At 38.4% G+C, this 118291-nt stretch overlaps 5 protein-coding genes, 2 long non-coding RNA genes and 1 pseudogene across 11 annotated transcripts; 5 read left to right on the forward strand and 3 right to left on the reverse strand.

Moving 5' to 3' along the window:
• Window positions 1–8653: 8653 nt before the first annotated feature.
• Window positions 8654–11955, forward strand: LOC143863650 (short chain aldehyde dehydrogenase 1-like). The gene is made up of 4 exons (XM_077374380.1): window positions 8654–8803; window positions 8956–9218; window positions 9722–11341; window positions 11805–11955. The coding sequence occupies exons 1-3, from the start codon at window positions 8769–8771 to the stop codon at window positions 10249–10251; spliced, it is 828 nt and encodes a 275-aa protein (XP_077230495.1). The 5' UTR covers window positions 8654–8768; the 3' UTR covers window positions 10252–11341; window positions 11805–11955.
• A 2809-nt stretch (window positions 11956–14764) lies between these two features.
• On the reverse strand, window positions 14765–15826 carry LOC143863406 (uncharacterized). The gene is made up of 3 exons (XM_077374071.1): window positions 15758–15826; window positions 15096–15617; window positions 14765–14995 (listed from the first exon to the last, which is right to left on the reverse strand). The coding sequence occupies exons 1-3, from the start codon at window positions 15824–15826 to the stop codon at window positions 14765–14767; spliced, it is 822 nt and encodes a 273-aa protein (XP_077230186.1).
• Window positions 15827–22581: 6755 nt separating this feature from the next.
• LOC143863499 (uncharacterized) lies at window positions 22582–26913 on the reverse strand. 4 transcript variants are annotated; one of them, XR_013240882.1, is made up of 5 exons: window positions 26850–26913; window positions 26367–26462; window positions 26240–26282; window positions 25116–25160; window positions 22582–23633 (listed from the first exon to the last, which is right to left on the reverse strand). It is a non-coding gene; the product is annotated as an uncharacterized LOC143863499 (long non-coding RNA). The 4 variants fall into 4 exon arrangements; XR_013240881.1 differs by having other exon boundaries at window positions 25064–25160; XR_013240884.1 differs by lacking the exon at window positions 26240–26282.
• Window positions 26914–26930: 17 nt separating this feature from the next.
• On the reverse strand, window positions 26931–27927 carry LOC143863500 (uncharacterized). The gene is made up of 3 exons (XR_013240885.1): window positions 27767–27927; window positions 27496–27585; window positions 26931–26978 (listed from the first exon to the last, which is right to left on the reverse strand). It is a non-coding gene; the product is annotated as an uncharacterized LOC143863500 (long non-coding RNA).
• An 8932-nt stretch (window positions 27928–36859) lies between these two features.
• LOC143864058 (pentatricopeptide (PPR) repeat-containing protein) lies at window positions 36860–68304 on the forward strand. The gene is made up of 11 exons (XM_077374873.1): window positions 36860–37781; window positions 46716–46843; window positions 47207–47347; window positions 56447–56533; window positions 58125–58278; window positions 58554–58613; window positions 59295–59723; window positions 60035–60330; window positions 64786–64915; window positions 65615–66273; window positions 68096–68304. Exons 1-10 carry the CDS (start codon window positions 36942–36944, stop codon window positions 66164–66166), a joined length of 2817 nt encoding a protein of 938 aa, XP_077230988.1. The 5' UTR covers window positions 36860–36941; the 3' UTR covers window positions 66167–66273; window positions 68096–68304.
• A 4315-nt stretch (window positions 68305–72619) lies between these two features.
• On the forward strand, window positions 72620–92179 carry LOC143863864 (ubiquitin-conjugating enzyme E2 variant 1C-like). The gene is made up of 4 exons (XM_077374646.1): window positions 72620–72831; window positions 86980–87119; window positions 90874–90999; window positions 91747–92179. The coding sequence occupies exons 1-4, from the start codon at window positions 72798–72800 to the stop codon at window positions 91885–91887; spliced, it is 441 nt and encodes a 146-aa protein (XP_077230761.1). The 5' UTR covers window positions 72620–72797; the 3' UTR covers window positions 91888–92179.
• A 2584-nt stretch (window positions 92180–94763) lies between these two features.
• Window positions 94764–102594, forward strand: LOC143863961 (uncharacterized). Of its 2 annotated transcripts, none has more exons than XM_077374772.1 (6): window positions 94764–94891; window positions 97144–97210; window positions 97991–98101; window positions 101867–101937; window positions 102032–102097; window positions 102185–102594. In XM_077374772.1, the coding sequence occupies exons 2-6, from the start codon at window positions 97153–97155 to the stop codon at window positions 102428–102430; spliced, it is 552 nt and encodes a 183-aa protein (XP_077230887.1). In that variant the 5' UTR covers window positions 94764–94891; window positions 97144–97152; the 3' UTR covers window positions 102431–102594. The 2 variants fall into 2 exon arrangements, with proteins under 2 accessions (XP_077230887.1, XP_077230886.1); XM_077374771.1 differs by lacking the exon at window positions 94764–94891 and adding an exon at window positions 96702–96859.
• Window positions 102595–108730: 6136 nt separating this feature from the next.
• Window positions 108731–109421, forward strand: LOC143863942 (transcription repressor OFP13 pseudogene; annotated as a pseudogene).
• Window positions 109422–118291: the final 8870 nt, after the last annotated feature.

Here is a 118291-nt window from a genome sequence, read left to right on the forward strand (position 1 = left end):
TTTCTTCTATTCAAAAGAATTTAATTTCTATTAGTCTTTTAGACAATGCTGGCATGTGTTCTTTTTTGGGTGGTAGAGTAACTTTATCTATTAACTCTTATTATTTTGGTTGTGCATTCTTAATCGATGGTATGTATAGATTGAGTTTAGCAAATGAAACCGCTAGTCAGGTTATTTCAACTCTTATTGATCCTAAGTTGTTACACAATAGATTGGGACATGTGAACTATAGGAAAATGGTTCAACTTACTAAAACTTATAATATACCTTTAGATACATCGATTAGATTTGACAGATGTGAAGTGTGTGCACAAACTAAGATCACTAAAAAATATTTTCATTCTGTTTCTAAAAGCACATAACTTCTTGAGTTAATACATTCTGACCTCTGTGACTTTAAAAGTTTCACTACTAGAGGTGGTCAGAAGTATTTAATCACTTTTATAGATGATTTTTTTAGCTAATTGTCATATTTATCTCCTAAAATTGAAAGATAAATATGTTGAAAATCAATTTAAAATTTTCAAGAATCGTGTTGAAAATCAATTGAACTTGAAAATTAAGCGATTTAGGAGTGATAGAGGAGGAGAATACACTATGACACAGTTCAAGAAATTATGTGCCTCGCAGGACATCATACTTCAAACTACTGCTCCTTACTCACCTCAATCTAATGGCATAGTTGAACGTAAGAATATGACGTTAACTGAAATGTTAAACTCTATGTTATTGACAGCTGGAATGCCTACTAGCTATTGGGGAGAAGCAGTTTTAACTGTAAATCACATCCTGAATAGAGTACCACACTCTAAGTTGACCTCTACTCCTTATGAGTTATGGCATAAACATCCTTATAGATATGACACTCTTAAGACTTGGGATTGTATTGCTTATGTGAGGATACAAGACCCTAGGAGACCTAAGGTAGGACCTAGAACCAACACTTGTTTTTATTTAGGTGGTGCAGAAGATAGTGCACATGATCGATTTTAGGATCTATCCATCAATATGATTATAGAATCTAGAGATGCAGTATTCTTTGAGAATAAATTTCTCAGAGATCATGGTTTGACCATACTTGGCGATATTGAGATGGTTATAGAATCACATGTAGAGTCTGAACAGAATATTTCTGACACCAGTCCTACACTGATTTCTGAATCAGAACCTTTAAGAGTATCTACAAGAGATAGAGTACACAAGAATTTTGATGAGAACTTTGTGACCTACCATTTAGAGAATGATCCATCATCCTATAAGGAAGCGATGAGATCTAGGGAGTCTTTGTTATGGGCAGAAGCCATTGATGATGAAATGAGCTCTCTGTTACAAAATCAAACTTGGCAGCTAGTCAATTTGGCAAAAGGGCTAAGATTGTGGGTTGTAAGTGGATTTTGAAGAAGAAACTTAATCCTGACGGATCCATAGCTCGGTATAAAGCATGTTTAGTAGCTAAGGGCTATACACAAGTCAGTGGGATAGACTACTTTGATGTCTACTCACCGGTCTGTCATTTGTCTACGATAAGAATTATTCTTGCTTTGGCATCTATTGAACAGTATGTTGTGCATCAAATGGATGTAAAGACGGCTTTCCTTAATGGAAACCTTACAGAGAAAATCTACATGAACTAACTTGAAGGGTTTGTCATGGAAGGTTTTGAGCACAAAGTTTGTCAGTTAAACAAATCTTTGTATGGTCTTAAATAAGTACCTAAAATGTGGCATAAAAAATTTGACAGGTAGTAAAGAGCTTTGGTTTTCAAACTAGTTACTCAGATAAATGTCTTTACTTTCGTTCTGTGTCGAATAAGGTTGCAATTATTTGCTTGTATGTAGACGACATGTTGATTTTTGGTTCCAATCTCTCTGTAGTGAGTAACGTGAAATCAATGTTGGCTAAAGAGTTTGACATGAAAGATCTTGGAGTGGTAGAAACCATTCTTGGAATGAAAGTAAGTTTTGAAAGGCAAGGGATCACTCTTAGCCAAGTTAATTACATTGAGAAACTACTTTCTACATGGGGATACAGTGAGTGTAAACCGATTGAGACACCATTTGATTATACCAAAAAGCTAAGACATAATGATGGAGCCAGTGTGAATCAGATAGATTATTTTAAACTGATTGGTAGTCTCATGTATGCAAAGACTTGCACTAGACTAGACATAGCCTTTACGGTAGGCATGCTGAGTCGTTTCACTAGTAATCCTGGCCATGAGCACTGGGATGCCCTTATGATAATGATGAGATACCTTAAAGGTACTCAAGGTTATGCTCTATGTTATAATGGCCATCCTCCTATCCTGGAAGGATATTCTGATGCATCTTGAGGCTCAGAATTAGAAGACAGTAAATCTACCAGTGGTTATGTTTTTACTCTGGGTGGAGCCACTCTTGCATGGAAGTCAAAGAGACAGACTTGTATTGCTCTGTCATCTATGGAATCAGAACTTTATGCTCTAGGCTCTACAGGAGATGCAGCAAAGTGGATAAGAGATCTGATCATGGACATCCCATTGACCCGTTTAAAGATTAACTCTTGAAGTTTATTCTGTGATAATCAAGCTACAATTACGATTGTGAAGAACTCACTCTTTAATGATAAGAGAAGACATGTCAGGCTGAAACATGACATGCTGAATTATCTTATAGAACAAGGTATTATCACTTTGGATGATGTGAGATCGAAGGATAATATGGCCAATGCTCTTACGAAGGGACTGAACAAAGATCGAATATTCAAAAATATGGGGAAGATGGGGTTAAAGACTTTGTAGACATGTCTTAACCTACATCCATGTTATTTTGAATTTTTTGAATCTCCCTATCTCGACCAAGATAAGCACTTGATATGTTTCAATGATGTTTATAGTTGTCTTTATGTCATTCCACATTTGATGACATGTCCTTCTTGGAAAAGGTTGTTTCATTCCAAACTTGATGATACAACTTAACTCAACTTGGATATGATGGATGTAACATTCCAAATGGAAACATGGAATGGTTCTTTGCAAAAGAATGATTGAAACTTGACATTGATGCTTATTGATATTGATATTTGTTTTTCAGCCATTATGAAATTGTACTAAGTTCTTCTGGTAGAACTAAATACTTTGTATTTTACAAAAAATGATTGGATTCATTTTCATGAAATTCATTTTTGGTAATTTGCAGGAATTGGCAAAAATGGAGCTTGCCCCGATCTGGATTTTGATAAGGATGACTTACTTAATGAGTGAATCCTTATAGAGCAGTGGGGACTATTATTTTCTTTTCAGTTGAAAAAAATAGTTCACTTACATGTGAAACTGTTTTTGTTTGAGTTTAAATTATTTCTAAAACTCTTGGTTATTCTTAAAAGTATTCTTGTTTTCAGTTGGATTACAGATATTTTTTTATATGATGATAGGGATGATTCAATATTTTGTTTGGACATCACATTATCTATCTATTGGATTGTGCTATATGTAGAACATAAGAGGAGATTGTTGGGTATATGATATAACCCATGAATGTTCTAATATAAGCTCAATAAGATAATGGACCGGTGTAGTGGGGCTACATGGGCTAGAGTCCATTAACCAGTCATTAACCCTAATATATCTCTATATATAGGGGTTGGAGGCAACAAACTTGGTATTCCAAACTAGACACCTTGGGTGTAATGCTTTAAGCAACTTCTTGCTTAACCCTAAACATTTAACATTTTTTTCATGATAGATTAGTGTCTCCAAGTGGTGAGAGGAGGGTAGGGTGATTTGAGAGGGCACAAGTGAGATGAGAGTGAGAAGTGGCTAAAAGCCAAGAAAAAGTCTATCGTATTTTGAGTAGAGTTTTTTTTTGTTTCATGATGTTTAGCCACTTCTCACCCTCATCTCAGTTGTGCCATCTCAAATCTCTCTCCTCCTGCCTGTCCTGCCTTTCTCTCACAACTTGGAGACTAATGTATCATGAAAAAAAAATCGTAGTAGCCAAACATGCACTAAAGGTTAGGATGTTGGTGCGATTATTTGAATGATTATAGTTACGATGCAAGGCATATAAAGCGGATTGTTCATATACCGCAGGTGGGACACATGGCCCACCTTCATTGATCAAAATCGTCTATGTAGAGGCCCCTGCCTTAGAATCCAGAATAAGATCAATCTGGCTACCTTCAATCTCCATTGTATGTGAGATTACATATTGTGACATGGCGTTTAAATGGTTGGACCCACCCTAATCTCAAGTTGAGGTAATTAGTACGAGGCAAAAGAATTGTGAATATTGTTTTACAATAAAAGGAGTTTTTAGTGATAAATCCCATATTATCCTCAAGATAAATAAAAGAAAAACATAAATTAATTGTGTGGTTGAATTAGGACTTTTAGTTATCTTTCAAAAAAAAGACTTATGGCCCTACCTTTTGATTGATCAACATTAATCTAGATTTTGCATTCATTACAAAATTAGATCCATTAATTATAGAAAATGCCATTGTATTTTTTCGTACCGCCATTATTTAAAAACCAAAACCAAATTTGGTACTTTTAATCTTAAATTACAGTCTGAAAAGTAGAAGCTCACCTCCGGCCATGGCAATTAGGTCTCAATGATGTGAATTTTGACGATCCAATACGTTGATTACGTCGATCTCCCTGAATGCTCATTGATATGTGGAGGGATGCTTCTGATCTGACAAACACATTATGGCTAGATTGATGGAATCGCAGGCACCATTGCTTTCTCTAATTAGGGACCCTTCAGATGGAATCCCAGGCACCATCTCTTTGCTCCTCCCATTAAGGAGAGATAGATTAGATTAGACCTAAAAGTCCTAAGTCAACCGCACAATTAATTATGATTTTCTTTTATTTATATTGAGGATAATATGGGATTTACCACTAAAAAATCCTTTTACAATAAAACAACAAGTAGAAATCTTATAGGCGAGCTGGGCGTCCAATTCAATATGTGGGTCTCAATGTGGGCCACACACAATTAACGGCAACATCCTCCCACTTGGTCCACATTGATACACCTAGATTTTGAAGACACTTCGGAGTATTAGATACTCATTTTGAAAAGATGCATGGCCTTACAATTTTGGAAAACCTTTAATCCCAAATATCCTCATTCTTTGTCCTTATTGCACACCCTTACAGCATGTCTCAAATGTACAAATCATAGCAGTGCACCAACCAATTCACACTAATGTATACTTTATGTGAAGTTTAGTACTTGGCCTGCAATGCCCATTTGGGTCCACATTTATCTATCCTAATAGACAATCTGTCTTATGATACCTAGATGTGGGCACACTTTATATAGGGCAGAATGCATACGTATAAAACATATAATGAGAATAATCAACCTTTCTTTCTACCTCAATGTATATTTCGTTTATTTGTGCACGATTGGATTGGATTTGAGCGGCGGATTTTCTCAACACATTTTTGTCTTGTTAAAAAGGTAATGATTACAGGGTGCAAGCATTTTTTCCCTACAAATGTCATCTTTGCCCCTTTCATTTTGGTCAGTTTGGATGCACATTAGGTAGAAGTAGAATGAAAGTAAAATGACATCATTTATTATTTGGGAGGAAACTCAAAAGGCTATTATTTGAAAAATTCTTAGGAAGTAAAAATCCATTTTGATGATGGGAATGGAAAGGATAGGTATAGAATAACGTGAAGACAATAAAAGGGAAAGGAATGGAGAGATGTCTCCCTCCATTTTTTTCTTATTCCTGGTGTTGTTTGGTTTTTAGGGAAAAGAGAAGAACAGACACTTGAAGAAGAAGAAAAAACCCATCTCCTAAGCTACCACCTTTGTGGATGAGTGGTATTGGGAAGTGAAAGAGGGGGAGGGGGAGGGGCAGGGAGAGAGTTTCAGCCAGTTTCCTCTTATAACGGGAGAGAGAGAGAGAGAGAGTTTCAGCCAATTTCCTCTTATAACGGGAGGAAAAACAAAGGAGGGAAATGGAACGCCATGTCGACCTACAAGCCACAGACAAGGAGAAATGTATTTTTTGATATTTATTTATTTATTTGCTTAACACCAAACAGTCATTTAAAGGCGATTGACGGAAAAATGCCATGATTTTACTTCTCCAACTTGTAAGCGCATCCAAACAGATATAGACAAGAAAAGAAAATTGGATAGTATTGTTGGGTATATAGTATAACCCTATATATGTTCTAATATAAGCCCAATAAGATAATAGACCAGTGTAGTGGGCCTACATGGGCTAGAGTCCATTAACCAGTCAATAACCCTAATGTATCTATATATAAGGGCTGGAGGCAACAAACTAGGTATTCCAAAATAGATACCTAGTTTGTTGCCTCCAGCCCTTATATATAGATACACTAGGGTTATTGACTGGTTAATGGACTCTAGCCCATGTAGGCCCACTACACCGGTCCATTATCTTATTGGGCTTATATTAGAACATATATAGGGTTATACTATATACCCAACAATTTCCTCCTATGTTCTACTCATAGCACAATCCAATAGATAGATAATGTGATGTCCAAACAAAATATTGAATCATCCATATCACCATATTAAAAAAGATCTATAGTCCAATTGAAAACAAGAATACTTTTAAGAATAACCAAGAGTTTTACAAATAATCTAAACTCAAACAAAAGCAGTTTCACATGTAAGTGAATTATTTCTTCAACTGAAAAGAAAATAGTTCTCTTACATGTGAAACTTCTTTTGTTTGAGTTAAGATTATTTCTAAAACTCTTGGTTATTCTTAAAAGTATTCTTGTTTTCAGTTGGATTACAGATCTTTTTTTATATGGATGATTCAATATTTTGTTTGGACATCACATTATCTATCTATTAGATTGTGCTATGTATAGAACATAGGAGGAGATTGTTGGGTATATAGTATAACCCTATATATGTTCTAATACAAGCCCAATAAGATAATGGACCAGTGTAGTGGGCCTACATGGGCTAGAGTCCATTAACCAGTCAATAACCCTAGTGTATCTTTATATATAGAGGCTGGAGGCAACAAACTAGGTATTCCAAAATAGATACCTAGGGTGTAATGCTTCAAGCAACCTTGCTTGACTCTAACAAGTAAATGGCAGCTAAACTCGTTGAAGAAAAAGGAAATTGCATCATTTTACATTCCTTTCCTAAGATTTTATTTGCTTTGGTCAAGTATTTTTCAAAAGTACAGTGGAGGCCACTTCATAGGATGATCTAAACATTCATTTGTTGGGCCACAAAGTAAATAGGTTGTATCCCGTAAATCATTTCCATAGGATAATCTTAAGTCTTCATTTTATAGGTTGCACAAACGCTCCACATTCATTGGAATTTCAAATGCCAATTAATGTTAATTCCTTGTTTGGTTGCTAATTTTACAATGAAATTCCACTTGACTCCCAGCATGTTTCAGACATCATGTTTATTTTTTTGCCCATGTGGCACTCATGTCCCACCTTCTCAGCTTTCAATGAAATTCCACTGAAATGGTAGAATTTTAGTAGAAGAATAGTGGAAAAGGTTTCGTATTTTCTGTCTTTTTCTCTCTTCCCTATTTATCTTTTCACTCTATATTAGCAATGACACCCCTACTTTTTACTCTATTTACCATTATTCCACTATTCTACTAGTGGTGATTATATACATCGTCTACGCTTGCCTCCTTCCTTTTTGACTTCTTATTTTACTACTCTCCAAGCCACATCCATGCAACCATACATAGTATGGATCGGTAGGTTAGAATCATCCTATGGATATGATTTATGGCGTACATCCTATGGAGATGATTTATACGTTACATCCTAAGGAGATGATTTACGGGGTACAACCTATTTACGTTGTGGCCCATCAAATGAACCATTTGGATCACCCCATTGTACTTTTTGAAAAATACTTATTTTTTTATGACAGCGTATCCACACCCCAATTATTAGGGTGGGACTATTCCCTACAAATGCGTGCAATCACCGTAAACCACGCGCATCGGCTAAGCCCGGGGGGATTCGAACTCGCATCAATGGGGAGAATACCCATGACTTTAAGCCGAAGAGCCACACCCGTACTGGTTTTTTTTTTTTTTTGTGAAAATTACTTGGCACATATAGAATCTCCCTTTCCCCACAAAAACACTATTTTAATGGCAACCAGGGGTCGTGGTCCGTTTGGATGTATTTGTACATTTTTGGATATGTTGCAATATTTTTGGATGTGTCCTAATGTACTAGAAAAGAAAAAAGATAATTTACTCATAAAAAATAAAAATAAAAATTCTCATTTCCTAACTTACCTTTTTCTCTTGATTTGAGAGGGAAGTCCAACAGTAAAATGGCTTAAAAAGAGCTTGCATTTTGAAAATTTACAGCCAAACGATACTAGGGAAAGCAAAATGTGTCTTTTTACCATGATTTTCCCTCATTTTGGTGCAACCAATTAAAGGGACCCTGGGTGAATAAGAAAACTACATTTTTCAAAACAAAACAGCAGAATGTACTCACGGTGTGTAAATGCTACTCTTGTTAACATCTCCCATTTCATATGCCCACTTCTTCTTTATTGAATGTGTGACGTTTGTATCTTGCTATAATTTTCGTGACAGACAAAGGAGATAATATCAAGTAAAGGAAAGCATCTTTATCGGTTGATGTGTATTGCCGCTTTGGCAGAGAGACAACATATAGAACGTCATTTCTCCATTATAAAATCCAACCCAACATTCAATCTTCAGGATAAGGCTAACATATCTCCTTCATTTTCCACAACAACTTGTCTAGGATGAGCAGCTCTTTGCAAGCTCCAATTCCTAAAAGGTAAGCAAATTTTCACTGTTTTACATACTATATACACAAAAATATCTTCCATTAAATCATCATAATAACAAAAAATTCAATTACCCATTTGATTATGGTTAAATTCATTAAGAACAATAGAGAGAGAATAAAATTACCTAGATGATTTGCAGGTTGGAAGGGAAGGTGGCGGTAATAACAGGCGGCGCTAGCGGGATAGGCGCGGCCACTGCAAGATTATTTGTGCATCATGGTGCGAAGGTCATAATTGCGGACGTCCAAGACGAGTTAAGCCACTCTGTCTGCCAAGAGCTAGGCTCAGACGAAAATGCCTTGTTCATCCACTGCGACGTCTCAAAAGATGAAGACGTCCGAAACGCTGTTGATAGTGCAGTCTCAAAGTATGGGAAACTAGACATCATGTTCAATAATGCAGGTATTATTAGATATTTTCAACAATTGAGTGGGGAAATTATATAGTGGAGTGGAAGAACATCGCAAACCCGAAACACAACTAGCATTCAAACCATTTGAATCTATGGCTTTTCTACAAAACCCATAATACAAGAAGAAAGAAAGTGTATTAGTTCAAAAAACATCCAAAAGTTCTCCTATTCTAAATCATCCACTTATATATCTGTTTTAGAAGACCAAAGACTCTTCTAAAACAGATACTAAACAAAAGTAAGAATTAAGATATCATAAGAACTTCGAATACCAACTCATGCTAGCTAAAGATATGGATAGGAATCAGAAAAAAAATCCCCAAAACAAATAAGTTTCCTAATACTAATCTTTGGCGCATCATGAAAGACTTAATTGAATTGCCTTGCATGAGTCCCATTTCTTTACCTCATTCTATTTTCTCTTTGTATTTCATACTTTGATTATTTGCATCTCCACCATTTGATCATTCACCATACTAATTTGTCCCAACAGGTATCACAGGTGAATTGAAACCATCGGTCTTAGACATAGATGACAAAGAGTTCCAGAAGGTCCTCAACATCAATGTTGTCGGGTCGTTCATAGGTGCCAAGCACGCCGCACGGGTGATGATTCCACAGGGAAAAGGGTGCATTCTCTTCATGGCTAGCATTGCCGCGGTGACAACTGCGGGCCCTTGGTATGCCTACAAGGCATCAAAGCATGCAGTGGTGGGTCTGACTCAGAACTTGTGTGCCGAACTCGGACGGTTTGGTATTAGAGTCAATTGCATCTCTCCTCATGGAGTCGCGACCCCGATGATGCAGAGTATGTTGGGAATGGATGCGAGCAGTGTTGAGAAATGGATCAATGAGTCGGCGAATTTGAAAGGGGTGTCACTCAATGCAGAGGATGTTGCAGAAGCTGTACTCTATCTAGCTAGTGAAGAGTCCAAGTATGTGAGTGGGCACAACCTTGTGATTGATGGAGGGGTTTCTTCTATAAACCCTTTCTTGGCCATTGCGGCTGCTCGAGCTTCTTGATCTTAAAGTAGTAATATTCACATGGTTTTGATTGATCCGAACGGTTCATTCGATATCCCTTGCTTTAGATCACCTATGGGCCTATGGCCCAAAAATCAGACCAATCATAATATCCAATAATGTATATTTTATGGGAAATGATGCATCCACCACCTAGTTGTGTAAAAAGAGTAGTCTTAAACAGATTTGAGAGGGTGCGAATGTATCACTTCCCATATTTATTATCCTTCCAACTGTGGGCATCAAATGGACGGTTGAAAATAATTGGTTCATAAAAGAGATGTACAATAGAAAGTCTGAGAAACGGTCAACATGTGTGTCTGCCCTCTCTCTCTCTCTCTCTCTCTCTCTGGTCAACATTTGCAGAAAGTACACACGTAGGCATGGGTGCTATGGTCTGTTTAACATCTTATGGTGTTCGCATCTGCCTTTTTCTTGGCAGATTTGTATTATACATTCAACTCCTGCAGAGATGACAGCTAAGAAAAACAGTAATAATCTACTACTAATTGACAAAAAAGAGAGAGAGGGAGTAACCTACTGACAGCTGACAAAATATTAGGTGGAGAGACAGACGATTGGCACGTGGTCACAGAGGAGGATTAATAAGAAAAAAAATATTTTTTTCGGTAAAAGAAAAAAAATATTCTGAATATCCGTATCCTTATTATATACTAGTGGGACATCCCCAGCGATGCACGGGGAGACCAAAAATAGAAATGATTTAGAAAATAATCCGTTGAAACTGTTTTAAAAAATAGGGTAAATTACATTTACACCCCCTCTAGTTTCTGACACATCCACTTCAACCTCTATAGTTTAAAACGTGACAAAGACATCCCCTATAGTTTCGTTTTGTTATAAGTATACCCCTTCTGTCAACTAGCCGTTACGTTAACCCGACGGAACCACAGAAAGTAACTAGGGTTGATATTTTATAGACCAAAATACCCTCAGATCTGTGTTCTCTTTGTATAAGGCATTTACAGACCGTTTTTTTTTTAAATATCTGAAACAGAGCTTCGTTGTGGAAGAGAGAACTTCGAAGGGTTAGGGTTCTTGTCTGGACACACCTCCCACGTGGTTACAGGTATGTTTTGTAATTTTATACTACATCTATGTATTTCATCATTTTCCCTTGTGCAAACGAAGTAATATACTGTTAATTACGTCTGTATGGTGAAATTTGTTACTATTTGAGGCAGAAAAGTTTGTCATTTCATCCAATGTATTTTTTGTTGTCCTGTAAACCTAATGTTACTTTTTAAAAAACCCTAATGTTTGTTGTTTACTTGGCTGTGATTTTTTGGGGTTTTCTTGTGTTTGATTTGTGGGGGTATTTTGTATTTGAGTTATGGGGGTTTTCTTGTATTTGATTTGTGACTGTGATTTATTTGTCAGAAACCCTTGTAAGTTAGGGTTGGAATGAGTTTTATTAATAGAAACCCTACCAGTTAATATTGGTTAATTTACAAGTAAGAAACCCTTATAAGTGCATTATAAGGGTTTGCCTAATTTGGAAAAAATAACAGTTGGGTAATTTTTTGGCCTAGGTAGATGGCATCAGCTAGTTCCTCTTCGAGTGGTAAACATTCACAAGGTTCTGCCTTCACACCATGCCACTGTGGACAACGAGCGCCACTAAGGACATCATGGACTAGCACTAACTTCGGGCGAAGGTTTTTGGGGTGTTCTGGGTATTAGGTGAGCAATCTTTTGTGAATAGTCATACTTTGGATATGAATTATGGGGTAACTCTAAATGAGCTTGTATGATTTTAGATGGATGCTTCTTGTGGTTTTTTCGAATGGGTGGATCCACCGATATGTGTTCGAGGAAGTGCTATCGTACCGAAGGTTATGCAAAAGTTCTCAAAGGTGCTGGCGAAGCTTGAAAGGTTGGACGCTGAAGTCGACAAGTATCGTCGCAGGGAAAAGATCTTACGGACCTTACTTACGATGTCATGGGGTGCTGCTCTTCTATGTGCTATTTTCTTAGTAGGTGTAGTTTATTGGAATATGATTGTGAGTGGGAAGAAAATGTAGTACCCATGGATTTGTCTGTATTGAAATGATGTTTTGAAAGACTTCTAATCTAACTCTATCTATGTAGGAAATGTGTTGAAGAAATGAAAGTGGATTTCAATCTATTTCTTATCATGATGCTTGGTCTTATTTCGGTTTTTACTTCTTAATTGGGAGGTCTGAATACTTCTTAATGGTTGGTCTGAATTACTAGGTTCAATTACCATGTTGACTTACCAACCATGAAAGGAATTCAACCAACATTAATAATGATTGAATGCAATCAACATCAATTGTCAGCACCTTCAATAACCACTGTGAATTACCATGTTCAATTATCAGGTTGAATGAGCTGGTTGAATTACCATGTTGAACTACCATTTTGAATTACCAGGTTAAATTACCATGTTCAATTACCATAGCATAAACCATCTCAACCCATCTGAACCATATAAGAAGACAGACCATATACCATCTCAACCATTGCCATTCAATACAACACATGTGAATTGTACGGTAAGCATTACAACCCATCTGAACCCTATGCCATTCCATACAAACCATAAGAAGCAGATACCATTCAATAGAAGCATAGAGCACCTGTTCATTGAATATAACCCATTTGAAGCACATGTCCATTGAATACAAGCATGAAGCACATGTTCATTGAATAGAAACATGAAGCACCTGTTCATTCAATACAGGCATGAAGCACCTGTTCATTCAATGATTCTGCTGCAGAGCACCTGTTCATTCAATGATTCTGCTGCACTTGTTCATTCAATACAAGCATGTAGCCCATGTTCATTGAATACAAGCATGTAGAATCTGTTCATTGACTACAAGCATGAAGCAGATCCCATTCATTACAAGCATAGAGCACCTATTGATTGAATATAAGCATGAAGCAAATTCCATTCAATACAAGCATAGAGCACATGTTCATTTAATACAACCCATGGACAAATATCCATTCAATACAAGCATAGATCACTTGTTCATTCAATAGAAGCATAGACCACCTGTTCATTTAATACAAGCCATGGAGAAATACATGTCTGTCATTTGCATTACAAAGACACGTATGCCATCTGAAACCAATGTCAAATTACACCTGTTCATTACAAAAACCCAAAACCCTCCACATGCAAGAAGAAGACAACCAGTCGGCCCACAAAAAGTCATGAACAAGCAACATTCTGTATTTGACCCCCCAAGTATTCATGAAGAACATAGAAAAAGCAGTGTTTACATAACATTGTTAACATAACATAACTAATCCCTACAATAAACTTCCAAAACATTGGTCATCTTCAACTTGAAAGTAAGCATGCCCATCAAAAACCCTCCACCTGGAGCTGAAGACATCTATGAAGAGAATCCAAACATCACTTCCCACCTGGAGCTGAAGACTGCTGGGTCTCAAAATAACGTACAGAAGTACTTCCAACAGCAGAAGTACTAGCAGTAGCACCAGGTGCACTTAATTTGCGAGGTGACTGCAAAGTTGCCAACAAGAAGAAGTTAGGTCATAGTGATATGTACTAACTCATATGGAAAGATAAGGAACTATGAAGGTTACTTACTTTTCTTGTCGGATAAGAGAAAAAATGGCCTCTTCTCCCACCTCTACTACCTCTCCCACCTCTCTCACTTCTTCCTCCAGGTGTGTGCAAGGCCCTGGTGACTGGTTATTTTCCCCTACGATGCCCAACAACATATGTACTAGCACCAGCTGCATCACTAGTAGTAGAGTGTGTTCTTCTCCCTCGAGAAGCCGACTTCCTTTTTTCCTTGATAGGCCCTTTGCAAGTGCGACTGTTGTGTCCAAACTGACCACAATTACTACATTTTAGTGACACATGCTTTCTTACTAACTTGAATGGATTTGTAGGTCTTCTGGGTTCATCTGTATCCCTCCTCCTCAGCTTCTTTGGCCTTCCTGGGGGCCTTCTTATTGGAGGTGGGAGGATCGGGTCCATGTCTAAAGATGGCCACTGCTCCATACTAAGCATGGGGTGAATCAGTTCTTTGTAACTCCTCTGAAAGGCATCTTTCTGGTAGCAGGGGTCGACATATTTCTCTACAGTCTCATGCTGGTAGAAGATGGCTGCAATAGCATGCATGCATGGGATACCACTCAAGTCCCAACTCCTACATCCACAAGTCTTTTGCCCTAAGTTAACAACATATTGCTTCCCATACCTTTGGACCTCATACTCCTCCCCACCAGACCATTCGACATGGCAATCACAAGCCGCAACCTTTGCCTTCTCCAACTTCTCTTGTATTTTGGGGCAGATAAGTCCCCCATAACTCTCCAGATTTGATCTCTGCTTCTGGAATCTTCCCATAAGAAGCCTTCTTATGGTTTCCAACATCGTTAGAATGGGCTTGTCCCTAGCAGGTAGAATAAAGGCATTGAATGTCTCTGACAGGTTGTTCACTAGAAGATTGCATTTTGGCCTAGCGCTAAATGCTGATCTTGATCACAATGTAGGATTAATTTTCGTAAGATATGCATGAGCTTGCTTATCAAGCTTCTCCATCTCTGCCATATGCCTCTGAAATTCAATCGGAGTGCTAGCATATGCTGCTGCCCACATAGTATCCTTCAAAATCTTACCCTTGAACTTCGTCTTAAAGTTGCTATACATATGCCTGACACAAAACCTGTGGTCCGCATTTGGCAAGATATCTTCAAAAGTTTCAACCAATCCCTGCAATAACAAGGTGATAGGTACAATTATAGAATTCTAGAATTAAAAGACAACTACATTACCATATAAACACTTGAAACTGTAAGTAAATGATGTATACCTTCTGTCTGTCAGAAATGAAGGTCCAACCATGAGTCTCAATTTGACCAATGTCATTGAGGAGTGTTGTCAGAAACCAAGTCCATGACTCTTTCAATTCAGCCTCCACTATTGCATAGGCTATTGGGAACATCTGATCATTTGCATCCTTCCCAACTGCACTTAGAATCTGGCCTCCCCATTGACGTTTTAAATGGCAGCCATTCAAGCCTATAAAAGGCCTACAACCGGCCAAGAATCCCAACCTCATAGCATGGAGACTGATATATAACCTCTGAAAGGTTGTAAACACATCCAAAGTAGGCCTCTCGACCTTCAACTTCAAACAACTACCTGGGTTTCTAACCCTGACAAGATCAAAGTAGTCCCAAATTCTAGCATATTGCTCAACATACCCTCCCTCAATGCATTCTAAAGCCTTCCTCTTGGACCTATAAATCTTTGACTTAGGTACATCAACCTTGAAATCTCTCTTAATACTCTTCCGTATTGCATGAACATTCCATTTGGGATCATCCCTAATCTTCTCAAGATATTATGACGACAACCAAGTAGAAGAAACATGGTGGTTGTTATATGATCTAGGGCACTTATGAATGGAATTAAAAGTTTTTATTTGAAATCCTTCTCCCTGTTGCATATTAGATGCATGTATTCTTCAACCACATTTGCTCTTGCATTCTGCAGTAACTCTGGAAGGCTCATTCTTGACATACATGTAGTCAAACCCATGCTGAATTGCATACTCTTTCAATGCAGCTCTAAACACTTTGTGGGAGCAATCATCCCCACGGCCAACAGTAGCTTCTCCATGTCCACATGCTCATTGAACTCTATCTTGGGTTCTCTTTCATCTGAAGAAGATATTAGACTTCTAAGGTAATACTCATCTTCCTCTTCATGTACATCATCTCCCACAAATTCACCTCCTCCCAAAATATCAGCAGATTCATCGACATAATCAGACTCACTGCCTAATCCACAACTACTCCCACTGTAATCTAACATTCTAGAGGCAACAAAATCTTCATCCTCTGAATCAGAGTCTTCAAAATCCTCACAATGTTCATCACTACTATGTGATGGAATGGGGGTGTGCTCTTCATCATCGACAGCTTCACCATGCCTCACTACCACCTGTTGGAATGGGGGTGTGCTCTTCATCATCGACAGCTTCACCATGCCTCTCACTACCACCTGTTGGAATGGAGGAGCTACCACCTATTGGAATTGAGGTGCTACCACCTGTTGGAATGGGGGTGTGCTCTTCATCAACGACAGCTTCACCATGCCTCTCACTACCACCTGTTGGAATAAAGGAGCTACCACCTATTGGAATGGGGGGGTGCTCTTCATCATCGACAGCTTCACCATGCTTCTCACTACCACTTGTTGGAATGGAGGAGCTACCACCTATTGGAATGGAGGTGCTACCACCTGTTAGAATGGGGGTGTGCACTTCATCATCGACAGCTTCACCATGCCTCTCACTACCACCTGTTGGAATGGAGGTGCTACCACCTGTTGGAATGGAGGTGGTACCACCTGTTGGCATGGGGGCCACAAATTGCCCATGCAAACCTCCATCACCTCCCACAACATGTCCTTGTGATGTCCCTCCCAAGACATCAGCTACACTTGCTGGCAATGGGGGAGTGTCAAGATATATCTGAATTGTAGACTTCCCTTTATGAAGGTCTATCATTTCTAGGACATCTCTGTCTGAATCAATCCTTCGAAAACCACAATGCTTACCTCTCCCTGGGACCCTATGGTACATAAACAAATGGATAGGAACACCAACTATCTCTCCCACCATGTCTTGCATTTCAAACAATGATAACAAATCTGGGTCGATGTCATCGATGTGCGTCACAGTTCCCCCTTTATACCCCCTCTTTTTACTGTCAAATTTCCCACCATGATGCACCTCGAAAGTGAGATACCCAGGGGCCGGCCATCACTGCCATATAAAGGTAAAGAACAAAGTTAAAATACACTGAAAGGGACAACATATACGCATTGCATTTGACTCAACAGTGATAGAAGGGGACCATTTCAAAGCATCATATAATCATTTCAAATCAACATATAATCATTTCCAGTAGGAGACCACTACATATACTAATTTGCATGGGGACAACCCTAATTTTAAAGCAAAAGCATTGACTTTGCAAAGGGAGAGCACAATATATACCCAATTGCACTGCTAGACCCCTAATTAGAAAGCAAAAAATATTAACTTTGCAAAGGGGGGCCCTAAAAAAGGGGCAAAATGACATCTTTCTCACAAATTGGGACCACAACATAGTGTTTCTCCACAAAAAAATTCGACATTCCACAAAAACCAATAAAATACTCATAAACCCTAACTAATATTACAGTTTACATCGAAAGAACACCTAACCCGACAATTTTCCATTAAAAAATCACAGAAACTTTGTTTTAAGTGGGAACTTTGGAATCAAACCTTTAAAACTTCATAAAATATTTAGAGACAAAAGGGTTTGTAAACTATTTTAACACCTACAAATCATTTTCTACAATATTCCCACAACACGACATTAAAAGACAGAAATCTTCCAAACCTGAAACACTTGGAGAAGACGAATGTTTTAGAAACCCTCGAATCGATGGTTCCAAGGTTGAAGATGACAGGAAATCGTTGTTCGTCTTCCACACAGCGAAAACCCTAGTTCCGTCGAGTAAAAACCCAAAGATATAAAACCCAACTGTTGTTTTCTTCATTTTCAGTCGACTTAAAACAGAGGGCAAATGGGTCATTTCACGCGCGCCGTTTGCACTGTCCAATGAAAAAAACCCAACGAAACTAGAGGGGATGTCTTTGTCACGTTTTAAACTATAGGGGTTGAAGTGGATGTGTACTAAAAAATATGAAAGCATTCATATAAAAAACGAGATGCATTTCCACACCATCTGCTGAGAATAAGATAAAACAAAAGAAAAATCACTTCAGCAAAAACTTTAGTGTGCTGGGATGTCAAGTACCGGTAAAGAAGAATGTACTCAAATAGAGGTAAAGAGCACATTACGAATGAAGTTTCAAATCATTTACAGGGAAATGGTATGATTATGCATAGTTTGAAGTAATATTATCAAACAATGGAAAAAAATTGTGGAATAAACTAACTTCATGAAAGAAACATCTAGTTTTAGAGTGAAGCATGTTAGCATGATAATCAATACCATAGAACATGAGGAAACATTTAAATAAAGACAAATTGTAAATAAATCCATCACTATTAAGAAGCACATCTCTTTGACATAAATTTCAATTAAAGTAGCAGATTAACTTGATCGGCATAAGAATTACTAATATTTACAGTGGATTACCATGAACAACATAAATGAAACTCTTGTGATTTTGAAACGAAATTCCTCCAATCCAAACAGGGCTTAAAAGTAAAAGATGATTCGTTCCAAATAATATAAGTAAAAGCTTCGAAATAACATGAAAAAATGAACCAAAACAGAAAAATTATATAAATTGTATGTACCAGTTAGTCCCCTAAAATACAGCAGATATGAACAAAAAAACACAAAACTCAATATTACAGATTCAAGATGGCTGAAACATATATAGTAATATGAACCATGTTCTGTCAAAAAATGTGATCCAATTTAAGGTTAATGAGAGAACTGCAAACCTTGGAATTGCATGAGCAGAGGCAACCCAAACACAAAAAAACACAAACAAATCAAACCTTGTCTCAAGAAATGATTAGATTAGAACTATCTTAAACACATGGATATGATGTTTACTTGGGTTCTAATGAAAGAAATTAATCTAATGCACAATCATTGTAAATTGAACAACCAAATGCTATTCATTGCTAGATCCTTTGTTTGAACAATCTAATGCTATTCACAAATGGAATAGCCGCTACTGCGGCTCCCAGAGATAAAGAGATAAATAAACTGGTGTAGTAGGCCAGAAACAAAATTAGGCCAAAAGCAAGATGTGTCGAACCCCATGTATCTAATTAAATTGCCTCAATTCTCTGTAATGATATTTTTTTTGGAATGACTAATTTTTATCTCTTAGAGAGGGCGAGCCTTTGCGCAACAGTAAGGTTGCTCCATTGTGACCTGGTGGTTAGGGGTTCGAGTCACGGAAACAACCTCTTTGCAATCTTTGCAAAGCAAGAGTAAGGCTGCGTACATCTAGCCCTCCCCGGACCCCGCAATGGGGGGAGCCTCGTGCACTGGGCCGTCCTTTTTTTTCTTTTAATTTTTATCTCTTAGATTCAGACGGGACTGCTAGTTACAGGAGCTGCCTCAAATGAACAACTGAAACGATGTTAAAATTGGGTTTTTTAAATGGCTGATACACCTAGCTTTCTTTCTGGTGCAAATTTGCAATCATAAACATTTTAGGAAGTCAAAACTCCTCACAGAACATTGAACAGTTTAGGGAAAATAAGCTTGTGTAAAAGTTTGGAAAGGAAAAATATTTCTAATATTTCTTCATTTTTTAGAGACGGAAGCCATAATTGGAAGCAACCCTATTCAAATTTTATTTAGAGGGGTTACATATCAACCATAATCATATAATTTTTTTTTTAATGGCACGAACCCGAATCATATCATTTCACCAACCAGAATTAAGAAGAATATATTGTAGAAATGAATAATATTGTCTCATATAGAAGAGAATCAAGAGAAATAAGTCACAAACACCTGGACCGATACCAACATGCGTGTTGTATTATTAAGTAAATATGAGTAGGTCATAAACCATGAGTACCTGGCAGGCTTTTGGCATGCATGCCTAGATGCCATCATGAGCTGAGATACCAAGGCACAATAGTTAGAAAAATCCACAGAAAGGAAATATGCAGCGCTGGGCCCATACGTGGCGAGGGGATTCACGTAAGTGTGACACGAAGAGGAGAGAAAAATGTTAGAAGGTAAAAATGGAGAGATAAAAACATACGCGTGAAATATTGGAAGTGACGGGATTCAATCGGAATTTCTGATATTAAAGGGATTGCTTTAGTCCCTTTTGACCCGAAAGTACACTGGTCGAAGTACTAGTTTTTTGGAAAGAACGAAAAAAAAAATTCCTTAGTTTCCCTTCCTATATATAATATACTAGTAAAAAACCCGTGCAATGCACGGGCCGACAAAGAACTGTACGGACCACGTCATAGCTTGATCCAAACCGTCCATGTGATGGAACACAACATAAATAGGTTGTACCCCAAAAATCATTTCCATAGGCCGATCCTAGCCCTCCAATCTATAGACGTTTCCATAATTCCTCTTATCTTAAATCGGATGGTCAAGATCACCCTATAGTTTTTTAATTAGAAAACCATAAAGGCAGGGGGTAAGATCGAAATTATACGGCTTTAATGGGTGTCTTTGTTAAAAGCATAAAGGAGGGGGTAGGAGTGAAATTATATGATTTAATGGGTGCCTTTGTTAAAAGCATAAAGGAAGGGGGTAGGATTGAAATTATATGAGTTGAATGGGTGCATTTGTTCAAAAAAGTCAAAAAATGTGGGGTGACGTGTAATTCTCATGTGATTTTCAAAAAAATCGAAAAAACTCTCCTCTTTTCATCCCAGCTTATTGTATTAGATACTAGTGGGACACCCAACAGGCTACTTGGATACCAACTGTCACGGGCCAAATATTTGAGCAACGGAATAACCCGTGCGGCGCCCAGCCAAGTAGCCTGTTGAACAGCTTAGAGTTTGTATGCACATTCGAAGCATCAAGGGGTGATGGTGTGTAGGGCCTTTAAAGACTTGCACGATTGAAGGCTGGCCCGGGGCATCTTGCTCCTTGGATGACCAAGCCCTAGTGCTCGGCGGATTGATGCGTGGCATTGCCATGCCTCGTACTTGATGGACTTTGCATTAGGCCCCAAGGGTCTTCCATGGGTTCGTGCCGGGGCGACTTCGGTTGCCCTCGCAAGGTGTACACCTTGCAGATCAGTCCGGGCGACCAAAACCTATGATTTAAAACTGTTTTTCTTTATAATTATTTTAAAAAATATATATTTGGACTGAGAATGAAACAGTGACTGAGATCATACAGCAAAAATGGTAAAAAGAGAATAAAATGTATCTTCGAGAAAATTTACAATCCATAAAGGAATTGGGATACATGAGCTACCAAAGTTTGTTTACAAATGGGACATTGACACCAAATTCTCCATCTCATGACTTCTGAGAACATGAAATTAAGAATAAGGCCAAGGTAGTAACAATCCCCAAGCGCTTTAAGCCTCACCAAGACATAAGATGTAACAACCAAAGTTCAAATGCATATTTATTGTAAACCTGAAGAGAACCTCAAACTACCACCATTGAAGACATTTTCAATAAATACTCAACTTGATATAAGGCAACAAACCACCACCTCCACCATCTTAAATTACTTCAGAACCAAAAGCAATCCAAGCCAAAGAGAATGCAACCCAACCATACATACTACCAAAAATGAAGAAAATATAAGTAATCATAGTACTTAATTTTGGCTCCAAATGAAAGTTTCTTGACCTCATGCCCATGAGCTGGTAGCTTCTAAGAAACAACTGAAACTTTAGTATAGGGCAGAACAGATGAGAGGAGAAGAAAGAAAAAACATCGGGACAACAATTAAGACAATTGGCAATTACTTATACATGTTGATGGTACAGCGCTGGATTTCGTAGCAAAGCTCCAACATGATGAAGAAAGGTAAAGAACAAATGAAGTATTTCCTAAGCTCAAGTCATGAAAAAAAATATTCTAGCAGAAACTCATCTAAAAACTTGTGGGCTTTAAGCATTTATGACCAAATTTGAAGAGGATAGCAATACATCAAAGGTGTAGCTGTAGTTTCTATATACTTTTTTCCTATTTTTGTATTTTGAGTGCACAATTTGTAAAGCAATATGCACAGTGAACTATGATAACATTAATTAATTTGACTTCCATATGTGAATAATAAATGGTTATGATAAAATCATTGATTACCAAAAAAAAATGAAAAGCACAGATACTAACATCCTAATTATAAAAGTAAATCATGATTAGGGGTGGCAATGGTTCGGTTTCGGTTCGGTTTGACAACCAAAATCCGAATTTTCGGTTCGGTTCTGCCAATTTTACCACCCCTTACTCATAATTATTGGAGATATTCAGTTTCGGTTCGGTTTGATCCCCAAACCAAACCAAACCGAAATTTGAATCGGTTTGGTTTAACCAAACCAAAACTGAATTTTCGGTTCGGTGTCGGCTCGGTTCCGGTTCGGCCAATTTTGAAAACTACAAACAAATAAAAGCGAGAATGACAAAAAAGTATTATCCTGACAGGGAGGTCATTCCCCCAGACATAATTCGCATGAGGGTAGAAAAGTCATAGTTGATTACATGTGAGTGCACAATTGTAAATTACACACATGGTATGGTTTTGGTTCAAAATCAATGAAAAGAAGAGAAAAGGAAAATAAAATAAACCAATTTAAAATGGAGTCCTAAGTAAGATTTTCTTTTAAGGAATTTCATCGAGCACTTCGTCTACACATTAAACATCTGTGAAAAATCAAAGGAGTTTTGCCATCTTTGGCATGCCTCAGAGCACCTTTTCCATCTTGATTGTTTATGTAAAAGTTACAGCAGCTCTTGTTCACTCTCAAGTTTTTCATTGCTTTTAAAATGCTAACTTCATCAGAAAACAGGGAAAACCACAAAAAAGTAAGACTGTGAAAATCATTTCCTTCCCAAAAAAAACTGGCATACAAAAGATCCGGACTCTATTTCTTCCTTTACAAACCCCATTACCTTCAAATGGTTTCCGCCAGTAAAAATCTCCACGTAGAGCATCTTCTCGAACCCTCTCTGCATTGCAAAATCGACTTCTTATTTTTCTTCGGGTTTTATCCGAGTGGAAGAAATAAGACAAAAGATACCAGAAAGACACCAGACATATGGTAATACCTATCATCTTTGTAGAAATAAGCCAAAACATAGAAGTACCTCAAAAATCTCACCCTCGTGGTGGTTTGAATGAAGCCATAAAAGGGAAGAAGAGGAAGTTAGAGGGAAAGGGAGTGATTTTTGTAGTTAGAAAGGGTTTAGTCCATACGGTGATGGAGCTCCAATGATCCGAAATAAGAGGAACTTGGAGAGGTTTTTGACAGGAGAGAGATTTTTTTATTTATTTAGAAAGGGGTTGGCGATGGCGGTTTCGGTGGTGGTGGTGGTGGCGGTGGAGAGGTCAGTTGGAGAACTCGATCGACTCTTCTCGAATAGGGCAGCGTGAGATGTGTGTGAGAGAGAGATAGAGTGAGAAAGAGAGAGAGAGAGAGAGAGAGAAGAAGACACGTGGGAGATACCAATATTCACACATGTAGGACAAAATTCCGTCAATTTTTTTGATCTATGATGCGCTGTGACTATCAAGCCTTCCTTTAAATACCGATTCATGATGTACGGCTGTCAGCAATCCATGATAAGGAAGGCATTTGAGAGTCCGAAGCTGCTGCTCAATTACCCTTTCGACGTGAAAGTGCACGCGTCCACTTAATAGAATTTTGAACAGACAAAAATTAAAAAAAAGTTAGTTTCCTTATCTGTATATAATAGATACAAGCAAAAAACCCCGTGGCTAGGTTGATCTAAACCGTCCAAGTGATGGAACACAACATAAATAGGTTGTGCCCCAAAAATCATTTCCATAGGCTGATCCTAGCCCTCCAATCTATAGAGGTTTCCATAATTCCTCTTCAATCGGATGGTTAAGATCACCCTATAGATTTTTTATTAAAAAAGCATAAAGGAGGGGGGGTAAGATTGAAATTATGTGGCTTTAATGGGTGCCTTTGTTAAAAAGCATAAAGGAGGGGGGGGTAAGATTGAAATTATGTGGCTTTAATGGGTGCCTTTGTTAAAAAGCATAAAGGAGGGGGTAGGATTGAAAATATTTGAGTTGAATGGGTGCATTTGTTAAAAAAAGTCAAAAAAAGTGATGTGTAATTCTCATAGAATTTTCAAAAAATTCTCTTCTTTTCTCTTCTGCTATATAGTATACTAGTAAGAAACCCCGTCGATAGAGAAAACATAAATGATTAATAACTAACAATTGCTAGCTTTAACGGGTAATGCAAAAAAAATGATTATTAAATAACTGTTGTTAGCTTTGATGGATAATACGAAAACTGTTTGAAACATGAATGCTAATGTGAGTATGATGAAACCTGATATATTTTACCTAACTGTTACTACTTTCCAGAGAATATAACATGGATAACAGAAATATATATTCATAAACAACAATAAGACCCTTATATCAAATAAAAGTATGGTTGAAGTTAGGCCAATAAGTCCTTAACTTTTCAATTAGCCAATGGCTACTAAAGCAACTGAGATCCAAGCACGAGAATCTGGCATATTATTGACCATCAGTCTCACCTCAATGAAAGGAAGCATAGGCAAGAAGCAGGTGCACTTTGATGATACTGACCCAAACACCCTTGCCATAAATTCCGAAGGAAAGACATAATATTTAGAAATGTAAACCCATTACACGAAAGGAAAAGCACCCTACTAATGGTTTTCCTCTACCAAAACCATTAGCGGGCCCTTCCCATAAATCCTAAAGGAAAAACATATAATATTTAGAAATGTAAACCCATTACACGAAAGGATAAGCACCCTACTGATGGTTTTCCTCTACCAAAACATTAGCGGGCATGATGCCACCTCATTGACATGAAATGTGGCATAATCTCAGTAATGGAAACAATCAAAGAACCCAAATAGACATAATCACGGGTCTGAAGTGGGCATTCCAACATGAAAGTATTAACTTCAAAAATCTGGAATAAACGGTCACTGGAATGATCAACTAAAGATTGAAATCAACATTTAAGTAACAGAAAATATAAATAATCTAAAGTAAGGATTGAAAACATCTATGACAAAAAGAATGCAAGGCACTATCATGGCATACCATTTAAGAAATAAGTATTTCAAAGACGATGAAAGGCACTATGATGGCATACCACTGATTCAACCTTCTAATCTATGTATCTACTTGCTCCAAGATCCTGAAAGCATAGAAAATAATTTCTACATTAGAAAAAATCTTCTAGTTGATCTATCTCCTTGCCTCAAGATCCTGAAAACATAGAAAATAATTTCCAAACACACATAATGAAAGTTCTATATGAATGAAACACCTCATAGCCAGATCAAAGTTGGACAACAATGTAGTTGTGTCCCAATTAAATCAAAGAGCCCTCAAATTATATAAGAAACAATAAGAGAACCAAGTTTGCAAGGACATAGCGAGTGCATTAGCTTAGACACTAAAATGACCTTCCAATAGTTTAAGTCGTTACATGTTGGGATACACTTGGTTTCGGTTCTTGGATTGGTTCACAATTTGTGATGTGAACCTTAAACCAGTTCAGTGATAGAAAGGTATGTCGCATTATATCTGAACAATAATGATCCTAATCCTTCATCTGGTGGGTTCTACCACCTTGCCACAGATCAATCCATTTTCCTAAATGGGATGATTAAAAGTATTTAGGATATTCATTGAAAGATCACAACTCCACCAGTTCTAATACTCTTTATTTTCATGCCCGAACCTCAGAGTTCCAGTTTTCAAGAATGTAGGGCTTTTGTTCCTGTTTTCTATAGTTTCTCTTAATACAGGCCTGAAGAAGTTGGTGATGGCATCCAAAGGTTTGTTTAAGGCAACAGTGCAAGTGAAAGGAGGTCTACTAAAGCTAATATGGAATGATATTATTTGATAAGATTTTGTTCACCACAGAGAAATTGAGATTTATTCATGCACATCAAGTGATTATAGATGTAGGTCTATCAGTAAGAAAATATAACCTTAGAACTTTGTTTCATTTCTGGATGATAACGTTATGATTTGACATGTAATCGGCAAGGACATAACTTAGGATTTGATAGAAGACATACATGCAATGTGATATGAAATTAGATTAGTCTAAATAATACAATATAAACTCAGTAGTCTCTGAACTTTTTGAGAAGCCTGAGCAGGCACCATTCACATCATCGAAGCATGGTCTGAAATTTTTTGAGAAGCTGAAGATAATCTTCAAATATATAAATTTAGAATTCGTTCATTGGGATGAAACCTCACCAATTTCTATTATCGTAACTGTGAACCTGATACAATAGAAAACCTGAGACAACAGATGAAAACTTAAATTTCCATTAAAGTGGTTAAAATCCCACTTTAGAAAATCAATGAAAATGTAGATATTTACCTTCTTTCTGGACAATCTGCACCTTCAAATTGCATCTTCAATCTCATCCCAACTGAAAATTCATGCTGCTAAGGTCTTTGAATATTTCCAATGGACCTTCAAAAGCAGCACAGTAAAAACTGCATAATTAAGGTATTTGGCTCCAGAAAAAACATGATCACTTAAATCAAGTAAAACTGAAAATTTAACTTAACTACATGTCATAAAGAGTTGTTATCAATTCTATTAGCATTTGAGAAAACATCCATAAATTGAGAATAGAGAGAAAAAAATTAAACATATTGCTTCCCTAGACTCAAAGATCAAGAACTTCTCAACCCTAACCTTAAAGGCATAAAAATTTCACAATAAATTAGCAAAGAGGCAAGGAATTTAAGATGAGAGTGAGAGAAAGTAAAAAAGAAAAATGGAACATAGAATTACCATGAATGTTATTAATAGCAATAAATTGATCGAATACGCAATTAGAGTTATGGAACTTACCATGTTGCTATTTTCTCTGGGCAGTGATAAGTAGACCTCCCATATAGAGCAGTGCTGCTGAGAGAGAGAGAGAGAGAGAGAGAGAGAGAGAGAGAGAGAGAGAAGGTATCTTTATATTTGGAGTCACCTCTGTCATAAGAACAAAAAGCCTGAAACATTAGATCCAAAGATTATGAGACACATAATGTCACAAAGAGGAAGATGATAAATTTGTGAAACGAAAGAAGTTTTAATTAGACGAAAAGAGCATATTGGTGAATAAAAAGGAAACATTTATCTATAAATAAGATCGTAAGCTGAGACCTGTTAAAAAAATTATAATTGAGTATTGTGAAATGAAAGAAGCTTTAATTAAACCCCTAAAGAGTATGGTTGCCGAGAAAAAGGAAACAATTGTGAAGAGGATGGTAAAATCAGCAGCTGAAACCTGTAAAAAAACTGAAATTACAGAGGCTTTAATTAAACCTAAAGGAAATCAACACCCGAAACTTGTAAAAGTATCTATAAAGAGTATGGCGGTGGGGATGTAGTAGAGAATGGGAGATGGAGAGAGAGAGGGAGAGGAGTTAGCACTTTAAGAGGATAGTGGCGTAGATCTAGTAGGGCATGGTTGATGGAGATATAGGGAAAGATCAACAGTTCAAACCTAAAAAAGAAGAAAAAGAACTCCCCAACGGATGTAGGGACTCCGGCTCCATTCCATGAGAGCGATCCCCCGGGTTCTTTTTCACTCCACCTGCAATAAAAAATGAGGGAGTAAATATATTTTCAAAAACCCAAAACCCTATATACAAAACCCAAACTAAATACCCTGATTAAATGCAAAATACCAAAATAAATTATTAAATGAAATGGTAAGCTGCAGACGAAGAGAAACAAAGGGATAGAGGGAGATCCAAAAGAAGAACGGAACTGACCGGCTCTTCTTGATTGAGAGGAAAATAATAATTTAAAAAAAGTCTTCTATGGCTGATGTTCTTGCTGGATGAAGTGAAGAGAGAGAAGAGAGAGAGAGAGAGAGAGAGAGACGTGTAGGTAGATAGGAAAATCTCTTCCGTATAGAGAGTCATGCAGATGGGGATAAGGATGGATGAAAAAGGAAAATATCTCTTCTGCATAGAGAGACGTGGAGATGGGGATAAGGATGGATGGAAAAACAATGTAAATCCACGTCACATGGCTTTGTGTAGATAGAAAGGAAAGTTGATTTGAAACTTTATCTATGTAAATTTTTAAAGGGCTGGATGGTAAAATCCCATGAGAGAGAGTGCAGGAGATAAATCGACAGATGAAAAAAAAATCCCTTTTCCGAGTTCCTATATTGTAGTATATATATATATATATATATATATATAGAGAGAGAGAGAGAGAGAGGAATAAGAGTGTGCGGTCGAGGGCCTAAACACATGGGTCCCACACTTTTTGTAGTGATCAAAACCATTCATTTGCAAGGTCCTATCATAGATAGGGTGTGTACAAAAAATCAGCTCCATTGGATCATCCTAACCCCTCCAAAAGTGGACGGCAAAATGGGCAGATTTGTGGCAAACGGTGTCTGTCCATTTTGCCCTCCACTTTTGGATGGGTTAGGATGATCCTATGGAGCTGATTTTTTGTACACAACCTATCTATGATGGGGTCTTGCAAATGAATGCTTTGGGCCATCCTAACAATGTGGGCCCACATGAGTTTTTGGCCATCGACCGCACCAAGCTCAGGTGCGGTCGAGCGCACACTCTTATTCCTCATATATATATATATATATATATATATATATATATATATATATATATATATATATATATATATATAAAAGTTAGTATTCCTCCACGGGGTGTGGAGTGGGGACCACCTTTAGGGTCCGTTCGGATTCCTAGAAAGGAATGGAAAGGGAAAGATGTGGTGACTAGGAAAGGTAAAGGAATGGAAAGATGTTTCCATCAAAAAAATTTCGATTCCACTAGTGTTTGGTTTTCTTTGGTTGGAAATTTTTCCAATTTCAGATGGTGTAGTCGATGGTGGACCGCTAGAAACTAAGAGCAGCAAACGACAGTCAATTTTTTGGCGGTCGACTATGGTTTCAGCTAGAAAACCATTCGCATGAGATAGTGTTGTTGGAGAGGATTTCGCATGCACGCACATGTGTGTGTGTGTGTGTGTGTGTGTGTGTGTGTGTGTGAGAGAGAGAGAGAGAGAGAGACTTCTACATCAACCGACAAGGAGTAAACAGGGGAAATCCCTATTTTCAAAAATCAACTTTCCCTTGAAATTGTTGGATTTTATTAAAAAAAAATCTAAGTTTCAAATATTCCATAATTGGGCTAAGGCTTTAAGGTGGCTTTTCATATTCCTTGGTCTCCAAAAGTCATGCACAAAAAGACAAAAGAGTGGGCCTTTCTTGGTGACTCTTTGTATTCCATTTATGATGGCTCTTTGATTTTCTCCTTTTAGTTGAATGCCTTTAGTTCTCTCATTAAGGGTGATTCCATAAAATGAAGAGACTCTTGGCTAGCTTCTAACAAGAGAAAAAAAAAGAGAAGGAAAAAGTTATACACCATTGTTGTGGTGTGTGAAAGGAAAGCCAACCAAGGGTGTGTCCCATATTTTGGTGTGAGATTAAGATCTTCACAAGAAGCCTCAAAGTGTTTTTGTAGAGCCCGATTTGCTTAACTCTCGAAGCTTTGCCTTCAAAGTGTTTGGTAGGTGCACACCAAACACTTAGTTGATGTTCCTGGAGACGGTTCGGTCGTCAGATCCTTGCACCGGAATAGGGCCGAATAACGTCTTAAGCAAAGCGTTCGAGAACGTACAACAGCTCAACATACAATAGGATCATCTATATTCGGTTTGATTATCATCTTACTCTAAGATTAAATTACTGCAGTTTTCATTTTATTATTTTTCCCCAACAATCCTAAGACATTATTCGTATAAGATGAATACTGCAAGAGCTATGGGTATTGATGGTCTAAAGCTTAAGAACTTTGACGATTCTGATTTTAACGCTTGGCGTCGAAAAGTGATTTTTGGAATGCAACTTCTGAAAATCTATTATATTGTTCAAGAGAAGAAACCCGATTTTGAAGAGGAGAACTCTAAGGAAGAGGCGGATTGGGATCGTGATGATGAATTTTGTAGAAGTTATTTGCTCAACTATCTGTCAGACCATCTTGCAGATGTTTATGGCCAAAACAAAATAGCTAAGGCAGTTTGGGATAATCTGGAGCAGCAATATAAAGATGAAGAGAATTTGTCCAAGACTCATCTTATCGACAAGTTTATAGATATGAAATTTGAAGATGGAAAATAAGTTTTACCCCAAGTGAAAGAACTTGAAAAATTGGTGTTGAAGCTTGAACAGAAATCTATTAAGCTTAACAATGTTTTCATTGCTGGAACTATTGTAAACAAGCTCCCTCCTTCCTGGTTATCTTTCTCTACGGAGATGCGTAGAAGAAAAAAATAAGTTTCTCTTGATGATTTGAAGCGGTTCATTCGTATTGAAGATGAAGCCCGAACTCGTTCTCAAATTGCGTTGCTTGAGAAGCAGCAGGCTACTGCCAACATGATAGAAGCAAAGTCAGAAAATAACAAGGGAAGATATGATGTGAAAAAAGAAGAAGTGGAACAAAAAGAACCTTAATGTGCAGAAAAAGGATTTTAAGAAGAAAGGTCAATGTTTCAATTGTGGAAAGTATGGCCACTTCGCTAAGGATTGTAGGGCACCACCAAAGAACAAAGAACTGAAGGAGTCGATTAATGTTGTAACTGAAAATGAAGAGATTTCAGATTGTGTGGCAGTAATCTCTCATGTGGAGGGTACTTCAGATTCTACTGATTGGTGGCTAGACACTGGTGCTACTTGTCATGTGTGCACCAACAAGTCACTATTTTCTTCTTATGTTGCTTCAAAGGAGAAAATGGCTATGGCGGATCGTTCTACTACTGATGTGCTCGCTTCTGGGACTGTTGTGTTGACACTCACGTCTGGGAAGACTCTTACTCTAAAGAATGTCAAGCATGTTCCATCCATAGCTAAGAATTTGGTGTCTAGCAGTCTTCTATGTGATGCTGGTATGCGTCTTAATTTCAAAGGTGGTAAAGTTGTTCTTTCTTATAATAATGTGTATTTTGGAAATGCTTACCGCACTGATGGAATGTACAAAATGAGCACTGTATCTTCTGTTGTTAATGAAATCACGAGTTCTGATTATTCTGCGGAGTTGTGGCACAATAAACTTGGTCATGTTAACTATAGAAAGTTGCAAGACATGAAGAGCTTGGGATTATTACCCAAATATGGGGGTGATAAACCTGGAAAGTGTGAAGTGTGTGCACAAGCCAAAATTATCAGAAAGCCTTTTCAGAAAGTTACTAGGAGTACAGAGTGTCTTGATTTGATTCACTCTGATACGTGTGATTTCAGAAGTTTCACTACAAGAGGAGGTATGAAGTATTTTGTCACCTTCATCGATGATTGCACTCGATTCTGTCATGTGTACTTGTTGAAGTCAAAAGATGAAGCTTTTGGGAAGTTTGTGGAATTCCGAGTCAGGGTTGAGAAGCAACAGAGTCGACCTGTAAAGAAGCTCAGAAATGACAAAGGTGGTAAATACCGGTCCAATGAAGTAAAGGCATATTTCAAGAAGCATGGTATTGTGGAAGAAACCACTGCCCCTTACTCACCTCAATCAAATGGAATTGCTGAAAGGAAGAATCGCACGCTCACTGAGATGATGAATTCGATGCTCATCACTGCTAGACTTCCTTCATGTTATTGGGGAGAAGCTCTCTTGACTGCCAATTTTATCCTGAAGAGGGTTCCATATTCAAAGACAAAGATCACGCCACATGAACTTTGGTATGGTTATCCACCTAGTTTGGATATTCTTAAAGTGTGGAGGTGTCTTTCATATGTTAGAATACCAGATATCAAGAGACCAAAGATTGGACCAAGGGCTAATATGTGTGTATTTTTTGGGTTCGCTGAAGATAGTGATGCTCGAAGGTTTTTGGATCTTGGCACTAACTCAATCATTGAGGCCAGAGATGCTGAGTTCTTTGAAGACAAGTTTATCAAAGACAAGAATGTTACACTTAGTGATCTGCTAAAAAACTCTCATGCAGAAGAGTCTATTGAACCAGAGGTTGTCTCCCTACCAGCTTCTGAGGAGGTTATCAATAGAGATTCAACCATGTCTAAGGAAGTTGATGTGAATGATGATTCCATCATTGCTGAATCTCATGAGCCTTGTTCAAAACGTATCAAGAAAGCTAAATCTTTTGGGAACGACTTTATGACATACAGTGTTGAAGCAGATCCACAGACATTCAAAGAAGCGATGAGTTCGAGAGATGCTCTATTCTGGAAAGAAGCTGCTAATGATGAGATGGACTCATTGATCCAGAACGATACTTGGGAGCTAGTAAATCTTCTTGAAGGTGTTAAGCCCATTGGTTGCAAGTGGGTCTTCGAGAAGAAGTTGTGTGCAGACGGTTCCATAGAGAAGTATAAAGCCAGATTGGTGGCTAAAGGCTTCACTCAGAAAGAAGGTATAGACTTCTTTGACTCTTATGCACCAGTTTGCCGGATTACAACAATTCTTGTTCTTATCGCTTTAGCAGCAATAGAATGAATGATTGTACATCAGATGGATGTGAAAACGGCATTCCTGAATGATGATCTGACTGAGGAACTGTACATGCAACAACCAGAGGGATTCTGTGTTGAAGATCAACAGAACAAAGTGTGCAGGTTGATAAGATCTCTCTACGATCTAAAACAAGCTCCAAAGCTATGGCACGAGAAATTCGACAAAATCCTCAGAAGTGATGGATTTGGTGTCAGTAACTCTGATAAATGCCTATACAACAAGGTTGATGGGGATATGGCAGTAATCATCTGCCTCTATGTAGATGACATGCTGATCATTGGGACAAATATACAGACTGTGACTTCTGTGAAAGATTTTCTTTCATCATATTTTAGTATGAAAGATCTTGGAGCTGCCAATACTATCCTGGGGATCAGAGTTCTGAGGACAGAGTCTGTGATTGGTTTGTCTCAATCTCATTACATCGAAGGCATGCTGAAGACATATGGATATTTTGATCTGACTGAGTTATTTGTTCCATATGACTACAACCAGAAGCTCCATAGCAATACTGGAAGAACTGTAAAGCAATTGGAGTATTGGTAGTCTGATGTATGCAATGCATTGCACCAGGCTAGATATCGCATTTGCAGTGGGGATGCTCAGTAGGTTTACGAGCAATCCAGGTAAGGAACACTGGAATGCAATCCAGGGATTGATGAGGTACTTGAAGGGTACTCTCAACTATTGTTTGTTCTTCTCTGATTATCCATTAATTGTAGAAGGTTTCTCAGATGCTAGTTGGTGTTCGAGCCAGACGAGTCTAGATCGACTGGAGGCTTTGTTTTTACCTTGGGAGGTGCTGCGATTTCATGGAAATCCATGAAGCAGACCATAATAGCTAAGTCTTCTATGGAGTCAGAGTGTTTTGCTTTGGAAAGTGCTGGAGATGAGGCTGAGTGGCTCAAAGATCTTCTGCTAGATCTTCCGTTGAAGAAATTGCGTTTGTCGGCAATTACTATCTTTTGTGATAATCAAGCGACCAGCACTGTTGCAGAAAACAAGCTCTTCAATGGAAGAAAGATGACTCTTCGTCTGAAGCACAGCTATCTATCGGATCTGATAAGTCGAGGGGTCATTGCAGTGATCGATGTTCGATCATCAGATACTGTTGTTGATCCTATGACAAAAGGTCTGAAAAGAGATTTGGTCATGCAGACATCCTCTAGAATGGGACTTATGTCCATTTGAGGTATGAAAATTAGCATTTGAATTATGATCATTTGCATTTGGTGATGGTCTTTTGTGTTTATATCTACCATTGTAATGACATTTATGGTTCAAAGACTTGTCTAGCTAACTTTGTCATTCATGGTTCAAAGAATAAAACACAAGTAAACGGATTCATGATTGCTTGCATTTGTTGCATAAAGGACTAAGTGCATGTGTTGCATAAGGGTCTCATTGCATTTATTGCAGAAATATTCTCTTGCTTGTCGGAATGGGTCTCTTGCTTAGATAATCTATTTATCTTTGTATCTACCATTAAACTATATTAGTGGTTTAAAGCTTAGTCTACCATCAAATATAGTTCATGGTTCAAAGAATGAAATATGAATGGATTTGTTTTGGTGCACTTTAATATAAATTATTTGAGATCATTCCTGTGTTAGTGCACTTAACCTATCGAAGTAGAGGATGGTTGTACGCCTTGATGAGCCCAAAGCACTTTGTGTGTGGGATGCATGACATGTGCATGCCCTGAGGGACTCACCTATGTATGGGTAGAGGCATATCACCTCTCATGTCTGAGTAGGTAAGACTGTTAGAGCCCATGCAAAAACATGAATGAGTTGAGGTTGGCTTTAGTGCCTTAATGAGTCCTGAGTATTGTGGATACTCTGAGGAACTCACCTATGCGCGGGTGGAGGTTTGCCATCTCCTATGTAATCTGAAGGATTGCTAGAGCCCACACAGAAACCTGTCATGGTAAAGAGGTTGGTTGTTAAGCCTTAATGTGGTCCGAGGTACTTCGGGTACGGGGTGTTTGACAGGAACACGCTAAAGGACACACCTATGTTAGGGTGGAGACTATGTGTCTTCTATGGAGCTGGCATACTCCTAGAGCCCTCGCAGAACAGGACGAGCACTGTGTGCTATTTGTTTCAGGCAAGCTTGTGAGTAGTGTGGTAGTTCAAGGCGTGGTCCACTACGCACTCGTACTCTAAGTCTAGTCATGTGTGATTACTGAAAAGTAAAAAGGTGTTGGTTCAAGGCTAAGTCCACCATGTACTTACATTACAATTCAGATAATCTATTTGAAAATTCAAGTCTTCAGACATTTTCATTATGCACAATGTGACTAGAGCTCTCTGAGTTTGTGAATGATTTGAAACTTGTGGGGGATGGTTGGATTTTATTAAAAAAAAAATGTAAGTTTCAAATATTCCATAATTGGGCTAAGGCATTAAGGTGGCTTTTCATATTCCTTGGTCTCCAAAAGTCATGCACAAAAGGACAAAAGAGTGGGCCTTTCTTGGTGACTCTTTGTATTCAATTTATGGTGGCTCTTTGATTTTCTCCTTTTAGTTGAATGCCTTTAGTTCTCTCATTAAGGGTGATTCCATAAAATGAAGAGACACTTGGCTAGCTTCTAACAAGAGAAAAAAAAGAGAAGGAAAAAGTTATACACCATTGTTGTGGTGTGTGAAAGGAAAGCCAACCAAGGGTGTGTCCCATATTTTGGTGTGAGATTAAGATCTTCACAAGAAGCCTCAAAATATTTTTGTAGAGCCCGATTTGCTTAACTAGAGAGACTCGAAGCTTTGCCTTCAAAGTGTTTGGTAGGTGCACACCAAACACTTAGTTGTTGTTCCTGGAGACGGTTCGATCGTCAGATCCTTGCACCGGAATAGGGCTGAATAACGTCTTAAGCGAAGCGTTCGAGAACATACAGTAGCTCTACATACGATAGGATCATCTATATTCGGTTTGATTGTCATCTTACTCTAAGATTAAATTATTGCAGTTTTTATTTTATTATTTTTCCCTATTTGCACCAATAGAAACCAAACAAGCAGTCAATATATATTGACTCGAAAATGACTACTTCCCCTTGTAACCAAACAAGTAAGTCAATATATACTGACTAAAAAATGATGTCGTTTTCTACCTACGGTACTAACTACTAAGGAAAGGCGATTTTTGTTGCAACCAAATGGACCGTTAAGGAGACTTCTTCGTTAAATGTGGACCATTGGTTCTATTATCTTAACCATCCATGGCATGACAAGAAGGTGTGCACAAAACTATGTTGTCACGCATGAGTGATAGGCAACTCTTTGAAGGGTCAGGAATGTTCGAGCGAATAGGCTCATTAGGCATGCTCAACGAATGAATGGTTTTGATAGACCAACAAGTTGTCTCAAATGCACTCAATACTCGTTAATGTTTGGAATGGTACGATGGGCACCTTAATCCAGTGTTTGGTTGCTCAAAAGCCAGGATGGCTTAGGGGTTTTGCGTGACAATTGAGTGCCACGTTAGTGAAACCCCTTGTCTCATTGCCAATATAACATTGAAATCCTTGGTTAATCATTTCATGTCCCCTCCCCTGCGAAATCCAAACTAAAGGCCTTAACTTTTGATTTGATTTTCTTGGGAATAATGCTTTACTCTCTCCCTCTCTCTATTGGTTACGACACCCCAGCCACCAGTCTCAGAGGTTGACATGTAAACACTACTTACCACTATTCTACTAGGTAAGTTCTAGATAAATTCAGGAATTTGCTAGGGTCCATCGCAAAAGGCATTTTGCGGAATGTCTGTTACTGAGAGAGCAGCCACATACACTATTGAGTGCCACGTTACTATGTGGCTGCTCTCTCACAGTAACAAACATTCCGCAAAATGCCTTTTGCAATGGACCCTAGCAAATTCCTAAATTCAATGCCAATCTCCTCCTTTCATTATTAATCTACCAGGTAAATACCTCCAAGTCTCCAACCAAATACTTCTTCACGTCTAGGAACACCAATATCATTTCATGGTAAATGACGAGTTTTTATATGGTTTAAGCCTTTATAGTCCCGTATTTTTCAAAAAGTACTATCAGGATCACACCATAGGATGATTCAAACCGTCAAACAGGTTGTGCCCAAAACAATCATTTCTATAGTATGATCCCAACCCTCTGATCTATAGAGCAACTGCATATTACGGAATCTCTATAGATCGGAGGGCTAGGAACATCCTATTGAAATGATTTTTGGGGCCCGACCTATTTACATCATGTTCCATCACATTAATGGTTTGGATCATCCTATAATGTGGTTCGGTCCGTCGAGTACGTTTTTGAAAAATCCGGGACTATAAGGGCTGACACCATATAAAATCCCGATAAATGAAACAAAAATATACAAGGCCCTTCTCAACTCCACAATTCCCACTGTCTCATCATCTTATCTCCTCTCTCCCCGTTGCAAATTTCAAGCAAAAGATGGATTGTTTCCCCATTTCTTCTTCCCTCTCTCACTCCTCCCCCTTCTCTCCCTCTCCCCTCCCCATAAAATCCAAATGCCTCTCTCCATCCCTCAAATTCTCCCCAGAATCCGACCCATCCCCACACTCTTTTCGCCGCCCTAAAAACCCAACCCTAAAAAATCCCCTCCCCAAATCCAACCCTCCAAACCCTAAAAAACCCCCCTCTAACCCCCTCCGAAATCTCATAAATCCCTCCAAACCCCCCACCAATCCAAATAATCTTACCGACAAGCTCTGGCTCTCTAGCAAAATCTCACCCCCTCCACCAAAAGAAACCCTAACCCTAACCCTAACCCTAGAAGAAGATAAAACTAGGGTTTCTTCCAGCGCAGATTCCGGTCCTCCTCCTGCTCCTGATTTCCGTCAAGATGGCAAGATCTTCGTCGGGAATCTCCCCCTCTGGATAAAAAAGAACGAAATTGCCGAGTTTTTTCGACAATTTGGTCCTGTGAAGAATGTGATACTGATAAAGGGCCATGAAGATCCTGAGAGGAATGTGGGCTACTGTTTTGTGATTTATGGTGGGCCGACTGCGGAGAGCTCAGCTTTGAAGGCGGTGGATTTTGATGGGGTGGAGTTTCATGGGAGAATTTTGACAGTGAAGTTGGATGATGGAAGGAGATTGAAGGCTAGGGCTGAGGAGAGATTGAGATGGGTGGCAGGGGAGGATAATAAGGATTACAAATCCAAATGGCACGAAGAGAGGGCGAGCTCTTGCAAGGAGTTTCGGAAGGTTTTAGAATCCAAGTCGGACAATTGGCAGGCTGTTGTCTCGGCCTTCCAAAGGATTAAGAAGGTTTGCTATCTTGAAATGTTTGGGTTTTGATGCCAGAGTTTTATGTTGTTTTGAGTTTTCTTTTACAAATTATGTTCTCAAAATAAGCTGTTAGTATTACTTAGGATCTAGGTTTTAAATTTTGGTTTCTGAATGCGTTTCGGTTTCGGACCGAAATTTTAGCCGAAATTAAATCTATCGAAATCTTTTAACGCCTATTTTATCTCGTACAGAGGCCGAAATTTCGGTAATTTCGGCTGAAATTTCGAGATAATATTAAAAAATTATCAAGAATCCAGATTTTTGGGTGAAATCCCTTAAATTTCGGACAAAATTTCGATCGAAATTTCAATCGAAATAAAGTAATGTTTTGATTACATGGCATTTCTATCGAAATTTAAAACCTTGCCTAGGATTTAATGTTAGTTTTACGTCGTTCCCTCCCATCGGATCTTTTTTTTTGTTGAACTATGAAAGTTGGATTAATCAGAAGGGGATAAAACGCCACCATGACTGAGATGGCCAGTACATGAAAAGAATAAAAATACAAGGAAAAATTGCCGATGGGTGACACCAAAATAGCGTAATAGTGGACGGGGGACACCTTTTCGAACCCTTTCAGATCCACGGTTTCATTTAAAGTGTTGAGAATCCTTTTAGATCTAGGGTTTCCCTTAGAGTGTTGAAAATTCACTTCTAGATAGTTAAAAACCCAATTATAGAGCTGTAATAACCCCTTTTACAGCGTTGTTAACACTAATAACCGTCTTCTAGAGAGTTGTAACCCTCATTTACAGTTTTGATAACCCGTTTCTAGGTTACTTGAAACTCCCTTTTAGGGTGTACATGACAATGTTTTTTTTATTGCTAATAACCTGTTTCTAGGTTACTTGAAAGCCTCCTTTTATAGTGTTGTCAAATCCATATTATAGAGTTCTGATAACCCTGCTTTAGCTTCCTAGGTACATGACAACGCTTTTTTATTGCTGATAACCTGTTTCTAGGTTACTTGAAAACCTCCTTTTATAGTGTTGTCAAACCCCTATTATAGAGTTTTGATAACCCTGCTTTAGCTTCCTGAAAATCTCCGTTGACACTTTTTTATAACCATTGTTTTATTGTTGGTAACGACCATCAAGAGTGATGATAACCCTATTGTAGATCTTCGAAAATCCCCTTTTGAGTGTTGATATTTCCCCCTTTTTATGTTTAGAACCCCCATTTCCAGTGTTGATAACCCGTTTATGGATACTTGATAACCCCTTAGTGAGACATAACCCTCACTCTCACTGATGATAACCTCCTCTAGGTAGTTGATAAATCATTTTTTATGTTTATATTGGTGATAACCCCAGCTAAATTGTTGTGTTTGATTCTTGAGAACCCCCCTTCAGTGTTATCAACACTATGATAACCCCTTTGATACTTGATAATCCCCCTTTTGAGACTTGATAACCCCCTTTTGACTGATGATAACTCCTTCTCTGGACATGTTAATCCTTTGGGCTTTGATAAGGTGCCTCAATTGGATTAACCCTTTCTTTGGAAGGTGATTTGCCTTTTTGGGGTTTGCTAAACCTTTTTTTGGACTTCAAGACCCTTGTTTAGACACTATTTTTTAGACCATTTTTTGCACTTGAGAACCACGTTTTGGACTTCAGAACCCCCTTTTCAGGAACATAAGCCTACAATGTTAATTATTATGTTCCATTTGTTTTCTCACGATGATATATATATATATATATATATATATATATGGATTGGAGAAATGACAGTCTGCAATGAAGGGACGTGTAAGTATGCTCTTTTGATTGTTGTTTTAGAATGTTAGTAAATAGAATGCTCTTTTATGCTCTGATTATATAAATAGGCAAAGGGGGCTCGAAAGTCTTATAGAAAGCCCGCAATGGGTTTAAGGAAGGTGAAAGAGAAAATCAAATGTGAGAAGGGGAAAATCAAGAAGAAACATGTAAGTGTATATGATCTTTACTGTTTCAATCTTAATAAGTTGATAAAAGTGTTAGCTTTGATGATGTATTTTGTTTTATAGGCCCCATATGTTCCTGAACGTTGTTCTCTGTCCTGCTTTAACAAGGAAATGCGGAGCATACAGTTCCAGCAATGGTATTATGATGTTATAGCCAAGACTCATTTCAAGGAATTGGTCCGCCTAAAAGAGAAACCCCTAGAAGAGATTGTCATCTACAAGCCTCTTATTAGAGCACTACATAATAAATGGGATCCGGCCACCAAGACATTCACACTAGGGGGTATCCTAGTTCCGTTTAAGGCCATCGATGTTGCATTGGCTTTACGTCTGCCACTAAGAGGAAAAAGAATGAAGTTGGTGAGGGTTGCTTGGACGGAGAAGAGTAAACCTACTCTTTTACTGCCCGGTTGGCCATTTCCTAAAGGCTCTGTAATGTAATGGCATCTGTTCTTGCTGAGGAAATTGAGGCTTTAGTTTGTCTAGAGGACTAACCCTCCGTAAACAAGTGTGTCAAATATGTAGTGCTACACCTATTTGCTACCGTTTTATTCACCCAGAGTGCAGATCGGGCCGACCAGTTGTCCTGGCCCTTTATCGATGATTTTGAAAAGATGTGCTACTACAACTTGGGTGAAGCGGTATATGATTGGTTAGTGGAGTATTTAAACAACGTAAGCTTGGCTGGCGGCAAATATCTTGGTGGTTGCTCGTTGGCGTTGCAGGTATGATGGCCTAAGCCCGTGTGTAATAGTCTGCCTTTGTTATTGATCTTACAATTAACAAACTATTAACAAGGCCTGTCTTATCTATGCAGGTTTGGCTTTTCGAGCATACTAAATTGGGGATACCAAAAAATTCTGATGCCCGTGCATGTCTTCTCAAGTGGAACTGGAAAGGAAATGAATCGAGGAAGTACTCTTTGATTGAGCATCAACACAGAGAAATCTGATGTGAGACAAAACTAGATATCGGATCGGATCGACTCTAATTTTTTTTATCTAACAACCTTCCCGAATCATCAGGTGGTGGTCATATTGATGCCACGAGAGGAGGGACTAAGATACCTTTCCGATTAAGTATTGCAATAGAGCACTTCTATATTATATTTCACTTGCTAATCTTTACAAATCCATTATTGTTTCCTTTATTTGTATGTTAGGAACCCGAGGAAGCAGGAGCCATTGGCCAACTAAAACCATTAAGGCCCCCCTACAATCCCACCATTGTTCGGCACACCTATGGTTGAAGGAAGGAACACCGTAGGTGAGGAGGGCGGTGAGGCTGGGAGGATCAAAAGAGAGTCGGAGAAGATAAGAGAAGCATGGTAGGTTATCAGAAAAGATAGGGGAGAGATTCAAGTGGGGAATGAGAGGTTAAGAATAGAGAGGGTGGAGATTGCAGAGGAGAGGGATTATTTAAGGAAGGAGTGGGACAAGGTGAGAAGAGAGAAGGATGAGCAATCTGAAATGGAGAACGAAGAGTTGAGAGAAGAGGGGCGGGGGGGGGGGAGAAAAGAGGAGGAAGATTCTATAAGGATGAGGGAGGTCGTGATAGGAAATGAGACGCAGGAATTCAGAGATAAATCTGAAGAAGTCCCACTCTCTTTTGATCCTTCCCATCCTCACCGCCCTCCCCACCTACGGTGTCCCATCCTTCAATCGCAGGTGTGCTGGACAATGGTGGGATTGTAGGGAACTGCTTTAATGGTTTCAGTTGGCCAATGACTTCTGCTTCCTCTGGTTCCTAACATATAAATACGGGAAACAATAATGGATTTGCAAAGATTAGCAAGTGAAATATAACATAATATAGAAGTGCTATATTGTGATACCTGATGAGGAAGATACCATAGTTCCTCCTCTCGTGGTGTCAATGCGACCTTTACCTGATAATTCGAGAAGGTTGTTAGATAAGAAGATATTAGAGTTGATCTGATACGATATCTAGTTTTATGCCTCACCTCAAAGGGTGTCAATTTTGGCTCGGGCTCGGAAGCTCGCTCGAGCTCGGCTCAGTAAAAGCTCGGCTCGAATCCTTAACGAGCCGAGTCGGCTGGCCAGGCTTGTTAAGCTTAACGAGCCGAGCCCGAGCTATGCCAGGCTCGGCTCGTTAAGGATTTAATATATTTAAATATATATAATATATATTAATATATACACTAAAAGGGTTGTCCAGAGAGTGAAAGGGGGAGGCAAAATATGTCCTTTTTTTTGGAACCCCATTTGTTACTTGGACCACTCCCTGTGGTGTAAAAAAAGTAGTCAAATTACACTAGATAGGGCTGTCCAGGGAAGATGAGGGGTGTGAATATATCATTGCCTTAATATATCCCGAGCTCGGTAAAGGCTCGCGAGCCTGGCTGAGCCTAACCCAGCCTAGTCGAGCTTGAGCTTGGTTTGAGCCCGAACCAAGCTCTTGAGCTTAACGAGCCGAGCCGAGCTGGGCCAAGCTCGGCTCGGCTTGTTTACACCCCTACTCACCTCAGATATCTCTATCTTTTGATGCTCAATCAAAGAGTACTTCCTCGATTCATTTCCTTTCCAGCTCCACTTGAGAAGACGTGGACGGGCATCAGGATTTTTTTGTATCTACAATTTGGTATGCTAAAAAAGCCACACTTGCATAGACAAGACAGACCTTGTTAATAGTTTGTTAATTGTAAGATAAATAACAAAGACAAATTATTGTATAGGCTGAGGCTATCATACCTGCAACGCCAGCAAGCAACCACCAAGATATTTGCCGCCAGCCAAGCTTACGTTGTTTAAATACTCTACTAACCAATCATATACCGCTTCTCCCCAGTTGTAGTAGCACACATTTTCTAAATCATCGATAAAGAGCCAGAACAACTGGTCCGCCTGATGTGCACTCTGGGTGAATTATACAGTAGTAAATAGGTGTAGCAGTACATATTTGACACACTTGTTTATGGAGGGTTGGTCCTCTAGACCAACTAAAGCCGTAATTTCTCCTGCAAGTACATACGCCATTACAGAGCCTTTAGGAGATGGCCAATCGGGCAGTAATGGAGTAGGTGTACTCTTCTCCGTCCAAGCAACCCCCACCAACTCATTCTTTTTCCTCTTAGTGACAGGTGTTAAGCCAATGCAACATCGATGGCCTTAAATGGAACTGGGATACCCCCTAGTGTGAATGTCTTGGTGGCCGGATTCCATTTATTATGTAGTGCTCTAATAAGAGGCTTGTCCATGATAATATCTTCTAAGCGGATCAATTCCTTAAAATGAGTCTTGGCTATAACATCATAATGTCATTGCTGAACTGTATACTCTGCATTTAATTGTTAAAGCAGGATGGAGAGCATCGTGCAGGGACATATGGAGCCTGCAAAACAAAGTACATCATGAAAGCTTGCACTTTTATCAACTTACTAATATTGAAACAGTAAAGATCATGTACGCTTACATGTTTCTGCTTGATTTTCCTCTTCTCCTTCTTTAAACCTATTGCGGGCTTTCTATTAGACTTTCGAGCCCCTTTTGCCTATTTATATAATCAGAGCATAAAAGAGCATTCTATTTACTAACATTCTAAAACAACAACAACAAAAAGAGTATACTTACACGTCCATTCATTGCAGACTTTGTAATTTCTCCAATCCAACTATACAAATCACTGTGAAAAACAAATGGAACATAATAATCAAAATTGTAAGCTCATGTTTTTGAAAAGGGGTTCTGAAGTCCAAAACGTGGTTCTCAAGTGCAAAAAATGGTCTAAAGAAAGAGTATTTGAACAAGGGTCTTGAAGTTCAAACAAGGTTTAGCAAACTCCAAAAAGGCTTATCACCTCCCAAAGAAGGGATTAATCCAATTGAGGCACATTATCAAAGCCCAAAGGATTGACATGTCTAGAGAAGGGGTTATCATCAGTCTAAGTGGTGTTTATCATGTCTCAAAAGGGGGATTATCTAGTATCTGGAAGTGGGTTATCAACTCCCTAAAGAGGGCTTATGAAGTACCTAGAGGGGGTTATCATCAATGTAAGTGGGGGGTTATCATGTCTAAACATGAGGATTTTCAAGTAACTCGGAGTGGGTTATCAACACTATGAATGGGGGTGATCAAGTCTCTTAGGGGTTATCACTTATCACCACTCTGAATGAGGTTTTTGAAGTATCAAAATGGTTATCAACAATCTAGATGGGGTTTATCACTACTATAGATTGGGGTTATCAACACTATGAATGAGGGTGATCAAGTCTGTTATGGAGGGTTTCAAGTATCACTACTCTAGAAAAGAGGTTATCAAGTATCAAAGGGGTTATCATGGTGTTGATAACAATTTGAAAGGAGGTTCTCAAGTATCAAACACAATAATCTAGATGTGGTTATCACCACTATAAACATAAAAAATTGCTTATCAACTACCTAGAAGCGGTTATCATCAGTGTAAGTGGGGGTTATGTCTCAACATGGGTTATTAACTATCCAGAAACGGGTTATTAACACCCGAAATGGGGGTTCTAAACATAAAAAAGGGATTATCAACACTAAAAAAGATATTTTCAAAGATCTACAATATGGTTATCATCACTCTTGATGGGGTTACCAACAATAAAAAAGTGGTTATAAAAAGTGTGAAAGAGGATTTTCAAGAAGCTAAAGCGGGGTTATCAGAATTCTATAATAGGGGTTTGATAACACTATAAAAGGGGGTTTTCAAGTAACCTAGAAACGGGTTATCAAAACTGTAAATGAGGGTTATTGACTCTCTAGAGTACGATTATTGAGGTTAGTAACACTGTATAAGGGGTTATCACAATTCTATAATTGGGTTTTCAACTATCTAGAAGTGGATTCTCAACACTCTTAAAGGAAACCATAGATCTAAAAGGGTTCTCAACATTCTAAGGAAAACCATAGATCTAAAAGGGTTCTCAACACTCTAAATGAAACCGTGGATCTGAAAGGGTTTTCAACAAAGGCATCTTTATAGAGGCAAAATAATACAAAAAAATACAAAAATGAAACCCTAGCATACCTGAGAAGATGAGGACCGTGCCGGAGAAGATGAGGAACACGACGGAGAAGATGGGTTGCCGAGCGATGGAAACGAATATGGGTTGAGATTCACGCTTGCAGAAGCTGTGAATTGCAGAGGCGGTGAAAAGTGAAAAAGGAAAGTTAAAAAAATTAAAATAAAGGGCCTTTTGCCCTTAGGGGTATTTTTGTAAAAAACTATGTCAGAAAAGGTGTTTTGACTTCCTTTCACAAGGTTTGAAAATGGTGTCCCCCGTCCAGTATTACGCTATTTTGGTATCACCCATCAATATTTTTTCCAAAATACAACAATAAAAAACCCTCAAGGAGGAAGAAAGTAAAAAAGCTCTAGGGAGTCCTTGGCTATTCGGCTCTAGTTAGCGAGTAGGAAGAAAGTCAAAACGCTCTAGGGAGTCCTTGGCTATGCTAGCTCTAGTTAGTTTATCTGCCTTGCTATTTGTTACTCTCCTAATATGCTAATAGGAAATTGATGAACTTGTTACTCGATCTTGAATCTCATCAAACCAATGCAAAAATCTCCACGATGGGGGTGAGTTCCCTTAACCACCTAAATACATTGGGGTTGTCTTCCTCTACAATCAAGCAGTCTATGGAAGACCTCTCTATGATCATCAAGCCCTAGAGGGACTGCTCCAACCTTTGCCTCATTGGAATCCATGATCCCTATAGGTCTCGAGAAAGACCACCTTGAGGACCCTAGGTCATCTCTAAGGAGGCCACCTACTCTAGATGGACCAGGATTGCCCAGGCTAAACCCATCACAGTTAAGATCACAGTTAAATTTTCGTATCCCCGGGCCGGGCAACTCTCACCTGGGGAAGGAGTCTCCACTTGTTCACTACTATTACAAATCTTTCTCTAGCCATGCCTTAGGTTGTAGGCTGTGTCAAACCTAAGGCTTGGAAGAGTCTTAGCTCACGCTATGGTAATGGCTATCCCTTTCGTATATATGAATTACAAGCTTTTTATGAAGCCTTTAAACACTAGCTTATTTCTTTCCTTCCATAATACTCAAATAGTAGCTAAGAGGACCACTTTCCAAAGGATCTTACCTTTCTTCCGCCATGTGATAAAGAACCGGCAGTCCAAAAATTCGATGAGCCTTGACGAGAAAACCCATGTTATGCCAAATCTGCTAATAATTCTACACCATACCTTCCTAGCCATCCTACAGTGCAGGAACATATGGCTGACTAATTCCCCAGACCCCGCGCATAGGGCGCAGTGGTCGACAATCAGAATGTGACGATTGCGAAGCTGATCCACTGTGAGAGTTTTGTCCAGGAAGGCTGTTCGTCCAAACACACAAACCTTGGGAGGAGCCGGAATGCCCCATACTCTTGCCAGAGGTGAGGCTCCGTGGCCAGTATGATTTGACGGTGAAAGTCCCTTAGAAGCACCAGATCCAAACCCTTCTATATTCACCAGTCCTCTTGATACAGCATGCCTCTAACATTGCCAACAGCCTGGCTACCTGATCCAACTCTCTATCAAAGAAGTTTCTTCTAAAGTTGAACTTCCATGATATCCCGTTCTCCATCTACGCAGAGCAATCTTTTACAAGTACTTTCTTATCTGAGGCAACCAAAAACAAGGCAGGGAACACTTCCTTCAATGGAGCCTCTTGAACTACGTTCTTCTCTTTTGTTTTCATCTGATCAAATAGATATAAAAAACAATAAGTTTCCTCCACTCATTTTCAAAAAAAAAAAAAAAAAAAAACAGTGTCCTCTTCACGCCTATATTCATAAGTGTATGCACATTTAAATTGTGTTGGAGCATTTCTTTTCTATATATGCACATATTTTATGTGTCTGAATGATGAACTATGAGCCCTTACACATGAACATGACAGCATGTATTAGCTTTTCATTTTGATAATCTGATGCAATTTATGCTCGGTTTTGCTTGAATTAGTTTCTTCTCTTGGGTTTTCAGCCTTCTAGAGGAGAGTTTGCGTTGATGGTGAAATATTATGCTAGGCGAGGGGATAAGCATAATGCACGCTCAACTTTCGAGAGTATGCGAGCAAGGGGAATAGAGCCAAGTTCATACGTCTATACTAAGTAAGTAGAGACCATATCTGCTCAAGTTCTGCTAGATGGTAGCTTGGTTTTCAATGTGCATGGTTTTCAATGCATTTAGTGTCTCATCATATGCACCAAAATTCCATTACTACTTCTATTATCATCATCATCATCATACCCACCATTTCTTTACAAACATTACAGAATATTAATTTCAAATTGTAATATTAGCAGTCTAGTAAATCATGCTCTTTTGTTTTTTTATCTATCAAAAGGAAAGACATGATTTAGGGCAATGCTTGTCACTGGACAAGTAATAGGTAGATCCATGTTGGAAAGGTTTTCTACTATTGCTTATCAGAATTTTATTTTCCCACATTGAGGGTAATTCATTTCATGCAGCCTTATTAACGCTTATGCAGAGGCTAGAGATATGCGGGGAGCATTATCTTCTGTGGAAGAAATGAAGTCTGATGATATCGAAATGAGTTTGGTGACATATAGTGTTCTCGTCAAAGGCTTTGCTAATATTGGTGATACTGAGTAAGTAAAAAGTACACATCTAGCACTATATTCCTTGATCTCTGTGTTAGTTGATGTAGTGATGCAACTTTCTTTTTTCGAGCGAGCGCTCATTTTCTTTTTCGGTTCACTTTCAGCATTCATTAATTGAACTTCTGACTAACAGTTCTAGTAAATATCTGCTATAGTTTTCTATCAATTGGACTCCAAGCTGTTTCATCAACTATAAAAATAAATAAGACCTTATGATATAGGTTCTAATCTATCCTCCTTACCAATGTCCAGGAAAATCAATTCTCAGTCATAGCTTGGGTGAAACACTCATTTTTGCCAAAACCTGTGTTGCCCCTTGAAGAAAAGATACACTATTTCACTTTTTTTCTGCAAGGAAATAAAAAAATGAGCTTGAATCACTCTAGAAAATTCTCCAAAGAGATGTGCTAAGGAAATCCAATTTTTTCTGTTGAAAGCATGTCAGATCTTATTCTTGTTTTCCCGACCCATCTCCATCCATCAATGGGGTTTTAGTGTGGCTGAAAGTGGGTCCACAATCACAATAAATGTTTCCCCCCTTTCGTTAATTAGTCTCCTATTACCATTGCGTTCACCATTCGTCGCATATTATGCTCTTTTCCTGTTCGACTATTTCTGAGTTGGGTTTTTCTTTTCTCGACACCCCATTATAGTGTTAGGGTGCGTTTGGATTACGGGAATCAGGAATCGGTAGGGATATCAAATTTGAATCCTATTCCAATACCTCCGGTAAAGGGATTGTTGATACCGATTCTCTCCACAAATGGCAGGGTTAGAATGATCCAATGGGCCTGATTTTTGGTCCACACCCTATCCATGAAAGGGCCTTCCAAGTGAATGCTTTGGACTCCCAAAAAATGTGGCCCCCCACCCTGTTTTTGCACTCGTGTGCAGGAACCCTTTCCTCATACACACACACACACACACACACACACAAGTAAAAAACCCAGTGCGATGCACGGGCTGACAAAGCACTGTACGGACCACATCATAGGTTGATCCAAACTGTCCATGTGATGGAACACAACATAAATAGGTTGTGCCCATAAAATCATTTCCTTAGGCTGATCCTAGCCCTCCATTCTATAGCAGTTTCCATAATTGTTGTTCCTCTTAAGGTGCCCAGAATTCGTTAATATTTTTCAAGGTGTCCGGAATTCGTAATATCATGTAATCTGTTCACAAAAATCCGTAGTATTATGTAACATATGTATCCAATCCATAATTTTGCAAAGACAAAACGTCACTATGTTGACTTTGTCCACTTTTTTTTATTACAAAAGCATAAGGGAGGGGGGTAGGATTGAAATTATGTGGCTTTAATGGGTGCCTTTGTTAAAAAGCATAAAGGAGGGGGTAGGATTGAAAATATGTGGGTTGAATGGGTGCCTTTGTTAAAAAAAGTCAAAAAAAGTGATGTGTAATTCTATTAGAATTTTGGGAGAAATTCAAATAATTCTCTTCTTTTCTCTTTTGCTATATATATATATATATATATATAGAGAGAGAGAGAGAGAGAGAGAGAGAGACTATATATATATATATATATATATATATATATATATATATATATATATATATATAGAGAGAGAGAGAGAGAGAGATTTTAGGTAGGGAGGGAGGGATATATAGAGCGAGAGTGGAGAGATTTTAGGGGGAGTGAGTGGAGAGATTTTAGGGGGGAGAGAAAGAGTTTGAGAGAGAGAGATATATATTTTAGGGAGAGGGAATCGAGAATAACCCCTTTGGGCGGTAATGATACCTCCGTTTTTCTGCTTATTTTTCCGACGTGCTTATTCCATTACGCCTAAAAAAGCGACCTAAGCTGCGGTATTAGTAGAAAGGGTACAACATGCCGATTGTTATTTTTGAATCCGGAGAATCAAACACACCCTTAGGGTTTTGTTTCTTCTGCTCCTACCTATCTTATTTTCTTTCGGTATCGTGTTCGTCTTTTATCTTCTTCTCTTTTACTTATTGTTCATCTTCTCTCATTTATGGCCTTCTCCCTCCTCTCCCTTCTCTCCCTCTCTTTTAATAGTTTGTGGCTCTTTTTTATTTAGAATCCAGATTGGTTAGCTTTTGTTGGAAACCATTTGTTTTCTTTGATTTAATCCTTTAATGTTCAATCAATTATTTTTTCCTAGTTTGATTACTATTTATACCTTGTTTAGATTAATTAGGATGATATGAGGCTAGAATATGATAGTTTCTTTTGTTGTTTGGAGAAAACTAGGAGGGTGCATTTGGATTGCCGAAATCCGAATCAGGAATCGGTATCTGATACCGATTTTAGGTGTTTCCGGCGTTTGGTTTCGTTTGGCCAGCGGAATGGGAAACAATAATCGACTCCCACCGGAAAAAACACCGGAATATTGGGGGCGTTTTGTTACCCGCCCGAGAGGGTGGTTTTCTGATTCCCGGAATCAATCAAGAGGAAAAAACGGCGTTTAGGTTTTTCGTTCAAGACCTCCTCCCAAAACAACGATGTTACTGGACTCCTCATCTCAAACTTCTCTCCACGACTACATATCAAGACCTAGGTATCCCAAGTATGCATCTCTCTCTCTCTCTCGCTCTCTCTCTCTCTCTCCGGTTTCTGGCCATGAATAGAGAGAGAGAGAGAGAGAGAGAGAGAGAGAGCTCTCTCGCTCTCTCTCTATCTCCCCTGTTTCTGCCGCGAAAAGTGAGACGGTTCTCTCTCTGGTGTTAACCCAGAGAGGAGCTTCTCTCTGCCATGTTTGTTTTGGGCGTGAAACGCCTTTCTAACATTTAACTCTCAATCAACTTTCTGTTTGATTTACAGCGAAGTTGATTGAAAAGATCAAATGTAGTTGGTTTTGGCCCAAATGGTGAAGACTCGCCCATCTATTCCGGAAATCCGACGCCATCGTAAGGATGCCCACTGGTTTTGGCCCAAACAGTGGAGTCTCTGGAAGAGAGGCATAGTGAAGTGGGTTCTGCTATTTCTTCGGTCGGGCATGAACGAGTCATGGCACTGATTGAATCAGAAAATGCCTAGATGAAAGGCTTGTTTAAGCTGCTACTTGTAGAGGCAGAGGCATGCATATCTGTTGCTGCTATTCTTCTCTTCCGAGAGAGAGAGAGAGAGAGAGAGAGAGAGAGAGAGAGAGAGAGAGAGAGAGAGAGAGCATAGGTTTCATTGATCTAGTGGTGGGTTTTGTTGATTAGTTGATAATTTTCTTGATTTAGTTGTTGCAGGTTGAAATTGTGTTCTGTTTGGAGGAAAATTTCTTGGTGTTCCCTTTGGACATGGATGGTCATCTATTAGACAGATGGTCAATGGAGGAAAAATTCTTTTTGTTCCAGTTTCCTCATGCTGCAATTTAGAAAGAAAGCTCCTTTAAAGCCAAAAGCCAAGAGAAATGCCAGTGGCTTGCTTGCAAAGTGTTCATCAAGTAGTTTGAGTTGGCTCCCCATCTCAAGCAATCTATGTTATTCCTAGAGATGCATCTGCCTATCTCCTTGGCTACCCTAATTTTTCAAAATGCCTAAAATAAATAATAATAAAGACATGTGTGTTTGTCTTATTATAAAAAACAAGTATTAGTGAATGCAATATTTATTGAAAATTTCATTCCATTCCGACATTAGGTTGGACGGTACCAAATGCGAGAATCGGAATCATGGTTGATTCCCAAGATAAATTATAGTGCTTAAACAAACACTAGAATTGGAATCATTATCGGTTTACGGAAGGAATTGGAATTGGATTGGAGTGTGTTACCGATACCGATTCTTGATTCCGGCAATACAAACGCACGTGTAGAACTTTGAAGTAGAACCATGGAATGGCAGAACTATAGAAGTATTTTGGCTTTTATAATCAAGATATAACCAACAATGACAAAACTTCAAGTTCTAGGTATCCTTTTACTTTCAAATTCTAAGCATAACAATAACTCCATGCTTTACTGAAGTTCTTATGTGTTTGTGTCATTGTTTTAGAATTCCCACTTTAAATGAATACTTGATTTAGTTATTCCTTTTTCCATTTATATTATTTTTTAATTAGTTTAATTATGTTGCCGAATCCATAGACCTTATTTTTGGGGGCTCGCCATACTGGCTTGAGTTGTGTTATATTTTGTCTCTCGGATTGTTGTCTAGCTAACATGGACCTCAAACCTTACATTTTAAGTCGTTAGTCTTAGATTTGAAATCCCACACATGAACGATCAAGCCCTCTGATATGTACCGGTTTATCCCATGTCTCTCTCTCTCTCTCTCTCTCTCTCTCTCTCTCTCTCTCCAATTGCTCTTGAAGGAGCAGGGCATGGTCGTTTTTTTGTAGAGAAAATGATGGCGAAGTTTGAATTTGTTTTTCCTTACTGGATCTGGATGAGCTGTCTCATCCAGTTCTACGGGGCACACAACTACTTCCTATCTTGAGTTATGCTTTGGTGGGGGCAATTCATCTTCATATCATTATTCTTTTTAAATATGATTTATGAGTTCAAGACACTTTTATGATTCTATGAGAACTATGATACTTCTAAGGTTAGTTCAAAGCACGGACTACAAAGTAAAACATTGATCTTCATTAGCATAATGTCTGCCCTATGTGCATAATGTTGCCCAAAACTCAATTAGATTAAGTTATTAAAAATAAAAAGAAAAGGATTAAATCATTAGTTCTAGGCTCTAGCACATAATTTATATTGAATACAAACAATTTTCATCATTTTAAAGGAATTCTTTTGAAGTAAAGTTAAAAACATTAAAATGAAAGAGGAAATAGATCGAGCACATCCCCTGCATAGAGTTAGCCCTAACAGTAACACACAAAAAACATAGATCTATGCATTAAATACTTTCCTCAAAAAATGAAATTGCCATATTGCCATAAATTTTTATCCAATGTTTGGATTTGGCAGTTGGAGGATCAAAATAATGTTTTTTCTCAAATATTTTAAAAATGGTTCTAAAAAACTCTTCCGTACATTTACTTTTTGATTGATTACGAACTTCCATATACATTTGGAATTCAAACATGGAACAGACAAAATGGGTTTTATAGAACCCATTTTTGCAACTTTCCATGACATTTGACACGTGCAATTCACACATGGCATATTGTCCCATACTGTACCATCCATTATATACTTTTGCTTGTGTGTTTGTTTTGGGGTTTGGTGTGGGGGTTTACCTTGTGTTGTGTCTTGAGTAGGCAAAAACCATTATTGGTCCAAAAGATAAACCATGCTGACAGAGTCAATCCTTGACTTGAGCGAGTTGACTTCTCGGGACATTGGAGTAGTCCAGTCTCCGGTTTTCCGTTCAGCTCCTACATCGCTCATGGTAATATTTCCAGTCTTGGTTGCTGAATGCAAAATATTGCTGGCAGGTTTCCTTTTCTTTGAAATCGAAACTTTTCCAACTGTAATCTCAGCAGATTTTCCATATTCTGTTGACCTATCTTTTTGAAAAATGTTTCCATTCATGGAAATGTCAACCAAGGTTCTTGCATTTCTGTTTGTTTGGCAAGGTCATCCTCTCCTTTCTCCGTACATGCTGTGAAATATCCATTTCCAGGTTTAGGTGTGCTTGCATGCTTGCTGAGAATGGAAGCTTTCTTTTCCATTTCATGCCTGATTTGTCCGGCCTTTCCATTTCTCTGCAACTGTCAGTTTTCACAGGAAAGGAAACGTCGTTTGAGGAGTCATCGGATGCAGCAAATCGAGTTTACCATTTTGGTGAGAATGCTGTTGGAGTTTTGCCAAAGGTTTTCCGAACCCTTCCCCTGCGTGGCATTCGAAATTTTGAGAAACATCGTGGGCAGGAAGAGAGCTCTTTGGAATTTCTATACCTGTATTTTCTGCCAATGCTGCATCTTTTTCAGCACAGGACTGGGTTCCTTCTTTTTTTTCGCTAAAAACGAATTACATTGCGCCGTCATTTCCATGTTTGTTGCAGGTTTCCATTCCTGGTGGCAGATTTCCGGATTGGATTGGTTCGTTGTTTTCCAAACCATCAAGTGGTTTTCCAACCTGGTTTGCAGCTTTCAGCCTGAGCAGGCGGTCTGCAATAGCAAGATGGGTCTTTACAGATATTGATTGGGGTTAATAAATGTGGTGGCTGGGGAAGCGTGGCTGGGGAAGCTAGGTTGAAAACCAGTTCATCCTCTTTTATTTCTATTTGAATCCTCTCTTTTTTTCCCCTTGAAGAGCTCACAGTAACGATTGAGGATAGCTGAGAAGGCAAGAAGAAAGAGGCAATTCCAGAGGTGGTGTGGGGGGTGTGGGATCTGCTACTCACCCCTTTGTGCTTTATGTGGAGTAAGTGGCAGCAATAGCAAGTAGGGGTGTAAACGGATCGAATTCGGATAACGGATCGAATTCGGAGCGGATATGGCTATATCCGAATTCGATTACAGTATACACTATCCGAATTCGGATTCGGATTCGGATTCGGATTTGACGGATATTTAATATCTGTTACCGAATTCGTATCCGCCGGATATTGTTCGAATTCGGATATTATCCGTATCCGTTTATCCGGTAAATTCGAACATTTTATTGCAGCACTTTATCTTTTTTCTCCTTCTTACTCCTCGAATGAATTTTCCAAACCCTAAAACTAGACCTCTACATTCTCTTCACAAAATTAACTCTCAAACCCTAAAATATATGAGATCCTCTTCTTCCTTTTAAAACAAAGTAAGAGAGAGAGAGAGGCGGTGGGGATGGATGATGGTGTTGGTAGTAGTCATTGATCTTTGGAGTGTCCTTATATGATGGAATGGGTTTGGGCTATTTTGAACAAGAGAAGTGGGAGTGTTGATGGTGGAAGATGAAGAGAAATGGGGATGGAGATGGGGATTGGGTTATAGATGGAGGTGACTAGCGGTGATGGAGGTGGCTGTGAAAAGGTGGAGAGGGGCGGCTGTGGATTTTGGTGGGGTTGGAGGCACCAAGGAATGCCGAAGAGGTGTCTCAGCCTCCTCCTTTCTCCTCTCTCTTGCTTGCTTCTATTTGCAAACCTTAGAAGGCCTCTATTTTAATTGCATTTTGGGTTTTTTTATAACCCTAAGTTGAAAAATTGAGCCGTCCATTTACCATTAATGACCTAGATGGGCTTTTTGCTTTAGAATTCTCTTGAAGCTATGCAATCTTCTTTCAATCACCATCATCCATTTGTCTCTTTCATCCTACAACCCACATTTGTTGCTTCATAAAGAAGCCATGTCAAACTCTAAGAATTCCCTTAAAATGAGAGATTACTTCATTTCCTACCGAAAACACTTTTTGTTTTGTTTTTTTTTTTTCTAAAAAGAAAATTCACTTTTCTTTTAGAAACAAAAGATAGTGGGTCATTACTAAAAATAAATATTAATGATATTATTAATAATAAATAAAAATGATTTACTTCTCGGATTCGGATGTTAAACGGATCGGATATACCATTTACCAGATTCGCATCCGCTAAGAGCCGGATATCTCATAAACAGATTCGGATAATATCCGCTTGAAACAGATTCAGATAATATTCACTTTAAACAGATTCGGATGCGGACGGTAATCGAATTTCCGAATATCCATTTACACCCCTAATATTAGCAAGATGGGTCTTTACAGATATTGATTGGGTTAATGAATGTGGTGGCTGGGGAAGCAAGGTTGAAAACAAGTTCATCCTCTTTGATTTCTATTTGAATCCTTTGTTTTTTTTTTTTCATTTTTTCCCTTGAAGAGCTCACGATGACGATTGAGGATAGCCGAGAAGGCGAGAAGAAAGAGGCAATTCCAGAGGTGGTGTAAGGGGGTGGGGTGAGGGATCTGCTACTCACCTCTTTGTGCTTTATGTGGAGTAAGTGGCAGCAATAGCAAGATGGGTCTTTACAGATATTGATTGGGGTTAATGAAGAACAGTTTATAGAGAGATTTTAAATCACCATAACTATAGAAACTAACTGGTTAACGGATGACATTTACTCTCGATTGTAAAAACATTAAATCACATTAACTGAGATCAAATAAGGGAGGTGGGGACAAAGATACTGTGAAGGGATCTAAGGACAAGATCAAGGAACAATCGATGCGTGACTGAAGTGGTGCATTTAACTCGAACAGAGGGAATAAGACAAGGCATAATCGAATCTTTAGGATTCTCTTATTTATCATCTGTGTCTACTATGTAGGCAGAATACCGTCACCTATTGTCACTAAGAAACTTCAGAAACTTCAGAAACAGAAGAGTGAATGATGCTTTGACGAGAACCTGGAACTGTAGAAGACAAAGTGTGTAACAATGGCGGAGGACTTAGCTAGGTTGAGCTGACGACCTTGATGAAAGAGTTAGCAGCAGAGAAACAATTGGAGCTCATACCTTTCCATGGTGAAGCGAACAAAAGGGTCTCTCTCGAATAATTGGTTGTTGCTAATGTATTTCTACCTTTTCCATGAGAATGAAAAAAAAGGTAAAGAAAGATACTATGTGGTGTAAATGTAAAAACCGGAGGAATTTGCTTCACTTGTCTAGTGGCAAAAAAACTGGTCCTCTGCACACTTGAACCACCACATCACCCATGTTACATCTTAAAACTCATCTCTTTTAAATTATAAATTTTGGAAAATTTATTTGTCGTTTTTCCTTCAGTTTAAAAAGCTGATGAATTTTAAATAATAAGTTTATAAGGCAGGGCTGCTATGGCATTGTGTTTGGCACTTCATAATGATGTTCCATGATAATAATACACTATGTTGAGACACTTGTGATTTTCTCAGTTTTTGTATGTTATTTTGTTTGATCTGACCATTCCCATCATGGATTGCAAATAGTCCATAGTTCACTTTGAAAACTTGCCTTTCCTTCACGCTTACTGTTGAAAATGTGGCATTAGTGCTTGAATAAATTTGAGCTGGACATATGTTTGATTCGCTCAAGTCATAATATTTCCAGTAGCATCTTTCAAGGTTTTCATTTATAATTTTTTTTTGAAAGGTTTCATTCATAATTGTGAAGGAAAAACTTTGTCTATTTACCATTAAGGCCTTGGAATTGGTGGCACCAAGCATACGCTCTTGTATTGTTTTCCCCTGATGCTCTTCTTTGTTGCTTTGGAAGTGCTGCAGATATGTGGTTTAAGGAGGCAAAGCAGAAGCACACATCCTTGAATGATATTATATATAGTAACATAATCTATGCTCATTGGTGAGTTATTTCCTCTGAATTTAGGAAACATATTATTTATATTCCTTAATTATATTTTGAAAGTTCTACATTTATTTTATGTGCCCGAGTATTAGTTATATTGGACTCACAAAAGACTAGAAATCTTTATTTGGGTATGTCTCCATTTTGTTTCCATGTTTGAATCTATTATTGTACTGTTCGTGATGTGTTCTTCATGCCATTAGCTTTCCATTGTTGTAAAGTTAAAAAGCCCTTACAAGTCTCTTTTTTGATAAAGGTATGTGCTTTCTTCAAAAACCAAAAACGTACATTTGACAATGACTTTATTGTGTTGCCATTGCACATTGTTTGGCCTTCGCATTTAGCCGACACTGTTTTATGCCACAAAAATGCCTTTTATATCTAAAAGAAATAAAGAACCTGTGGATGATCAAAGATCCGTCCCTCCCATTCCTTGAGGAAAATAGGAAGAGATAAAATGCAAAGATCCTTCCCTCCCACTCCTTGAAGAAAAAAGGAAGAGAGAAGAACCTATACCCAGCACAAATAGAGTCTACAATTTCTAGAGCCTCCACAAAGCATTGGGTAATATGTTTGGTATAGTCTCTGTAAACATTGCTGATTTTTTTTGCAAAATGATTTATAACAACGATAGGATCTACTCTTCTTTCCCTATTCGTTTCTCATATTAAATCAGGAGATGTTCTTCGTAGCTTGGTATGTAGGGTGGTGGGGACTATTGGTTGTCTGGTGCCCCATATCGTTAAGTTAGCAATTGATCTACATGTTGGGTTGATTGGCTTTATACTGTGGCATGGTCTTCTTGAGTACTCTTATGTTCGTATATGTTCTGCACACGATTGAGTAGTGTGACATATGAACCTTTAAGAAGGCATTTTGTCATATCCTTTTGTTGGGATTTTGATGCAAACCCGTAGGGTGTTTTTTTTCATATATTTTGAGGGACATTGAGTGTTCCTTCTCCTACATTCAGAGAAGGAAACACTTCCACGGATTTGTTGGCTAATTTTGGGGTCTCTTTCTCCAAGTTGATTATATGACATGAGATGTCAAGACTGTAGTTTTCTAATTTCCCCCATTTTTTCTTGTGCCTTTGCTAGCTTAAGTTAGCTTGGCTTTTTAAAATGATTAATAAAATTTCACTTGTTTGAACAAAATGGCATTTTGAGACTAAAGCCTGAAACCTAATGATTGGTCATACAGCTCTCAATACATATCTAAAAAATAACAATCAGTTGCAGCACTCTAGAGATTAATGCGTATAGAATTTGATCTAATGATTGGTCATACAGCTCTCAAAATCACAATCAGTTGCAACACTATGGAGATTATTGGGTAGCAAATTTGATGTTTTCTTCCGACCCTTGGAAGTGGATTATGAGTATTTCGGTTTTCTTTCTGTAATCTTGATAAATGCATATATTCAATTGTTGATGTTGGCCTCTCTGTCTTTTTTTATTTAATTTTTTGTGAATATGACATTTTTAAATACGATGTAATTTGTATGCAATTGGTTTCTAGCATGCAAATGAAACCAGTCTTCTAGTTACAATCTTAGTGTTGCTAATCTTTTGTAAACACAATGCAGCCAAACTGGTAATATGGGCCGAGCTGAAGCCTTGGTAAGGGAAATGGAAAAAGAAGGAATTGATGCTCCCATGGACTTATACCACACAATGATGCATGGTTACACGAAAGTTCGCAATGAGGAAAAATGTTTGATTGTGTTTGAAAGATTAAAGGTACACTCTTTGGGGAAAAAATACTTTATTTAGCTGATTTCATGGTTCATAAGAAAAAAAATGATTAATTATTAATGTAAACTTATCTTTGTAAAGGGGTGGAATTGCAGTCCTACGCACTTTCCCATTTATCTCACTGAAGTGGTATCAATATATTTTTTTCTGGATAGGTTTGAGTTTGGCAGGACCCTTATCAGTCCCACACACATTTTTTTATGCTTGCATGGATGTTGTGTCATATCCATTCTAATAGTTTGCCATGAATATTGCTGTAGGAATGTGGGTTTACACCTTCGGTAATCAGCTATGGATGTCTTATTAATCTATATATAAAGGTAAGCCATTTTCTGTCTTCCTTTCTATTTCAGTTGTACTCTTGTTTTTTGGTATTATATTTCTTATTTTCAAGACAAATAATAAGGCATGTGCTCATTTATTGATTATCTTGACCCCGTGGAATATGCACAAAATAGAAATTTGTGGATTCCATAAAGTTCTATTTTCCAGTGATTTATTTTGAACTGTGCAGTTTCTCAATCCATGATTGAATTCTTCTGTTGATTAAGAGAACTTCTAAATGGGAAAACATTCATGCCATTATCTATTTCTTTTGAGAAGATTTTTCATACGGATACATTCTGGCCTGGGTTATTTGTTTTTTAGTGCCTAGAAAATGTAGTGCCTGAGTATATGTCTGTCTAATTTCTCATCTCTGTGTACTTCGACCTCCTCGGTCTTTTCTTCTCAATAAAATTGGCTATTATTCAAAAAATAAATAAAAAATGTAGTGCCCGAGTATGCTAATGTTTGGGAAATTTTGAGTCTCAGATTTGAATGACGATGTGTGATCTTACAACTGTGGCCCAGAAGTTTCTATTTCTCCAAATGTGTAGCTATTTATTGCCTTCACTATTCAAATTTTCTTGATATTACTGCACTTGCAAATTACATGATATTGACATGTAAACTTTCTATGTTAAACATCATTATGGCGACTTTTGATGTTTGTCTTTCAGATGGGCAAGGTTTCCAAAGCCTTAGAGGTTAGCAAAACAATGGAATCATGTGGCATAACACATAACAGAAACACTTACTCTATGTTGATCAACGGCTTTGTACAGCAAAACGATTTTGCTAATGCATTTGCCATTTTTGAGGACATGCTAAAAGTGGGCTTGAGGCCTGATGTTGTCCTCTACAATAATATCATTGAAGCATTTTGTAAGATGCGTAATGTGGATCGAGCCATTCGTATTGTTGATGAGATGCAGAAGGAGAGGCATAGGCCTTCATCTCGAACATTTACTCCGATAATACGCAGTTTAGCAGAAGGTGGAGAGACAAAAAGAGCTTTAGGTATTCTTGATATGATGCGGCGTAGTGGATGCATTCCCACTGTGAGGACTTATAATGTTCTCATTGATGGCCTTGTTGAGAAACGACAGGTAATTGATGCAAACATTGTTTCATGCATTGTAAGCATGGATTTAAATTTCGGTTTTGGTCCCAATTTTGACCTTGGCCGAAACCGAAATTTCGGCTGAAATCCAGTAAAAAAATAATTAGTTAATCGGCTGAAATTTGGTAATAATATTATTTAAAAAAAAAATCAATTTCTCAAAATTTCGGCCAAAATTTGGGAAATCCGAAATTTCCGATTTCGATCCCAAAAATTTCGGATTTCAGACTAAATTTAAAACTATGATTGTAAGCAATTAACATTAAGAGCTGTATTTATCTTTGTCTATTTGTGCAGATGGACAAGGCTGTTGAAATAGTTGATGAGATGTCACTGGCTGGCTTAAGTCCCAATGAGTGTACCTACACAACCATCATGAAAGGTTATGCTTCTCTCGGAGATACGGGGAAAGCTTTTGAGTATTTTTCAAAAATTAAAGAGGAAGGCCTGAAGCTTGATGCATTCTCTTATGAGGCATTACTCAAGGCATGTTGCAAGTCAGGCCGGATGCAAAGTGCTTTGGCGGTCACAAGAGAAATGAGTTCTCAAAAGATTCCAAGAGGCACCTTTGTCTATAACATACTAATTGATGGGTATGGATTAATTTGTGTTCTGCTTAAAATATTTGACTTGGTACTAGAGGTTCACTTGTATTTTCTTTGCAAATTCTCTTTGAAAAATACTCTAGCCGTCCGTGCCAGAAATTTGCTTTATTGCATTGGTATTGTAGAGATACTTATTTGTGTTGGTACAATATGATCTGTGGAGGTAAATAGTCATTATTGACATGCAAGTAGTTTATGATGTAAATATGTTTTGTCACCAAAAAATTCAATGGGTTGAGAGAGTTATGGTCTCTTTACCTAGAAAGTATTAAACCGTAATTTTGAGATAATATAGGGAGTTATTTAATAAAACATCAATAACTCTCTCATTTTAAGTGCCAAAGTGGTGAAATTTCTTCCATTCGGAGGTCGTCAAATTCTCTTTCCAAAGAAAAAACCTCATCAAAAAATTTAATGGGTTGAGAAAGTTATAGTCTCTTTACCCTAGAAAGTATTAAACTGTAATTTTGAGATAATATAGGGAGTTATTTAATAAAACATCAATAACTCTCTCATTTTAAGTGCCAAAGTGGTGAAATTTCTACCATTCGGAGGTCGTCAAATTCTCTTTACACAAAAAAAAAACCTAATAAAAAAATTCAATGGGTTAAGAGAGTTATGGTCTCGTTACCCTAAACAGTATTAAACCGTAATTTTGAGATAATATAGGGAGTTATTTAATAAAACATCAATAACTCTCTTATTTTAAGTGCCAAAGTGGTGAAATTTCTACCATTCGGATGTCGTCAAATTCTCTTTACACAGAAAAAAACCTAATCAAAAAATTCAATGGGTTAAGAGAGTTATGGTCTCTTTACCCTAAACAGTATTAAACCATAATTTTGAGATAATATAGGGAGTTATTTAATAAAACATCAATAACTCTCTCATTTTAAGTGCCAAAGTGGTGAAATTTCTACCATTCGGAGGTTGTCAAATTCTATTTCCACAGAAAAAAAAACCTCTTCCAATTTGCAGAAATAACACATGGAAAAATGCATACATTATGTGACACTTTTGATAGTGTACAGAGTTTGTGAGAACCCACATCAGAAAGGGAGGAAAAGTTGCTGGGCTATATATGAGGATTTCCCCTTTTCAGCGTCTACACAAGGTGGGCCCCGCGAAGTGGGTCTGGCTCGGAAAACAAAACCGCGGAGGGTGGAAGACCCAGAACCGGACAATATTTACACAATGGGGTCGGGGCGTGACCTAATGGTATCAGAGCGGGACCTTCCATCCAGTATGGTGTGCCAGCGAGGACGCTGGGCCCCAAGGGGGGTGGGTTGTGAGACCCCACATCGGAAAGGGAGGAAAAGTTGCTAGGCCATATATGTGGATTTCCCCTCTCCCCATGTAGACGCGTTTTCAGCATCTCCAAGGAGTGGGTCCCACGGTTACTGCTGCCGGAAAACAAAACCGAGGAGGGTGGAAGACCCGGAACCGGACAATATTTACACAGTGGGGCTGGGGCGTGACAGAGTTTGTTGCTTGTTGTTTCCTCTTGAGATCTTGAAATTACATGCCCATAAGGTATGGCTGTTGAACTCTGCACATGCAGATGATGAAGGTAATGGTTGCCAAGCTTAATGCTGATCGAAAAATTTGATAGGCATGCGTTTCAGGAAAACAATTGGAGAAGCTACCCATTTTGCAAATTACGGATGATAACAAAATGAAAACATAAACATGCTGAATTGTGGTCGTGATCTTATCCGTTAATTGGAGAATTTGGTATTTGTGTTAATTCTTTTACATTTATATGTGTTTGTTTGTATGTTAATTTACCCATCTTAGATGGCCCCGATGCCATTGTAATTGCGCTTAGGTGGAGATTCTAACTATAGTTTGTAGGGTTGGGAATTCAATTTTTAGAGAATCTCCCCTCGTCTTTCTCTTTCCATTGATCTTTTTCTTTTTCTCCGTCTTCTATTCTTTTACATGTAGAAGATCACGATGGATTTTTACTTCAACATGGTAGCAAAGCGGGACGATCAAGGATTCTAGCAAGAAGCTTCATCGTTCTTTTTATGTTCTTCTATTTTACACGGTAGCGAAGTGGTAGCGGCGTGGAGATTAGAAACATATTGAAGTGTTGCTGCTCAAATCCTACCAGATGCTCGGTTGGGTGATTGGCTGGGTGATCTTCACTTCTTCAGTCAAAGCAGTTGGTTAGGAATGCCTGAAGTCAGAACTTCGGAGAACCCTTCGACACTCAAGTCAAACTGGGCAACAGATGGAGCTAAGGGCAAGGAAAGGAAGTGCTCGTGAGTCCGAGAGTAGGGGTCAGTCTCGCGTACCTAGGTGGTGGCATTGGTCTCTTGGCCTCTCCCTTTTTTGGAGTGTGGGTTTGCCTTTTATAGGAGGGGGTTCCATGATTGGTGGGGCTAAGGTGGCATGGCGCCAGGGCAATTGCTATCATTGATGCTCATATCGGCACTGCAGGGTTGCCCAAGCGTTGCATGAAGGGCATGATTGGCGATGGGATGTCGCATGGCAGTGGTATGATCAGCGCCGATGTTGCAATGTCCCAGGGGCTTCATGGTCGTGGCCGACTGGGCGGCGTGTGGCTTCCGGGTTGGCGATGGGACATCGCATGGCAGTGGCATGATTGGCGCCGATGCTGCACTGTCCCAGGGGGTTCATGGCAGTGGCCAATTGGGCAACATGGTGGCACGTGGCTTCCGAGTTCCATGTTGGCTAAGATGTTGTGCTCTATGAAGCACGGGTACGACACGACACGGGTACGTGGGTACGTGATTTGCCAAAAAAACCGGGTGCGGCTACGCCGATTATAATAATATATTTTAATATTTTATTATATATTTATAAAAATTAAAAAAAAAAAATTGTAGAGCAATCAAATAACAATAACATCACCAAAATGAAAATTTCTAATATTACTCTTCATTTCATAAGTGATTAAGTTCCATATTTCAGAACATGAGGCATCAATACATCATTCATTAGAAAAAAAAGTCTGTCACCAGTTTGTTGACCAGTGCCTGACAAGATGAATAATTTTTAGAGACCAAATTATGAGATTTTTTTTACCGGACTTTTGGGATTTAATAATGTTTGGACAAAATAGATTTTATGAATTTTTAAAATTTGAAAAATACTCCACTGTTTGGAAGTTAAGAAAGTTAAAATTTTGACCCGACCCTTTTTCTTTGAATTTTGTACTAGAACTGGAGAGTTGACTTTTTTCCTTTTAGATTTGGGTGTTGAAACTATTTTTAATAAATTCAAAAGGGGGGTATTCCGTTATTTACATGTAAATCTTAAGTAAATGGACAATAAAAGAGAAGCAGCAGGAAGAAGCAGGACGTGTCGGGTACGCGTGGTGCGCACCCGACACGCACCCAACCACCAAAACTAGTTTTTTTTTTTTTTTTTTAAAATGGGGTACGTACCTCGGACGTACCCGCACCATACGTGTCGGGTGCGGGTGCGGGAGCCCTGGGATAGTACCCGTGCTTCCTAGGTTGTGCTGATTGAGTGCATAGATACCCGTCGAGGACCCTGTCTTGCCCTGCCGTGTGGCATCATTCGTCCTAGTGGAATCTGAGCCACACGTCAGCACACAGTTGATGCTCGATTGTGCCCCCAAAAGGAAGCATGTGCAAATGATAGAATTTTAAGATAAAACTTTAGAAAATGCTACAAATACCCACTTAGAAACTATTACATTAGCAAGACAACCATCCATAATGATTGTTTAACAGCAATGAACACCTACTGGCATGTGTTGTCGTGCTCGTCTGATAATTCTCTATATATTACATTTCACATGTAATTCATATAAATATTTATACATAATACACACACTACATTTTATATGTAATTCCTATAATATAATTATGTAACCCTATTTCATTATGAGAATGCGGGTCTGAATGCAGCCAAAGCAAATCCTAGTCGGCTCGGCATGATGAGGCTGAGTACTCGGTAGATGCGGTCATAAATTGAGAGATTTAAAGGAGTTTTGATTGACATTGTAAGGCAAAACGTGGATTCGGACAAGAACACGGCAAAGGTAAACGGGAATTGACTCGGGGTAGGCCACGATGACAGAATTATGAATTACATGTATACATATATGTGAAATACACTACGCTGCAAAATATTTCTGTGTGTGTGTGTGAAATACACCGGTTTTGGTTTCGGTAAGCGTTCTAGTTTTGGTATGTGTTTCGATGGGGATGAAAACGAAAACATTTAGGTCATTACGTGTTGATTTCAATGTGATTTTAAAATCATGCTTTTAATTATAATATATAATGAAACATGACTTTCCAAGACCAAATTGTGCCACATGGGCATGCTCCGTTGACTTTCAAACTGGAATGGTCTTCTTCTACACAGTTGTTACATTTCCCTAGGCTTCCATCTGTTTTCTTTTTTCCACAATTTCTCTTATATTACCATTTTGTTTTGTAGATGGGCTCGAAGAGGTGATGTGTGGGAGGCTGCTGACCTGATGCAACAAATGAAGCAAAATGGTGTTCTTCCAGACATTCATACTTACACATCATTCATAAATGCGTGTTGCAAGGCTGGAGATATGCTGGTAATGCTTCTGATAAATTATATAAAAATTCCAGTTCTATTTCAAGCTTTGGCTTCTCTTGTTACTATGATACAATAGATCTATTTTAACTCTGAATTAGGACAATTAAGTTGTGGCTGTTAGAAATCGAGGAAAGTATCAATTGTCATCAGAGTGGACTCTGTCATGGTGTTTCAAATAAAAAAGCAAGGGTGAATTATCATGCTCTTTGGTGGCACCTTTGTTTCTATATTATACTGTAGAGCTAAATTTTTCAGCAAAATAAATGCCTTTCATTTTTTCTGAAATATGACCAACCATCCTTTTCTGAAAGAGTATTGGATGCATCTACCATTTTCTGAGTATGCCTGAAATGAGATGGAGTAGCAATGGTAAAGCAGGCTTATAAAGTTGAGTACTTTTGGTATCTTCTAAAAATCTATATTATGTATATCCAGAAACAGATTTTACAGATATCTATTAAGCTGCAATTTCCCATTGAATAAAATATGAGTGCTTTGGAGCTCGTTCTATAAGAAGTTAATTTTCTTTTGCAGCTCTTACATATTTTTTTCTTCACTCTTTTTATCCATAACTGGCTGAACAATTTTGGAAGATATGGGTTGAGATTTTGTGAAAAATATTCAGTTTTTAAAAAAAAATTATATTTGTGAAAATGATCATTATGAATTCCATGTATCATATTTTCTTTGTGTTCAGAGAGCAACTAAGACAATTGAAGAAATGGAAGCTGTAGGAGAGAAGCCTAACATAAAGACTTATACGACATTAATACATGGATGGGCACGTGCGTTACTTCCAGAGAAGGCTTTGAGGTGTTTTGAAGAGATGAAGTTGGCTGGGTTGAAACCAGACAAAGCTGTATACCATTGTCTACTGACATCATTATTGTCAAGGGCTACTGTGGCTGAGGAATACATTTACTCTGGGATCATGAGTATCTGTAGAGAAATGGTGGAACTTGGCTTGACTGTTGATATGGGAACTGCAGTTCACTGGTCTAAGTGTTTGCGCAGGATAGAGAGAACTGGTGGAGAACTTACTGAAGCTTTGCAAAAGACCTTTCCTCCTGCTTGGAATTCATATCCAACTCTTGAAGTAAATTATGATTCAACAGAGCAAGATGATCCTGACTTTAATATTGATGACAATGATGAGGGCGATAATGATCACATGAGCGAAGATGAAGATGACAATGAAGACGATAATGATGCTATTACTGGTGATAATGACCATAACTACTGGTTTTAATTCATTAGCAGGAAGAAATTATGTTGTCAGATATGTTAACGACAAAGCTTAGTGGCTGGAGCATTAAATACAGAACAATTCCCCACCTTTTGGTGTGAATTTGAAAGGTACGAGATCATGGCATTTCTATGCTAAATGTCCTATGCAAGCTAACATGCTCTTTCTTGTTTTCCAATTATGTATAACCTTGATAAATCAGTTAATTTTTTTTTCTTTTAGCAAGATCTTGAATTTGTGGTCCTGGAGACATTCTGCAAAATCTAACAATGGATTGTAACTCTCGATTTTTCTTTAAATTCTTCACTTTCGAAAATGTAGAATCGAGAAATCTTCAGTTAATTGTAATCTCAAATTTGCAAAATATTTCAGGCATTTATATCTATTTTTATTAGGCAGTAGTTTGTAATAAATTCGATTGGCATTATCAATTTTTATTAGGCGGAATTACCGTAAAAAAAAAACGATTGCTGAATTGGCATTCAACTGAAGCTGGAAATAATGTCACGTCAAGATGAGTTTTGTGGATTTTAGGTTGAGTAAGAGCAGCCTGATCAGTGACATGGTATTGGATTTAAATTATTTGGCTGGTGGTGGTAGGCGGTAGGCGGTTAAGGTTTTAGGATATCTCCCAAATGAGTCATCTTCATTGAAGAATGAAGGCTAGAATCAAAGTAGGCATTCTCTGTCAGTACCACCGTTCATTGCTGAAACAACTGGAGCATCTAGCATCATGCAATATTTTAGGTTACCGGATTCGCCATCCGCCCTCCGACCCGCGATCCGGGGTCGCACGATCCCAAACGTGGTTCGCTAGCGACCCGGATCGCCAAAAATGACGACCCGAAGCAACCCGCGGGAGAGAAAGAGAGAGATGCATATAGACTAAGGGAGAGATGGAGAGAGCTACAAAATTTATATATTTTGGGTTGGATTGGAACTAGAGCTTTCTTTTTGAAAAAAATATGTAGGGCATACATGAGTTTTTTATTTTGTTTATGAAATAGATGTAGTATGGACTATGAAAGGACATTCATATATTCCAACAGGAACTTTCTTTTTGAAAAAATATGTATGACATAAATGAGGTTTTTATATTTCGTGTATTAAATGTATGTAGCGTGTACTATGGAATGATATTCTTGTAAATATATATGAAATTATATACACACATGTGTGTGTGTGTGTAGAGAGAGTGTGTGTGTGTGTGTAGAGAGAGAGTGTGTGTGTGTGTGTGTGAGTCCGATTTAGCGCTCCAAACTGACCGCGACTCCGAATAGCGAACCAACATAGCATACCATCATCGTACTGCGTACCGGGCTACCATCGTACCCCGTACCCGTTCCCGTACCACGTACCGGAACGAACTGCGTTCCAGGTATCATTGGTTTTAATCACTCGGCTGGTATCTTAGGTTTTGGGACCGCAACTTAGCTACTAAGAGGAGAATACCTCCCAACTTGGTAGATCTTTGTCAAAGAACAATGAAAAGTATTTTAATTGTTTAGGAAACCAATTAGGACACCATGACCAAGTTGTCATAAAACAATGGGGAGCATTTTGATCATTTAGGAAAGCCCAGTTAGTTTGCGTCGGTCGGTGCATTCGTATGATGTGATGTGTTACTGTGATATTTTTTTTCCTGATAAATGACAGTTTTTATTAAAGCTGTAGATAACTAAAAGCAGTGCAGATGTTTGTCATTGTTATGTAATGTGTTTTTTGTGATTTATCTAAACTTGAATCAAGAGAACCATGATTCAAACTCAAGACATAGGGGACACAGAGAAAAGCTCCTTGATTTCTATGTAAACATTCACTACAGCTTCAATAGGAACTCTACGACGGGCTTAATAGCTTTAACTTTCATGCCCATTTTTAGATTTTTTTTTAGAATTTTATTATGCTAAACTTTTCTTATCATCTATGTAGAAATGCAGACAACAAGATGGTGGCAGTGCTGGCAAAGGTGGTGGTTGTATCTGGTGATGTATGTATCTCAGAACAAGTGCCTTGAGTGTGAAATGTACCTTCTTTTTATTTTCAAGCAATTTTTTATTTTATTTTTGCTACCTCCATTTTTGTTGGTCACAACTAATACAGCCCATCATCTTATTTAATTTTCCAACTAATTTTATTAATTAGCCATGCAAATGGCCTGTTCTTATAAAGAAATCCCTTTATTGTTGGCCTTCTACAGCAGAAGAACTTGGATGGCTTCCGAGGTTACTTAAAACTTAAAACCTTATAAATGTAAAATTAATTTTTTTCTGTAACTATTAAATATCCTTTATTGCTATTAAATATTATATACATGTAAATTTATCTATAGCTATTAAATACCTTCTGGATTTAAATTTTATTTATTGATTCTTTCACCTTCATGAAAATTTTCTAAAGGATTCATTAGCCGACCCAACTGGCTTAGTTGAACTGAGTTGAACTGAGTTGAGTTGAGTTGAGTTGAGTTGAGTTGAGTTGAGTTGAGTTGAGCTGAGTTTAGTTGATTAAATATCTACTTTCAATGTTCTTCAAACAAAAAATATTGTCATAAAAGCACGCATGTATTTTTGGGGGCATGATTAATTCAATGGCTGACATTGCACGCACGGTTTCATGTTGTAGAAAAGGGCTGAAATTTCTGTTCCAGCATAGGTCATTTGTAATTAGGCCTATTATATTACTTGAAAAGGATTTGCTAGGGACCATTGCAGAAAGCATTACGCGGAGAAGAGAGCACTCACATCAGAAAATAAGATAAAATATGTTGAAAAGTGAGAGCCTATGTGGCTGTTCTCTCATGCAACAGCCTGTCCACGAAATGCCTTCTGCGATGGTCCCTAGCAAATCAATTAAATAAAGGGAGTTGATAGGGACCATACCAGAAGGCATTTCACGGAAGGGCTGTTAGCATGTGAGAGCAGCCAGCTCAGATGAATTAAATGAATAAGACAAAAAGTGAGCCTGTGTGGCTGCTCTCTCATGCAACAGCCCTTGTGCAAAATGCCTTCTGTGATGGTCCCTAGCAAATCCCTGAAATTAATCTACAGATTCTATTACTTTCTGTCACCCATACATGGCAAAAGCTACCCCCCTTTTCAAGAGAGAAAGCTGCCTCATATGATTTAGATGAATTATACAATTTTATCTATGAGGTGACTATTCTCTCTTCAAATGGAAAAGCCTCAAAATGGCTTTGTTCGAAATTGCCTACATTCCACTCCATTTATAGGCTGCTTATCTAATACTCTTTTGGTTGGTTATGCAACTCGTAGAGTACGTCCCATTTTGGACAATTAGCAAAAGTTACGTCTATTATCCTGGATTTTAAGTTTAGTTTAGTTTGATAGTGGCGTAAAATTCTAGTTATTACAATCTATTATCCTGGATTTTAAGTAAGAAATCCAGGTTTTATAAATCTCCCCAATCGTTAGATTTCATTTATAAAATATTGAAACATTGGACAGACTCTCTCCACGAAAAAGAGGGCGAGAAATCAGAAAACAGCAATCTATCGTAGAGCGAGTTCATTAGTATCTTGTAAACATATGCCATTGATTCATTACCAGTTTTCTAAGCTTCTTGTCTTCTCCCGAACAGGGATGACACAACGCAAGGAAACGGCTGATTCAGTCACAAGCACGACGTGTATTGCCAGCAATTTTTCTACGAGCAACTTGCCGCAAGTCTCAGTTCCTAGCCCAAAAGGACTGAGCGCTCTCCTTCTTTTGTCTCCCATTCAGGATTTTGAGGAAATCCAAGATTTTAAAATATTAAATCCAAGTGGCCCACAGTTAATGTTGTCACGCCCTAATAGAGGAAAAGAAAGTAACGAGGATATTGCAATTAAAGAGCTGGCAAAAAGTTTACCGGACATAAAAGACAATTGATATTTTCAACCCTTTGTCTGAAACTCACACCCCTCTTTATTTGTAGGGACCACCATCCCAGAAGGCATTTTGGGGGCCAACTGAGCATCCACCTCAGATAAATAAGACGAATTATGTTGAAAAGTGAAGCCTATGTGCTGCTGAAGGGTCGCTTGGATTTATGCATGATTTATTCCTTATCTCTAAAATCTATTTCTTCATTCATTTCGGTTTCGGATCCGACCGAAATAGTAATAGTACTTGATTTGTTTATATTTTATATATCTATCTATACGTAATTATGTAATTTCGTCCTGTTCCTTGGAAGGGTGGAACAGACAGAACATAGAGGAGGTAAGATGGGCAGTTGGTCAGATCTAGTATGGATCGTACATGGGCGATAGTTGGAGTCGGCAGCTCTCCTAGGGTTCCGTCATCTGGGATCCCTGGGGAAGAGGATCAAGTTGGCCCTTGCGAACAGCTTGATGCACTATCTCCCTTCAACCCTTTGAGCGAAATGTGGCAAAAGGAACGAAAATCCATGGACCGACCCCATCGTCTCCACCCCGTAGGAACTACAAGATCACCCCAAAGAGGCCTTCGGCATCCAGGGGTCACAGACCGACCATAGACCCTGTTCAATAAGTGGAACGCATTAGTTGTCCGCTCTCTTGTTGGGCAGTACGGGCCTATAGAAACTGGTAAGCCTATGCAGCTACCTCAGATAAATAAGACAATATCGGTTGAAAAATTAGCTTATGTGGATGCTGATAAGTTTGCATCAAAACATTGAGAATGGGAAAAAGAATACTCCTAGATGAAAAGTTAAAACAAGCATTTTCACTACTGCCTCGGTGCTACTGAACATCACACCTTTTTACTGTTTGCTGTCTCTGACCCCTCATGTAATGGACCTTTGTGGCAATTGGGGACGTTCATATGATGGGCCACCGTGAGACTCTTCGAAGCTTCAAAAGACGATCCCTTGATCAGGAAGAGACATTTTGTGTTGATGGAAGTATAGTAGGGGGGAGATATGGATGGTGAGAAATGAAGAGATTGCGTTCAAGGCACGTTACTAAGTTGATTTCCTTAAGACAATATTCGCGCCCCCTTAAATGCACAATTGATGTGCACCGGGTATTCACAAATTTGTCTCCAAGATACAGTGAAGCTTCATACACCTAATCTACTGATGTCTGTTGATGTTATGCACAAACCGAAACAGACAAGAAACACGTCAGATTTTGCAAGTATGCAAGATAATAGTTTACGTTTCTGTAAAAAAAACAAAGAATCAGAGAGAAAACAGCCAAAAGAAAGAAAAGAATGCTTAGAAGGTCTTGAAGAGAGTGTAGAAGGCTTTTGGAATCACTCGAGGTAAGTCTCTACAATAAAATCTCAGATTCTCTCACAAATGATGTGTTTCTGGTCTATTTATAGATCTTCTAGTGCCTTTTCAAGTTAAAATGCACCATTTTCCTAGCACCTAATCAATGTTGGCTGCTAATCTAACCATTAGATCACGACAGATCGCATTTATACGATCACGATCGCCCTAATCGGGATTCGATCATTGGTACACAATTGGTCGAGAGATTGTGGTCTAGATCAAACCTGATCGTGCACCGACCATTTTCACGCGATCCTACGGTCTCTATCACACCCGATCAAGTGTGAAGTGTGAAGTGCACCAAAAAGTGCCCTACAACCCTAGTTGCGCATGGCCTCACCATTTGCAAAAGTATTTTAAATTTAAAAAATGAGAGAGTGGAGGAATACTTAGTAACCCTCGCATTTAAAACAAAAATTTGTTTGTAATTTAAGCAATTTTTTTTTTAATTTCCTATTTGTTTCGGCTTTTCTTTCCCTCCTCTTACACAATTTCTCTCATATGAGTCATATCTATCCCTATCCCACCGTCCCTCACCATTGGGTGAGCCATTATTTGAAGGAAAAAAAAATTCATGTTAGCCAAACGTGACTCAAGGCTCCATTTATTTTCACGTAAAATGAGCCTAAAACAAAATTTACACCAAAATTTTGTTAAAAACTGTCACCAACTTTTAACTTAAAAATTACCACCAACTTTTAACTAAAAAATTACCGTAAAATTTATTTTAGGCTTATTTAAAATCTAAAGAAACAGAGCCTACGATCGGTTATAGATTAGTGCCATCCTTGCGCAGAGTCATGCTTATCTTCTCTGTATTATTCTATTCAGAACACGTTTGGCCACCATGAATTTGTTTTCATAATAAATTGATGTCTCTAGATGGAGATGAAGGCGAAGTGGCTAAATATCAGGAAACAAAAACAGAGGAAACTAGTGGAAATGTTTGATGATTCACATGCCATGAACTTAGGCCATATTTGATGCTATTGATTGGGTGATCCATTTTAGTGCAATTTCTCCTGTAATAATAACAATCGCGAATAATCAGCAACAAATTGATCAACTGATAAAGAGTTGGGCCTTTAATTAATTATTAATTGGGCTTAGTATATGTTCAATATGAACCCCTACGGTAAAGTATGGGGTCAGGCCCAACCCATTGATACCCATGAAGAGGTAAAAGAGAGTAATGTACCTTTATTCCTTCTAACACTCAAACCCCCTTCTCTCTTCCTCTCATTCCCTTTCTTCTTTATTCCCTGTCATTTCTGTCATTTTTTAGCTTGACCTCTCCCTCTCATCGGATTCTCCTCCCTTATTTCTATAAAAACCTTTCCATCAGATCATCTTGAAAAAGCCTCTGACATCAATGACGATTGGCTCAGGAGGATCCAGTGTTGTGGGTATGACTCTCTCTCTCTCTCTCTCTGCTTTTATTCTTTCATAATCTTGGTTATTGGGTCTGTGTTGTTTCTTTAATCTCTGCTCTTCTGGAAGAGAAATTTAATGTGTTTGCTAAGATGAATGTTGGCTTTCATGGGTTTTTGTTGAATTTGTGGAATATGGCTTCATGGGCCTGGATTTTCTGTTTTATTTCTTCTTATTGGAATATTGATGACGAATGAATAGGTTGTGCAGTTGGGTTGGGTATTCAATTTTAAATGGATCTTTATAAACTGTTGATGGCAAGTACCCAAGTTGTTTGGGTCAGACATTCTTGTATTTTTTTGGGATTTGGTTGACTAGTACTTTTGGGTTCAATCTGATACTGGTAAACGAAAGAGAAATCTAATGGGTTTTTGACAATGAATATGTAATTCAATTTTGTCGGGGTTTCATTTGCATCCGCATTTTCAGATTTCGCGTATCGATTTTATTCTCTTCTGGTTTTCTTATCTTTATGGGGTTTCTTGTAGAGGGATTCATATCTGCTGTATGGGAAGATTGTATATTTTCTCCGAGGGTGTTTCCATCTTTTTACATCTAATATGTTTTTGGGAATCGGAGCGGGAGTTCGCATTTGATTGGAAAATTTTGAAGCATGGATATCTTCATCAATTGTCATGTTTTGGCTTCTGATTCATTTTTCATTTTATGTTATATTGTAGTAGAGGCTTCAGTCTCATCAAGAGTTGGGTACCACCTTTTTTTCTTTGATTCATTGTGAAATTAGAATAGAATCATTGCTATTCTCTCAAGCTGTCTCTCTATAAATGTGCCTTGGTTGTTATTTTAGACGAACCTTGTAGTTGTGTGAGTGGTATGGTGGGGGATCATCCTTTATTAGAGTCAAGAGTAAGTTAGATAAGCTAGAGGGGTCTATCATGGCTGTTAAAATGTATTTTTTTAGTCATAGGGTCTCAATTGAGGATTTTAAGTGCCTTTAGGTCAATTAAGGGTAGTATAATCTTTTCCCATCTAAATCACTTAAGCCACTTAAGTTTAAGGTTATTTTAAGTGACTCTTGTGTTCTATTAGAATTAAAGCTTTAGGGCCCGTTTGGATACCTCATATTTGGTATTTGGATTTTGAATTGAGTTTTGAATACAAAATGAATAGATCTGCCAGCTCATGTTGAGGGAGACAGAGAGGGAAGGTGGTACTTTCTAGTGGAGGGGAGAGGTTGAGTAGCAAAGAGGGTAAAGGAAACTGCCAGATCTGTGGATTTCCAATTACTTATTTCCACAGCATATTTGGAAATTTGATTTTTTTTCACTGTCAGTCGCTGAAATTGAAGGATTTGATCTGGATCCACACTGCAAAAAGGGCTGCAAATGTGAGAGATCCAAATCAAATTCTTATGGGCATCCAAATGGGCCCTTAGTTCTTGTATGATTCTTTTTTAGTTTGGTACTTTGCTATATTTAAATAGGTTTTTGGCTTGTAAATATTATGATTATGAATTTGAGAAATAGATAATAGAGCTTTCAGCCCTCCTTTGCCATTTGGATTCATGACATGATTTTCTAGGTGGATTCCTTGATATCTAGATGGATTACTAGAACCCTAAGGTGGATTATTTGGGTACTTTTCTCCCTTCTCCTATATCTGTAATTGTTTTCGCTTAGAATTCTTCCACTAAGGTACAAATTTTTTCATCTCTTTCCCCACCTTATCCTTCTCAACTCAACTCAACAAAGCCTTTGTCCCAAACTAGTTGAGGTCGGCTAAATGAATCCTTTAGAAAAATTTCATGAAGAAGGTGAAAGGAATCTACCGGGCTCTAATCCTGGCTCTAGTTGGGTTCTTCTACGTGGATCATTTTCTTCCATTCTATCCTATCCAAGGTCATGTTCTCTGTTATGTTCCTAGCTATCAAGTCTTTCCTCAGTGTTTCTACCCAAGTCATTTTTGGTCTACCTCTTCTCACTGGAGCATCCAAAGGCCTACGTTGGATATGTCCAAACCATCTAAAGCGGTGCTCTCTCATCTTCTCTTCAATTGGTGCCACCCCCACCTTTTTACGGATGTCTTCGTTTTTAATTCTATCTAACCTTGTGTGGCCGCACATCCATCTAAGCATTCGCATCTCCGCTACACTCATCTTATGTACATGCTGCTTCTTGGTGGCCCAACATTCTGAGCCGTACAGCATGGCTGGCCTCACAACTGTCTATTCCTTCCCTGGCTAATCTATTGGGGTATCAGATGCAGGAAAAAATCAAAGAGCTCTAAACTCTGTTTGTCTATTCCTTCCCTGGCTAATCTATCTGCAATCCCATTTGCTGATCTTCTTACATGGCTAAAAGATAAAGAAAGACCATCCAATCTATCTCGGATCTCATCAAAATATTGAGCGACTCTCCATGGATGGATCGAAGAACCTCTAAGGCATCTAATAATATTGAGAGAATCTCCTTCTACGATTACACTGTCCAAATAATCCCTTGATGAGCCGCTCTGACTTTTGCTTCACTCGCATCTGATACCCCAATAGGCCCAGAAAAGGCCCAAATTATTTCGCCTTTGGAATCCCTAAGAACACCACCTGTACCCGCCAGTCGTAGATTCCCCATACTAGATCCATCAAAGTTAAGTTTCAACATCCCTTGAGGGGGAACATGCCACTGCTGAACAATAGGTGATCTATGCTCGATACTGAAACAAATTTCCTTCCACCCTCCCACAAAGGTACAAATTCTTGTCCCTGTTTCACAAGGTTTTAAATTTCTGGTTCGGTCTCGGTTTCGGTCGGCACGGAAATAAAAACAATACAGAAACACTTCGGTTTCAGTGGAAATTTCGATGGAAATCATGTAAAATCACGGAAACATATGGAAACGTATGCAAATGATGAAATTTTCTAATCTTTTAAAAAACATAAGTAAATGATAAAATTTTAAGATGAAACTTTCGGAAATGCAAGAATAAGTATTTTTTTTTTTGGGTACCGTAGGGTATCCCCACCCCACTTTGTAGGAAATGCAAGAATAAGTATAAATACATAGAAACCATCACATAAACAACAAAACCATCCATAATGGCTTTATCACGTCGAACACCTAGTGACATGCATTGTCGCCATAGTTATCAATTCCGTTCCGTTCCTGCCAGAATGGACCGGACTTCCGGTTCCGGCTCGGAATCCGGAACGGTTTGGGCATATTTTCCGTTATGGCAGGAATTCCGGTCGGAATTCCGGACGAAACAGGCAGAATGCCCTGTTTCGCCCAGAATTGACTGAAAATGCATATATTTTTCGAAAAAAGTACGGCAATGCCATTATAGCTGTTGGGATTGCTTTTTGACCCTTTTACCCTCATTTTATGGCCGTTGGAAGGGTATTTTTAATGAATATGCCTTTTGGGACACATTATGGACTATTTATTAGTTTATTATCCTTTTCTATTGATTTTTTATTTTTTGAGATTTTTCTCATATATTTTAATATTTTTTGTGTGACCGAAAAGTTTCGACCGGAATGACTGAAATCCCACCAAAATTTCATTTCGGTGGCGAAAACGGAATGGCCACCGAAACAGAATTTACAACTATGGTTGTCGCGCAAGTTTAGAACAATAAAGTCAATAAAGAAGTACAATATAATAAAGTATAACAAAGTACAATGCCTAGTCTCCTCAGTATGGACCCCAACTCTATGCCAATCCCACAAAGAGTTATGAGTTATTCTTGGTCCCATGCCAATATGACATCCCATGCATAAGATGCGGTTAGTTTGCTGTGCAGTTCAATGATTTTACCTACCAAATATCATTTTCTACATTAACGAATTAAAATAAAATACAAATAATAACATCTTTCCATTTTTTTTTTGTTCCTACCTTTTCGGTCAAATTTCAAGAATTTCGATCGAATTTTGGGAATTTCGATCGAATTTGGGGGAAATGATGGCGTAAATGGAAATCGTGTAGATTTTGTTTCGGTGGGGATGGAAATCGAAACATTTCGGTCGTTTCGGGGAAATTTAATACCATGCTTTCACCACCTTACCCTTCTTTTCTTTATTTTTATTTATTTTTGAATGGTACCCTTCTTTTCTAATTGTTATTTTTCCTTATGATTTCTGTCTTCCTTTGCTTTCTTACTTTTCTGTGATTTTATCTTCTCTCTTCTTTATTCTCTTTGTTTTCCTTGACTCTTTCAAAACTCCGATTCTTGCATCTCTTTCCCCACCATGTCCTTCTTTTTATTATTATTATTATTTTTTTATGATGTCTTTCTTCCTTTTCTTTCTTATTTTATGTGATTTTCTCTTCTCTAATCTTTCTTCTCTTTGTTTTCTTTGACTCTTTTAAAACCCTAATTCTTTCGTTCATATTTTAGTTCCTTTCTTTATTCTATCTTTTTATTGGTTCTGATTCTTCTTCAAGTTTCTAAAACTCTTTTCTTTCTATTGTTTTTTGCACATGGCATTGGCTAACTCAAACCCCTTTAATTAGAATACTCACCCTACTACTAGGACTCATATTCTCCCTTTACGTGACCTCTATCTAATCTTACTACAAATAAGTTGCTTTTCTTTTTGAAATAAAACTCCTAATTCAACTCAAACTCCTAATGACTTGAAACCTTCATTACATGAGACTTCCTACTACACTTAAATTATGACTCTTCAAACCCACTAGGGCTCTTAACTCATCATGGAAACTAACCCACTTCAAGTCCCACAAATACGAGGACTCTTAATGTTGTAATGTGGGCCATATCATTCATGTAAGTGACATTCACCTTATGATGTGGTCCAACCATCATCTTAGCGATTAGATTTTGTTTTCTTTATGAGATTATTAGACATTTGTTATTTCTCTATTAGGTAGTATATTTATTTGATTTTTTTAGCATTTTATTTAGCCTAGATGTGGGAGATGTCCACATCAACCTATGCCCTACCTCACCTCCTTTTTTGTGACCCACTTATCCTTTTAAAACTTATCTTTTTTAGCCTTTTTTAGCCATGACCTACTTATTTCTTATCTCCCTTTGGCTAACCCCCTAATAAACCACTTGAAGCCCGTTTAAGGCCTTTTTCTTTAACATATTGGTCACATATAGGGTCCCACCACCTAAATAAGTCAATCCCTACATATAAATGCCTCTAACACCCACCGAAATATGGCAAACCTTGGAAAAATATGAAAGAGAACTCTCCCTTGGATGACCTTCTCTTTCTCTCTCTCTCTCTCTCTCTCTCTGCATTGGCATTCCTCCACGTGTGCCCTTTTCAGCCCATAGATTTCTCTCCCTTTCTCCTCTCTTTTTTCCATTAGATCTTACCTTTCTCCCCTCTCACCTCCATTCGATATCTCCCTTTTTCCCTCTTCTCCTTCCCTCCTTAATACACCTTTCCCACTTTCTCCTGTTCTCTTTTCTCCCCTCATCTTCCACCATCCATCTCACCATCTTTCTCCCTTACAACATTTTCGCCTACTCCACTCTTTCTTCTCTTTTGTTCTTTATAATCTCATTTTTCTCCTCCCCATCTTTTCTCCCTTCTTCAACCTTCTTGATTGGGTTTATAAATTGTTCCCCTTTTTACCCCCGTCCTTTCCCTTTCTAGATCTTGATTACTTTCTTGATCTTAATTCCTTTCCTGATCTTGATTATCTATTCTTTTTTTTCTTCTTTATCTTGGTCGTGAATTACCCCTCCTTTCTTTCAGTCTAGCTCTCTCTCTTCCCTCTTGGATACCAGCTAGAGCGGGATCACTTCCGAGGCCCACTATGCGATCTCAGGTATAGATACATTATTTCTTTTCTTGTTAGCCTGCTTATATCTTCCTTGAATTTTTCCCTCAAACCTTTTTTCCCGTCTTATATTGCCTACTTCATACCCTAATCCTATCAACCCCATTAACTTTATATCTTGTTAGACTCTTTTTGGGTTGGAGTTGGACATTAGTTAGTAGATCCGATTTGTTTGATAGATTGTTATGAGATATGATTCCATTGCTCAGTTGAATTTATTTTGATTAGAACTTATTGTTCGAATTTTTACTTGGATGAGTAGAATTCGTTTGACGAATTAATTTTAAAAGCCTTGGTTTTTTATGAAAAGTCTACTTGCTTTGATTATTATGTGCCATTTGGGAATTTAAGGTGCTATTAAGCTGAATTAGAAACCATTTCTTTTGCTCCTAAGTTTTTCAGAAATTGATATGCGAACACTAGGTTTGCAGTATACAACTCCGATTCTTTGTGAGTTCCATAACCTACGCCATCTATGCGTTCGATCGTATTACGCTTAGTGTCTACTTTAGTCATTCTTGTTAGTAGGACGACTTTAGGTAGGAAATTAGGAATCTTGCTCTAATATTGTCCTAGGTCATAGGCTCACTCCTAGATCAGTTAGGTATCATTTTCCATAGGGGTGGCAACGGGGTGGCGCGGGGCCGAATGTTGCATTCCCCGTCCCCGCCTCAAGGGAAATTCCCCATCCCCGCACAGTCCCCGCTTCGGGGATGACGGGGAATCCCCGTCCCTGCCCCAGAGGGATTTTAATCCCCATCCCCGCCCCGCATACTACGGGAAAAATACCCCACCCCACTCCCACCCTACTATAATAACAATTTCTACTATTTTAATCTAATCAAACAATTACTAAATAAGAATCCAAAGTTCCAAACTAAAATATATCACTCTATGAAAGTATTTTCGTAATATTAAAGTTATATAGGGATAATTAATGTAATTTTATATATGGAGATTGCAGAGCAGGGACCATCACCATCCCCTCCCCGTCCCGCTTCGGGGAATTTTTTTAATCCCTGTCCCCGCTTAAATCGGGGAATCCCCGCCCTGTGCGGGGCGGGCGAGGCGGATCCCCACTTTCACAGGTTTAATTGCCAGCCCTAATTTTCCATAGTTTAGTGTCCTCTTACTTTCTATTTAGAAGTCTCACATTTCCATAGTCTAGTGTCATCATAATTTTTGTTTAGGGGTCTCGGTTGCCTCTAGAGTCCATAGGGTTCTCCTGCATGGCAAATTATCCACTTTTAACCATGGGTAATAGGGCCAATACTCCACGACATCACGGGGAAGGTCAAGTCCAACAACGAAGGGGCATGGCAAAGAATCACTTTGGGTACATTGGATTAGAAACCAGACATATTAGCTGAGATTAAAGTTATCTTGAATCACATTAACAAACATATTTGGCTTAAGGCTTCATGGAATGCCATGAGACCTCTAGGAATACATGCCTAGCCCATCCACCTGTGCAGGCAAGACAAGGCAAAAGGACATTTACAAATACCACGCTAGTTATCTATTAGAGATCCCGTGGCTAGTCATTTGAAGCCCACTCTCTTTTTTTTTTTAAATATGACCACAAGACCACCAAACCACCAATAGGGGAGATGAGCATTGAGTAATGGACTTCTAAGATCCAAATCACAAAATACCTCTAAATATTTTAAATATGATGAATCGAGTCACAGATCAGGACATTCTAGCCTCGAACTAGCCTAGCAAAACCAGTAAATGAACCGGCCTTAAAGGAGGAAATGATCCCTATTATGAAAGTGCTTCACATAAGGGAATGAATGAGCAATCTCTTGAGAGTCAGCACAGTGAAACCGTACTTGATGGGGGTTCATGCAGGGACAGTTTGTGTGATGCAATGCAGGTTAAGTCGGCGTATTAAACATCTAAATCTCAACATTGTCATGCATTCTGCTATAGTCCAGTCAGGACATCTCGGAGATTTGAGTGCATCATTGCTATTGTTACGATACGGCTTATTGCATGTCGATTTGTGTAGCTAGGTTCTTCAATGAGCCACATTTTTGGAGAATTTTATGGAGCAATAGGAGTTATATTTTAGCTTGGCACATACCACTTCCAGATGGATGGATAGACAAAAATGGTCAATCACAGCATAGGAAATTTATTGAGACGCTTAGATGGTGAAGGACCTCATAAGTGAGACTTAACTCTATCCCATCCATAGTTTAAATAATGTAATTCCATTACCTGCTCCCTTGATACCACTTGTGGCCATCCTATTCCCCACCTTTTAGATCGTACCCCTTTATCATACCTTCGGAGACAGTTTTGAGATTGAGGACTTCATTCAGCACATCAAAGAGTTACAACAAAAGGCTTTAGAGCGACTGCGATTGAGTAACGAGAGGTACAAGCTGGTGAAGAATTTTATGGAGAATTTTAATGAGCCACATTTCTGGAGAATTTTATGGAGCAATAGGAGTTATATTTTAGCTTGGCACATACCACTTCCAGATGGATGGATCGACAAAAATGGTCAATCACAGCATAGGAAATTTATTGAGACGCTTAGATGGTGAAGGACCTCATCAGTAAGACTTAACTCTATCCCATCCATAGTTTAAATATGTAATTCCCTTACCTGCTCCCTTGATACCACTTGTGGCCATCCTATTCCCCACCTTTTAGATCGTACCCCTTTATCATACCTTCGGAGACAGTTTTGAGATTGAGGACTTCATTCAGCACATCAAAGAGTTACAACAAAAGGCTTTAGAGCGACTGCGATTGAGTAACGAGAGGTACAAGGTGACTGTTGCTTAGTTTTAGAGAGATTACTTCTACAATATTGGGGTCTAGTGACAACAATTTCTTGATATGATAGATTCGTGATTGGAGCTGTTCACTATCATCGTCTTGGAGATTTGACATAGATTACTATCATCACTTTGTTACCATTTGGAGCTTGGGATATTGGCGTTCGGATGACGAAGATGCATCAAGGATTTCACTGGAGATACCTCGTTCATTGGTGAGGGCGTTGTCTGATTGATTGTTCTTGGATGAATGGGGTGTAGCTACGATGACTTCTTGGGGATATGTTTCACCATATTATAGACTTCTACTCAACGGAATTGAATTCTTCCCAATACGTATGTAACTCGAACACTTAACATATGTACCCTTGACACCCACCTAAAAAGGGCTAATCGTGGGAAAAGGTGAAAGGGAACACTCCCGTGGACATCCTTCTCTCCCCTAGCTCTCTTTGTCTCTCTTCCCTCTCCTCTCTCTCTATCTCTCAATAGAACATCATCTTTTTCATCGACATTCCTTCTCCACCTCCCCCTTTTCACCCCATTGACTTTTTCTTCCTCTTTCATCTCTCCTCTCCATTCGATCTCTCTCCTTTCTCTTCTCCTTCCCTCATCATTACACCTTTCCCACTTTCTCCCTTCTCCACTCACCTTCCACTATCCATCTCACCATCTTTCTCCCTTACATCCTTTTCTCTTACTCCAATTTCTTTGTTGTCTTATTTCTCTTTTCTGCTCATTTTTTCCTTCTTAACCCTCTCCGGTTGGGTTTGTAAACCGTTTCCCTTCCTACCCCTATTCCCCCCCCCCCCCTCTTTTTTATCTTGATTTCTTTCTTAGATCTTGATTCGCTATTCTTTTCTCTCTTTATCTTGTTTGTGATCAACCCCTCCATTTTATTACTCTAGGTTTCTCTCTCCTCTCTTGGATACTACGTGCAGCTAGATGACTCTGGCTGAGAAAGTAATCAGTGAATCACGGATTCCCATCATCTTGTCATGTGGGACCTTATGGTCACTCAAAACTTAAGTAAATTAACAAGACAAATGAGTTTGAGTGCCCTTGTAACTTAAAAATTCGTAAAAAACATGTGGGCCGTATTTTAATCACTTACTACTTAAAGAAAGAAATCAAGCCATGTAAACGAACCCATCTAGTGTCAGGATTAGACTTAGTCAATTTGAGCCGGGTAGATTCTTTCACCTTCTTGATGAAAATGTTCTAAACGATTCATTAACCAACCCTACTAGTTTGGGACAAAGAATTAGTTGAGTTGAGTTGAGATGACCTAAAGAAATCAAGTGATATTAGTGGAAAAAGACTGGTTCCCTCTCCTATACCATAAGGGACTTAAAAACTGCTGACCATATGTTCACAGTCTTAGCTACATATAGAAATTTGGTTTACCTGATTGATCTCAGATATGAGTTATTTGATGTAAATTTACAGAAATAGGATATATAGGCGTGGAAACCATACACAAACAATACTTCGATATTTATAAGAAAATAGAAAAAGTAGAAGTATGGAATGTTGTGACATACTATTTCTTGAAAACATTAAAACATAAGGAATCTTGAAACTTTAAAGAAAGACCAGGACAGTTTAAAACAATGAAAGCATTTTGATGGATTCCACATTGTCATCATAAATCTTACTATATTTATTTTATTGCACATGCTATAGTGTAGAGAATCCGGTACGTATAAAATACATTTGGGATTGCTATTTCCACCTCTCCAACTTTCTATTTCACTTCTACAAGGGGAATTTGGTCATAATTTAGGTGGCTAGAAACAGTGCAGTCGATCCTCTCAAGACCATATTACTTCTGCTGATGGTGGAAATATTGATATTGGTAGAGGAAATTCCCCACTAATATGCTATGCGCTTATATATCATTTCAACTCTGCATGCTGGCATTTTCTGCACAGAAGCGCATATGGAATACATGGAGATGACGTATAGCATCGTGTAGCATGCAAAGACACTCATCCCTTTCTTGCATGGATGCATCCATTCATGCATGTGTGCACTCACAGACGCACATGTACATGTACAAGTATTATGTATCCACTCATACACATATACATGCGTGGTGCTCATATTCACAGCATTAAATAATTAAATTTTTGTACTCCTTAATGTTTTGAAGTGTTTTCTTGACTAAGTTTGACCTGATGTATGGTTGATATGATTATTGTTTTCGTCTTTGCGCTTGGGGCTTCTTGTGGAGATCTTGAAACATGCTGGAGCTGATATTTTTTCTTTTATTAATAATGAAGAATATATTATGTGAGGCTGCTTCACATATATGTATTTTTTTGTGTGTGTTCTGAACTTGGAAAAATAAGTAACTGTGGATTGGAACTTGTGTTGCTAAATGATTTTAATGCTTATTTAAATTGCATAATCTATTAATAGCGATGATGTATTGGAACTTACTTTGGTAAATGCTTCAATCCTTATCCAAGTTGCATAACCTATTAATTAATCGGTGGGACATCCTGTTTGACATACGGTGTCAAGCTTTTGCAGCTAGAAAACTGTCAAACACCAGCCAGATCTCTGCTTACTATAGTCCTTTTTTTTGTCGTTTGAAAAGCGCCAAATTCCATTAATGGTAAATTAGCATTAGGGACCAGTAGTCTCGTCCTGCTTACAAAAGACCATTCCTGATGACCTGGGAGATCCTAGGTCCGAGTTAAGAAACAACAGAAACAGAAACCTTACAATCCCTTCCCTTCATCAGATCCTATGAAGCCATGATTTCTCCGAAACTCATTACCATCACCACTCCGCAAGGCTCGACTAGAAGGAACATTTTCCAAGCTCGTCCAGTAGGCTTTGAAGATGGTTGATCGGCAAACCCATGGAAGCAGCGATCGGATTCCTTTCCAAGAAGCCAGGGCTTTTTCGGATTTCAATTACTTCCTCCAGATAAGAAATACTAATCTCCCTCGAAATTTCCGATAGCCTCTTCCGCCTACGCCTTTCCTCGGTCAAGGTTAAGTTAAAAAAGGGATGCTTGTGCAGGGGTGAATGGGTATCTTTCACATCGACAGCCCCACAGAGATTGAAAAACGTAAGAGGACAAACCCTAGCTTCCTGTTTAAAAGATTTCCACTGATTTTCTAGTTGTTTTCCAGAAATCTCCTGAGGAGTAGGGTCATTGATAGAAGCTCTCTCTTCGTCATAAACCATCCTTCTTATTCCATGAAGAATCTTTTCCAGCGTCATGATTTCCATGATCAGTTTCCTTTTACACCCCCTGGGCAAGAATGGGATTCCTGTTGCATGGGATCTTGATCTTCCGTTGTACTTACTTGCATGGGATCTTGATCTTCCATTGTACTTACTTAGAGGTGAGAGGTATCTTGGACACCCAAAGAAATCCCTTCAGTTCATACAAACAACTTATCTCACCGCCATCAGGGTACCACTAACCAGTACTCATGTGTCCCAACCCATACATTTTCGTAATTACAATTTCTTATTACTTCTGACTTTCCATCCCAACGTAGAAGGGCTTTTTGACTTCCCAAAAAATTTCAGAGCAGCTGCGTAAGTCAGAGATTTTAATGATACTACCTCATTTTTCAAATCCCCCTATTCATTGTGTCATTAATTATCAAAACAAAACTACTAAGGAAAGTGAAAATTTCCTAACCCAACCCTAAGCACAGACTCCCTATCCAGTTCCAAGGGAACCGGGGATTCCTTCATCCGAGGGCCGAATTCACCCTAGAGGATTGGGGAATTTGTCCAAGGCTGACCAGGGAGGCCACAATGAATTCCTTCTTACTTACCTTCAGAGAGGATTTTGTGATGGCCAGGCACCTCTTTGGTGTTTAGCTTCTGTGTCAGTTTAGAGGTCAGGTTTCGAGTACTGGGCCTATTAGCAGCTTTTAGCGCTTTCCTCAGAAGCACCAACCTGTCCTTCCGGCTCAATCGACTAGCCAAAGAAGCCTTCCCGGAAGGCCTAGCTAGCTGATAGGGTCCCATTAGAGTGCGGCCCAAGTCGGAACGAACTGGACCTGCTAGATCACCTCCAATTGTGAATTTTGAATTCAAATTCAAGTCCAAAGGGGCAATTGCCGATGATTCAACAGATGTCTGTTCTTGATTCTCAAAATCCGGCCCCGCTGTCGGGAATTGCCCTTCCGGGATTAAAGAATCCTTTTCTGAGGAGAGTGAAGAACGCAAGCAACAGCCCGAATCAAGGCCCGAGGCATTGGGGTTCTGGATTTCAGTACGAATTGAGAAGTTTTGATCCCGGACCCGAATTAAGATAACAGGAGGTACAACTTGCCACCACGGGATGACAATTTTGGCCGAGACGAAGCACATACAGTAGTTATGTCTCCCTTCCATTTTCACCGCCAGAACTCGCCCAAATGAGTTTCCCAGGGCTTCAACCGTTGAGGTGGCCCAAATATGGAGGGGGGTAGTGGGATACCATAAAAATTAACCCAGTGACTTTCCATATCTTGGGGATTACAACTCCAAGGGATCAAGGAGGATAGCTGATTTCCACAAAGATCTGATCCAAGAGCCAATGCTCCTGCAGCCTCCTCTTCTGAGTTGAACATGAATAAAACTTCTATTTTAGATAGGTTACATGAACAAGGGAGCGAGGGGATATCCCAGACTTCTTTGGCCCATAACCATAGGTCATTAAGCATCCCAAAGTTGTCCTTCCTTCTTCCTATCAGGCAGGCTTTTAGAGCTTTCATCCTAATGTCCACGTCCTTACCCGAGATAGGTAAGAGTGGAGTGCCTCCCTCAATCCTTGAGTATATCGATCCAGAATTCGGCCATCGATCATCTTCCTTAAAGGATTCTAGATTGTTGAGGGTCTTAACAAGCTTTGAGTCATCTTTTCCCTTTTTTTCCAAAAGGAAAGGGACCATCGACATTTCTCCCTCCATCTAAAGTTTAAGTAGTCATAAGATAAGCAAATCCAGTCACCCGATCTTCGGACTGACTTCCCCCCAATTTCTTCCGACCCCAATTCCATTTTTGTATTTCGATCATTCTTAAACTGATACTGCTTACACCAGCAACAATGCCTTCGCCATTTGAAGTTGCAGTATGCACACGATAAGCAGTGCCAATCTCCCTTCAAGCCCTCTGCCATGGCGACCTCAACAACCCATTACTTTAGTCCTCTTTTTGCAACACCAACAAGGATTTTTGTTTTGGACAGGCAACTCCAACAATGAAATTGAAGGACCATTTGTTTAATTTTCAAAGACACATGTACATGCTAGTGTAAAAATTTGGTTATTGAAGTTCTCCGTAGTGTGCTGAAATCACATAGAAAAATGACCTTATATATCTGATCTTTGCCCTTTGTGACAACCATCTTAACGTGTTGCAAGATCTTTTTTCTTTTATATATGTATATGTTACATTAATAATGCATAAGTATCTTCTAGAATGAAAGGCTCAATATTCTAGAGGTCAAGATCTATTATTGGGCAGAGTCCGCTTTCTAGTTGTGTGATTGATATATATGAATTTTGTGCATCCTTATCTTTCCATGCAGTCCCACGGAACTTCAGATTGTTGGAGGAACTTGAACGTGGAGAGAAGGGTATTGGAGATGGTACGGTTAGCTATGGAATGGATGACGGAGATGACATTTTAATGCGTTCTTGGATGGGTACCATCATTGGTCCTCACAATGTATGTGTTTGTTTCTTTAACATCTTGTTAGATCGTTTGAAATGCTTTGTCTTATGACAAAGCATTATATTTTCTTTGGTAGTCATTCTATTTCTGTTTCTCAGTGGGTTAATTTTTTTTTATTCCAGAACTTTTCAGTTGTGTTGTAAAATTCTACATAATAGTGGAGTAATTATATTTTCTTCGGTAGTCTTTCTATGTCTGTTTCTCAGTCGTTTAATTTTGATTTCATTTGTTTTCGTGAACCTTTGTAATACTAGTATATGCCAAAACTGCAAAATGCTGAAGAAAATCTGCCTTCAGAAGGTTTGTTAACCACCGTAGCAGTTCAATATTTTTTGCCAAAAAAGAAGAAGTGGGTTGTGAGGTTTAATGGGGCCGGAAAATTTTCTTTTACAGTGTGAGCCGTGATCCTATCCAGAGGTTTTGGTTATCGTTACTTCAGTTTTCCTTTGAAAGGCACTAGTTTTGTTTGTGAAATCCGTTGACAATATTTTTTTTATTCCAGGATAGAAGTCGGTATTTTATGTATCAGCAAAAAGAAAGAAAGAGCAGAAGTGTTATTGCTAAATTTTTGGGGTAAGTTTTATCTTAAAGCTAAGAAGGATCGATTTCTTTGAAAGCTAAGAAGGGCCTGACAGTCTGCCACCGTCGTTGGTGAGAAGAGTGTTAAATGGCAGACTTTATCAGTGATCACTTTCCAATTTCTATTGAAGGGATATAAGTGTTTCCTGGGGAGATGGTTGTGGAGAGTTGGGAAGGAGAATAATAATCTTTGGGTCAGAGTAATTAAGCAAATATGGTGCTTCGCCGGGTCATTGGGAATCAGAGGATAATTTCATATGCCAATTACCAACTTTATGGAGAGATATCTTGAAATTTAGGCATTTATTTATAGCTTGTATTAGATTTAGGGTCTATTCTGCGGATAGAATTCGGTTCGGGCTAGACAAGTGGTGCTCGGAACAGCCCCTAAAAGTGATTTTTTCGGATTTATTTACCATTGTAATGCTCAGGGATAGCTTCGTTAAGGATAAGCTTGGAAGAATGAATTATAACGTATCTTGGAAACCTCACTTCAGAAGGAATTTATTTGATCGAGATCTTGATTCCATTGCTAGGCTCTTGGAAATTCTTCACGAGGGTTAAATCAAACAGAATGGGGAAGACAAACGGGTTTGGATTTGGAACTCTTCCGGTGAATATTCAGTTAAGTCATTCTGCCATCATCTTGTGACTAGCCCTGCATCATCCAAGGTAGCTAGATTGTGGACAATCCAGGCTCCTCCTAGAGTGTACACATTTGGATGGGCGATGCTTCGGGGTAGGATTCAGACAGTGGACTTTCTTCCTTAAAGGAAGGTTCTCATCATTGATCATTGTCGTCTCTATCTTGAGGCAGGGAAATCTGTAGATCATCTCTTCATTCATTGCAAATAGCTAGAGAGATTTGGAGAAAAGTGCTAAGCAGATTTGGAATATGTTGGGGTTTCCCTGCAAAACTCCCAAACTAGTTGGGGTCAGCTAAATTAATCCTTTAGAAACATTTGTGAAAGGAATCTACCCGACTCTAATCCTGGCTCTAGTTGGGTTCTTCTACGTGGATCATTTTCTTCCATTCTATCATATCCAAGGTCATGTTCTCGGTTATGTTCCTAGCTATCAAGTCTTTCCTCACTGTTTCTCGATTAAACAACTTATCGAAGTAACTTCTCCACCTCTCTTTAACCTCGTTTTCTTTTACTAATAATCTTGATTCTCGTCTTTGATGCATTTATATGATTCAAGTCCCTGCTCTTCCTTTCTCTCATCTTAGCAAGTTTGTAGACATTTTTTACCGTCTTTCGTCCTTAATCTATGGTACAAATCCTCATATACCTTGCCTCTAGCTTCACTTACTGCCTTCTTAGCTTCTTTTCTAGCCAATTTATACTTGCCACTGCTAAAGGTTATCAAGTGTGAATCTCTTTTCTTAAAAAAAGTATTTGTTAACATCAAATCATATGCCACTGCAAACCCCAAAATATCTTTTCCTGCCTCATTCCTATTGCCAAAACCTAGTCCTCCATGAACCCTCTCAAAACCTCCACTAGTTCTTCCCACTTGTCCATTTAAATCTCTTATAAATAAATTCTCTCTGTGGTATTCCTTGGACTACTTCATCCAGATCTTCCCAAAATTACCTCTTGACGGAATCATATAATCCTATTTGAGGGGCGTATGCACTAATAACGTTAATCGTCTCTTCACCTAATACTAATTTAATTAAAATAATTCTATCACCCTTCCTTTTAACATCTACAACCTCATCTCTTACGCTCTTATCTAACTAATATGATCCCTACCCCATTTCTATTCCTCTCAATTCCTGTATACCATAACTTGAAACCCGTATTTTCTATTTCCCTAGCCTTTTCTCCTGCCCATTTAGTCTCTTGAAGACAAGCTATATCAACTCTCATTCTCCTCAGCGTATCAACTAATTCCCTCAGGTTAGTGAACCTATGTTCCAACTGGCTAAACGAATCGTCTCCGTCTATAGATCGGAGGGTTAAGATCAACCTATGGAAATGATTTTTGGGGGCACAAACTATTTAGTATGTGGCCCATCTAATGGATGGTTTGGATCATCTTATGGTGCGGGTCACACTGTACTTTTTAATAAAGTGAGGAGTGCGATCATCAAAATATGGGAGTGCTGATAACATTTCCCTATATAAATATATATAGGGAATTGCTAGCGTCCATCGCAAAAGGCATTCCATGGCTGGTATGTCGCATGTCAGACCACCCACCTTGTGAATGGAGACAAAAGCTGTTTTCTTCATTCATGAGGTGGCTGGTCTGACATGCGACAGACCAGCTGCGAAATGCCTTTTGCAACGGACGCTATATATATATGAGAAAAGTGTTACTGCACTGCAGCGCAGGGAGCTTCCCTGCGCTCTAGTGGCTTATAAAGCCTCTCATTGGTTCGTATAGAGGGTCCACCTTTGCGGGTGCACAAAAAGTGATGAATGGGAGGCTTTATAAGCCACTAAAGCGCAGGAACACTTCCATCTCTCTCTCTCTCTCTCTCTCTCTCTCTATATATATATATATATATATATATATATATATATATATATATATATATATATATATATATATATATAGCTCACAAACCATATATCCCATAGTTGGTTTAGTCATCGTTTGCTCCTCAATAAATCTCAGAACCAATCACCTCTTATACTTAAAAACGTAGAAAACTATGCCAACTATGATTAGGTGTTTTTTTTTATGGTTATGATTAATGATGCTAATTTCAGGTTTTTAATCTTTTTGACAAAAGAGCTGCTCACTTCAATTTTCTTTTTCAATGTGAAAGCTCGTGAATGAGGGTTTCCATCCTATATAATAATAAAACGAAATCCTCATTGCAACCATCAGATCATGAGATCCTGAAGGGAGCTGAAATCCCGTTGGGACAAGGGTCATTATTTTATGTCAGTGGACAAGGTTCAGATTGTCAGGGAGCCGAGTCATTTCAAATGGAGCCTGTCTAGCAAAAAAATACATCAGCAAATATCAGCTTATTTGTTATCATTGATGACACTTGTTGATTTACCATCTATCATAGATCCGACCCTGCTCGGGCATTTGCTGTTTTCAACGTCGACTCTGAGTATTGGGAGTGCTGTTACTTACTGAAAATATTACTGTGGAAATTATATTTTCCAAATGCCTCACTGACTTCCTTATTCTATTGCAGTCTGTGCACGAAGGTCGCATTTATCAGTTGAAACTGTTCTGCGACAAAGATTATCCAGAGAAGCCTCCAAGTGTTCGATTCCATTCAAGGATCAATATGACATGCGTAAACCATGAGACTGGACTGGTAAACCATCTAATTCTTCTTCGTTTTTTAAAAATTGACTTTTATTAATATCGAAAGAGGTACAGGAGGGGGACAAGCTGTCCCCGAAAACGGGTGCGGGAATGTATCCCGCACACCTACATGAGTTTTAAGGCATAGATACATAGTAACCATCTAATTCTTTGTTTTGCTAACTGATGGTATATGCGTGCTACTTAACTATAACTAATAGTATTAACTTATGATTGTGGCGATAATGATGCCTGAGGAAACATAATCAACAATGGCAACGATTGCTATGATGATAATCCCATTGATGCCTATGGCGGCAAAAAATAAGCAACACTATACAAGTCCAATCATAGTGTTTTAGTTTCTACAGCATTTTGGCAGGATACTCAGATTTTCAGTTGTTTTGTCTGGGATTGCGAAAATTATTGTATGAGCAACAAAAAAATTGATTCCCAGCAGCTGAAAACCCTTCATTAGTTCTTGGAAGTGGCCAAATATCCATGATTTTGAACGACAGTTGCGATTCAGAAAAGAAGAAATGTCTGTTTATAAACAGTATCAGAAAAGGAAATATGTAGTTTAAGGTGTTCTTTTTCCCCCAACTTGTGCATTGACCCATGTTCTGGAATACATGTTGGATGTTGACCAACTTCTTTTTCCCCAACTTTGTGGAGCCCTTGGGTCATTTAGTATGACTGGGAGTTTTCTGATCACTTGTGATTGACGGTTGAACTGAACCCTGACCGGACTGTACAGGTAGAATCAAAGAAGTTTGGGATGCTGGCGAATTGGCAGAGGGAGTACACAATGGAACACATATTGACGCAGCTGAAAAAGGAAATGGCAGCACCCCATAACCGAAAGCTGGTTCAGCCTCCTGAAGGTACCTACTTCTAGTAGACAATAGAAGCCAATCACATACGTATATTGAAATATATAATGAGTGTAACAAACCAATGGCTGTATCTTTCGTAGAAGAACTTCTTCCAGCTTCATTGTTCACAACCCATGCATCTTTTTATTTACTTCTGCCAAACTTTATTTCAAGAATGTTGCTTGATGAATTGGATTTGCTTGTGTCATTTGAAAAACACACTATCTAGAACGAATGTTTCTGTATTAGGCTATTCGGTATGTTGATAACGTTGGGCATCTTTTTCTCTTGAAAGAAAACTTATGCTTGGCGCGAGTTGGAGTTTAGCTACCTAGAATTTTTTGAGATTTATGGTTTTGATACATTTCATTTGCTGTTGGGGCTCTATTAGTTAATGCTTCATAAATTTATAATCTCTTATATCATATTACTCGGACCAGGAACTAGCAGTGTTCCTATGCTCCTATGCTGATAGTTTACTCTCTTATTTCTAAAATTTAATACAAAAATTCAATGATATAAGCTATAAGAGAGTACCTTCTTAAGTATGTAAGAGAGTACCTTCTTAAGTATGGGAGTCAGATGATGATACTCGATAAGATCAGTTGTTTCTATCGCAGACGAAATTTATCATTACATTACCATTGATCGGTGGTTGTCGGTCGGCCCAGTGATTGTCATTACCAATATTACAAGCTTCATATACTTCACATCATAAACCGTGTTCCCAAAATATACCCTCAACAACCTTAGAAATTCCCCCATGCCCACCTTCAAGCTTGGCCATGTTAGGATCTTTAACAGGTACGCGAAATCATAGGCATTGTAGAACGTGACCCAACTCAATGATTCATAGCAAACAAAATCCTACCTCAGGAACTCAGCGAATTGGGGCAAGTCGATCCCAGCCATGCACTTTTCATAAGCATAGGATGATACTAATCCTTCTATAGGTTTCTATATTGGTTCTTCTCTCTGCAGATCAGAGTTAGTATCATTATATGGAGATGATTTTTGGGGCAAGAGTTGTATAAGTTTGGGACCCGATAAATGATTGGGTTGGATCGTATTGTATGGAGGATGATCCAAACCGTCCATTTGATGGCTCACAACATAAATAGGTTGTGCCTAAAAAAATCATCTCCGTAGGATGATCCTAGCCTTCTAGGATGATCCTAGCCTTATGATCTATAGAAGTTCCGTAACATGAAGTTATCAGAAGGCTAGGATCATCGTATAGAAATGATTTTTGGGGCATTACCTATTTACATTTCGGCACATCAAATGAACAGTTTTGATAATCCTATGGCCCTGAGAAGGTTGCCCAAAAAACTATTTCCATAGGTTGATCCTAGCCTTCTGATCTATAGAAGTTTCCATAACATGCAGTTACTCTATAGATCGGAAGGCTAGGATCATCTTATGGAAGTGATTTTTGGAGCACAACCTATTTACATTGTGGGCCATCAAATGGACGGTTTGGATCAACCTATTCTGCATCGTGCAACACTTTTTTGAAAAATACTGAACTATGCAGGCTTAAACCATATAAAAATCAAGGGGGTGTGGGAATATAATAATGCCACCCTTAATATTCTTTGAATAAAGGGTAATTTTTTCATTTTCAAATTTAAAATCATCTTAAGGTTTGGCCAAATGTCGTTGCATGTTACGTGTTTTTTTGCAAATACTGCATACCAGGTTACTCTTTTTGAAAAAACCCCATGATTTTTGTTGAAGAACCTCTTAGCTCGAGTTTGAAGAACAAAGCCTTGACCATTGAGCTGGAGGCTCAATGAAAATTTCAATATACATTGATTATTGATATCCGCACAACCATGTTTCGATAATGGGGCAAACTCACCTTGTTTTACATTGTTTATCCAGCTGCCAAAGGCTATTACAATTCCCAAAAAAAGATCTCAACAGCCAATTAGAAAGTGTAAAACAAGCTGAATTCATCCATAGTCAAAACAAGCGAAATTCCATCGCAAAAGGAATTTTGCGGATGGTCTGTTGCATTTGAGGACAACCACCTCATGAATAAAAACAAAATCTGCTGAAAAGTGAGCCTGTGTGGCTGCTCTCACATGCAACAGACCATCCGTGAAATGCCTTTTGCAGGGGACGCTAGCAAATCCCCCAACGGATATTTTATTCCAATAAGATTAAAGCTGATGAGTAAATCATACTTTGCCCCAATCAATATTTTACTTTTTTAAAAAATTATGTAAGCTAGGATTGAACCTATTTGGTCGAGCTAGAGGATCCTCCAGTCGATATTTACTTGAGGAACAAGAGTCTCAAGGTGGGGGTTGGCTGTAAATTTTCCAAATGCAAGTCCACCTGGTCTACAAAATGCTTTCTCTGATAGTCCCTCGGGTTGAGCCCAACCCTAGCCCAACCTAAGATAGCACTTCCTCAACCCTAATCCGACCTACCCAAGCCTCAAGTCAAGGTTGGTCAACCCTGACCCAACCTGCCTCTAAATCTCTCAACTCTAACCCAATCAATTTCTAACTTGAAATCAGGTCAGTTTTGAGTCAGGTTGGGTTCGGGTTCACCTAGGACCAAATTAAAAAAAATACAAGGAAAAAACAAAACCAAAAGAAAATCAAGATAAAATTAGAAGACAGAGGTTCGAGTCGAGTCGGGTTACCAAGGCTTCAACCCTAACCCAACCTGAAATTAAATAGGGTTGGCTTTTGCCAACCCCAGCCCAGCCCAGCCCAACCCAACCCAAAATCGGGTTGAACCGATTGGGTTCGGGCTGAGCCGGCTCAGCCCCAAGTTGCACCCCTTGAAATGGACTGAACTGAAAATAGTCTGATGATATTTGGAGGAACAGACAAGACTTTAAAGGCTAAATTGTACGTTCACTACTTTAGGATGGTTTCATGTAAAAACCCAAAAGCCCCAGCCACTGAGTTGCCGAGCTCACCGACTAGGGGATCGATCACTGTATTTTAACTCTTTCATAAGAAGTTTTGCCTCTCCGTTTTCAGTTGGAACATCCTTGTATTTTAGGTGAGTTGGGTTTTGGGTTACTTTGTAATCTGAAAAAAAAAAAAAAAAAAATCCAATTTGGTACGGTAAAGACATAGCCTCATGTTATTTGTTCCCTTTTCCATGTATACCATTTTTGTAAGCCAAGTGCTTATGTTTTTTCTTATGGTGAAATAAAGAGATATCTAATAGTTTGCTCTCTGAAAATTGTGTGCGAATAATGATTGAAAGGCATCAAGGTTGTATTACTTGTACTCACATATGAGATGTTTAGTTAAAGATTCACAACTGATGTTTGCTATAATTTCTCTATCAAAAAATGGGGGGGATAGCTTTGGAGATCTTCTGGCTTTTTAGCTGTTTTTTCCATGGAACCACTTTAGATCTGTATGCTTATATATATATATATATATATATATATATATATATATATATATATATGAGAGAACATTTCCTACACACTTGTGTAGGTAAGTTACCTACGCACTACCTTAAAATACAGTGGGGGCCCACATTGTTTGGGTGATCCAAACAATTCATTTGAATGGTCCTCACATAGATAGGGTGTCCACAAAAAATCAGATCCATAGGATCATCCTAACCATTCAAACTATGGAGGCAAAAAATGAACTAATTTGTGAAGGTTTATACACGTCCATTTTACCTCCACAAATCGTAGGGTTGGGATGATCCTATGGATCTGATTTTTTGTGGACACCTTATCTATGTGAGGACCATTCAAATGAATTGTTTGGATCACCCAAACAATGTGGACCCCCACTGTATTTTAAGGTAGTGCTTAGGTAACTTACCTACACAAGTGTGTAGGAAATGTTTTCTCTCTCTCTCTCTCTCTCTCTCTCTCTATATATATATATATATATATATATATATATATATATATATATAGAGAGAGAGAGAGAGAGGGAGAGATAGAGAGAAAAAACGGTTCCTACACATATGTGTGGAGAGTTCTCTACACATTAGCTTAAAAAACGGTGGGGGCCCATATTGTTTGGGTGATCCAAGCCATCCATTTTAAAGGCTCTCACATAGATAGGGTGTCTACAAAAAATCAGATCCATAGGATCATCCCAACCCTACGATTTGTGGAGGTAAAATAGATGTCTTTAAACCTTCACAAATTAGTCCATTTTTTGTCTCCACAGTTCGAATGGTTAGGATGATCCTATGGATCTGATTTTTTGTGGACACCCATATATATGAGAAAACGGTTCTTACACATATGTGTAGATAAGTTCTCTACACACTAGCTTAAAAAACAGTGGGGGCCCACATTGTTTGGGTGATCCAAGCCATCCGTTTTCTCATATATATATATATATATATATATATATATATATATATATATATATACGAGGAAAATAATTATGAGCTTGAAGCTCATTTAGCTTATATGAGCTTGAGGGCCCAAACACATGGGTCCCACATTTTTTGTGGTGACCCAAACCATTCATTTGCAATGCCACATCATAGATAAGGTGTGTACCAAAAGTCAGCTCCATTGGATCATCCTAACCCCACAAAAAACGCAGGGCAAAAATGGGTAGATTTGTGGCAAACCGTGTCTGTCTATTTTGCCCTCCACTTTTGCATGGGTTAGGATGATCCTATGGAGCTGATTTTTTGTACACACCCTATCTATGTAAGGGCCTTTCAAATGAATGTTTCGAATCATCCTAACAATGTGGGCCCACATGTGTTTGGGCACTTCAAATTAGTGATGCAACTTGGACTCAACTTAAAACCTGTAATTTTGTTTTTATATACTTAGTCTCGCTATAGAAATCCAGGTTGCCCACAAAAAAAAAACCTCCATAATTAAGACAATACAGTGAAGCACACCTGCATGACTACCACCTTTTCTTTTGTTTTGGGGCTTTCCCGTTCGGTATTGTGCATCTAAAGAGAACTGATATCAGGAAAATGGTGGAACAAAATAACTGTTCCAACACACGTAATTTGCTTGTAAGTTGATCCTGCTGATGGCACTAGTAAAGATGTGCTGGAATGCATTTTATGTTCCAACATTGTCTACCTACATCTTTCCCAAATTTAAATTTTATGTAATTGTACTGATTTCAAGTTAAGATGGTATCTCTTTATCGTCGTATTGGAATCAGTTGATTCAACTTTTTCTAACCTTCTGAATCCTTTTTTTCTTCTGCAATACCTATTAATTTCTAATATGAAGCTATTTCCATTTTGCTTCTTGGATTTCTATTGAAATGTTCACATTTCTCGAATGGCAGAAACATAAAATGGGACCTACACGTAAAGATCTTTTGGACTTGGAGCAACAGAAATCTTCTTTTTTAGGTTTGTTCTTTTCTTGTTTTCTCTTCGCACAGGGCGGTGTGAACTCAACAGAAGTCTTCATCTTATGCAACATAGGCTACATTTTATGCTTATTCATTATATTCTTTTTAGGTGTTTGTTTCTTCTTCTTTCTTTTTTTTTGGGTGATTAATGAGAATGTTCATTACGTTGATAATACTTAATTTATTGGGGGGGGGGGAGAGAGAATAGAATAAGAAACGAAAATGGAAGGGTACCCCTTCTTTGGGGCTCCTTTCTTCTCGGTTGCATGAGGTGTATCGGGACTGATCTGTAGCTGTTTGTTATTTTTGTTGTGTTTTTTTTGTGGGGTGCCTATGATGGGGGTATTTCTACTACGAAATAGATCAGGGCAGGATTTTCTTCTTTCGAGTCGACTAGAATTTTCTTCGTCCGCGTTCCGTGCAACATCTGCATTTTTAAACACTGGTTGAAATCTGTTTTTCACTGAGGTATTTGGGCGTGGAAAATCTTCTTTCTCATGTGTTCAGCCATTCATCAACATTACAGTCAATAATGCCTAGGCCCAAGAATCTGTTTTCTCTTGGACCTTACTCCCTGAGATTCTAGCTTTATATGTCTGATTTGTAGTTTTGATGGTCCATGTTGCAGTCATATTTTTGTCATGGCTTCTCTTTCTCTTAAATATTTTGACTTGATTGAGGGGGGGGGGGGGGGGAATAAAAACACAAACATTCTTCAGACTTTGTCAACACAGTTTGGATTCTTAGTGGAATTTTTGCCTTCTTGATTGAATTGCAGAATCTTCCTTTCTTATTTGCGACAAGGATCCATCTTCTCAATCAAATAATCACCATACTCATGGAAATGTCAGCCCGAACCTTTTGACAACTTCAGTTCCTACAAGCCAAGGTAAAGTATTGGATGTGAACACACCACACTTCTGAATATGGGATGCCTTCGTTTTAGCTAGCTATACTTTGTGAAGGCATGTTGTTTATATGTTGTTGGGACTCCTATATATATTATGCAATTCTGTACAAGTAATTACAAATGAATAACTCTATACATGGGTGCACACAACAAGCAAAAAAAAAAAAAAACTTTCAGACAGTTTTCTTCCATTAGTGTCTCGCAAAAGTCTTCTTTTAAGACGCTCACACGTGTTGATTTTCTTTTTTTCCATCGTCCAAGCAAAAGCCACCACACGTGAGGGCCACCAATTGCCGAACTCTAGTGAAGGCAGAGCCAGCACTACCATACCTTGTTAACCTGTGAAAGAAAGAGCGAATGGAAAAGGAATCAAGAGTATCAGGGGTCGGCACCCTATGATCAAGACAAGAGGGGGAGAAGTATTGGCAACCAAGAAGACATAGAAGGGAGGAAAGACTAAGTGTTTTTTTAATGTTTCTTCTAAGCCTAACTATCCAATCTGCTCACATCCTCTTCTTCTCTTTCCATATAGTCACACACTCTAGCCTCTATCGGTTGTTGAACGATATAGGTTCGGAAATGTATGGCACAGGGACTCGTAACCAAAGATCTACCCAAAATCAAGTCTCCTCATCCCTTCCCACTCTAAATCTAACAAATGGCTCATACAAGAGTCTAGACGCACAAACAGACTGCCATGCTTCTGAACCTTTATCTAAGATTGGGTTCCTACTCTCCCAAATCCCCCAACCCCAATCTTGTTTCTTCCCAATATTTTTTGTCATAGTGCATCCTTCTCCCCATAACGCCATCGCCATTTTCCCAAAAGAGCTTTATTCCTCATTTGTATTATGTAAATCCTAATGCCAACATATGCATTTGGTCTGCATCCCTTGTTCCAACTTATGAGGTGTTTCAATTTTCTATTTGCCTCCTCCTCAGAGAAAATCCTTTTGGAGCTTTTCTATTCTACTTGGCGCCTTTGCTGCTATTTTATATAGAGACATATTATATATCGCTACCCTATGGCCGCCTTAATCAAGGTGATCCTACCTCCAAGAGATAGGTAATTCTTCTTCCATGTAGCCAATTTCCTTTCAACTCTTTCTACCACAAGACCCCAAGGGGAACTTTTTTGAATTCCATATCCCAGGGTAGCCCAAGATAAGTGATGGCAACTTGTCCTTTTCTCAATCGAGTGCAAGAGCATGGTGGCAGGCTTAATGCTTCTGCCACCATGATGAACATTTAAGGGGGTTGTCTAATACCTATCAAACTGCCAAAGAACCCTGCCAGGATCCGTTAACCAAGATGGAGAAAGTTGATGTTGCTAAGCATGCTTTTATCCAGCTCCTCCATTTATCATTGAATCCTATCTTCTCCTGAATGCCACAAAGTTCCAATCAACATGGTCATGTGTCATCTCAGCGTCTCCTTATCTATCTTGCAGGTAATTCCCTTCCTTCCTCTTCTCCTGGAATCAATAACCTCGTTCGCAATAACCTCGTATGAATGGAACTTAGAAATAATGTTGTTCATAACTTATTTAGCTCTCCTTGCTTACCCTTTGGCGAAGATTTTGTACAGGCTAAGTCTAAGTTAGGTGGCACCCTCTTTCTTGGGAACGAGAGTTATGAACACCGCATTCATTTCTTTGCCCAGCTTACCTTTACTGTGAAATTCAGACATAAAGGCTAAAATATCCTCTTTGATCACCCCAAAACTTCTGATGGAACTCCATTGGAAAATCGTCAGGACTAGGAGCTTTATCTTTCTTCTTAGTAAAAATGGTAGATCTAACTTCCTCTTCCTCAAAGCCCCTTTCCAACCAGTTTCTTTGATCCTACCTGAGCTGCTTAAAGGTCAACCTCCAAGCTTGGGCCCTCGATCATGATCCTTTGAATTTAGCTTTGAAAAGTATTGTACAATTAGGTGCTTTATGGTATCTCCTCCACTAATTCTTCTCCGTCTACAAAACAATTAATCACAATTATTCTTCTTCTCACACTTGCCATTGTATGCAAGAACTTAGAGTTCATATTCTCGGGCAAACTTATTACCTTAGCATGCTTAATTATGTGCTTGTCACACTTCTTGGCTTTGCAGGCAATGTGTTGTGTTCATCCTCTCTGTAATACTTCCAAGTTAATCTTCTGCTTTTCCATTAATAATTTCCCAGCTGCCACATAATTCATTTGGTTGTTAGTTTTCACTTGCATAACGTGTCTCCTACATTCAAAAATTTCATCAAGGACCCTAAACACAAGTTAGCATCCCTTAACACCACTAAAGCAGCAAGACAGGAAAGACATCAGCCTGCATAACATTTTACAAGAACATTGTCTAATGCACAGTTCTATGCACCTGTGCTATTGGATTTTAATACCACATCATGTCTTTGCCTGAAGACTTTTAAAGCAGGCGCAAGGTTGCAGTATTGTGAATCTCCACTTGAGGGAGCATGCATAGCTTGCATGGTTTTAAATTTCCCCAAAATGACCGAAGTGTTTCCATTTCCATCCCCACCGAAACGAAATCTACATGATTTCCTTTCACGTCATTATTTCCCCGAAATTTTGACCGAAATTCTAGAAATTCGACCATTCAAAAAAGATCCCAAAATTCGACCTAAATGGTCGTCACGATAAAAAATGGAAAGATGTTGTTATTTGCCTTTCATTTCATTCTATTAATGTAGAGATGATATTGGTAGGCAACATCGTTGAACTCCACAACAAAGCAACCGTATCTTATGCATGGGATGTCATATCGGCATGGGACCATTAATACCTCATAACTCTATGTGGTATTGACATAGAGTTGGGGTCCTTAGAGGGGAGGCTGATCATTATACTTTTTTATACTTCATTACATTGTACTTCTTTATTGACTCTACTTTTCTAGACATGCAGGACAACGCATGTCCCTAGATGTTCGATGTGATTAAGCTGTTATGGATGATTTTGTTGATTATGTGATGGTTTCTAAGTATGTATTTGCGCTTATTCTAGCATTTCCCAAAGTTTCATCATTTGCATGTTTTTTTAAAAGATAAAAATATTTCACCATTTGCACTTGTTTCCGTGATTTTACAGTATTTCCACCAAAACCGAAATGATTCCGTTTCCTTGCCTGCCTAAACCGAAACCGAAATGTAAAACCTTGATAACTTGCTAGAAAGTGTGAAAAGCCGATCAATAAAGTTGCAAACCACCTTCATCTGTAAAATGGACTCATACATTTGTACATTAGCATTGAAAAACATAGCAACTGATTGTGGGGCTCTTTTTTCCTTCTTCCAATAATTGCACTCATATGCTTGACTTTATGTATATATGCTTTCATGCTTCCAACTGATAATTTTCTTGAAGAGGGATTTGCTAGGGACTTTCGTAGAAAGGCATTTCACTGCTGGCTGTTGCATTAGAGAACAATCACATCAGACGAATTAAATGAATAAGACAAAATCTGCTGAAAAGTGAGCCTGTGTAGCTGCTCTCTCATGCAACAGCCAGCCGTGAAATGCCTTTATGCAAAAGTCCCTAGCAAATCCCTCTTGTAGATCTATTATTATTACTACCAGTATCAAACAATTTTTTGCTAATATATGTATATTAGCAAAAAAAAATGACTGAAACAAATAAGATGTTGTCAAGTAGCAAATGAAAGTACACCGACATGCAACACTGAATTTTGAGTGTGCTAAGCTTTTACCCTGCATAAACTCTATTCCTCAAATCACAGTTCTCGGAAAAGTGAAGGACTTCTTAGGCCTTATGGCTGATGCTAATAAAAGACTGGAGCTTGGTGCACAGGTATAGCTAGTCTCATCATCAAAAAAGGATCACTCATTACACTTCACCCCTTCTGTTCTCATTACGTCTGGAAAAATTCATTATTCAATTGTAGGAGAATTCTTGCGCAGACTATGATATTGAAGTGCTCACAGGAAATGAGGCAGCGTACATTGACATGGTAAATCAGCGTCTATCAATTGCTTGAAAATCTTGAAGTATGGAAGTTCTGATAAAGTCCACACCTAATACTGTATTTAATTTGCAGGATTTAGTTCTGGGTGTTGCTGATCTTCATACCCCAGAAGCCGTGGAGGCTGCTGAATCTGCAATAGCTGGTTCTCAACCATCGATCCCTTTATGCTTTGGTGACAGTGGATCCGACACTGAAGATAGTAATGTTGATGCCAAACCGTGCTCTCCAAGCAAAGTACGCAAACCAAATTTGGATAGGGATAATTCTTTGAGTACTGACGAGCCGAAAAAACAGCCAAAGGTTACTGAGCTCTATTGAAGTATATATATGGCTGGTTTTCACTTTGGATTTGTGTTAGAGCTCACATCTGAAAACAGGTCAGCTGTGCTTAGTATCCATGCTTCTCTATTCACTAATGTAATCCATGCTTCTCTATTCACAATGTAATCCACTGTTTTCAAGCTCCTTGTAATTAGGCATGTCAAGGGACTCAGATAGTCCAACGGATCCTTTTGATCCAGACTCTAAATTGGTGGGACGTAGACAGATGATGTGGGGCTGTTGGAGTGTCTCATGTGGGATGGGAACCAGACTATTTAAAATGAGTGTCAAAATCCTGGATCCGAAAATATTTGCTTTAGTATAAATTTAACCCTTGTGTATTTTTACTTTGCTAATGTTCCAGTGACCACATGCCATAGATGGTGTGACCCAAAAATCTTATGGAGAAAAATAATCCCCACCCTCTAATATAATTGTGTAAAATGGATGGCTAAGACTAGTTACACATTTACACCTATGGCATGTGGTCACTGGAACATTTGAAAATCAATCTTATGGAGAAAAATGATCCTCACCCTCTTTACAGCGAGTCTTGTGTTTAAGAATTAGTTCAATGGTAAACACCTGTAGAAAAAGAAGATCCCTCCCTAATTGTTTACCCTGAAATGGGTTACCCTCACTGGAATTAAGCCTTAGAAAAATAGCAGTTCTTCATTAAAAATTGCGAAATTGCATCCACACTCCCTGTTTTAATAGTGGTACTTCCCACTTTATTAATCCCTTTTTTCATTGGCTATTCAGAGCATCTTGGGAGTTCTAACAAAAATTAAAAGCAAATTTGGAAAACTTTTTTAGTAAAGTGCAGCTATTAAAACAAAGGGAGTGTCCATATCAATTATATAATGATTCAACTTAAAAATGTTATCAATCACATGCTATGTCATGTACCTGTTGGGGATTTCCATTTACAAAGAAACAAAAGCCCACTGTAAATGTGGTAAACAATCCTTTATAAAACATTAACCTTATAGAATTTGTCAAAGTCTATACCCATATTAACAGTAGACTATACTATAAATTTTGAAGGTTCATTTCCTCCACCTCTATAAGTTGTTAGGTGTTTGACCTTATTGCCAAGTCATGGAAGCCTATATAAAATCCCCTGCATCCCCAACAAACGGCCTACTGAATAAAGTTTGATTCCATGTTCTTGCATTGCATTCTCTCTTGAGACCACTGTACATATTTCTTCTCGTCTCATATAATTAAAAGGAAAACACTTCTAAAACGGGGATTTGATCATTTCCACAGTGCTTTTGGCATTTTGTAGGGATTCGTGCAAACTTAAAAACATGTCTACTTAAAATAACAAGCCAAATCCCCAAATTAGGTTGTTGCCCAGTAACTATTACTTTCAATGATACCACTCTTTTAGTTTTAATAACTGAGTAATGTGTCATTAGTGTCTAAGAACCATATAAACATCCTTTTTTTAAAGAAATATCTTTTGCAAAGATCACTGTTTCCCTTAAAGAAACTGCTATTGTGTGGCTTGGACCCACCACCATGTGTGTGGTGATTGGGTTCATAAATCTTGTCCATCAACGGTACAAATGGGCCCGCTATCATGTGATCTATAGTGTTCATTGTGGTGGGCCTAGTTTTTTATTCTAAAAATCTCCCCCATCAGATGATCCTAACCATCCAATCGGCGCGTTGCAAATTGAGACTTTTTCAGACCATTGGCTTGGATCAACTGTTGGGGGAGATCTTGGGCATGGCCCATCCATAATGTTGGCATCATTATCCAATAACAACATGAATTTATTATCCAAACATGTTTAAGCATTCCTTCTGTAGTTTTATAATTAGAAAAAGGGAAACAATTCAGTGTAGGTTTTATACACCGGGGTTTAATGGAGCGATATGCGATGATCTTCATCAGATTTCAAATCAACTCAACGATGATTGACTTGTATTAATATAGATTGAAAAAAGGAGTGTGATTATCAAATATGGAGTGTCGATATCATTTATTTGTGTATGTATGCAAAGAAAAATATTTTACTGGTGCAATTATTTTAGTTGGTAAACCATGAGAAAGTCAGAAAAGAAAATTATAAATAGTGTATTAGCTTGTCGCCAAAAGAATCACGAGACAAGTGACAAGCGTAGGGCATGTCGCCACAATAATCTTGTCACTACAACAGTGAAGGAATTATAAGAGAAGACATTCTATTAATATAACTAAAGAAATTCCTTCATTCATTGTATTAAGTTCTGGAGAGAGAGAGATCAGATGACACCGTAACAAACGACAAGAGATTCTCCCTTTTCATGATAATGGAGGAAAGTTTTTCTAGTCGGCCGACTAGAGAACCCCCGTGTTGTTTGGATGATTCAAAGCATTCATTTGATGGGCCCTATCATAGATAGGGTGTGCCCAAAAAATCAGCTCCATAGGATTATCTTAGCCCTCCGATTTGTGGAGGTTAAAAATGGACAGTAGAGGTCAAAAACACAGTGACCCCACGTTGTTTTGATGATCCAAAGCATTTATTTGAGACAAAGTTCACATTTTTTTTTTCTTCTTATGCTTGCTATTACTCATAATGACAACAATATATGTGTACTGCTCTATCAAATAAATAAAAAATAAATAAAACAAATTCATAAAAACACGTATAAACTCCACAAATCTGTCCATTTTTAAACTCCACAAATCAAAGCTTTAGGATGATCCTATGTAGCTGATTTTTTGGGCACATCTGATCTATGACAAGGCCTATCAAATGAATGTTTTGGATTATCCAAATAATGTGGGCACACTGTGTTTTTTGGTAGGCAAATTAGAAAAGCTTCTCTAGTCAGCCGACTAGAAAAACTTTCCTCATATATATATATATGAGAAAACATTTCCTACACACTTGTGTAGGTAAGTTACCTACACACTAGCTTAAAATACAGTGGGTTGGGATGATCCTAATTTGTGAAGGTTTATACACGTCCATTTTACCTCCACAAATCGTAGGGTTGGGATGATCCTATAGATCTGATTTTTTGTGGACACCCTATCTCTGTGAGGACCATTCAAATGAATGGTTTGGATCACCCAAACAATGTGGGCCCCCACTGTAATGTTTCTCTCTCTCTCTCTCTCTCTCTCTCTCTCTCTCTCTCTCTCTCTCTCTCTCTCTCTCTCTCTCTCTATATATATATATATATATATATATATATATATATACACACACACACACATTGTAAATGAATTCTATGTTCTAATTGAGACAAATTTCACATTTTTTCTTCTTCTTATGCTTGCTATTACCAATAATGACAACAATATATGTGTACTGGTCTATCAAATAAATAAAACAACTTCATAAAGGAATTTAAAAATTTAAAACCCCTAAAATATGTCATCAAATTGTGGGCAATTTTCACCTCGAAACTTGCAAATTTTAATTATATACTCCACCAAGAATCAATGTGAAAAAATTTCCATAAATATTGTGTGGAATCTCCATGGTTACCAAAAGTCTTTGTTTTTAGTGTCTCTAATTAGAACTTGTTCTAATCAGATTGGAAGAATTACCCCCACAAAAATGTTCCTTAATACTATTAATTTTATTAAATACTATTTATGAACTTCTACCTATGTCAATTAATGTTCTTTAACACAGTGTTATCGACTAGAGTTTGAAAATTTTACATGTAATTAAACCCTTACTTATAGAATTACTACCTTATCCCTTTACCAGACAATAACTTCATGTGAACCGATTCTGACTAGATTAGTCTAATATCACCAATAACATATCTCTTAACTCCTGCCGATGAGAAAAACTATCTAATTAGTCTCACATATTGGAGTAGTTGATTACTTGTTAAGCATTCAAATATTTCACACTGGCATATAACCCAAAATAACTGTATCTAACCCCTTATTGGGCATTATGGTTTGATAAAATTGACAAATCAAAGTTATAGAAATTATACAAGGAATAATGTGGGTCCCTCAGGTTTATGGACTAACTAGATCTTCTAATATAAGTAAAAGGAATAATGTGGGTCTCTCAGGTTTATGGACTAACTGTATAGAGCCCCTTATTAGGTGTTATAAGAGTATAACTGTATAATTAATCAAAGTTATACATATAGTAAAAGGAATTATGTGGGTTCTCAGTTTAGGGATTAACCGTCTCTTGTTGATAAAACAACTCTGATTATCAGATAATGATAAGTTCACGAGTCTTCTACATTTAATTATTTAGTTCAGTGAATAAACTTTATATATAAAATGTTTGATTATGGTCTTAAACTTTGTAATTGAGATAGGTCATTCTCATAATAGGTGTCAATTGTATCGAAATGAGATGACTACTGTTCTTTTACAATTGTGAACAATTTTAAATCTGTAAGAAAATAGAATGCATGAATCCATGCACATTTAAAGGCATTTTCCAAGTCATTGGGGGCCATAGCCCCCGAATGCTACATGTGCCTCGACCCTTGCTCCTGGCTAATAACTGGATGTCTAGTAATGTGTCAACCTTGTCCCCTTGTAAGATATTCAAGACAATCCACAAAAAAAAGATAGAATTTTGCTTGGATTTCTTAAAAGTGATGCCTCTCTCTCTCTCCCTCCCTGTATATATATATATATATATATATATATATATATATATATATATATATATATATATATATATATATATATATATATAGAGAGAGAGAGAGAGAGAGAGAAAAAAGTGTTTCTAGTCTGCCGACTAGAGATCATTCTCTAGTCCGGCGACCAAAAAACATGGGTCCCACCTTATTTGGGTGATACAAAGCATTTATTTGATGGGCCCTAACATAGAGAGGGTGTCCACAAAAAATCAGCTTCATAGGATCATCCTAACCCTGTGATTTGTGGAGCTTAAAATGGACTGCTATAAATCGGCACAAATCTGTCTATTTTTTAGCTCCACAAATGAAAGGGTTAAGTTGATCCTATGAAGCTGATTTTTTTTTACACCCTATCTATGATGGGGCCTATCAAATGAATGTTTTAGATCACCACAAAAAATGTGGGACCCAAGTGTTTTCGGTCGCCGGATTAGAGAATGATCTCTAGTCGGCAGACTAGAAACACTTTTCTCATATATATATATATATAATGACACCCCCACCCACTACTGTATGGCGGGGACAACCAAACACTACTTACCACTATTCTCCAATGTAAGTTAAGGCAAATCCATGCTTGTCTCCTCCCTGTCAAGTACCTATTCCACTGCTCTCCTAGTCTACACCGGAAACCAAACAGGCACACATCGGATATGTGGAGATAGGAAGGAGTGCAATTTAACTATTCAGCATGACAAGTGTACATTGACCAGGACTACCTGTCTTGGCCATTGTCCAAATTGCCGAATCATTCAATCCTAACCGTCCATCCTTACAAATATTTTGCCCGTTGCGATGTAAAAAATGGCAAGATAAGACGTTTTGAAATAGTGAGATGTGACACATGTTGCTTGAGGATCATGGACCAAACCAAAGTACTCATTTGATGCGAAAAAGATTTGCAGGTGGAGTATTAAATGAGAAATATATGTCAAGTCTCCATCTCATCCTCTTAAATGCTGCAACTACATGTTCAACTTTTATAACTTGTCATGATTCAGCTCCACCAGACCACCAGGACCCTTTTATGGGGTTAAAGGATCGTAGTCTCAGCATCACCAAAGTTAGTAGAGAGATTTCTAACTTCATATGGTGGGCACCATAGATTAACCATCATTATCACCGTACACATTTACACGTGTATGGAACAGATAGGACAGGAGTCACAGGACTACCAACTTTGGTAGCCCAAGGAGTGCTAAAAATGGGTCTAGTAAAAGGTTCTGATAACTGAGAAGTAATTAATAAAAAAACTTCAGTGTTATGATCTAATAGGCCAAAAATAGAGTCAGAAAGCCCCAAAGCTGGCTAATACTAGAAAAACTTCTACTTCCATTGTAAAAAGTATGCAAGCCACCGGATTTAGCCAAGAGACAGCCAAAAATATAAAATACAAAGAACATGAGAGTGACAACGATTTGGAAGCGACATAAGCAGTTAAAAAAGAGAGGGAGTGTATTGACATCAAACATCATTTAATAGAATAATATAACCCAATGGTGCATTGAATAATATTAAAGTCTCCAAACCTACCATTAATACAGACAAGAGTGACCCCACCATACCCACTTTATTTTCGGTGAGCCCCACTTCAGACCTTTGTTTACACTCTTGCCAGTCCTTTAAAACCTTCCCTTCCCTCCATTAATGTCACAAGAACAAAGAACCCTTTCTACTTTATAGTTTCTAATCCAGAACCATTTTAACCCACTTTTGTATCATCTCCAACATATCAAATGGGCAAGAAGATGAGGTTTGGATCTCTCTTCAAGTCATGGCCTTCTTGTAAGCAACCTAGAACAGTGTCTTTTAGAGAAGGGGATGGTATTTACTTCGATATGGGTACGCCGGAATCGTGGTTTACGAACTCGTCGGAATGCCGGAGCTTCTCGACGGTTTCTTCATCGGATTCGGAGGAGACCACGGTACGTGGTTTGCGTTCGGAGAGGTTCTTTTTTGAGCCTGGTCTCACCAACTCTATTATGGAGGAGGCAAAAATAGAGGGTGGATTTGGATTCAAGGAGAGCGTGGTTTTGACGATGGATTCGAAGGATCCTTATGAGGATTTCAGGGTTTCTATGGAAGAGATGGTGGAGGCTTATGGATTGAAGGATTGGGAGTGTATGGAGGAATTGTTACATTGGTATTTGAGGGTGAATGGGAAGAAGAGTCATGGGTTTATAGTAGGTGCTTTTGTTGATATGCTTGTGGGGCTTGTTTCTTCTTCTATTGAATGTGAAGAGGAAAATTTTTCTTCTGATGATTATTATGAGATCTGATAGTGAAGATGACTTGTAGTTTGAAATTTTAGTGTACACTAGTATCTAACGGTGATATAGAGATTTCAATGGTTATAATCTCTCTCTCTCTCTCTCTCTCTCTCTCTATGTCATGCCCCGACCCCACTGTGTAGTAGATATTGTTCGGTTTTGGGTCATCTACCCTCTCCGATTTTGTTTTCCAGCAGCACTAACCGTGCCCAACCCACTCCGCAGGGCCCGCCCCTTGGAGATGCTGAAAACACATCTACATAGAGAGAGGAGAAATTCACATATATATAGCCCAGTAATTTTTCTTCCCTTTCCGATGTGGGATCTCACAATCCACCCACCTTAGAGCCCAACGTCCTTGCTGGCACACCGTACTGGATGGGAGGTCCCGCTCTGATACCATTATGTCACCCCCCGACCCCACTGTGTAGATATTGTCCGGTTCTGGGTCATCTACCCTCCCCGGTTTTGTTTTTCAGCAGCACTAACCGTGCCCGACCCACTCCGGGAGCCCGCCCCTTGGAGATGCTGAAAACGTGTCTACATAGAGAGAGAGGAGAAATCCACATATATATAGCCCAGTAACTTTTCATCCCTTTCCGATGTGGGATCTCACAATCCACCCCCTTAGAGCCCAGCGTCCTCGCTGGCACACCGTACTGGCTGGGAGGCCCCGCTCTGATACCATTATGTCACGCCCCGACCCCACTGTGTAAATATTGTTCTGTTCTAGGTCATGTACCCTCCCCGGTTTTGTTTTCCAGCAGCACTAACCATGCCCGACCCATTCCGCAGGGCCCGCCCCTTGGAGATGCTGAAAATGCGTCTACATAGGGAGAGGAGAAATCCACATATATAGCTCAGTAACTTTTCCTCCCTTTCCGATGTGGGATCTCTCTCGCTCATCATTTAATTGAATAATCGCTTCTATTTTTTTATTTTTTATTTTACTTTTTTACACACAAAACGGGTGACCTAAACCAATCCTTTTCAATTTTTATTTATAGAGGGACCTTCGATAATATCCCTCTGAGTTAACTTTAATCATATGGTTTCCCTCCAAATTGTAGTAAGAAAATTTTTCCATCACTAATGTTTTTCTTGCAATCCAAAGAGGGCATTGTGGAAATGATATTTCCATACATTTCTAAGCTCTTTGTGTCTATTTTCTTGAAAATGTTTCAATTTGCATCTCGTTCTCGCTCTCTGTCTCTTGAGTAAACCGTGGGACCATGTTTTGAGAATTGGATTAACTCTCCTTGTTTTACATTGTTTAAGCAGCTATCAAAGACTATTACAATTCCGAAATACCCTCAGCAACCAATCAGAGAAGTGTAAAACAAAGTAGGTCTAAGTAAATTTGTTTTCTAGATTAGGGTGTGAGTTTAGTTTTCACTATAATGTCATTTTTAACAATTTTGAATTTCTTAAGAGATATAAGATATATGAGAACTGGTATTTGCTAGTGACCATCGCAAAAGGCATTTCGCAGATGGTCTGTTGCATGTCAGACCAGCCACCTCGTGAATGAAGACAAAAGCTGCTGAAAAGTGAGCCTGTGTGGCCGGTCTGACAAGCAACAGACTGCGAAATGCCTTTGCGATGGATGCTGCTGGCAAATCCCATGAGAAATTGATGCATTTTTTGGGCTTAATTCAAAAAACTTACATTTGATTCAAATTTGGGTTTGGTAGAGAGTGAGAGATCTCACCGTTGGTGAGCGGTAGTTTGATTAGATTAGGTGATATGGGTTAGGATAATCTATCTCAAATCTCATCTTTAAATAATGCTCCTTACCTCTTCAACAGCCTTTTATGCATTGGAGGGCCATATGAGAAGTGTCCAATATTTGAAACTGAATCATTGTTGGTTAGTTAATTGACTCATTGCCTACCAACGTATTGGCTAAATCTTTTGTTCCTAAATGTCCCCATACTATTATATGGGAACATCTACTTGCTCCCACGATGCAGAGGCACTAAAATTGCTCATCCGATGATCCTAACCGTCAAAGACTTCAATGCTTTTGTTGCTTGATTGCTTTCAACCATTGACATGCATGCTGAAAATGAGTAGATGAGATGGGGATCGCCTTCAAGTGCAATTTTTAGAGTACGGAAACTCCATAGTGAGACCCACTGGATTAGTGGCACAATTCATCCTCAGGCCAAGAATGTGGACCCACTCAAGAATTTTACACGTGTGCATCTCATAGGATCCTTACCCTATGATATAGTAGTTGAAAAATTGTTCAATTTTGAAGATCCAGCCCGCTGAATCAGTACCATCAAAGCGTGGAACATCCATACGAATGAATTTACCCACATTTGTTTGAAATGGAACAATGCCATCTTCAGAACTACCAGAGGAATGATCCTCACCTCCATTCTGTTGACAACGAACTAGCTGAGATGTAGTTTGCAATTGTTTAATCATTGTGACCAGTTCTTCATGTTGCTGAGACTGAAGAAGTCTCAATTCATTGAGTTGTTGCTGATGTTGTTTAAATTGTTCATTGATTTTTGATTGAGCACTGGTGTTGTCAGCCATTGATGATCACCAAAAGAACAGAAAGGAGTCAATTAAAGCACCAGTGATACGATCTTCTCCAGAATCTGGCTGAAGATAAGAGATTTTAGAAACGGAGAAAAATAGAGTAGGAGAAGAAGAAGTTTTCTTGATTTTTCTATATCTCTTCCAGCACTCTACATTCTCTTTTAAAGCTGACATTAACTGTTTACAGCTGACATTAACTGTTACAACTGTCATTGATTCCTAACAAACTAATAGTCTCTTCTTGTAATTATAGGAGACAAACTCTAACGACTCTTATTCCTTTGTTAGTAGTTAATAGCGTAATCCTTCATCCATGTTGGCCTTTGTTTCAGCCTTGGCATTCTGTTGTCTTCAGATTCAGCTTGATTGATGACCTCCTCTTCGCAGTCTTGCTCTTCACAATCCTGGGCTTCTACATCCTCAGTACTCTGGTTCACCTCTGATTCACCTTCCAATCCGTTGCTATCATTGACATGTGAAGAGCAACTTGTGTCACGACACATTTGGATTGCCGGAATCAGGCTGAATCGGCATCCTATTTTCAAATTATGGCATTTGGTTCAAAAAAATAAATAGATTTTGGGGTAATTTTAATTTTATCCATCCGTTTTCACTAGAATTTGATTCCGCAATATAACACCCCCTAAAAAAAAATTCTTATTTAAAATTAGGCTACTGATATTATCACAGCCATGTTTTGATAATGACACAAACTCACCTTATCTTTTCCTCTTTTAATAGTTGCTTGGAGGTTTTTCCGAAGTGTAATAGCTTTAGGCAGCCGGTTACATGATAAAAGAGAAGGTGAGCCTGTGTCATTACCAAAACATGTTAAATGCAAATAGGGGTAGGGATTTTATGTAGAAATCCAACCAGGTTTTTAGGGCTTCGGTCCCAAATGCAATGTATTGAAGATTGTATAGGGGTGTAAATGGATATTCGAAAATTCGATTACCGTCCGCATCCGAATCCGTTTAAAGCGAATATTATCCGAATCCGTTGCAAGCGGATATTATCCGAATCCGTTTATGAGATATCCTCATATCCGTCTCTTAGCGGATGCAAATCTGGTAAATGTAATTTAACATCCAAATCTGAGAAGTACATCCGTTTATCCTGAATATCCACATTCATATCCGTTTATCCGAATTCATTTGAAATCAAGGATGGTTAGATCCCATCCATCAAAGACAAGGTGGATAGTTCGAATTTACAAGATAAACGGATACGGATAATATCCGAATTCGAACAATATCCGCCGGAATTTAATTCGGTAATAGATATTAAATATATGTCGAATTCGAATCTGATTATTAGTACTAAATTGATTACTTAGCAAAAATGAGTACCAAAAATACCTACTGCCTCACCACCGACTGCACATCTTATGTCGACCCAATTTGGCGACCACCCGTCTTTATACATGGGGATTATGACAAGTGATTATTAGTGCTAAATTGATTATTGGACTCAAATTTAAATGTAATTTTGAGTCTAATAATTGGTTTGGCACTCAAAATATGTTGTCATAATCTCAAACGAACAGGTCCTTAACAATTGTCTATATCATCACAACAGCCATAGAGACCGGTGGACCAACGAACGGGATCTTGCGATTGAAGGGCCACTGCAGCGTTCATTGGGTAAAACTGGTTGGGCGGGTAGAAATGGTTGGACAAACTGGACAAACTTGCCGAAATCCCCGTGGATAAAGACTGGTGATCGCCAAATTGGGCCAGCATGAGAGGTGCCGTCGGAATCGAACCGGGTAAAACTCACCCCTAAAAGCTAGTTGTTAGAGGGAGGGTGCCATTCCCTTATAACCTAGCCCCATCCCCATCACTTTACCCATGTGAGACTATTTGCTTTTTCCGTGGAACTCCAACAGGCCCCATTCATTTATTAGGCCCTACCATAGATAGGTAGACCCCAAAAATTTCGCTTCAAATGATCTCAACTTTGAGCAATGGCCAACAAAATGTTGGCGCTGCTAAAACAATTTAAGCGTACAATCCAGATCTAGTATCAAAGCATCCATTGATTGGAGGGTTAAGATTGTCCAAAGAGTTGGGACATGCAGTGTGGTCAACCGGATGATGTTTTTGGATCATTTAACAAATGGTTGAACTTTTACGGGTCATATTTTAGGTGGGGATATCATATCAATTCCTCATACATATGGTTTCTTTGAAGGAATATGTTCGAATCCACATGCATGCCAATTCCATGATTCTACATGCACATTAAATGTGAGTAAAAAAGGTATTTGGTGTGCTGTGATGAATACCAATTTTATGATTCGACATGCACCTTAAATGTGACTAAAATAAGGTATTTGGTGGTATTTATATATGAGGAAACTGTTGGTGCGCACTTATGGTGAGCTTAAGCGCCCAATCACATGGGGGGCCACTTTGTTAGGATGATCCAAAGCATTCATTTGAAAGTCCCTTACATAGATGGGGGTGTACCAAAAATCAGCTCCATAGGATCATCCTAACCCCTCCATTTGTGGAGGACAAAAATGGACAGACACAAATCTGCCCCATTTTTGTCCTCCACAAATGGAGGGGTTAGGATGATCCTATAGAGCTGATTTTTGGTACACCCCCTATCTATGATAAGGCCTTACAAATGAATGGTTTGGATCACTCCCCAAAATGTGGGACCCGTGTATATATATATATATATATATATATATATATATATATATATATATATATATATATATATATATATATAGAGAGAGAGAGAGAGAGAGAGAGAGAGAAAACGGTTCCTACACACATGTGTAGATAAGTTATCTACACACTAGCTTAAAATACAGTGGGGGCCACATTATTTGGGTGATCCAAACCATTCATTTTTAAGGTCCTCTCATAGATAGGGTGTCCACAAAAAATCAAATCCATAGGATCATCCTAACCATTCGAACTTTGGAGGCAAAAAATGAACTAATTTGTGAAGGTTTAAAGGCATCCATTTTACCTCCACAAATCGTAGGGTTGGGATGATCCTATGGATCTGATTTTTTCTAGACACCCTATCTATGTGAGGGCCTTTAAAATGGATGGCTTGGATCACCCAAACAATGTGGGCCCCCACTGTATTTTAAGCTAGTGTGTAGAGAACTCTCTACACATATGTGTAGGAACCGTTTTCTCATATGTATATATATATATATATATATATATATATATATATATATATATATATATATATACACACACACACACACACACATATATGAGGAAACTGTTGGTGAGCTTAAGCTCACCAAACTTATGATGAGCTTAAGCGCCCAATCACATGAGGGCCCACTTTGTTAGGATGATCCAAAGCATTCATTTGAAAGTCCCTTACATAGATGGGGGGTGTACCAAAAATCAGCTCCATAGGATCATACTAACCCCTCCATTTGTGGAGGACAAAAATGGACAAACACAAATCTGCCCATTTTTGTCCTCCACAAATGGAGGGGTTAGGATGATCCTATGGAGCTGATTTTTGGTACACACCTCTATAGAGGAAAATGATTGTGAGCTTGAAGATCATATAGCTTATATGAGCTTGAGGGCCCAAACACATGTGGGCCCACATTGTTAGGATGATCCAAAGCATTCATTTGACAGGCCCTTACATAGATATGGTGTGTACAAAAAAATAGCTCCATTGGATGATCCTAACCCATCCAAAAATGGATGACAAAATGGACAGACACCGTTTGCCACAAATCTGCCCATTTTTGCCCTCCGCTTTTCGAGGGGTTAGGATGATCCAATAGAGCTGACTTTTGGTACACACCCTATCTATGATGGGGCCTTGCAAATGAATGGTTTGGATCACCACAAAAAATGTGGGACCCATGTGTTTGGGCCCTCAAGCTCATCTAAACTATATGAGCTTCAAGTTCACAATCATTTTCCTATATATATATATATATATATATATATATATATATATATATATATATGAGAGTAGAGTTCCTAAGGTGTCACCTCATATAGCTTATATGAGGTGACGCTTAAAAACATAAGGTGCCCACTTTGTTTGGATGATTCAAAGCATTCATTTGATAGGCCCTCACATAGATAGGTGTGCCCAAAAAATCAACTTCATAGGATCATCCTAACCCTTCCATTTGTGGAGGTTGAAATGGATGGGTATAAACCTCCATAAATTTGCCCATTTTTAACTTCCATAAATGGAAGGGTTAGGGTGATCCTATGGACCTGATTTTTTGTAGGCACCATATCCATCTAAGGGCCTTTCAAATGAGTGGTTTCGATCACCCCAAAAATGTGACCCCCTAACGTTTTGTGAGCGCCACCTCATATAAGCTATATGAGGTGACACCTTAGGAACTCTCTCTCTCTCTCTCTCTCTCTATATATATATATATATATATATATATATATATATATATATATATATATGTGTGTGTGTGTGTGTGTGTGTGTGTGTATATCTGTGTTGTGTGTGTGTCTGTGAACAACATTTCTTATTCACTTTAGTTTGTGGCTTAGGCAATGGACTTGATAATTTATTGGACATGGGTGGAATATTGGAGGAAACCAACAAAGAGGAGAAAAGGGCTCTTAATCTCTCTAGGTAAGCCTACTTCCATTGAAGAAAAAAAACCCATTTATGACTAAAAACTTTTCTTAGAAAAATTTTTTAATTTTTATTTTCATGATTTATAGTGAAAAAAATTAGAAAATTTAAAAAATACTTTTTCTCTCTATGTGCGCGTCGAAAAGTATACACATGTGATGCATAGTGTAGGATTGAAAACAATCTATAGTTAATTGGAGGGGAATTAATATAATTGTGATGTGTGAGATACATGCATGTAAGGGGGTACGCAAAAGTACCATCCTCGATATTTGATCCAGCAACATCATCTTAAGAAGTTGGATGCAATTGGACCAGATAAAATGGGTGGCACCTTGGTTACGAGGATGTACACCCAGGCACCATATAAAATCTCGTAGTGGTTTTATTTCTTTTCAAAGGGTTTTATCTGCAATATATGAGATTCAGATCATGCTTATTTACACTTAAGCTCAACAAATGAAGTATAGTACATTTTGGAAGTAGAGATAGTATACATATCGAGTTTAGAAGATAGTGCATGTGGGTCTGATTCTGCTGCAATGCTCTGTTGTTAATTCTTCTCACTTTTAATTCTTTGCTAATTCAACTTCTCGAAACTCTTTATAATGTTCACAGAGAAGCCCAAAAGTTTAATGGGTTTTCTTTTTTCTTTCTTTTTTCCGGGCAATATAGTGCATGTATGTCTTTTTTGGTTTTGTTGCCCATGTTGAATTTGTGGTTTCATTTATTGCAGAATTTGATACATTGATAGCTTCTGCAAATTATCTTTTTCATCAGATTTTTTTTTGTATCATATGCTTTTTCTTGGTCAATTTGATGCCGTAATCCTTTTTTTCTTTTTTTTTTGAATTTTCGCATTACAGGTGGCCAAGGAAGGAACAGTTGGTGAGAGCTTCTGGGACTTTTTATTTTATTATTTTATCAGCTATCTATATCTCCCTCTCATGGATGTGTTTTGGGACTTAATGTTTATTTTTTTCTATTAAAGATGGCATGGGTTTTTTTTCTTAATTAAGGTGGTATGAATATGAATACGTAATTCTTGTGTTTGTTCACAATTGAATACGTGAATGGTTTTAGGCATATTCTCAATATTGGCATGTATACCATAACAGAAAATTTTAGGAGAAATGTGTGCGTTCCATAATGACTCTCTATCAACAAATTTGTTGAACAGTTCTCTATGGAAGAGGGGATTGAAGTCACAAAAAGAGACCTGAAGCAATTGAAACAGGGTGCCCATGAAACTTTCACATCGTTTATCAGGCGCTGGAGGCGCAAATCAGCTTAGTTAGGACAGGGAATGTCAGAGGAGGATCGGATAAAGTTAGTTATCAAGAGCCTGTCTTCACAATATTTTCATTTTATGGCACCACAACATTACCAGAATTTTGATTATCTGACAAAGACCGGCACTAAAACTGAAGATGCCATTGCAAAAGGTCTAAGGGCCAAGACTTTGTCTGATATCTGAGAAGGTAAGAGACCTATGGTCCCATCAAAAGAGGCTCATGCAGTCAATTATGTCAAGCCAATAGCCAAAGCTGTCACGGCAGTTGATAAACCATTGGTAAAGAAGCATTTCAGACAATTTGACCCACTCCCGTATCCACTGCCTATGATACTTAAAAGGTTGAAAAGAGACAAAAAAATAAGACTCCCAGACATCAAACATGTACCTAATCCTTTACCTACAAACTGGAGGAAGGATCAATACTGCAAGTATCATAAAGGCCCAGGATATTTGACTGAGAATTGCCTAGCTTTAAAGCATGCGATT

This window comes from Tasmannia lanceolata, unplaced genomic scaffold, assembly GCF_043159265.1.
Source record: "Tasmannia lanceolata isolate RefF3 unplaced genomic scaffold, GAP_Taslan_0.1 ptg000044l, whole genome shotgun sequence".
NCBI lineage: Eukaryota > Viridiplantae > Streptophyta > Magnoliopsida > Canellales > Winteraceae > Tasmannia > Tasmannia lanceolata.

Excerpts from the sequence above, each read along its gene's own strand:
- LOC143863864 (XM_077374646.1), top strand. The coding sequence starts at position 72,798 with ATGACGATTGGCTCAGGAGGATCCAGTGTTGTGG. Across the intron at positions 72,832-86,979 it reads AGGAGGATCCAGTGTTGTGG|TCCCACGGAACTTCAGATTG; the intron begins GTATGACTCTCT and ends CTTTCCATGCAG. Across the intron at positions 91,000-91,746 it reads TAAACCATGAGACTGGACTG|GTAGAATCAAAGAAGTTTGG; the intron begins GTAAACCATCTA and ends CGGACTGTACAG.
- LOC143863406 (XM_077374071.1), bottom strand. The coding sequence starts at position 15,826 with ATGGGTTTGACTACATGTATGTCAAGAATGAGCCTTCCAGAGTTACTG. Across the intron at positions 15,618-15,757 it reads AGAATGCAAGAGCAAATGTG|ATTAGGGATGATCCCAAATG; the intron begins GTTGAAGAATAC and ends TATCTTGAGAAG. Across the intron at positions 14,996-15,095 it reads TCATTTCTGACAGACAGAAG|GGATTGGTTGAAACTTTTGA; the intron begins GTATACATCATT and ends TTGTTATTGCAG.
- LOC143863961 (XM_077374771.1), top strand. The coding sequence starts at position 96,818 with ATGGTGGAACAAAATAACTGTTCCAACACACGTAATTTGCTT. Across the intron at positions 101,938-102,031 it reads GACTGGAGCTTGGTGCACAG|GAGAATTCTTGCGCAGACTA; the intron begins GTATAGCTAGTC and ends ATTCAATTGTAG. Across the intron at positions 102,098-102,184 it reads AGGCAGCGTACATTGACATG|GATTTAGTTCTGGGTGTTGC; the intron begins GTAAATCAGCGT and ends TTTAATTTGCAG.
- LOC143864058 (XM_077374873.1), top strand. The coding sequence starts at position 36,942 with ATGGATTGTTTCCCCATTTCTTCTTCCCTCTCTCACTCCTCCCCCTTC. Across the intron at positions 58,279-58,553 it reads TTGTGTTTGAAAGATTAAAG|GAATGTGGGTTTACACCTTC; the intron begins GTACACTCTTTG and ends ATATTGCTGTAG. Across the intron at positions 64,916-65,614 it reads GCAAGGCTGGAGATATGCTG|AGAGCAACTAAGACAATTGA; the intron begins GTAATGCTTCTG and ends CTTTGTGTTCAG.
- LOC143863650 (XM_077374380.1), top strand. The coding sequence starts at position 8,769 with ATGAGCAGCTCTTTGCAAGCTCCAATTCCTAAAAG. Across the intron at positions 8,804-8,955 it reads CAAGCTCCAATTCCTAAAAG|GTTGGAAGGGAAGGTGGCGG; the intron begins GTAAGCAAATTT and ends GATGATTTGCAG. Across the intron at positions 9,219-9,721 it reads CATCATGTTCAATAATGCAG|GTATCACAGGTGAATTGAAA; the intron begins GTATTATTAGAT and ends TTGTCCCAACAG.